At 41.8% G+C, this 144,179-nt stretch overlaps 6 protein-coding genes across 9 annotated transcripts; 3 read left to right on the forward strand and 3 right to left on the reverse strand.

Moving 5' to 3' along the window:
- Nucleotides 1-6,562: 6,562 nt before the first annotated feature.
- ndufc1 (NADH:ubiquinone oxidoreductase subunit C1) lies at nt 6,563-9,909 on the reverse strand. Of its 2 annotated transcripts, XM_041990635.1 has the most exons (4): nt 9,779-9,909; nt 9,146-9,249; nt 6,735-6,814; nt 6,563-6,647 (listed from the first exon to the last, which is right to left on the reverse strand). In XM_041990635.1, the coding sequence occupies exons 1-3, from the start codon at nt 9,822-9,824 to the stop codon at nt 6,755-6,757; spliced, it is 210 nt and encodes a 69-aa protein (XP_041846569.1). In that variant the 5' UTR covers nt 9,825-9,909; the 3' UTR covers nt 6,563-6,647; nt 6,735-6,754. The 2 variants fall into 2 exon arrangements, with proteins under 2 accessions (XP_041846569.1, XP_041846568.1); XM_041990634.1 differs by having other exon boundaries at nt 6,563-6,814.
- A 533-nt stretch (nt 9,910-10,442) lies between these two features.
- LOC121643282 (N-alpha-acetyltransferase 15, NatA auxiliary subunit-like) lies at nt 10,443-27,143 on the forward strand. The gene is given in 21 exon segments (XM_041990624.1): nt 10,443-10,637; nt 11,453-11,537; nt 12,783-12,887; nt 13,032-13,189; nt 13,288-13,422; nt 14,635-14,788; nt 15,297-15,373; nt 15,375-15,417; nt 18,528-18,623; nt 19,089-19,195; nt 19,276-19,348; nt 19,431-19,600; nt 20,358-20,510; nt 20,601-20,729; nt 23,112-23,325; nt 24,940-25,133; nt 25,214-25,322; nt 25,559-25,657; nt 25,756-25,899; nt 26,286-26,383; nt 26,468-27,143. Coding segments are annotated over 21 exon segments (2,607 nt in total). The 5' UTR covers nt 10,443-10,583; the 3' UTR covers nt 26,678-27,143.
- A 7,124-nt stretch (nt 27,144-34,267) lies between these two features.
- On the reverse strand, nt 34,268-49,461 carry mlsl (malate synthase-like). Its single transcript, XM_041989868.1, has 15 exons — nt 49,312-49,461; nt 47,606-47,733; nt 47,308-47,526; nt 45,885-45,975; nt 45,696-45,772; nt 45,271-45,381; nt 43,305-43,364; nt 43,050-43,206; nt 42,767-42,965; nt 40,145-40,223; nt 39,974-40,066; nt 39,805-39,877; nt 39,666-39,730; nt 36,572-36,699; nt 34,268-34,761 (listed from the first exon to the last, which is right to left on the reverse strand). The coding sequence occupies exons 2-15, from the start codon at nt 47,720-47,722 to the stop codon at nt 34,590-34,592; spliced, it is 1,641 nt and encodes a 546-aa protein (XP_041845802.1). The 5' UTR covers nt 47,723-47,733; nt 49,312-49,461; the 3' UTR covers nt 34,268-34,589.
- A 5,508-nt stretch (nt 49,462-54,969) lies between these two features.
- On the forward strand, nt 54,970-70,042 carry LOC121642857 (protein-arginine deiminase type-2-like). Its single transcript, XM_041989867.1, has 16 exons — nt 54,970-55,231; nt 57,156-57,327; nt 57,513-57,582; nt 57,818-57,879; nt 59,442-59,559; nt 59,872-60,024; nt 60,188-60,375; nt 62,868-62,971; nt 63,437-63,548; nt 64,015-64,122; nt 65,170-65,321; nt 65,446-65,593; nt 66,025-66,118; nt 66,200-66,279; nt 68,617-68,769; nt 68,870-70,042. The coding sequence occupies exons 1-16, from the start codon at nt 55,071-55,073 to the stop codon at nt 69,101-69,103; spliced, it is 2,109 nt and encodes a 702-aa protein (XP_041845801.1). The 5' UTR covers nt 54,970-55,070; the 3' UTR covers nt 69,104-70,042.
- A 17,271-nt stretch (nt 70,043-87,313) lies between these two features.
- On the forward strand, nt 87,314-95,363 carry hars (histidyl-tRNA synthetase). 2 transcript variants are annotated; one of them, XM_041990366.1, is made up of 14 exons: nt 87,343-87,493; nt 89,505-89,853; nt 89,930-90,019; nt 91,428-91,547; nt 91,627-91,722; nt 91,852-91,977; nt 92,071-92,178; nt 92,250-92,348; nt 92,637-92,730; nt 92,936-93,063; nt 93,150-93,422; nt 93,496-93,612; nt 94,094-94,240; nt 94,936-95,363. In XM_041990366.1, exons 2-14 carry the CDS (start codon nt 89,749-89,751, stop codon nt 94,993-94,995), a joined length of 1,563 nt encoding a protein of 520 aa, XP_041846300.1. In that variant the 5' UTR covers nt 87,343-87,493; nt 89,505-89,748; the 3' UTR covers nt 94,996-95,363. The 2 variants fall into 2 exon arrangements, with proteins under 2 accessions (XP_041846301.1, XP_041846300.1); XM_041990367.1 differs by lacking the exon at nt 89,505-89,853 and having other exon boundaries at nt 87,314-87,493.
- Nucleotides 89,504-121,409, reverse strand: dnd1 (DND microRNA-mediated repression inhibitor 1). Of its 2 annotated transcripts, XM_041990370.1 has the most exons (6): nt 121,284-121,409; nt 105,280-105,385; nt 101,499-101,824; nt 100,288-100,420; nt 97,682-98,187; nt 89,504-89,597 (listed from the first exon to the last, which is right to left on the reverse strand). In XM_041990370.1, exons 1-6 carry the CDS (start codon nt 121,302-121,304, stop codon nt 89,583-89,585), a joined length of 1,107 nt encoding a protein of 368 aa, XP_041846304.1. In that variant the 5' UTR covers nt 121,305-121,409; the 3' UTR covers nt 89,504-89,582. The 2 variants fall into 2 exon arrangements, with proteins under 2 accessions (XP_041846304.1, XP_041846303.1); XM_041990369.1 differs by lacking the exon at nt 89,504-89,597 and having other exon boundaries at nt 97,442-98,187.
- Nucleotides 121,410-144,179: the final 22,770 nt, after the last annotated feature.

Here is a 144,179-nt window from a genome sequence, read left to right on the forward strand (position 1 = left end):
TTTAAAAATGTCAAAGAAGTTTGATTTTTTTCAGAACAGGTTTCCCAGGCCAGGTGCATAGAGTAGAACAGCAAAGACTGGTACCTGAACAGAGGTTTTAATATTTATTGCACCTCAAAAGACCACAACTGGTACAACTGTACTTCAAGAATTTTCTTCATCATTTCCACCTCGAAAACGCCGTCTTTCCCTGAGACTCCGGACTCGCCATCTCTGATTTTTTGTGTGTGTGCTTCTATGTGCTGGGTTTGTGTGTAAACATCCGCCCACCTGGTGTCTCTGATTGGCTTATAAAATTTTCCTCCAATCATCATTACTTAATCGCTTACCCCTGTTTTCACTACAGGGGAAAACACACACACATTTGGAGCTCCTGTGTCTGTGAGCCAAGCTAGCGTTAAACCAAGTGGGACGACCACTTCGTAGCTTCACTCAGTAACTTGTAGTAACGGCATTTTGGTAATGGTAACGGCGTTGTAACGATAGAAAAAGTAATTAATTAGATTACTCGTTACTAAAAAAGGCAACGGCGTTAGTAACGGCGTTTATTTTAACTCCGTTATTCCCATCACTGCTTATAATAATAATAATTATAATAATTATTATTATTAGTGAGTATTAGTATTAGTAATAGTGGAAGTAGTATTAGTATTATTAATAACAACAATAATAATGATAATTTAATTAATGTTTAGTGGCATAGTCAATGCAAACTTGTCTTTTTTAATTAAAATTTTACTTTTGCATCTTACATTTCTACTGTGTGATTTTTGTGATCTGTGATTGGAATTCTACTTTAAGAACCATTTCAACCTTGTGCATCATTATGGACATTGTTGTCTATTTGGGGAAATTCTTCCTCTCAATCTGGTCATCAACTTTTATGTGTTGTGGCATATGGCACATTTTTGTAAGAAAGTCTCCATAAGCTTTGAAGTTCAACTTTTAAATGTTCCTAATAGAATTTCATGCATAGGCCTATAATAGGGCCAATTTTTAGCATTGAACAGTAAAACCTTAATTTTATTATTTATCTTAAATATTAAATCCTAACATCACAAAATGTATGATTATATTTAATAATAGTTATTAGAAATGTGGGTTTAATGTGACTTAATAGGACATTTTTGTCCTAATTTAAAAAAAGGATAACAACAACAGTAACGTCAAATAATCAAACTAGCATTAAAAAAGGTTAAAACCCCTTTAAAAACTAAACGTGAGGTATGCTGCAACTGAAAAAAACGCACTTCACAACTTTTTCTTCCGGGATGCTGCGTGACGTTGCAGCTTTATGCAACGTGTCACATGCTAGCAAACAAAATATAAACACACCTGCCGCTTTGAATGCACACCGTTTCTGATTCAACAAAGAAACTCAACCAGACATTGTTGGAAGAAGAAAAGAAAAGAAAGCGAGCAAGGGACAGAACATGAGATGAGACAAGAGTCAAGATAAGACTTACTGGCTGGTGAGATCTCACAGTACAGGGAAGATGAATGCTGGATTAGCCACCGATAGATAATCCGCTAAAGTACTGTAGTGTGTATGATTTTCACATTGGAGCTAAAAATAAACTAGAATGAATCCTCAAAGAGTACCTTAGTATAGATATTGTATATTCATGTATAGCTCATGTGTAGGTCTATACATGATGTTGCTTGTTTGCTATTTAGAAGGTCTAGTTCAGGAATGGCCAACGTCGGTCCTCGAGAGCCACAATCCTGCAGGTTTTCCATGCATCCCTGCACCGACACACCTGACTTAAACTAATGAGTCATTGTGCAGATCCTTATAGGCTGTTGGATCCATTTAATTTGAGTCAGGTGTGTTGGTGCAGGGATGCATGGAAAACCTGCAGGATTGTGGCTCTTGAGGACCGACATTGGCCACCCCTGGTCTAGTTATATCCACATTACTAAGCTCGATCTAAATGATCCAGTTTAATGTAAATAGGAGGCTAGCAAGGCTGCTAGCTGGTTTTAAAGTAGCTGCAGCATGAAAATGTGGAGAAATAGATCCTGGAACCAGTCTGATTTCATATAGGAAAATATAAGAATGACGACAAAGGGAGACTCACCAGCAAACAGGAGTAGTTGCCTGGTTATCTTACTGTGGGAGCCTTATTTAGCCTGTCAAATCAAATCAGTGTTTATTTTATAGCACGTTCTATAGCACAACCATAGCGGACCAAGGTGCTGCACAAGACAAATGCTTGTTTCTTCCTTCTGAGCTGAATGCTAAAGAAACACAATAAGAGAGAAGAGCCGATCAGCTGATCACCATCAGCCGTCATGATTCACAGGGCAGCAGGAGACGGAGAGGAGGAGCAGACACAGAGAAGACCAGAGAGCCGCTAGACCAGCCATGTTGATAAAACACCATCATCCTCCAGAGGGGCGACGCCCATGTGTTTTTCCAATATCCAATAATGTTCTTTTTATTCTCAAATCCATCCATCGAGTCAGCAGGCTCTTCTTTTCCATCTGGCCTCTAGATGCCTCCACGTCCCACCATCATAAAGGAGAAATGATGGATATGTTGCACTATGCTGTACATGTGTTAAAAATATTAACAGAATTAATTACATAAATTAGTTACCATGATAGTTATGTGTTTTTTTTGACAGGCCTAATTTATATATATATATATATATATATATATATATATATATATATATATAATTACTTTTACTTTTGAAATTACTTTTATTTTTTGGAGAAAACTTCATTCTGGTGTCTCCATGGCTTCCAGAAGATCTGATGTAACTTATTGAATGTGATTAAATTTCAGAGTTCTTCAGATGGGGTAATGTGTTAGGGTAACAGGACTGAATAAAACCAATGACAACTTTTAATTAAAATGTTATTAATTTATTATGAAAAAATAATATATCTAGAGCCCAGGTGGTATATGGTGTCACAATCCAAAAACAATTAAACTATTATATTAATTATATTTAATTGTAAAGTGTAATGTTAGACAGTGGGGATTCATTTTTTTTCTAGATAAAAGGACATATAAGCTACGCTTTAAAGTCAGTGTGGAAATCCCTCTTCCTGATCGTGGCCCTAATCACCCTCCATACATCATGGAGACGCCTCCTCAGTTTTCAGGAAGGTCAAAGACAACATGTGGACAAAATATAATATTTTGATTTGAACTTTAAGAAGAAAAAAAAGGGAAAAGAAACTGTATTCTTGCACCTTTCTCTCTCTCTCTCTTTTTTTTTTTTTTTTTTACTTTCATACTTAAACCCATCTGCAGATGTAACACACTGATGTAAATTCCTCTCTCAGGTCCAGAAACCACACTGACAGAGTTAACCTCTCCTTAGAGGGTTTCATATCTATGTTGCTGCATATCTCCTAAAACTGGTGTTTGGTCCCAGATCAACCAGGTAAACATTAATATTAAAACTACATCAACATAAACTGAAAGAGAGATTAGAGCATCTAACGGGAAGAATGGGGTGGACTGCTTGAATATTTAACATAAAAACTAAATTAATATATTTGTTGAGGTTACAAGGGATGGATGGATGATGGATGGATGGATGGATGATGGATGATGGATGGATGATGGATGGATGATGGATGATGGATGGATGATGGATGGATGGATGGATGGATGGATGGATGGATGATGGATGGATGGATGATGGATGAATGGATGATGGATGGATGGATGATGGATGGATGGATGGATGATGGATGATGGATGGATGGATGGATGGATGATGGATGGATGATGGATGGATGGATGATGGATGGATGGATGATGGATGGATGGATGATGGATGGATGGATGGATGATGGATGATGGATGGATGATGGATGGATGATGGATGATGGATGGATGATGGATGATGGATGGATGGATGGATGGATGGATGGATGGATGATGGATGGATGGATGGATGGATGGATGATGGATGGATGGATGATGGATGGATGATGGATGAATGGATGATGGATGGATGGATGATGGATGGATGGATGGATGATGGATGATGGATGGATGATGGATGGATGGATGAGGGATGGATGATGGATGGATGATGGATGGATGGATGATGGATGGATGGATGGATGGATGGATGATGGATGGATGGATGATGGATGGATGGATAGATGATGGATGGATGATGGATGGATGGATGATGGATGGATGATGGATGGATGGATGATTGATGGATGATGGATGGATGGATGGATGGATGGATGGATGGATGGATGGATGGATGGATGATGGATGGATGGATGATGGATGGATGGATGGATGGATGGATGGATGGATGATGGATGGATGGATGATGGATGGATGGATGATGGATGGATGATGGATGGATGGATGATGGATGGATGGATGGATGGATGGATGATGGTTGGATGGATGGATGGATGGATGGATGATGGATGATGGATGGATGGATGATGGATGGATGATGGATGGATGGATGATGGATGGATGGATGATGGATGGATGATGGATGGATGGATGATGGATGGATGGATAGATGATGGATGGATGATGGATGGATGGATGATGGATGGATGATGGATGGATGGATGATGGATGGATGATGGTTGGATGGATGGATGGATGGATGATGGATGATGGATGGATGGATGATGGATGGATGATGGATGGATGGATGATGGATGGATGGATGATGGATGGATGATGGATGGATGGATGATGGATGGATGGATAGATGATGGATGGATGATGGATGGATGGATGATGGATGGATGATGGATGGATGGATGATGGATGGATGATGGATGGATGGATGGATGATGGATGGATGATGGATGGATGGATGATGGATGGATGATGGATGGATGGATGGATGATGGATGGCCCCACTCACTGCTTAAGTAATTATTTAAAACAAATTATTAAGACATTTAATTTGAAATCACACGTAAGCAGAGGGTCACTTTGTGCCGTGTGTAAAACTCGTCTGAACTCTGGACAATGAAAGCAAAAGCTCGTCAACCTGAGTGGCTCCATAAAAGAACTGTTCTCACGGTTCACAAGGAAATGTACAGAACTAATTTATTACAAGGACTCAGTTGCTGAAATCAAATCAAACTACTATTCTAGTCTGATAATTACAAATGAAGGAAACACAAATAGTGTTTTCACTGCTGAGCTAAATTCTCCCCCCACCCAACTCCCCCCACCCCCCACCGGTCCTCAGCTGATGCTGTTTTTCACAGAGAAAATTCACCATGTTTAAATTCATCCCTCCACTGCCAGCCCTTCTCTAGCTTTCAAATCCCCACTGTTTGAGATGTCTGACCTCATCTGTAAATCCAAGCTCCCCACACCCATGATCAAACCTGGCCTCTTCTCACTGCTCCCCCTCATAACTGCCTTGATAAAACTGCATCTGCCACTACTGAAAAAACCTGCTTCTGATCAATAACCTCCACCCCATCTCTGACTTACCGTTCATCTCCAAAATTCTAGAAAGAGTAGCTGCCACCCACCTCCACTCACACCCGTCTTGCAGTCTGGTTCTCGCCCCCGTCCCAGTACAGAAACTACAAACCTCCTCATCACAGCCAACTCTGGTCTCTTCTCCTTTCACATCTTTTTTGATCTCAGTGTGGTCTTTGATACAATCCCTCACCCCTTTTCCTCCATCGGTACCATGCAGCACTCCCCTTGACTGGTTTCACTCGCATCTCTCTGGCATCACCCCCATCCTGCAGCAACTCCACTGGCTCCCAGTATTTTACCATATCCAGGTCCATCCACAACCCCACCCCTCCACATCTGTCCGATATCCTCCACATCGCCACCCCATCTCGCTCCCTTAGATCCTCCTCCTCCTCCGCACACCTCGCTGCGCCCCCTGCCCGGCTCCGTACCACCGGGGACCCAGTCTTCAGCGGCTCTGCTCCCCAGCTCTGGACCTCTGCCATCTTCAAATCCAGACGTAAAACTCACCTGTTCAATCTGCCTCCTCACTGTAACCATGAAGCTGCAAATTTACTCTGCCATTCATCCATTTCCGTGTTTTCTTATGTTCTCTTCCCGACTGCCTTATTTTATATGTTGTTTTGATGTTGTAAAGTGTCCTTGGGGGTCTTTGAAATGCATTTTGAAATGTTTTATTATTAAACATTAAAAGAAAAAACCTGGAATTATAAAATAAATGGATTTCTAGAGACGCTTAGCAACAGGTTTCTGGCCTGTGGTGCATTGGGGGGGCACCTGATAATAAACGGCTGTAATGATCAGGTGTTTACGTCACATCCCTGACCTCTTCATCCCTACGAGTGCTGGAATTATGACTCGTTTATTCATACGATGTAATAAAGAACCTGGCGTTCATTAAACGTGGTGAAAACGCTGTAAAACATCTTTCAGTGCGAGCTTGTTCCAGACACGAGGACTGGAGGAACGTTAACGCTGAACTGACAACAAACATTCGACTCTTTTTAATGACGGACGTTTTGTGCCGACTGGTGAGGATGTGTTGGAGTTCAGCCTCTGTAGGTCATCAGCTGCTTCCAGCCTCTACAAGAAGACCAGGACCCAGAGTTTCCACATGATAACCATTTATTTCATTTTACAGAGCTGAGGATGAGGGAGCAGAGACGAAGAAACAGAAGCAGGATGTGATGGTCTGAAAGAGGCCAGAAGAGACAGCATCGTGTTGGTATTAATTCATGAACAGAGAAGGCGTCCTCAGACGGCTCGGCGTCACACACACCTGTCCTGCCGCCGCTCAGGTCACTGCAGGCCGTTTCTCACTCTGTACTCGTGCACGTCTGAGCTGTGCTGTTTGAAAAGCTGCAGGATGAAGACGACAAGCCAAACGTCAGAAACATGGATTCCCCTCATCATCACGCCTCATTCAGACCTGCTAACGCTCCTCATCCCAGAACACACAGCTCTCCCCGTCTGGCCGCGGGAAGAAGAAGTTAATATGAAAATAAAAACTGTAGCGTCCTGATAAAAGTCCCTTTCATTTCTAATCTAATGTGAGGTTTCACGTCCTCATACGAGGACGTCACAGCCTTGGTTGTCTGCACAACATTTACAGCCATCTGGTGTCACAAGAGAATTTGTTTTCAAATTTATCTTTTTTTTATCTACATCATATATAATAAAAATCTAAAACAATTAAATATAATAATATATAATAATAAATATGTATAATCCTAAATCATAAAATTCTATGTACTGTTTCCTCTTAACTCCGAACAGCTGGAAGAAACCTCAAACTCCAGCTCCGGTCTCAGCCGGATGAGACGTGACTTCGGTGTGTGTGATAAGGTGAGTCGGTTCAGGTGTCAGGATAGCTGCACACATGTGGAAAAATACTTGTATGTACATTTAAAATAACGTGTAGACCTGGTAAAGTTGCTCCAGATACCTGAGATGAAATGTTTGCTGGTTTATAGATCCATGTGCTCTGGAAACGGTTATTATTAATAAATAATAATCAGATTGATCAATAATCTGTTGCTGAAACTTCATTTATTTTTCTCCAGAAATTTCAGGTTGTTCATGTTTTCTAAAAAGATGGTTCTTTAAACGTAAACACCTGGATTAGGGCGGCGCAATATATGGCACACTGCTCCGACTGCCTTCAGTGAAATTAATGGTGGTTTTATGTTTTAAGTGACGTGAGGTTGTTCCAAACGCTGCTGAGCAGTAAATGAAATGTCCTGAATGCTCCATGTAGACGCTAACGTCTGCAGCGACAGAGCACACGGCGTGAGCGTTGTGACGGTGGAAGGATATGAGAACGAGGCAAACGTACATGCAGAAGAACAAACAGCATTTGGAACTATTTCAGTTACAAGAGAGCTGAGAGACGACAACCAGAAACTCTGCAGGACATGCTGGACACGGTCGGCAACCACCAGGAGAAACGTGAGGAATCTCTGCTGCTACGTGCAGGACGACCACCAGCAGCTGTACACCAAGCGGTGAAAAGTGAAGCCTATGCGGAAGTGCAAAAAGGTGCAGTTCCCCCCTCGTCCACTAGAGGCTCCAAAACAGAGCAAATCCCCACAGACGTTAATGTTAAAAAGACTTCACAGTAGAAATAAACATGTTAAAAGCCTGGTACAAAAACACATTTTAGGATTAATAGGTCAAGTTTACCTTCATGACAGCTGTGAGGGGGTGATTTTTTTCTAACTCATCCTTTTGGATGTTTTTTAATCTAATTTAATCTATTCTAATTTTCTGGGATACTGAATTTGGGGTTTTCATTAGATGTCAGTTATAATCAACAAAATGAAAAGAAATAAACATTTTAAACATGTCAGTCTGTGAGGAACGAATGTCTACATTATACAAGTTTCACTTTTTGAATGGAATTACTGAAATAAATCAACTTTTTCATGACATTCTCATTTTATGACGAGCACCTGTTTGTGTGTTCAGTCTCTCTTAAAAAAGTCAAATCTGGATCAAACTTTAGATCAAACACAAAACTGCCTTTCTAATCTGCTGGAGAGAGACATGACTATCGTGGTCCTAACCTCGCCATCCAGTCTGGTTTAAAGCTCTGCACAGCTCAGAATCTGCACTTTTAAAGCTTTTTAAGCATCTTTCACGACTCGGCTACTTCAGCTCTTTTAGATCTCTGCTGCTTTCGATTCACTCAGGCCAACGAACAAATAATATTAAATAATAATTAATAAAAGTGGTTTATATTTGTTATCTGATTACAGTAAATAAACATTATACTTTGAACACACATTAGTCTTATGTCATAGCTGAAAACACAACTCAGCTTCATTTTTTGATATAAAATCATTTATGGAAGATTCGGTCAACTAATGTGGATTATTCAGACGACTTAAAGGGCTTTAAAATACGGACAAATATTAGTGTTGCTTTCTTTTCCTTCTTTTGTCAAATTAAAACAAAAATGTCATAATAATAATAATAATAATGATGATGATGATAAGAAGAAAAATAACAGTTTAATGTTCCCTCTGTCAAAAATACTCATTTAGTGTGATTGATTTTATATCACCAGTTTAAACTTAAAGATGATTTTTAAAACTGGATTAAAAATAACAACATTTAGTCTCCATTAAAGGCAACAAACTCAGCTGTGTTTGTACTCTGGTTCAGTCTCGTGCTGTGGATTTTATTTACCAGGCCCCAGAGGACAGCAGAGGATCCGAAGGCCAGACCCACCCGAAGCCAGTTGGGTTTGGTAGGGTCGGGTTTGGAGCTTGTAAATGCAGATCTGGATCCACCTGAAAAACACGCCTGATTTTAACGATGAATGAGCAGAACTCGCGTCACATCATGTCTTTTATTTCCTTTATGTCTCATACTTTATTTTACTATCCCGTATAAAGACACCTATACCTGTAATGTAATCAATGCGTTTGGGTTAAACAGGAATATGAAAGCACTAAACTAAAAGATAATTTAAATGAATAATAGCGTTTATAAAGACCTTCCTAATAATTTTATGTGATGTTTACATTTACGTATTTTACGTCAATAGTTTCCTATTAGATTGTTTGGTGCAAATGCAACCACTGCGAACTAACTGGAGAACAGCATAAAAATTAATATTAATATTTAATGGTAAAGAAATAGGCTCAATAGCAATAAATTCAGCTCACACACTTTTAGAGACGAGACTGCGGCTGTGACTGCTAGGGAGATGCTAAGCTAAGGTCAAGCTTCAAAATAAACACATCGATGTAAATACACAAATCAAACATGGGCTCTTAAAAATTGAAGTGTGTTTACGACCTAATTAATACTATTTACCTCTGCTGACGACAACAGCTCGAGATAATAACCGCGCGACCGTCATTTCAGCCGTTAACCGGGTCTCTTCGTGTGAAGTTAAATCCCGAATATCAGCGATCGATTAAACTGCCTGGAAGGTCCAAGTCGACGAGCATCGAGAAATCGATCAGGCTCTCAACCAGCCTGTGGTTGTACCCAGAACAGCTCAGAAATTTATGTAATAAACAAACAAATAAGTAAAATTTAATTGAATTATTTTTCAACAATTATACACCCATAGTTAAATTAAGTACCACTTCCCGCTTAAAAATGGTAGCTGAGATCTGACTCAAATAATAAAAAAAAATCATTATTAACTGATAACTGCGGAAAACATTCACAGGCACTAAAACTGAGATTCTATTTAGCTTATATGAACAAATTGAGTTTGTTTGTAGATTTTTTTTTTTTTTAAGAAATACGGGAGTGTGTTTTGTACTTCAAGTTTATGTCTAGATGTAGAAATTAGAATTAAATTTGGTTGCCACCTTTTTAAAGCGTGAGAGTCTATATTATTTCGTAATCTCGTTCTGTAGAGTTTATGAGGTGCATCAGAGAATGAAATATGTATTTCTCCTATCAGAGCACCGGTGTTTGACACGCAGACTCAGACAGCTGCCTGACCCGGAGGAAAAGCACCGCGGCCATTTTGCTCGGAAGGGGGGCCTCGGCTTCAACACGTGAGAGAGAGAGGAGCCTGAAGAGACTGAAGCAGTCCAGGATCTCTTCCTCCGTGAATATATTATTCATGTGTGAATCCACAGTGGCATAGGAAGCCAGCACAATGCCCACAATCACCCTGCCGCCGAAGGAGAATGCTCTCTTCAAAAGAATTTTGGTAGGCTAAAATCCCTCACTTAACGTTAGCTTGTCAGCTAATGCTACTTTACCAAGTAGCCGTCCGTTGTAGCGATCAGAGCTAGCAGCTGTAAGTTGCTCGTGAATTGAGCAAAGATGCTTTTAAATCTTCACGACTCTGTCATAAACCTATATCTGTAAGGAGGCAGGACAGAAAACAGTCACGCTGGGGCTGTAGTTTGTGCTTTAGCCTCGCAACACATCTGAAGTTGATCAATGACAAAGCTGCTTGACACCTGACAGCCATGTCCAAGTCTAGGTGGAAAGCTGAGTTAGCTTATTTGTTTGTAGTTGGCGGCTGGGAGCTACTTCATAAGGGAAGTTTATATGTGGTTGTAGTAGTAAATAACCATGCTGTAGTCATTTGGAGATGTCGTAGAGTAGTTTATTTACAACACAAACACGAAGGCTGAAGATGTTCACCATCAAACTTCATTTGTTAGCTTAAAAGCATTGTTAGCTGTTTACAACTGACAGTAACTCCACCCTCTCTGGATGAGGACAGTTTATCTGTCATCTCCTGTCAGGCGGGGACAGAAGTGAAGAAGTTAGTGGGTGGGAGTTGGTGGTTGGTGTGGGTAGTATGTTGCTCTGAGCCAGGCATCTCATCATCATCATCATCATCAGACATCTCAACTACAACCTTCCAGTCTCCAGTGACAGCTCCCTGCTTCCTGCAGGACATCATTCTTTGTGTTTACTGGAATCTCAGTGGTTGCATTCACCAGATTTCCTGTAATGTCCCTTTTTTCCTGAACCTGCCTGACCGAACGTCCGCTCTCTCTTTCCTCACAGAGATGTTACGAACACAAGCAGTACAGAAATGGCCTGAAGTTCTGCAAGCAGATCCTGGGAAACCCAAAGTTTGCAGAGCATGGAGGTAAGATGTGACGTCGCTCCTTCACACCAAACCAAAACGTCACCCACAGCCACTTCCTGCTGTTCGCTCTCAGACTGAAAGAAAGTAAATAAATGGTTTAAGTTGGTTTATCAGGACATCATTGGTATGACTGGAGAGATAAACTTTGTACTGATGAACAATTTAATTGATTACCTTAAAAGTCTGTCAGATTGTTGCATTAAAAGTTTACAGGAGTTTAGAAGTATGATGCTGCTTTGAACAGCTGACTTCATAGGTGTGACCTGACCTCTTATACCAGGTACGTTCCCTAGTACGAGACTTCTGGTCTCACACAGGAGTTAACCCGCCAGCAGTGAGGGATAAGGTCATATAACAAGGACAGAAGACACTTGCCTTACACTCATCTGTAAAGTCAAATAAAGCTGTTTAATTCAAACACAGCTCCAGTGAGGGCTACTGTCTCAGCTTTTATTCTATGAGGACTTGCACATCGTGTGTGCGGCAGCAGGCCGTCTATGATTTCTGCAGCATTAAGATGGAATTAGCTGTGAAATGTGAAATATGAGGGTTTGATCTGCTTTCCCTACTAATTTAAGAGTTTTTCACAGTATCTGAGCCAAGAAAACAAGAAAACCAGAACAAGAGTCCAGCGTATTCTGACCGATGCAGCTTCCTGTCTGTGTGATGTCACCTGAAGTGGCAGGAAGCTAGCGACAGCTCCGAGACCAACAGAAACACCAGCGTTGTCCAAGAAATGAAGACAAGCGGCCCTCAGTGACTCGGGAAAACGTGAAGAAGCTGCTTCTGTTTTTGGTGAAGTGTTAAAAACAAGGAGGAGTGTTGTCAGAAAACCAGAGCAGCCTCTGCCGTAGCCGAGTCTTCGAGCTGAAGCTGGAGGCGGTGCTGAAGAAGAGCGGTGGGAAAATATTCGTCCATGTCCACAGAACCACTGGAGGACAGACTGACTTAGAAAAAGGATGTTGATGGCACTAAGCACACCTGGTTGAGCAGGAGGCTCATAGAGAGAGAGAATACTGCTCCTCCATGCAGCTGGTGCAGGTTTGATTCCCAGCCTGAAGCTCCCCCGAAGTCTAGAGCTCCAATAATCATATATTCATAAAAATCATCTTCTCTCATTGAATGTTGAAACTTCCTCCATTCGCTACCTGATAATTATACATCCTAAATGTAGTTTTTCTGAACAGTTATCCTGATGTTTGACATCTCTGAACGTCCGTCTTGTTTCTGTTCTTTGGTCTTTAGAGACGCTGGCTATGAAGGGTTTAACTCTTAACTGTCTGGGTAAGAAGGAGGAGGCGTACGAGCTGGTGAGACGAGGTCTACGTAATGACCTGAAGAGCCATGTCTGTATCCTTGCAGCGCTCCCATCTGGTCCTACGTGTCCTAACAGGACTTTCGACTTCTTTTTTTTTACTTCATTTCTGCTTCATTTCTCTTTGTGAAACACAAACACTGGGATGTTTTCTTCCTGAACCGCCCCCCGCCCTCCAGGCTGGCACGTTTACGGCCTGCTGCAGCGCTCGGATAAAAAGTACGATGAGGCCATCAAGTGTTACCGCAACGCGTTGAAGTGGGACAAGGACAACCTGCAGATCCTCAGAGACCTGTCCTTGCTGCAGATCCAGATGAGAGACCTGGAGGGATACAGGGTGAGAAACCGCCACAGAGACGGTCGGGAACAGGTCATGACGTAGCTGGATGATGTAGAACTGCATAAACCAACGTTTGATTCTGCCTTTGTCTCCAGGAGACTCGATACCAGCTGCTGCAGCTCCGTCCGGCCCAGCGGGCGTCCTGGATCGGATACGCAGTCGCTTATCACCTGTTGGAGGACTTTGAGATGGCTGCTAAGATCGTTGAAGAGTTCCGCAAAACACAACAGGTAAACAAACAGATTTCTGTAAATAACATATTAAATCTCCAAGTAGTTTTTTTATATATATTTGGTACAACTGTTAATTTTAACATATAACAGCCTGTAGCAGCTGGAGCTTTTAATCCCAGTATAAACCAGTCTGTAGCAGCTTTTAATCCCAGTATAAACCAGTGTGTAGCAGCTGTCAGACTGGGAGGTAAAATGATGTAAAATGAATGTATGAATAGATGTAGCAGCATAAATGTCGACCAGAAGAAGAAAGCAGAATTTATTACTAACAGAACTTTGTAGAAATAACACACAGATCAACAGTGACCAAACCTTTTCTCATCTCATCGTTCTCTCAAGTCTTTCAGGAGAAAAAATATTATTGAAACAAACACACAACAGAAACTATTTCCATGTTTCCACTTTTTCCTCATTTCCAGTTATTCCTGCTACTATTTACCTGCTATCCTCACTAAACCAACTCCAGCTCAGCTGCTTTGTGGCGCCACCGTGCATCAGAAACGTCTTCTTGGCTTTATTCCAGCCATAGAGGAGCATTATTTTTCTTCTTTTCACACACACATAGAACTTTCTGCTCACTGGTTGATCTTTGGCTGCTCCTGATTGGACGTTACCATCAATCTAAGCTCTCTGATTGGTGGAAAGTCTGACAGGAAGTGGTTTCATCATCATGTCCAGGTCTAAATAGAGGTCTCTTAGCAACATAGTAGTAATAGTGATGTTTTTATGATGAAATGTGATAAATAATGCTGTTATCATGGATCATTGTGGATTTACCAGATAGAGTCTCTGAATAAAACTACATTTAGTGGCTGGATTGTAAACCTCCTGGACGGGACAGAAATGCCTGGAAAACCTCCATAGATCACCTACTAGTAGTCTTCTGATCCCACATCTCATCCTGATCTGGAATGTCAGGGGCTGTAGTGGCCTGAAAGGACGTGAACGATCTTTGGGAAAATCAGCTGATTGTTGAGTGTAGACTTCGTCCTGACTGGACACACGAGACCTGTCACAGTGAAAATGGCCAGAAAAATTAGGATGGAGGAGAAGAAGTCAGGGATGAGTAGTCTGGAAACAGCATTTAGGTCAGATGCATGAAGAAAAGCGGAACATTTTAAGGGAAATCGCACCATGAAACATCACTGATGGAAACTCATCAGCATCCGTATTTTAGAAAAATCCTCCTTGATTTTGTGTTTGGTTCAGACATCCCCAGACAAGGTGGACTACGAGTACAGTGAGCTGCTGCTGTACCAGAACCAGGTCCTGAGGGAGGCCGGCCTGTACAAGGAGGCCCTCGACCACCTCAACAACTACGAGAAGCAGATCTGTGACAAACTGGCTGTGGAGGAGACCAGAGGTGGGCTCACACTTGTTTTCATACTACAGGCCTGATTTTACATGCATGTGTGTGTGTGAGGATGAAAACATGTCCAACAGACATTTTCCCAGTGAGTGGACGAGGAAAATCTCCTGAATATTGGGTGGAGAGATGATGCATGGACGTACTGGGACTGTGTGGGAAGAGTTTCCTCTTTCTGCTGACCAGACCAAACTGCTTCTAATGTTGCACACAAAGAACTCATTTCTGAAGTTAAACACTAACTTTATTCACCGCCGCCATATTCACAACAACTCTGTTCTCCCACTTCCGTCCACTTCATGATACCAGCAACCATGTAAACAAATGCATTCGAACGTATTTTACTGTGTTTAAAGCTTAAAGAGCTCAGCGTTCGTGGGGGAAACAAATCAGATGTTCACAGTTCACCTCCATGAGCACGACCTGCAGAACAGATTGATCCACGTTGTTGTTTACAGCTGCTAACCTACACAAATGGAGGTAAAATGTGTGTTTATGTTTGCAGGAGAGCTGCTGCTGAAGCTGGAGAGGCCTGAGGAGGCCTCAGAGGTCTACAGAAGACTCCAGGAGAGGAACTCGGAGAAACTGGGCCTACTACCAGGGTCTGGAGAAAGCTTTAAAGCCAGGTGAGCTTTAAAACTTTAAATCAGTTCATTACATGAGTCTACAGAAGGGCTTTCCTCAGTATCTAAACTACTCATCTTCAGCTGTATCCATGCTGATGGCGCCGTCTTCACCTCCGTGTTAACTTCACACAACTCTATCAAATGAACATTAGTACCTGAACTAATGATGGGGAGAAGGTGTAGAATCATCAAGCAAAGGTTTCCTCCTGCAGACACGGAAAAGGAAGGTTATGTGCCTCGTGTTGTTGGAGCCCAACATCTGTGGGACAAAGAGACGAGCTGCAGCATTAGAAAGGCTGGACTAGAGTCCGTCTGCACCATCCAGCCAGCTGTCAGATGTCACCTTTAATCATTCAAAGACCCAGAATGCCTGCAGCTCGCTGGAACCACGGTGCTGAAGTCAGCATGGAATAGAACATTTATTCTTCACTTCTTAATTGATAAATATTTGGGTACCATATTTCTGTTTAATTTTAGTGGACATTAATACTAGAGTATTTATTTATAGCTCTGGGGTAAAAAAAAAAACTAAACAAAAAAAATGTATCTGTTTGAATCGATTCAAATGAAATAAGTCCAGTTTTGATTTAAATAAAAATTGCATATCGGTTTTTTATATGTCCACTTATTTTTACATGACCATACTCTCGCATGACTTACCCAGGCTTGGTGTGATCTTAGCATTTATACACAGCCTGGTTTCCTGAGTCGCCTCTGTCCAAAATCATCTTCTCTTGTCAAGATGATGTCACCTGCAGATGATTTCATTCACCAGTGTGGATAACATTCATCTATTTTGCAGCGTATTACCGCTCACATTAGCAGCTAATGCTAAGACTGCGGGTTCTCACATTAGCAACTAATGCTAAGACCGCGGGTTCTCACATTAGCAACTAATGCTAAGACCGCGGGTTCCCACATTAGCAACTAATGCTAAGACCGCGGATTCCCACATTAGCAGCTAATGCTAAGACCGCGCGTTCCCACATTAGCAACTAATGCTAAGACCGCGGGTTCCCACATTAGCAACTAATGGTAAGACCGCGGGTTGCCACATTAGCAACTTATGCTAAGATCGCGGATTCCCACATTAGCAACTAATGCTAAGACCGCGGGTTCCCACATTAGCAACTAATGCTAAGACCGCAGGTTCCCACATTAGCAACTAATGCTAAGACCGCGGGTTCCCACATTAGCAACTAATGCTAAGACCGCGGGCTCCCACATTAGCAACTAATGCTAAGACCGCGGGTTCCCACATTAGCAACTAATGCTAAGACCACGGGTTCCCACATTAGCAACTAATGCTAAGACCGCAGGTTCCCACATTAGCAACTAATGCTAAGACCGCGGGTTCCCACATTAGCAACTAATGCTAAGACTGCGGGCTCCCACATTAGCAACTAATGCTAAGACCACGGGTTCCCACATTAGCAACTAATGCTAAGACCGCAGGTTCCCACATTAGCAACTAATGCTAAGACCGCGGGTTCCCACATTAGCAACTAATGCTAAGACTGCGGGCTCCCACATTAGCAACTAATGCTAAGACCGCAGGTTCCCACATTAGCAACTAATGCTAAGACTGCGGGTTCCCACATTAGCAACTAATGCTAAGACTGCGGGCTCCCACATTAGCAACTAATGCTAAGACCACGGGTTCCCACATTAGCAACTAATGCTAAGACCACAGGTTCCCACATTAGCAGCTAACGCTAAGACCACCACGTTCCACAACAGGAAGTGATGTCACCACGCTCGTATGTATTTTGAAATGAATCTGACATGGTCATTTAAAGTCACATTTCCTCTAGAACTCTAGGTTTATATTTTGTCCTTTTATCAAACAGGAAACAGTCTGATGCTATTTTATGGTTTCCGTGACGGCATGTCATAGCTGCTCTCTGTGACCACAGCTGAGAGAACACACACACAGACATGCACGCACACACAGGTTTTCGTCAAAGGACAGAGTGCATGTGTCAGAAAACATGTCAACCAGCTGAAAATCAGAGAGAAATAAGAAAGTTTTCTAGATTCTTTCAGGCAGGTTCATATGGATCCATTCATACAGTATAATTTACAGTTGTAACGTCTAAATATAATCATAACTCTGAACGCATGGGGGCTTTTATTTGGCTGTGACGGTGGTCATTTATGTAGCAGAAACTCTGAACACATTCAGCTTCATAACAGCATAAAGAACGTACCTGGGAGGCTGAACAGCTAAGTTAACATAAGCCCCTCCAACAAGCAAGTCACCGGTAAGCAAGTTCAGCGAGCTCCCCATCTCATTCCACATCACGTAATCCATTGAATTCTTCATCCTCGGTGTCGTTTCTGAGCAACTCCGCCACCTGCTGCTCAGTCGCCGTGTTCAGCTGCGTATTTTACTACCTGCAGTTTGGAATCTGGAGAATAGGATTTTCTTCTTGGGGACATTTTGTTCTGCTCACTTGTCTTTAAGTTAATTTTTTCAGTGGTAAAGACGCAGCAAATACGGTGGAAATTGCAAGCCCAGAGCGCCCTCTCGTGGCTGTAGACGGTAATATTTACTGCTTGGTTCATGTCAGTCGGTATGAATTAACATTGAAAAACCTGTTAAATTAAAGCTGCAAGCAGCGATGAAGGCCCTCGCACCTCTGGCGCTTCTCCGGCCTATTGCACCGCCCCATCAGCCGGCAGCCTCCACCGCCCCATCAGCCGGCAGCCTCCACCGCCCCATCAGCCTGTAGCCTCCACCGCCCCATCAGCCTGCAGCCTCCACCGCCCCATCCGCCGGCAGCCTCCCTCCCCCAGCCGGTCGCTCTCGCTCGCAGCCGTATGCTCACTCATCCCCAGGTTTTCTGCCTTGGATGGACATTGTCTACCTTTGAGGATCACCTGTTCAGTTGTATTTTTTATTAGATGTTTTGTATTTTTATTTATTGAACAATTTATTTTATTGAATTTACTTCTGTATTTGTATTATATATTTTACTTTTTTATTTTTATTTAATTTTTTAAAACTTTATTTATTTGAGTTTTTTATATAATAAGTTTATTTTGATTAATTTGTTAATGAATGAATTTTAAATAAATTATGTTTGTGTGTATGTGTGTGTTTCCAGGAAGTATGGAGGAGCATTTCAGGATTTATGAGGAGGCCTGGGTGAAGTTTCCTAAAGGTCTGGTTCCTCGGAGGCTGCCTCTCAATTTCCTCACAGGTAAACACAGCACACTGCTGCACCACCCTGCAGGTGGGCCTACAGCCACCGCTGCACCACCCTGCAGGTGGGCCTACAGCCACCGCTCTGCTGCTTCACAGATGATGGTGGGGAGAACCTGCTGACATCCTTAATGAATCAGAAAACCATGAAAATGCTCCTCGGTGTTGTCTGCTCAGTGGTTCAAACACAGAAATGTGGAACTCACTGGTCTAAAAACCACCCGAGTACGAAGAAAAGCGGCAAAATGACACAGAGTGAAATATTTATGTTTACTTGTCTAACAGCCACTCAGAGGACTTGCTGTTTGGTTTTATTTGTTGTTTACAGTCACTTGTTCTTATTTTGGGTGTTTTTAAGCATGTTTAACTGGGCAGTCTGGTGTCTGCTGGTCATCTCACTCCTGGATCTTCTGCTGTTGAAATCTGACTTTCCTGTTCTTTTACTGTTTGTTGTTCTGGTCAGGGGAGAAGTTTCGTGAATGTCTGGACACCTACTTGAGGATGAACTTCAGTAAAGGCTGCCCGCCCGTCTTCACCACCCTCAAATCCCTCTACTGTGACAGAGAAAAGGTTTGCAGCTTGACTTTGCTTCACAAGGTGAAACTCCCGCCCTCGCTGCTATTAAAGTTGCTGCTTCCTCCGTCCTGCAGGTTATGATCATCGAAGAATTAGTGGTCAGCTATGAAAGCTGTTTAAAAAGCTGTCGAATGTTTAGTGAAAACGGTGAGTTCATGGTCATTGATTCCAATCCGTTGATGAATGAGGGCAGACGTGGAGCTGAGCTCGCTGTGATCTGTGTGTTCAGATGATGGGAAAGAGGAGCCCCCCACCACCTTGTTGTGGGTGCAGTATTTCCTGGCGCAGCACTTTGACTTCATCGGCCAGCCCAACCTGGCTCTGGAGCACATCAACACCGCCATCGACAGCACGCCCACGCTCATCGAGCTTTTCCTCATCAAGGCCAAGATTTACAAGGTGAACTTTGACCTCTAAACTACACCCACAACACGGTGTGTCGCCCACAGACGTCCAGCTCCTTTTAGTTCAGCAGCACAGCACAGTTACACCGTAATAAAGAGCTTTACATTTACTGAAAGAGCTTTACATTTACTGAACTGTTTAAAACCAAAATAAACAGCCTGTTATTACTGGAGGGGAAAATAGTGCAGTTTCCCCAGTTTCACATTTATGTATTTTATTTATTTAATATTAATTTACTTATGAAATTTATATTATATGTAAGTAGATGTAAATATATAGACAACAGTAAATTGAATAGATTTATATATATAATATATATATGTATATACACACACTGAAACGACCACACAAAAAAGAAATTTAGTTATTTATCTACTTACATATTTAATGTTTTTTAAAATATATTTTCATTAGTTTCCGTGTGCTTCCAGCTCAGATCAGCATGGATCTATAAACCAGTAAACATTTAATTCCAACTGTCTGGAAGAGAAAAATCCTGTATGCCACATGCTGATCAGAGGAACTATTCCAGATCTGGTAGTTATTTTAGATGCACATACGTGTAGTAATGAGCTGAACTGACTCACCTCATCATATAAGCTGACGTCACCTCTGTGGAGTCAGAACGATAGAAAAGGTAGAACAAGTTCTCCTCCTGCCTTGGAATTGTTTTCCATTTAAACAGAAACACGAAACCTTTGAACCCCTGCTCCAGCCAGCCTGATGCTCAGCCTGTCGCCTTGCTCTGCAGCACGCCGGCAACATCAAGGAGGCGGCTCGATGGATGGACGAGGCTCAGGCGCTCGACACCGCCGACCGCTTCATCAACTCCAAGTGTGCCAAGTACATGCTGAAGGCCGGACTGGTGAATGAGGCGGAGGAGATGTGCTCCAAGTTTACACGGGTCAGACTGAGGAAACTGGTTTTAACCAGCTTGAATTTGAAGCGTTAGTTTGTTGTGTTGGCTTGTAAACACGTAAACATGATGTTTCAGGAGGGAACATCTGCAGTGGAGAACCTGAATGAGATGCAGTGCATGTGGTTCCAGACGGAGTGTGCCTTGGCCTACAAGGCCATGAACAAGTTTGGTGAAGCCCTGAAGAAGTGCCATGAGATCGAGAGGGTGAGTCACTGCCTTCATTTACATCTGCTTCCCGGAGTCAGCCTTAAAACGTCCGTCAGACAGATCTGCTGATAAATCCCACGTTCCTGAACATTCCTGCTCCTTTGTATCCATATATGGTAACAACACACCTGCTTAGAAATCACCTGTGGCCTCGTGTCCAAACACGGGTACGCATCAAAATGTTCCGTTCGCCATGTTCCACGCACACGTTGGGATGAACAAAAAACAGCTTTGCAATGATGTGAGCAAATTTTTGACCTTTCTGCGAGAATGTGCGTACCCCACGCAGAGTACTGAAACACACCTTTTATACACCGAAACTTTCTGAAGTCAAAAAAGACTTGAAACGAAACCACATTTACCTTCCCTACATAAATCATGCCTTAAAGACTCACTCTGAAAATTTTCTACCTCAAACTCCGCGTCGTGGACAGGTGTGATGGCACGGTGACGTCTTTCTGCAGCGGGACGAGTTTCTCTTTGCACACGCGTCACACGCTAGCATGCAGATGTAAACAAAGCCGTCGTTTTCAGCGCGCACCGTGAAGAACATGAGACTTTCCTTTACTGCCTGGAGAGATCTGCAGCCGTGACCTCATCAACGCTCACACCGTGCTAACGGGAGAATCTCTGGAATGATGTTAGCTTGGGGGCGGGGTAAGTTAATTTTCATTTAAAAGAGACAGTAACACAAACACTGGTGAAATTTCGTCAGAGGTGGAAGCATCGCCACAGATTCCAGCGTTTAAGTCAATGAGAGTTGAATTTTATAGTAAATAAGCACTTTTAAAATCTACTGCAGGAGACACAAACTGCAGCAAAGCATCAATCAACGCATGGACGTCATCTGTGCGGAGATTCATGGAGCTGAAGCGAAACAGAGCTCCAGAACGTTTCAGGGGTTTTAGTACAAGCTCGGTGGTCTTCTCTGAGGTCCTCGTCATCCCATGAGGAATCTGGGACAAACTGTGGAGAGTTTCTGACGGGAAGCCATTTTATCCAGAAGCAGAAAAAAAATGAAGAAAAATCCTTCAAACAGGTGGAAATGTGTACATGGAATTTCTTTAAATTTTTTGCAGACTTTGTTTTCCTGCTCTTTTAATTGTTGGTTGTAGAAATGGTTTTAATGGGATTCTGGACTTGGAGTGGATACCACACGTCTGCATTTAACAGACCTGATGCTTCACCCTGCACCGTCAGCCCTGGTACCGAGAGTGTGGGGGCTTCAGGGGTTAAGCCGCGCTGGTTTCTGTAGAGGTATCCGTAGCAGAAGACCAGGTTTTCAGCTCTGTTGGCTCTTAAATATCACTGATGGTCATGTGGCTTCAGCTGATGAAATCAAACCAAAGTGAGGTTTACTGGTGTCTGATTTAAAATCTCTCTTGATGTGAAACACTTAACTGGCTCCGTTCACACTGCAGCTCAGTTCCGGTTTTTTCCCCATACGTGACTCATATCTTGTTTTTTAATGACAGCAAACAGCCCAAATCAGATTTTTTCAATGGGACCCAGGCCACTTTTATATGTGGTTCTAGATCGGATACATATCCGACCTGTGTGGAAGCGACCTCTGTCTGAACAGTCATGACGCATTTTCATCAAACGTCACGATTCTGCTGTTTCACGATATTTACTGTTGTTGTTGTTTCCTTTGTTATTGTAATGAAACAACGACTAAACACCAGCATCACTTTAAAAACATGAACGAATGAAGCAAAGTAAGGCAGTGAAGGGGGGGACGGGGTGTATTTACGATGCATTAACGTGCAGGTCGGGTCTTATATCCTACATCGTCGGGTCCAGATTTCTCTGGACCATATCCACTGGTCGGTTTAATCATCCTGACAGTCCGGGTTGGTAAAACTGGACCCGTGCAGGACTCTGCACAGACGAACTGGACTGCATGTCTGTACAGAAGAGCCACGGCTCCACAAAGGGCCGTTGTTAACGTTTGGGCTCTCCTTTTTCTCAGTCTGCTGCTGTCATTCATCAGTTGGGCAGAATTTCGTCGGCTCAGAGTGGAGAAGTACGTCCACACTGATGAACAGACGTCCAGCCTCCACTACATTCCTAAATATTACGTGACGTCGTGTCACTTCAGGGCCACATACCGGTCACACTTCAGTGTGATGAAGGTCGCATTGAAATGGTAATGTGAAAGACCACACAAAAATTTCATTAAAAAACTGGATTTGAGCAGAAAGTGTGAACGCGGCCTCTTAATGCGTCCAGAAAAACGTCGTCTGGTTTCTGAATAAAATCCGTATAAAAGTCATGAACCTTCAGATAAAGTCTGAGTCCTGCATCTCCAGCCTGACGTCCAGCACATGAAGACTGGGACAGACTCGGTCCTCACACGCTCTCCATCCTCTCTTTCAGCATTTTGTGGAGATCACAGACGACCAGTTCGACTTCCACACCTACTGCATGAGGAAGATGACGCTGCGCTCCTACGTGGACCTGCTGAAGCTGGAGGACGTCCTGCGGCAGCATCCGTTCTACTACAAAGCTGCTCGGACCGCCATCCAGATCTACCTGGGCCTCCACGACAAGCCTCTGACCGACGACAACAAGGAGAGCCAGTCAGACACCGGTCAGACTCTGTGTGTGGTAGACCGATGAAAGCGTGCAGGGTGATGAAGGTGGGCGACGTAGTGAGGGCATCAGCAGGGCTGCCAGTCAGGAAACAGGAGTGTGGTGATGCCTGCACACCGCCGCATAGCTCATGTTGCTGCATGAATGAACAGATCAGGGAGGTAATCTGCCCACATAGAGCAGGGACGGGACTCAAAGCCATAAAAAGTGTTGGGAATCCCTGCACGTCACCTAAAACCAACCACAAACACGATAGCACAGTAGGAGGAAATAAATCTCCTCGTGTGTGTGATACGTTGTTGTTTCCATAAATTTGATTGACTCTGATGTCTGAAAATATTGTTTTCTATCAAAATAGAATTTAACAATCCAAATCCAGAAATCTCTACTTCATCACCACCGAAACACACCGAACTTCCCAGTCACGCTGCTGTCTGGGATTTTAGATTTTAGACAGAAGTTTAAATATTAGTGCTGCGCAGCGAGTACAATTTTTTATGCGAAAAAAATGGAGATTTTTCTGGTTGTTGACGGCGATAATTTCCTAAATCCAGTCATGACTCCAAATAAATCAACAAAATCCAGAAAGAACTTCTGAGCCTGTTTTAATCCAGTGTTCAGTTTTTTCTAGGAATGTATGCAAATCTGCACATTTTTCTAATAATACCTGCTTTACATGTTCAAACACAGAATTTATAAAAACTTGCAATACAAAAAAATAAAAGTCTTAATGTGAGGAATAAACCAAGAGAGTTTCATGTTGATATGTTGGTTGTAAATGTTGCCCTGTTCACCTTTAGTTTCTGGCATTAAACACCCCTCCTACACTAAACCTGGAGATCGTCATCAGCCTGAGAGCTCAGAGCAAACTTCTGACTGGCAGCGTTATTATTGTGCCTCATTCCTGAGCAGCAGAGGGACTTTCACACATCTGTCACCATTTCAGCAGAAAATATTTTTTGCAGAGAGAAAAACTTAAGCAGATTTATTCTGTGCACATCTGTGTCTGTGTAGATGTATGACGACACAACCTTTTATTCATCTGCTCACACGTTGTTCTATCCTCAAGCTGCCACACGTGTGAAGATGTTTGTTTCAAACCTCAGTGCATTACGTTTCACTTACAGTTATATTTCCATTTATCTAAAGTAACTTAATTCCTGTCCCTTTACCCCGTCTGCAGGTGGACGGAGGACAGATGGGAGCGAACTGGTCCCAGTTGTAGCCTCGGTCTGGTCGGGTTAAAACAGGAGCGTTTTTACCTGCTAGCATCCAGAGCTGTTAGTACTGATGTAAAGACTGACCAAGAGGAAATTAGATTCACATTTCAGATTTCCTCGTATTCTAATAAACCGTGAGAGTCCTGGTTAAATGAACTGTGTAGATGTTGACAGAAAGTGTTTCTAACTTCTGAGGGACTGTGAACGCAGCATCATCCGAGGTTGATGTAGCAGGCGGAAGATGTGAACGCTGACATCTCTAGAGTTGGAGTTAGAGAAAAGGGATCCAACCCCGAACCATCACTGGTCCTCAGATGTTCTTCCTGTCCTCTTCCTGGAGCTGCTTTGTTCAAAGTAGTGAAATAAATCTCTTTTTTTCTTGCTGTGTGCAGAGAATCTGACAGACAAGGAGTTGAAGAAGCTGCGCAACAAACAACGAAGAGCCCAGAAGAAGGCCCAGCTAGAAGAGGAGAAGAAGAACGCAGAGAAAGAGAAGCAGCTGAAGAACCAGAAGAAGAAGAAGGAGGATGATGACGAGGAAATAGGAGGACCGAAAGAGGAGCTAATACCAGACAAACTGGCCAAGGTGGGATCTGGATGAAGGTTTTTAGCTGCTTAGCAGACGTTACAGGTTAGTTTTAGATCATGTTGAACTTTGTTTTCCAGCCAGAGAATCCTTTAGAAGAGGCGGTCAAGTTCCTGATCCCCCTGAAGAACCTGGTACGAAACAAGATCGAGACTCACCTACTGGCCTTCGAGATCTACTTCAGGAAAGGTCAGACCCTTAAAAAGCAGGTTTCGTTCGATCCGGGTTTCCTCTGATGAAGATGAGCTTAATGATTAAAACAGCATGAACATGAATGAGACCTAAACATCATTCCAGTTATTTATGAAATCCTTCATTCTGGAAATTTTATCTTTTCATTATTTTAATCTGGATGTTTACAGTTTTCCCTGCTGATGTGATTAAAAACAAAACAAAACAAACATCTTTCCATCTTCCTCCTCCAGAGAAGTACCTGCTGATGCTGCAGTCAGTAAAGAGAGCCGTGGCCATGGAGCCCTCCAACCCTTGGCTGCATCAATGTTTAGTTCGCTTCTTCAAAGGAGGTGAGGTCTTCCACTGAGAGCTGAGACTGATGCCTGTATGTCGGTGTTTCGTCTGTAGATGAATTTAAAGCTTCATTGTCGTTATTTGTTATGTGCAGTGAGTGAGAGCGCGGACCTGGTGGAGGCGGTGAGGACGGTGCTGAAGCAGGAGATCTCCAGGCTGTTTGGAGAGAGCAACCCTCAGAGCTTCAATAAGAACTACCTGAGCCAACACGCCAGCTCCATCCCACACCGACTGGCTGGTACGCCGCACACGGTCACCTTTACACCGTTTTTCCATGTTAGAAACTATAACAAGTACACGTACAAATCAGGTCTAAAAGTACAGACTAGTTCTACAAGAACAAAACGTCAGATTTCTCTTGTCCCTAACCAGGCACGGAGGAGATTCTGTGTCCACAACCAAACTTTCTGTTACGTGTAAAAGTAACGACTGTCTGGCCAGTGAGACTGTTCTCGCTCCCTAAAGAGGAGTCGATTTATGGATACATAAAGGAAAAAGAGAACCTTTGTCAGGATTAGCTGACAAAAAAACTAGAAAACTTGTCCCTCTCTCAGCTCCATAGTTGCAGGTTTGACCTCGATGTAAATGTGTGTGCAGTAACCGGTGCTTGCTTTGTGCTCCTAGCTGCTAAGATGATGGTTTACTTGGAGCCTCCCTCTGATAAGATGGCCTGTGAGATCGCCACGGCTCTGGATGAGTCCTTGTCTGGAAGAAGCATCCAGGTCTGACGCCTCATCTCAGCCACCAGATGTCACACATCTTCTGTCTGCTCTGTCAAATCTTCTGAATATGTGTGTGTGCTGCAGATCTGCACTGAGGTCCTGGAGGCTTTACGTGACGGCCATCTTGGTGAAGGCCAGCAGAAGGCAGCTGAGGCTTACCGGGCTGCCTGCCATAAGATATACCCCTACTGCCTGGCCTTCATGCCCCCCGGTTACCAGGACAACAGCAGCACCATCAGCGCCAACGGTGACCTGTCGTCAGGGGAACACGATGACCTGGCGAATGAAATGTGAGCTCGACACGAGGAGAGGGAAAGGGGGAGGAGCTGCCAGCACGCTGCCAGACGCCTTAGTCCGCCAACAGAGCCGTTCCCCCGGCAACCGACCACCCCGCTCTGCCCTCTCCATGTAGTGGGCCATGGCTGCTGTGAGTCGCCCCCCCACATTGCACTGATCAGGACAGACTGAGACCCACAGGAGCGACGGGAAAGGGAAGTGGCACGCGGGAGAAGATGATGCCCATTAACTTTTTTAAACCATAGAAACAGGCTGTGTCCACACAAAATAAAGGTCCAGAACGGGGAGGAGGAGCAGACGTCGGCTGGCCAGATGGTTCTGTGAACACAGTCCAGGTTTTCTACAACTCCTGTGTTTTCACGCCGTGTCCTCCTTGTAGGTGCATCCGCTTCTCACGTTTTTAAAAGTAATTTATATATTACAAACTGACAAATGGATTAATAAAACAATGTTTGCAAAACGGTGCCGTTGTCATGGTGATGTTATTCTCCACTGCTAAGACGTGGAGATGGGAAAATGAGAAAGTTTTCAGGAAAGTTGGAGTCCGCTGGCTCACCTGGAGGAGGAAGATGAGGAGGAACTAAGAACTGTCTGCACCGCATCACGTTTGTGAAGAGTCGTTGGTCTTCAGACTTCCCTCCTGTTATGTTGCATGTCATATTGGCCTGTTTTTGTGTGAAACTTCTGCTTGGCTTAATAAGTGTAACCAACATGTAAAATACCAAATCCTGATTGTTTCTTTGCAGCTGTGGGACGTTTTACCTCAATCACATCCTCTCCCTAGTGTCCTGACTTCATCTCTAAAGTGAGAATTCGGGGGGTTTTGTTTGGTTTTTTTGGTGCTTTTTTCCTGTCCAGCATGGTGGTGGCAGAATGATGGTCTGGCTGCTGTGTTTGCTTTGCCAAGGGGAGCTTCATGGTTATAAGGCTCCTCTTGATAATCAGATTTTTTTTATTCTTATCTGAGTGGACAATCACCAGGGGAGGGGCTAAACATGTAAAAACATGTCATGCCGCGTCCCTTGCAGAAAGGAAATGAGGAAAAATTGAGGAAATTCCCGATCAAATATAGGTCAGAAATCCCGGGTGAGGTAGTGGCGAGATGTGCCTCTCCTCTGGCTGGTGATCCAATACAAACTGTGCCTGTTTCTGTTCCTCAGAATATCATTACAGTCATTTAGCTGACACTTTTATCCAAAGCGACGTACAATGGTTATGGAGTGGCATTAAGGGTCTTGCCTAAGAACCCCATTAGAAGGTGTTATATTCGTTCCCTGGGGAATATCGCCAATATGAACTATACAGAAATATTTGTCATACACCATGACTCTCTACAGTCTGTGTAATGTCTTTAATGTGTGTGTGAGAGAATTATTCCTGCTGATCTACAATAAAGTGCAGAGAAAAGTCAGCAGGTGAGGCAGGCAGCACCCTGCCTCACCTCACGGGGGTGTAGTTGCATGCTGTTGGATGAATAGTGAAATAAGAAGCTCTTTTCAGTTTTTACAATGTAAATCTGACTCCAGAGGAGTCGGTGCCTCACCAGCCATGAACCCCACCGCACGTCTAGGATCTCCATCAGCATTCTTTGTTTAGCTGCTGAGAAAATGAAGCTCTCGTCTTGCTCTCTTTTTCTGCAGCTCCTCTTTTCCACCATCCACTCATCAGGGCTTCCTACGTTCCTCAGGACCTCCCACATAGCCGGGCTATGTAAGCCTCGCTTGGATTAGCCTCAGGTAGATGCAGCTGAAAGGTGTAATGTAATACAGAGATGGTGTTAGTTTAAGCGAGCCTTTCCCGATACAGCCTGGCTTTCTTTAGCTACGTTGTTGGAACACCCCCCTGGTTACATCTCCAGCAGCAGCATCTGTATGAACTGTAGATGTTTGAGCACATGAGCAAACTGTGTCATATTTCTCCAAGCAAGACATTTACAACCAAAACAAAGATGAAAAACTTAAAAAAAAAACAAAAACAAAACACAAATAGATATCAGACAAAAACTGCAGAAACCATTATCAAGACAGCGTAAGCACCAAGCAGCACCTGCCGCTGGTAAAATGTAAACGTTAGGGGCTGGCTCCAAAACAGAGTCAGCATCTATAGACTCCCGTGTTAAAAAGACCAACTTAACAGAAGAAATGTTTAAAGCGTGGTACAAAAATCCATTTTAGGATTAGTAGGTCAAATTTATCTTCATGACAAACTGTGAGGGGGTGTGAATTTTTTCTACTCATCCGTTTAGATGTATCTAATCTTGGTATCCAAGGTATCCAATATCCGCAGCAAGAAGGGAGAGTGTAGCACAACCACGGTTTTTAGCCGGCTAACAGCCGACTTAGCTTTAGCTCCACATTTTGTCATTTTTATCATTCATTCTTATGTGTGATTGAGTTTTACCACCATGGCAATCACATTTTCCAAAATAACCCATGCACAGCTATTCATGCACAGGTATATGAAAACCAGTCCCCCCTGCCTCTCACCTCTTTCCTCAGACATGCTAAGACTTATCTGGATGATTAAATTATGCAGAACCACGTGGATGTGGACTCTTGGCTGGTATAAAACTGTGTTTTTGCGCTCCCATGACCACTGCAACACTTTGAAGCAAACAGAAAAATCTGCCATGATGTCCAGGATGACAGCTGCGACTCTCCTGCTCCTCATTCTAGTGATCAGCACAACCAGTGCATCCAGTATGTATCAAAAGGATTTGTTTTTACCTTAACAGCTGCATATGCTGTTTTACTAACAAAAGAACTGCAGTACATAGCTGACTGTTATGACACATGCAGGTTCATGTTACCTCAGATGTTGTTTTACAGAAAGGCTGAATTGGTAATTAATAGTCAGTGTACAACTCTGTTCATGACTGTTTAATTTATTCTGTGATCTTTGTTTTTTTGGGACGGTTTAAAGTTTAACCAGTGAAAATCCTCGTCCTGGTTTACTGGGAATTTGCTTCTGCTGGATTTACTTTGAGGGACTTTCTCACATGCAGATGCAAGTGTAAATCTGGTTCTTTTGCTGCCTGTTTTTTAAGGTCTGGCTGTAAATCTTTTAGAGCTGTTCTTGTCAGTTCCATGTTATTATTAATTATTATTGTAAGGGAAACATACATACAGATGTTGAGATTATGACTTCAGTGCTCACCTTTCTCTTATTGCAGCTACTACCAGTGCCAAATATATGTGTCCCCGCCCGCTCATACCCAGAAATGACAAGGTTGAAGGGAGATCTGAAAAATGCCTCTGCCAGCGAATAACTAAGCACTGTGAGTAAAATGCTGTTGTACATAGGAGCAAATATCCACTTAGAATATTTAATGTTTTAATTTTTGTCTGCTTTTTACTTCATAGGTAATTCAAGGATTGAGAAGTTGTGCAAGTCTAAATGTATTCAGCCATCTTTATAAATGAGTTGAATCTAAAGAGGAGAGAAGATCTTCTTTATGTGCTTTAAAATGCCTACCTGAAATTATGCTTTACATCACAATTTATTCACAATTTTATTATGTACTAAGCTTTAAACACATAATTGTAAGTTTTCAAAAGTTAAACATTACTTTCTTTGTTTAAAGTCACACTATTGACTGATTTTTACACTTTGTTGGCCCCTAAAAATGGCTAATTTAACATCCGTCTTGCATCCTGTCTCTTTTCTGAGTTCTCTCCAGCCCTCAAAAGTGAGTCAGATATTGACTCTTGTCTCGTCTCTTCCCCTGTGACGTTCTTTTCCTTGTGCCTTCGATAATGTCCTCTTTGTTTTTCTTTGCTGTGCAAAATGGCCAACGTGTTGATATAAAGTCTCTGACATGTGACACTGTGCCATAAAGCAAAACACAATTGTAAAGTGATGTCCCGGGCTGAAGGGAAAAAAATGTTTCTCAGCCTAGGGATGCCTCAGGGTGATAACAGCTCCAGAAATGTGCATCATAAATATCAGTATGACATGAAAATAGAGTTTTATGCCTGGAAACTTATGTAGCATTGCTTTAAGAAATTAATAAGATAGCAAGTTAAAACTGCAACCTAATCTAGAAATACTAAAGCTCCCCTTAAACGTGTAAGTATAATTTTTAAAAATGTCACCTGATGGTTCTTTTGTAATTGTATTGCTGTGCAGTGCCAAACATTGTTAATATTGTAAACAAACATATCTTTGATGAGAGTTGTGTGACTGATTTAATGCTAGCTACTATGTGAAGGTGAAAACGATATGAAAAGTTTTATGGCATATTTTAAAATAGATGTATTTTGCATCACATTTGCATTTGCATTGATTTGTATCTTATGAAACAAAGCAAATATGGTCAATGACATCTTCCTTTTGTCCAAAATACATATTGTACCCAGTTTATCCCTTTTACCCACTCTGTTATATCAAGAAACACAGACAAAACTTTGCAGACCAGCCCAGTCTTACCTGAGAACATGGAATTGGCATGTTTGTCCATATTTCCAAAACATAAGTGTCACAATCTATTTTTGTAGATTGTACAAGAAGTCATCCAATAAAAAACATATAGGAAACTTATTTCTCTAAACCCTTAAATACCACCCATAAAGGTATCCTCTTAAGTATCACCCCTACAAACATCAGGAGGGAATTATGATTCATCTGAGTATTTTCAAATTGAAATAAATGTAAAGTCTTTTAAGAAGCCCAAGAAACTTTGACATTATAATGATTAAATAGTTTATTATTGTGATTATTGTATACATAATAATTATTAATTAAATTAACACACCTATTACCTTCATAGATGCCTCCTAAAATTCACAGATCGTTGCAAACTTAATCAGATGCCACTCCTGGTTAATTTATCACGTGAAGTCTCTTCTGTTTTCTTGGGGGGCTTTAAAGGCAGATTACTCCAGTCTCTTTGACTGTGTGGTGACTTTATTATTGCATCTCATTCCAGTGGAACACAAAATATAATGCTTACAAATTTTTATTTCTTTTTTTTAAGAGAAATGGTCTCATACACACTGACAAAGAAATACAACAGGTGAACATCTTTAGTTTCTTACACATTATTTATTGTTTTTGAAACTATTTTGCAGAATAAATCTGAAACACTCTGCTGTTTTCATCGTGTTCCATACAATCCAGATTATCCTTTGAGTATATCATTTTTGATGATAAAAAAAAACTGTATTCATTTGTGCATAATTATTTGGAACACAGTGTAATTCAAATGTAATGTTACATGAAACTTAAATGCTTATAAATGTAAATAAGTTAATATGATATGTAGTTCTGCCTGTGCTCTTTACCTCAGCACATCTCTGATCCCTAAAGTAGACAAACAGATGGTGAACTTAGCAGAAAACATCAGTTAATGAGTATTTGGTGGATTATTTCTTTGTTGTAAATAAGCTTCTTGATAATAAATCTGATACTGTTGGAAACTGTTTATTTCCCTTTTAAATGGAGCCACATCTGGAAGGAAAATGTATTAGTGGGATGTGCTTTTAAGTCAGACTAACAGAAATCTTCTTTATAGATCCAACTTAGCCTTGTCCCGAATAAACAGATCTCATCTCCTTAAGGAATATCTGAACTGAAAATATGTTTGGTGATTTGAAAAGGTCTTATACCTTTTCAAATCACCATACCACTGTGTATATCAGGATAGTTTAAGTACAGTCCCCGAAAGAACCTTGAAACTCAACAAACTCAGCTTCTTTTTCCTATGCTGATAAACCATATTAAATACCACAAGTTCAGCACTGTCTAAGAAACTTTTAACAAGCAATGAGTCTGCTTAAACAAAATCCACATGTGGTTTCTGAACATTTCATTGGGAAGCAAATGGAGAACACATGTAGATCACATGTGATCTGCATGCACACGAGGAAATGTGGTTTTTGTTTGCTTCCTCTGTGGCTCTGGGACTTCCTGCTAGGTGTGGTGGTGCTAATCATGGATTCCACTCACCTGCTGCAGATGTCTACCAGTGCCTACTTCCTCCAGTCAGAACACCACCAGATTGTCCTCTCATCAGAGCCGTACAACGCCAGCCAAAGTTTTTGTGTTGTTCTTGAGAAGTCTTGAGTGTGTTGTTTCATGTGTGAACCTTTTCAGTGAAGACTGGAGCAGTTCATACCAGATCATGCTGAGCCTCTCTTTTACTGAGATGTTCTACATTTTCTGCCATTTCAAACACAGACTGTGCATTCAAAGACACCTACAACCCTGGAGGATTCTTTAAAGCTTTTTATTTCCAGAATAACATCAATAATATGTTTTGTCTCTGTCTCTTTTCATATAAATAGTTAAAACAGGAATATTATCATGTTTCCACCCGTGGAAATTTGCTCCACAGGTGGAAACATGGTTCTAAAACATTTTCATGTGGTGCAAATGTGTTTCATGTGATTTCATATGTGATGCTGCCGTAGGTAGGTCCATGCAGGCTTGATGCGCACCTCTTCCAGACCTGACATGCACTCCTGTGATGCAGCACGGTTAAACAAAGTAGTCCCTTATGATTGGCCTATGTTTAAAGTATTTTGAGTTTTTCATAATTTCATAAAACAGAATACAATGATTTCCAAATTTCATCAACTCATGTTTTATTCCCAGTCGAACATAAAAACCATATCAAATGTTGAAACTGAGACGTTTCACCATTTGATGGAAAATATTTAAACTGTACCAGTTAAGAATAGTATGAAAATCAAAAACTGATTTATTTTATATTTTCCTTCCATCCTTCAGGGATGAAGGAGAACTTTGAAAGGTTTATTTGTTCTGTTGTCTGGTTCTAGCTTGTTCTGACTGGTTATATCTGGTTCCATTTGGTTTTATCTGGTTCCATCTGTTTTATCTGGTTCTGTCTGGTTTTATGTGGTTCTGTTTGGTTTTATCTGGTTCCGTCTGGTTCTATCATGTTCTGTCTGGTTTTGTCTGGTTCTGTATGGTTCTATCTTGTTCCGTCTGGTTCTATCTGGTTCTGTCTGGTCTTATCTGGTTCTGTCTGGTTTTGTCTGTTTCTATGTTGTTCTGTCTGGTTTTATCTGGTTCTGTCTGGTTCTATATGGTTCTATCTGGTTCTGTTTGGTTCTGTCTGGTTCTGTTTGGTTCTGTCTGGTTTTATCTGGTTCTGTCTGGTTTTATGTGGTCCTGTTTGGTTTTATCTGGTTCCGTCTGGTTCTATCATGTTCTGTCTGGTTTTGTCTGGTTCTGTATGGTTCTATCTTGTTCCGTCTGGTCTTATCTGGTTCTGTCTGGTTTTGTCTGGTTCTGTCTGGTTCTATATGGTTCTATCTTGTTCTGTCTGTTTCTATCTGGTTCCATCTGGTTCTATCTTGTTCTGTCTGGTTTTATCTGGCTTTGTCTGGTTCTATCTGGGTTTATCTGGTTCTGTCTGGTTTTTTCTGGTTCTGTCTGGTTCTGTCTGGTTTTATCTGGTTCTGTCTGGTTCTGTTTGGTTCTGTCTGGTTTTATCTGGTTCTGTCTGGTTCTGTTTTGTTCTGTCTTGTTTTATCAGGCTTTGTCTGGTTCTGTCTGGTTCTGTCTGGTTTTATCTGGTTCTGTCTGGTTCTGTTTGGTTCTATCTGGTTTTATCCTGTTCTGTCTGGTTCTGTTTGGTTCTATCTGGTTCTGCGGTGTTTGTAATGAGATGATCATCACCTTCATATTAAGGGCCAGGTCTAGTTCTGGTTGGAGATCACTGCTGGTGTAGCAGCCTGTAAAGTTCTGGTATTTTAGGTTGGGTCGGTTTGATCTTTATACATTTAGTGATTTTCATGAGCAGCTTAATTTTCAGGATTTTTTTTCTTTATTGTAAATTATTTACACTCAAACCAGCTCCATCTCTGTTCTCTGAACTCGGTAAGAACCAGAACTGATCAGGGTGTGTGTGTGTTTTGGATGAATCTGTCCTCCAGCCCGATCCTCACAGTTTGGCCCGCTGCTGGTCTGTTTCCAGAACCTCCTCTTGCAGAAGGTTCTGGAAGCTGAGGAAGGTGTGGTCCTGATTCAGGTAGGAGGTGATGAACTCTGGGAAGTGTTTCTTCAGGACCACCTCCAGAAACATGTCGGCTGCGGTGTGTAACCTGCGTTTGGACCTGAGGAAAACAGAGAAACATCCAAAAGCAGAACCAGGATCAGAGAACTATTAGTGTGGAGATCGGAGAACTGTCTCTGTGGTGACAGATCTGCATGGAGCTACAATACGGATAAAAAATTTATAACCTGTATCTCGACATTTAAAACTGTAACAATTACAGGTATAAATAGATTCATTCTGCATGTATAAAATCAAGTAAATTTGGCAAAATATTTGTCCCACATTTTACACATCTTCTTAATCAGATTTCTCTAATCCCTAACCAATCATAAAGCAAAGAGGGCAGAGATTCTCTGTGTCCACAACCAAACTTTACATTGTGAGGAAAAGTACAGCTGGGACTGTCTAACCAGGGCCAGCAGGCATAGCTTCCTAGAGGTGAGCTGCAGGGGTTAAATTGGACCAGGGTTGTCCCAACCCATCAGCCGATGGTGCATCATGCCATTCATTGATTTTCTATACCGTTTATTTCATTTTAGGGTTGGGGGGAAGCTAACGCCTATCCCAGCAGCTACAGGGCGAGAGACAGGGTGCATCCTGGACGGGTCGCCAATCCATCACAGCATCATGTCATCTTAAACAATAACCTTTTCTCATGATGTTTTATTCTGAACAGTGAAACTTTTTTGTGGTTAGTTTGCTGAGGAATACTGTGTATTATCATTATGTTTTACTATTATATGCGATTCATTATAATTTTTACCAATCAATATGTTTTTCAAGATTTAGAAATATACACTCAAGCTAAATTTTGCATGTGTGTGCTGGTTTATGCCTGGGAACAGAAAGTCAAGGCCATGGACAAGATGAAAGGACATGATTGTATCAGGAGGAGACCGGACACTAACCTACCCATGCCTCTTATTTTTTCATATCTCATCTTGGTGGAAAATGCTGTAACCTGAGACCTGTGTAATTCTGAAGTGTTTTATGTTCGAGGGAAGGACTTTGTGAACCTCCCTTTATAATATCTTGTGATGTGTAAAACAACTCAGTGTGTGTGTTATACTTGTATGGTGTGCATACTCCTTTGCAAAGTAAAATTGAGTACATTAAATAACGCTCTGTGGTTCTTCCTTGTATTGAAGGTTTAGCTTAGCAGTGCTTGGTGTTGGGAAGAATTTCTTAACAAATACCAGATACAGACAGCGTGTCTATCAGAGCAAAGACTGTAACTCTGTAATTAAAGAATCTACAGCCCTGATTTACCGTTTTTTGGCTTGTTTTTTTCCTGAGCGAGTCAGAAAAATCACCACTCATCAGTCAGTCCGCGTCAGTTACCAGGACGAGGGTATGTGAGGTTATTAGAAACAGAAGCTTAAACCAGTAACAGCATCTGATCTGTAGAGGACTTTACATTACCGTCCAACACCAACGTCTTAAGCTGGATTTCTACTCGCACTTCATCTGCATATGGTGGGCGCCAGTTTTTCTGGGTTGTTTTATTTTGACACTTGCCATATTAGCAATGTTACCTTGCTTTCTGATCATATCCTCTGTACTGAGACTGCATTTTAAGAGATGGTTGCCCACCGTGTGCGTGCATAAGTGAAAACCACACACACACATACACACCTTCCACCACCTACATCCACCATAGTGCAATCATCCATCCTGTAAACCAACTTCAAAATTAAAGTATGCTCAGAATTAACTTCTCCCTTTTCTCTGACGGGAACTCTGTTGAAAGAACCTTTCAGACTAGCAACATCCCCCCAGAGTGTTCCACTCTGTCACATAAAGCCACCGATCATGTAGCTGACGCTGGTGAAATGTCCTCTGTGGTACAGACTGGAAAAAAGGCTCACCAATCAGAGCGACAGTGAACACCGAGCTCCATCATGAGCTCCCCTGTGATGTCCGTCACCAGCCGCCTGCTCACCACCCTGCTGTCGTCCTCCAGCCGAGTCTGATGGCGGATCCACTGCCACACCTGACGCACACACACAGACACACACACACACACACATCTGTTAAACTTCCTCCTCAGATTCAGCAAAACCATCGAACTGCAGCTCAGAATTTGAGAATTAAAAATTTATAATTTTATAATATTATATTTTATAATTGCTGCTAGGGGTAGACATCTATAAGCATTCTGCTTCGGTCTACTCCATTTGGGCAAGTTTTGTGTTTATTATTATTTTTTCTTTTTTTTTTTGGATTATAAAGCTGATGTACTTGTCAAAATTTGTTTTGCAAAACTCTGCTCAAATAAAGAAAGATATATATATATAATTTGAGAGGAAATTTGAAGCTGAATAAATTTCTAAATGTCCTTTTATCAGTTTGTTTGATTAGCCTCCTGAGCTGTGCTCCTAAAGTCTGATCTGTCCGTTTCCATCCCATTTTATTCATAAAGCAAACTACAGTAAGAATGTCTGAAGTCCTGCACAACACAACCAAATCACAACTAACACACCGGACGAAGGTAAAGGGTGCAGAAAACACCAAATAATCAAAGAATCAAGAATTGGTAGCTGACTAAATACTTTTTTATGTATGTATGTATGTAATTTATGTATCTATTCTATTCTATTTTACAGTCATTAGCAGACACTTTTATCCAAGCGACTTACATTTGAGAGTAAGAACAACACAAGCAAGAATTTCAAACAAGATGGGACGTCATCATTAAGTGGCAGTCAGACTGCTGGGAGTCCAGTTGGGCCCAGGTGCTGTCATGCAGTGCTAGAGGCAGTGCTTTTTTTTCTTTTTTTTTTTTTTTTTTTTTTTTTGTTCTTTTGTTTTTTGTAAGTCCTATGTTTAACCTTAGTGCACCTCTTTAAAAAAAAAAACCTTTTGCACCCTAACACACATAAATGTGTATGACAAAAATAAGTCACAAAAGTTTTTTCCTATATATTTATTTTTTTTTTTACTTTTTTATTCTTCAAACCAGCATCAGTTCTAATAATCCATATCAATGATTAATGAATGTTTAAACCTTTTTAACCCCTTCATTGCCGAGCTTTGGTTATGGTGCACCTCCATTTTATGATCTAATACCACAAAAAATGAATACAATTTTAAAATATTTTATGCTAACTGGATTATTTATGGTTTGGTTATTGCACCCTGGTATGTGTTAAATATTAGCAAAGAAATTAATTTATATGCATTATTAGTTTTTGCTCAGTGTCAAATACTCCTGTTTTGTACCCTAACACACATAAATGTGTGTCAAAAAAGTCATATAAAAATATTTATTTATTTATTTAACTTTTTTATTCTTCAAACCAGCATCAGTTCTAGTCATCCACATCAATGATAAATGAATTTTTAACCTTTTCAACCTCTACATTGCCGAGCTTTGGTCATGGTGCATCTCCATTTTATGGAAAAATGAATAAGTTTTCAGTATATTTTATGATAACTGGATAATTTATGTTATGATGATTGTGGCTTGGTACAAGTTAAAGATTAGCTTAGAAAGTAATTTATACGCATTATTAGTTTTGCTAAGTGTCAAATACTAAGCTTTGCAACCTTCTGCACAAAATATGCACACAAAATCAAGTTATACTTTACACTAAATAAATTCTAAAATAAATTATTTTATTGTCATTTATTGCTTTTTTAAAACCTTCATCAGTCCTCATCACACATATCAAACAATCTCATTTTATGTGTGTTGTAACAAAGAGCTTCACCTACGGTTCATATAAACAAGACAAGCCATTCATTATAAGACCATGAAGGCTAACAGAAAATAGAATATGAACAATATCTAGAAATTAATTTAACAATAACAACAATGATAACAACATAACAAGAACAGTTCAGGGGAGGCAGGAGCCGCAAACTGTGAAGTAATGTTCCTTGCAATGAGGTTTTCTGCAGTTACATATGTATATATGTATGTAGGTTTGTATGTATGCATGTATGTACGTATATTGTTTCCCTGCCTTCAGGGAAACAATATTGTGCTATTAAATGCACTACATCTCGACATGTTAAAAAAATTTTCCACAAGCTGTCATGACTTTAAATAATCCACTTTGAAATACCTCAGACATGCAACTTACTGTTTTAGCTACCTCTTTTACAGCTATTTATTTATATAGTGTTTTTATTGTTTCTTAGTATTATGCATTTTTAGGACGTGCCCATGTGTTGTATTTTTTAGCTTGTGTTTCGTATGTTTTGTCTATTAAATGTTGACAGTGCACTTTGACCTCTTTGCAACTGTTTTTCAATGTGGTTTCTTATACTGTAAATGGCAAATAAACTGAACTGACTGAACTGATGTTTGTAGGTTTGTACGTAAGTATGTATGTATGTATGAATGTATGTATGTATATATGTATGTAGATTTGTATGTATGTAGGTTTATATGGTGTTTTTGGGACAGAGACCAAAACAAACTAAACACTAAACAAACTGGAAGCTAAAATTCGGGTAATGTGCTCTCATCTTTCACAAGTTACAAATTATTTTGTACCAGGTAAACGTTGGAGCCCTGGATGATTCCCAGAAGAAGAGTTGCAACAGTCAAGACTATAAATAAAAAAAGGCAATAACTAAATAATAATAATAAAATATGTATAAATAATATATTTTAATAATATGTAATTATTATATATTATACAATTCTGTTTCAAGGTTGGATTTGGACAAATCCAGCTTCATTTTAGAAAAAAAAAAAAAAAAACACAAACAGAATTTCAGTACAGGATTACCATGGCTGCCATAGCTACCAAGTTTTAGACTAAGATTTGGGAGTCATGGATTTTTCATAAGGGACCGAGAGGAAAAAGTTTGATGCAGAGGTTCCTGCAAGTGTTGTTGGACCTGAACCAACCTGACTTCAGTCTCTAAAAATAAAAATAAATATAGCGCCATTCACTGAGGCTCAGATTAATACAGAACATGGGGACTGGGCAGTCCTGACCCACCATGTGATCTGGAAATCTCTGCAGTGGCTGAATCTTCCACCTGACCCTTGTAGAAAAAGTGGCCTTTTCCTGGGAAACAGAGCGTGTCTTTAACGGTCCGTCCGTGCACAGAGATGCAACCTTACACAGTTTCTTGCACCTACCTGAGAAGCCAAGCGTTAACAAAGGGACTCCAACCGCAATGTTATACCTCAAACCAAACAAAGTCACTCCTCCCTGAGAGAAAAACACACACCACACCCAACACCCTCAGTCTGATTGCTCTGGTTAATAATGTGGATGGTGCTTAGTGATGAATACACAGCCACTGACTGAAGGCATGGACAGCAGGTCCTCAGGAGTCACCCTCACGTCACCTCGAAGCTGGTGCAGCTGGTTGTCTCCTTCAGTGTGGATCTGGAAGAGCTGCAGCAGGACAAGCATCTGCATTAAGACTGGAAAATTTAAATGAAGTAAAGACAGCTGACATGATCAGGTCCTTACTTCCTGCATCGGCTCGATCAGGTTCAGGTCATACACCATGAAACCATCTACACCTGCATGGATTTCCAGCAGCTTCAGTCTGAAAGAGGGAGCAGATCCAGTTTTCTCTGTGGTTAATCAACATGATGCAGCAAGAAGAAACTTTCTTCTGTTAAGAAATGATTGAATCTGAGGATTTTCCAGGTTGAGCAGATCTCCAGGTTCGAGGCAGGTGTTGAAGCTCTGCCCAGCATAGGAAACAGTATGGGGCCAAATTACAAATGTGTAAAACAGTTTGTGAGTAATTTTATGTTTGAATCCACACATCAAACACTTGTAAATGTAAAATGGCTTTACACATGCACAGATAACACAGTCCCTCCAACTTTTTTTTTTTTTTTTTTTTTTTTTGAGATTTTCAAACATTCCCTGGCCGGTTTTGGTGTAGAAAAATGCTCAACCCTCTAACACTTAATGTATCATAGTTGACAGATACAGTTTCTGAAACCTATTGCAACAGCGCAATTTAGTAAAAGTATTGTTCAAAATCCTGTATAAACAATCTGATGTTTGTCTTCTGTCCCCTGGCGGGATACAATTTGCATTACAGTAATCCTGACTTAACACATTAAAGGGTAGTGCACCCAAAAAAAGTGTTTTTGAGCTGTAAACAAGACAGTTAATTAATTAATTGTGATGAAAAACTAATAATATTAGTAATTTTTTAGTTTACTACTTTAAAATGGGATTTTGTGGGTAAAAAAATGGCTCATAGCGCCCTCTAGAGGGTAAATCCAGGTTAATGTATTTTCGTGACATAGAGAGGTTATCTACATCAGTGATTCCCAGTCTTGGTCCTCAAGGCCCAACCATCCTGCAGGTCTTAGATGTCTCCCTGGTGCAAACACACCTGATTCAAATTCTATGGATCTCTGACAAGCTCTGCACAAGTCTGCTGATGAGCCATTAATTTGAATCAGGTGTGTTGCAGCAGGGAGAGCGTTTAAGACCTGCAAGATGGTGGGCCTTGAGGACCAGGTTTAGGAATCACTGATCTACTTCACAAGAAACTTTAAAAAACACACAGCCCCCTTCCTATCCAGATGCAGGGAGGCGGGTCCTCTCACCTTGCCGGCATAGAAGCCACGCCCACCAACACATATGAAGGGATGTGACTTATCTGGTGTAGACCTGCTAGTTTCAGACTTCTATTCTTTCACTGAGTTTCCAATGAAATCTTTCCTGCAATGGGACAGATTTGTGGCTTCTGAGGGGTGGTAAAAGTAACACCAGACTTTATTATTTACCTGCTGATCCTCATCTGGCGACAGACAGCACGTCAAATCGTAAGCAGCAGCAACTTTCCAGCAGCTGCCAAAACTGCCTCGAGTCTCCACAGTCACTCCGCGAGCTGCTGGAGCTTGCTGACAGGCAGCTAAACAGCGCTAAAACAGCTCACACTGATACGTTCAGCACCACCTGGGTACATGTGTAGCTTAGGAAGATTCAGGCGGGGAGGAAAGGTCTTCCCACGTCAAAGACGCTCTGTAGCTGCCTTTGTGAATCTAGTTTTCCATCTTGTCAGTGAGCTGAGCTGCTGTCTGTAAATCATTTCCTGCCTGTGCATCCCGCCCCCGCCCACTCTCCGCCCACATCTCCGCCCCCTGATCACCCCACATCTCCCACCTCAACCCTTGCAGTTTCAAGCATTTTTTCAAATTCGGCAGAGGGTGGAGTTGTGCAAAAAGTAGAAGGTTGCACTTTAAATAAACGGGGCAGATATGAATTTCTTTAACATTTTCTTTAAAGGGTCCAATAAAGAATTAGAAGAAAAAAAAAAACCCATTTCTGTCTATTATTTTATGGTTCAAGCGTTAAAGGGTTAATGGACGCATTTTGTTGCACACAATGCTGCCGTAAAGCTGATGATGTTGATTGTAAATCAGATAAAACAGAAAAGCGCTGTGAGTGTTGCTTTAAAGTTGCAGGGATTGGAATAAAGCTGCAAAGACAAGCAAACTTCACAAGGATTGACTAAATTAGATTTTATACCTTCAACCTCCCCAGATGTGATGATTTTCAGATTCAAAAGCTTGTTAAATGTGTGTGCATGCATCACCTGATGTGCAGGGGATCAGCATGTGTGAGCAGAGGGAGTCCTTGAGACTCAGTTGCATAAACACATGCTGCATTTACATACTGGTGGAATGCTGGGTCATCTGGATGTTAATCTAATTTAAGGGGTATGTTGGGAAAGATGCTTTCAATGACCAGTTCTTCATCATACTTTAACTTCACCATGCACTCAGTGATGTGTCTGCACAGGAAGCTTTTGAACCAGAAAATCTTCATCTGTGAGGTTGAAGGTAAAAATATGTGTGTAAAATATTCATGTTTGTACCGTTTGTGATGTGCACATGATTAAATTTATTTCACTTGTTCAAATTGCTTGATATTTGTGTGGATTCAAACACATTTACAAGAACCCAAATTGTTATTGAGTCTATTTGCTCTCCATATTTTCTATCTTTACCATCCGTTCTGAGGCCTTTTCTTTGTCCACCTGCTGTCTTCCCACAGACCTCTGGGTTGTAACAGAGTCCCTGTAAATACGAACTTGTGGGCCATTACAGATGTTGGTACCTTTTTACAGAAGCCAGCACTCTGCTGTAGGAGTCGGCGTGGACGTCCTGAGGCAGCAGCAAAGCAGCCATGCCTCCTGTAGCCAGCGCTCCCCGTCGATGGCACGTCTGAACCAGCAGGTCCATGTAGCTGCGTAGGAAACGCTTCCCTATGTTGACGTATTTACTGCGGTCAGGAAGCAGGAAGGCCGGACGGTGACCTGGAGGTGAAGCATGAAATATCTGGCTCAGTTAAAACGTCTGGGGTCATGAGGGTGGTCTCGACTTCCAGCAGTTTGTCTTACCAAACTTATTGACGAAGGAAGCTGAATAATCCCAGATTCCACAGTTGAGTCCAGCTGAATGTTCTCGCAGCTCGTAGAGAATCTCCTCCATCTCAAAGGATGCCAACACATTTTCAATCAGCACCGTAGCCTTGATGCTTCCCAGTGGAAGGCCCAGCTACACACACATTTACCCAGAGACAATTAGTTAAACAGCTAGTCCTGCATTAGTTTGTGACAGAACGTGCAGAAACCGGGTCGGATGTGCAGGCAGACCTTCTGCTGTGTCCACACAAATATCTTGTTCCATAGTCTGGCCTCCATGAAGCTTTCCACCTCCAAACCAGAGGACAACAGTGGAAAAATGCCAAATTAAAGCAGATATAACACTGAAATATAAATGCAAAATCACATGACTGCAACTCAACACATCTACTCATGTAGACGTGATGAAGACGACTTGCTGAGCAAACTTAGCATCAGAATGAGGAAGAAAGAGGATTTAAGTGACTTTGAATGTGGCATGGTTGTTGGTCTGAGTATTTACTGGGATTTTCACACACAACCATCTCTAGGGTTTCCAGAGAATGATCTGAAGAAGAGAAAATACCCAGCGAGGAGCAGTTGTCTGGACCAGAATGTCTGGTTGATGTCAGAGGTCAGAGGAGAATGGGCAGACTGGTTAGAGATGAGGAAGTCCAATAAGCTCTGGTTCCAACCAAAGTCTGCAGAACAGCATCTCTGAACACACAACATGTCCAACTGAATATATATATATATATATATATATATATATGTATATATATTAGGGCTGTCAAAAATAACGTATTAACGGCAGTAACTAATTTATGTAGTCAAGCTCATAAAATTGTTAACACAATTAACGTATGCACAACATGACTAGCCCCAGACATCCGTCATTCCTCTGTAATGACGGCGGGGTGTGGAGAAGCAAGATGGAAAAGATGAGCCGGGTGGCTCTTTGGATGGACTTGAGAATAAACTCGGCGTTAATGGAGCGACCCATGTTTTAACACACACTCTTTTCCTGGTGAGAGGGTTCCACACCCGCACTTTTCCCATATTCTTTTTTAATTTGCGACAGTCCAGCTGTGTTTTCACAAAGTTTGTGCTCTAGAGGATCTCTGGTCAGCTCCCTCGGTGATCAGCTGATCGGCTTTTCTCTTGTTACGTTTGTTTATGGTTCAGCTGAGAAGGAGGAAACTAGCGGTTCCTGGTTCACACCGTCACATATTTACCTCATTACCTTATTGTTGGCAGGACCTTCTCTAACACAGTAGCTGGCTGGTGGTAGACAGGGATTATACTTCAGCTATGTAGGGGCGGGTCTAGAAAAGTTCTGATGGGGGGCCAGGCAGGAGGACTGACCAAAAGAAGAGGGACACAGATGAGACCTTTTCTTTTAGGTCTAGATTTTATGAAATATTGAACCGATTATTACAACTAAAGTTATCATCTAATGTAAAAAAAAAAAAAGAAGAAAAGAAAAACATGTAAAACAAGCAGCCAACGATGTGTTTTATCAGCAGGTGTTTACTTTGGGTGAAGCTGCTGTAGGACTTTATCACTGCTGCACAAACACTCACACTTCAATGATAAAAGGAAAATCCTGTTTTTATCCAGATCATCAGTTTTATCAGAGTTTATTCATCAATGTCGGCTGTTTAACTTCATTCGTCACATCTGCTGCTTTAGGACAGAAATTATCACCATGGAGACGGTTGGTGGGATGATGATTTATGAATTCTGAATTATGATCTAGAGCATGGTAGAGATGATTTGGAACAACATAGAAGTACATTACATGCTGCATTTACTGACCATTGGACATCTGACGTTTACCCAAGGGAAGGTCAGTTAACACTAAATATTTGTTAATAACACTAAATATTTGTAGCACCAGCTCGTTCTGGTGATACAATAAAGTAAAATGGGCAAATTTCAGGCATACAAAAACTTGCAAATGGTGAATAATTGAGATTGATGAATTTAAAAGATGTGATTAATCTGATTAAAAAATTTAAACATTTGACAGCCATTATATATATATATATATATATATATATATATATATATATATATATATATTATATATATATATATATATATATATTATATATATATATATATATATAAAGGGATTTTAGAGTTTAAAGAGTCTGAGACCAAATTAAACCAATAAAACCAATTTTAACTGTGTGTTTGTGTGTGTTTATGTTACTTTGGACAGGTAGAAAAAGGGTCCACACTTGTGTTCAAACAGCATCTTTCCACAGTGAAACATGAGGAGTCCAAAGTCAAACAGAGGACCAGGAGCCTCTTTTCCCTCCACCTGCAGAGGGACAAACCAGGAAAGTCAGCAGGTGTCTGTGGAATATGACTTTTATCATCCGTTTCAGTACTTGATGCCTAACAATAAATTTCTGCTCAACAGAAATTTTATTTGTAGTCATTTCACTGTTTGGCCCAAATACTTTTCTCCGCACACGTATCATGAACTTAGAACACAAATTAATGAGGTTAATCAGATAAAAACATGACATTATTATAAGATGAAAGTATTTTTTATCAGCATTTCCCACAACCTCTGCACTTTGACGCGACACATAATAATTCAAAGAGGCGGAGAGTAAAGTGAGTTTTTACCATCATGTTGTGTTCCACCATGTTCCAGGCACGAGGACGCAGCATCAGCACCGGAGCCTGAGAAATGTGTGGAACATCTGTTTTCACATGGCGCAAAGAAAAACAAAGCGAACATGAAGCAGTCTTTTTCTCTGATCCACAGAAATGCCACTCAGGCAACTTCATGGCTAATTTCAGTAACACTCTCACCAGGAAGCTGCTTGTTGACAGCTTTAATGACGTTGTGAATACCTTTGACCTGATTGAAAAATGTTGGACAGTTTCCATCATCAAAGTCAACCTGAGGAAACAAAGAATCTACAGATTATTTCTGCATTTGCTGGATCCATTTTTTTTATTATGGGTGCCAATGCTGAGGGTAAAAAGGCACACGTGTCACAATTATTCATATTTAATCCACTTATTAATCCGCTTCTTCCATTTCTGTCACAAATGTCTGTAACTGGTCGTGCAGTTTTGAGAAAAGAAACAAAAAATACATGACAATGTGCGGGTTGGTTGGGAGAAGTGTGCTCTGACTTTTGGTAGTGGTACACTCCACAGTGTTTATGAAAACTGTAAAAAACAAAAACAAAAAAAAAATGCAAAATTCTGCTTGTTGAAATTAGTTTTACACAAATGAGCAAAGAACCAAGCCCACTTCGGAGCCCAATAACTCAGGCCTACTTTCATGTAAAAACTTCAAATCAAAGTTTGAACAGGTTGCAAAAGATAAAACTTTAAGTGTCTAAAAGTGCATTTTAATATATTTTGTTGTTTTGATAAAATCACAGTTTAAGTCTCATTAAATTTCAGAAATTGCCACAGAGCCTCCACATTGTATGGTGATGACATCACACCCTTAGTGTTCTTCAAATATTTTCAGAAAATTTCTCAGACTTCTTTCACAGCCATAATTTCTCCTGATCGTACACAAATTATACATCAAGCGCCGGTATATTTCTCTTCTTTCACCCTATGTGACCAATATTGTGATAGGCTCTATGGTTTTCTTTCAAATCACATCAGAGTGCAGAGTTTACCCACCACTGGCTCCACTGACTTCCATTTATTTTCAGCTTAGGTTTTCAACACAGAAGAGTCTTTTTAACCTGCCATAACTACATAGAAGACAGTAATATCCTGAAAATGATGTCTGTGTGTTCAGCAGACCTCTCTTCCACTTCAGTTCAAGAATTTTCCAATTCAAAATTTTCAAACCGTGGCTGTTTGTACGATGGGTAGGCCTGAAATCTGAGCCTCTGTGTTTCTGAGTGTCTCTGTGGAGAATGAAGAGACACTGTCGTCATAGCAATGTTAACAATCAGGCTCAGTTCTGTGTGTCTTATTGGAATCACGCACACGCCAGTTGTTCCTGGCATGTGCGTGTAAATACTTAGAGTTCATCTAAGTATTTTCCATCATGGCTGCCCTTGCAGGTCCTGTATCAATTTATCCCTGTTTGCTTTTCTCTGTCAGTCTTCTTACTGAGAGATCGAGCCCTCTCCCCATCCACTCCTTCCACCGTGGAAGTGAATATCTCACTGGAATTAGCTGCATTAGCATCCATCAGAATGTTTTAATAAATATTCTAGTTTTACTGTGCTGCTATGGAAAGGTGAAGATGAGGTACCTGTATGCCCTGCGCTGGAGACTGGAGAGCTCTGATGAAGCGCTGAGTGTCACAGGGGGCCATATCTCCAATATCCACATGTCTTTTCTGGAGCCTGGGAGGAACAGGTAGCACCCTCCAGGTTGGGTCGTTCCTGATGTGTGCAGTGCTTCCCAGGAAATTTGGTAGGTCACCTGAAAGATCCAGGTGGGCCTTTCTGGACACCCTCTGCTGCAGGATCTGAGGAGGAAAGAATAAGTTACAGCAGTCTGAGTTTAAACATATTGGGCCAGTGAAGAGGAATGATCATCCGTTCTACCTGATCCACCTGTGGATCGAATATGGAGATAAGCTCATGCAGGAAGTGGAGCGATGCAGGGGTGAAAAGTGCTGCATATTCTGCTTCTAGTCCTGATGGAGGTGGTGACAGCTCCATGCTGATGGGACCTGGGGACACATAGTTTGTGGTCATGTGTTCATGGTGTGGGCTGATCAGTACTGACATTCATATTTACAGAAAATGCTAATTCATAAGATCATAAGATCATATATATCACACTGTGATCAACATGGCAAATAGTTTTCTGTTGCATCCATTTGAGCAACATTATCACACAGCTGATGAAAATAAATGAATTATTCTTTCACTCATTTACAACCTCAATTTAAAAAAGTCAGGACGCTGTGTAAATGTACAGCTAAGCTACAAGCCTGCTCCTCTTGCCCCCCTTTTGTTGTCTCCTGCGTCTCCTGGGCCACAGAGAAAGAAAGAATTGCTTAAAAGAAGACCTAAAAATGTTTGGAACAGCAAACAATAATAAAATTAAATAAAATTTAAAAAATATTTGGTCAATATTTTCTTTGTTTTGTAGTTTAATTTTATTTTGTGTAGTTTTTCTTTAATTACGAGCCTGCGACATGTCACAACTATGGGATAAGCTTTGTGCCACTGGGGAGCGAATCTGAATTCTTTATATTTGAATTTGAATCATTCAATTTGAATCTGAATATGCCTGTTTGAATAATTGCTTTAAAAAACTGAATTCAAATGACCATATTTGATATTGAATCTTTGTTTTTTGAATGTGTATATTGGTAAAGTTGAAACTTTTGTATTTGAAAAAATTCATTCCCTAATTCATTTTCATAGTTCAGTTTCAGTTCTCCATTCAAATTCAAATCTGAAATTCAAATTCAAATCTGAAATTTAAATTCAGATCTGAAATTTAAATTCAGATCTGAAATTCAAACTTTTGTGCCACACATCCGGGACCTAACGTGAGGCAAAACAAGTCGATCGCAGATGTAGTAACGTCAGTTTTGTGCAGTTGTTCTCAACAGCTACAAGCAGAGGGAGGGCGAGGGGAGGGTGGCGGCGGCTGGTTGCAGACTTTTCACATTAGTGGTAACTCCTAATACAAGAAAAATATGTGTAAGTTTGCACAGATTAATCTGCACCTCAAGTGACGTACATACACCATGTAAGCTATAACGGACCAGCTTGATCTTTTGCGTTGGTTTGGAAACGTTTTAGTAAGTAACTCGCCGGGCTGCAGACACGCCAGATCACGTCTGTGACGGCGCATCGTTGCAAAAGCAGCTTGCAGGCTTATTGGGCTCCGTCAGTCCAGGAGAAACGAGAATGAAACAACATTCTGTCGTCCCACAACGTCCCAACAAGCAGTGGTCAGGGTCCACAAACGTTAAATCTCCGTCCTTCAAACACCACGGTGGACATGCCAGTATCTTTATGAAATGTTGCATTTAATTTTAAATAGGTCGTCGACTGTCTTTCTGTCTCAGCAAGCAAGTAAGATCACGTATCTGTTGATCGTGACATTTCTGGTTGTGCAAAAACATGTTGAAATCTGTCTAACAGAAGACTGAAACCACTGAATCTGTTCAAAGTCCACTGTGACACACTTTTACAGCCTCCTTACAGCAGGTATCTCACACATAACACAGCCTCATTTACAGCCCAGAATTTGTTTTTACATGCAGAAAAAAGTGCAGAGAAATACTCACAGCAGTGCTGAGGATCGTCTGTTTCTTCTACAGATGTGGACTTTGAATGTGTGCTGACTTTGGCCCCTGTTTGAACAAGTTGATGTTTGTTTCTATGTTCAGTTTAAAGTCCTAAAGTCTCAGCACTGCTCTGAGCCATTACATCAGATTATTTCAAGAATATGAAAAAGGAGGAGATGAAAATGAGCTGCAAACTGGTCTCTGCTTGTCCACTGAATGTTATAAATTGTAATGTTGCTGACTGACTGGTGAGGTTAAACATTCATCAAGCTGTCAGAATGTTTGTTTTTCTTTTGGGTGTTTCTCCACAGCACTAAGATAATTCCCAGCAGCTCTCCTTCATCTCCTTCCGTTTGAGGCCGGTTGTTTCAGAGAGACACAAATTCGGTTGTTTTCTTGTCCACAGCACACCTGTGCAGCCTGCAGCCTCAGTCAGCTGCAGACAGACACATCACAGGTCAGAAAGAGCAACAACAGCATCTAATTTAGCTCAATTTACCTTTAAAGGTCCCATATTATGCAAAATTTACTTTCTATTCATATTTCCTGTGCTAGTCTCTTCACGGCATGGGGAAGAAGCTGTGTTTGAATCTGTTTTTATGACTCTGAGCCTCTCAGAGGGGAGAGTGGTGAACAGAGTGTCCTGAGTGGGTGGGGTTGCTCTGGATCTTTGTGGCCCAAGTGTGGGAGTAGGGCGTCAATTATTTTCTGAGCCGTCTTGATGACCCGATGCAGCTCCTTCATCTGCTGCAGTGCAGCTGGGGTACCACAGCATGCAGCCGTAAGTTAGAGCACTTTCTCCTGCGCAGTGGTAGAAGTTCTCCAGCAGTGGTAAGGGGAGCTTGTTTCTCTTCAGCGTTCTCAAGAAGAAAGAAGCTGCTGGGCTTTTTTGATGATGTTGGTGGTGTTGATGGTCCAGCTCAGGTCCTCTGAGGAACTTGAATCTGTGACACCCTCCACCTCCTCCCTGCTGATGTTCAGGCCTGAGTTCTGTGTGGTCCTCGCCTTCCTGAAATCAATGATGATTTCTTTAGTTTTCCTGGTATTAAGGTTGGGATGAATATCCCGACCTCTTCTCTGTACAGTGCTTCATGATTTTTACTGATCAGTCCTACAACAGTTGTGTCATCAGCAAATTTGATGAGGTTGTTTGTGGCGATGCAGTCATGGGTGTACAGCATGAAGAGGATTGGGCTCAGGACACAGCCTTGAGGAACACCAGCGTTGAGAATAATGGTGGAGGATGTGGACGTGCCCATTCTAACATGCTGGGGTCTGTTTGTTATACAATCTTTGATCCGCAGTCTGAGGTTCCAAATTTCAGTGTTTGCAGTCTGCTAACCAGTCGGCTGGAGCTGATGGAGTTAAATGCCCAGCTGAAGTTAACAAACAGCATCTTGACATACATGTTGGAGCTTTCCAGATGGCTGAGGGCGGTGCGGCAGGCCATGGAGATGGTGTTGTCTGTGGACCTGTTGAACTTCTTGGCGAACTGGTGTTGGTCGAGGCCAGGTGGGATATGGGCCTTGATTTGTTGAAGCATCAGTCTCTCCATGCAGTTCATGGCCACCTGTGTCAGGGCCACAGGCAGGTAATCATTCAACCCTGTTATGGCAGATGTTTTGGGCACGGGGATTAAGTTGGCAGTTTTCAGACAGGTGGCCACCATAATGGTGATGACTGGTCCTTTTCACAACTTCCCGCTTCTGCAAGCCTTTCACTTCATCTGGATACATCTTTCTCTGAAAATAAGAGATAACTGCTGTCTCTGTTGTGTTAAACCTCTTGCAACCTAACCTTTGAAAGTTTTCATCTCTTCTAGCCTCCTTTCCAGCTGCCCTCCATCCAGGTCAGACTGAGTGAGGGTCATCTTGATAGATCCAAGCACCTAAACCTAAGAAGCCATCCAACCATTCTTTTCAGATGAATCCATGAAAGAAGCAGTTGATAAAACTCATAACTGAATCCATCTGCCGCACCTGTTTTGATCTCAGGATGTTGTGAAGAAACCATTGCAGACACATCAGGATTCACTAGTCACCCTTTTTTGGGCAGTTCAAGAAACTAAAGACCTGACAACCAAGTGTCAGCTTTCAAGAGAAGTTCCACTTAAGATCCCCTAGAGGCCATGTCTGCGGGGTTATTTAATGTAGTCACATATCTCCACTGAGCCACATTGGATAGTGTGAGTATCTCTGACACCTGATTGGCTACAAACATTTTGAACCTTGAAGTCTCATTTCTGATGTACTTCAGTACAGATGTACTCCCTTTCCAGAAAACTGATTCCTGCATTTTAATCTGCAGCTCCCTTCTCCACATCTTATCCATTCTGCTTGCAATCACAGCAGCTGTTAACTCTATATGAGGGATGGTAGCAAGTTTCTGTGGAGCTACACACAACTTTTTCATTAAACAGTGCACCTATCCACGGTTGTTCTCTGGTAACAGATAAGACACGGTTCCATATCCAATCTTGTTTGCATCTCCAAAGTAATGCACCTGTGCAGAAACCACTCCAAATTTGAGGGTTTTTAGCAACTGAAAATCTCCTGATGGAGCTCCTCTAACAATACCTTCCACCTTTTTACAGCATCATCTGGTAATGCATCATTCCAACCCAACTGTCTCCTGAAAGGATTCCCTTGGCTGAGACGACAACTGGTAGCAAGAATCCTAAAGGATCATAGATAGAATTTAGAATAGATAATATGCCCCCTCCATGTTACAGGTATGTTTCATGATTAATTTAAACCTGAATAAATGTGACTGGGCACCTTAAAGTTAAGACTTTTAGCTAGTAAACTTTGCAACTGTTGCTAATCTATTTAACAAGCTGAAAGCCTCTTTTAGCACACAGACCACGAAGTTCTCAATAAAGCATTAATACCTCTTCTTCAGGATCTACTGACACAAGACAATCATCAGCATATAAACTGTAAAACAACATCAACTGCTTTTTGACTGAAGTGCTCCTCGTTATCTTCAGCACATTTTCTCAAGGCAAAACATGCACAGCTTGGAGAAGATGTAGCTCCAAACAGATGTAATAGCATTCTATATTCCACCATGTCTCCATCTGGCATCATATAGAAACCTCAAATGGTCACAGTCCAAACTGAGGTCTGCCATGAGAACCCCGGTTCCTTTCGAAAAAAAAGTTATTACTCCAAACAATGTGCTGGTATGCTCTGGGCCCTGTAAAAGTTGGGCATTCAAACATGTACCTTGGAAGTAAAAACCAACCCTGAGATTTTTCTTCTGTGGTGCTTTGCCCCACAATGTGGTAAGTACCTACCCTATCATCACAGCCATACAGATCAACAAAATTGATAAGTTTTTTTCCCCCAAGTTCTGTTTTCACTCTAGGGGCCACCATCTGTTGACCAGAATGACAGCAAAGGCTATACTGTATATACATACAAGTATAGACATATAAAGGAACTAGGCCAAGAACAGTTCTCTCAGAGGACCATTTACAGTCCAGCCTAACATGGTTTTGACTGCATAAGGACCTCCATTCACACTTCTAACAACTTCCCATGGCTGCAAGGCCTTGGAACATCTATTCCTATCAGTATTTTATCGTCTATCTTTGCAGATCTTTCTGCTGCGGAATACTGCCATGATGGATAGGAAATACCTTTCTTGTAAACATATCCGGTAGCTCACATAAACAATCCGCATCCAGCTCAGCTATCTCCAAATCTGAGACAATGTGAATGCAAACTTTCTCTTGTTCCTTTGCCCTTAAGAGAGCGTCAGTTTGAGTTCTTCTCCTTTCTTACAGCTACTGTAGAATCTTGTACATCTCCAAAAAGAGGAGATGAAACTTCTTCTGTAAGTCACAATGTTCCTCAGCCTGTCTGTGTCTGAAGGCCATTTCTTCATGATCACTTGCATGTTAGCTGTAACATCCAAGTCATGCAATGACCCATCCTCACCCAAAACATTACAGCAACTCACTGTAGAAAACTATATGCCTGTAAAATCTTCACATCCTCTGATTTAATCACAGGCCATGACAAAACCTCCTCCATGTAAGTAAAGGCAGCCTTTAATATGGAAGCATAGAGCTGTCACCCAAATAAAAGAAGTTGGGACCTTATCACTTTATAATGAGATCGTTTATTGGAAAATGTGAAACATATCACATTATAGCGTGATAAGTTTTAGCTATTGAAAGAACATGAAACAAAGGAGTGTCTGCTGATGTTGTTCTGAACTAGAATTATTACAACAAAATACATTTAATGGAGATTATTCATGTCAAGCAGAAACATTTCTATGGTGCAAGGCAGCTGTCAATAAGGATTCATGTGCACAAGCACACATCCGTACATATTCATCTAAAGTTGTGCATGAACAAAAATGAGTAAATTCTCATCTGTGTAAAATCACACATAAAATATTTATTGTATAGTTAGTCTGTGAGAATATGATTTTAAACGTTCTACAAACTTTACTTCAGAAATTACAAATACAAAATGTAAATTAAAACTTTGTTTCTTTGTTGTGAATGTACGAACCACAGCTGTGAAGAAACTGCCAACAACAGGTCAGAGGTCACATCGTATTTCACTGACTAAATACACAATAAACATTTTATGTGTGATTTTACAAGAATTTACTCATTTTTATTTATTCACAACTTTAGATGAATATGCACGGGTGTGCACACAAATCCTGACTGTTATCTTACATCATACATTTCAGTTTCTTTTTTAAGGTTTAATTGTTCTGCTCAGATTTTTTGTTGAACACACACGTGGGACATCACGGTAGGTCAGTGAGACGTGTGTGGGTTGCTTTTGGTTAACATGTATCAGTAGTCACGCCTATGGTCTAGTTGTCTTCTGAAAACTAAAATGAAAACTATAAAGGCCATAAGCACCACTGGGACTGGGAGAATTAAGTTGCAGACACAAAGACGTAGCCCTGTCTGGTTTAAGGTGCAGCATGATTCATATCAGTGTCCTCCAAGCTTTGCCTACTATCAGTCTACTATCAAGTACAACCTCATCCCATTTGGTAAATTAGACATTTCTCTGATCTGCTGCATGGACAGTTTAGATTCCATGTTTTCACCAGAAAACCTACCACATTAGAACGTAATAAGTTTCATGTTTTTACAGTAAAATGGTCACAATATAATGTGATAAGATGAGAATTTTTCTTTTTTCAGCCATCATCATGTGGGATGTGATGACAGCTGCTGCCCTCTGGTGTCCTGCTTAAGAAAATACAAGCTGTCCCTAGAACTTGGTGTTTTCTTCAATGGTCAAATGTGCTCATAAAGTTTTGATACTGTATATGACTGGCATCAAAAGTCCACTTTGACAGTTTTTTCTTTTACAGGACTGAAGCCTTGGTTACCTATAGGAATCATTAAGTTATCTGTGTGTGTGTGTGTGTGTGTGTGTGTGTGTGTGTGTGCGTGTGTGTGTGTGTGTGAGAGAGAGAGAGAGAGAGAGACAAAAGGAATACAGTGTTGCTGGGCTTTACACACAATTTTATGACCAACAACTCACAGAAGTCAGATAAGTAGTATCTCGATCCTCCAAAAAGTATCGAATCCAATAGTTTTACTGGCTGATATCAAAGTATCGACTCCAGAGTATCGACACGTCACATCCCTTATTATAGTAGCTCATCAACTCCAGAAACAACTCGGTTGTTCTCAAATTACAGACTTTTAACTTGGGAACAGCTGAAGCTTCCGCCTCTTAACATCAGCTGAAGACAACGAACAACCAAACATGTTTCAAGTTTCCCAAACCGCTTCACCGTCCGCTTTGCCTGCTTTCTTACAAAAAAGACCAGTGATGGCGGGTTATCAGCGAACACTTCGTCTGGACACAAACAGACCGCAAGCCGTTGTCCATGTCCTCGGCACGTCTCTGAAGACCAGCCTGAACAGGTGAGCTGAAATGTGGTGGGGGGTTGCAGGAGCAGTGGCAGTAAACACGTTACCAGTTTCATTTTCTGAGCTTATCATTTAAATTTAGCGACAGGTTTTTTTTTATTTGTTTTTTATTATTTTTTTTGTCGTGTCAGTGTTTTTTTAAAGTCTTTTGTAGCTTTTAGCGCTACTTATTATTATTATTATTATTGCTGTTAGCTTTTTTTTGTACGTAGGACACTTCATTTTAAAGAACTGAAAACACACCTAAACAATCGTACTTTAGCCTGAAGTATTTTCCACCAAAATCCACAACGTTTTAATACTGTCGTGACGTTGATTATACGAACAGTGTAAATAAGAAACGAAGTTTGGTTGCAGTCTGAAAGCTTCTGTGTGTACAGCACGTTTATAGTACCAGGAAGTGATTAACCACACAGTCTGTCAGGCTCTCTTTAAAACAAACAAACAATAATAAGATAATAATAATAAATAAATAAAAAATGGGGTATTTTATTTTGCACAGTCTAAATCATGAAATCTGGACATTAAGGAGAGGATCCAGTGTATTTTAAATTTAGATTCAGCATGTATTTAGGATAATCTTGTGGCCTTCTTTTTATTTTACAAACGTTAAGCTTTAAAGCTACTTGAAACTTAGTAAAACCTTGCTGGCACAATAACCATCAAATAACAATTTAAGCAGCTTGTAGGCTGTTTTCCTGTTTATCTGCTGAAGGCGCGCGCGCTCCCGCGTCAGGGAGTTTCTCTCGGGGATGATGTGCGTCTGGATAACCTGACAACAATCAGTCATAGGGCATGAGGTTGGTGGTTGTGTCCTGCACACTGTGGGAGGACTGCGGTCATGATTCAGCCGCGGACTCGCCGCGTGTTGTGCAGGGTCGGCTCGAGCTCAAGGTGAACCTGAACAGGTACGCTCCTGTGCAGCCCGCTATCATGAATCAGCGTTTTATTCATAATTCTCTTCAGACAACATTGTTGACAACGTAAGGAGCAGATGTCATGTGTTGAGGTAGAGGAATAAAGGTTTTAACCCCCCAAAAGAAAAAGGAACTAACAAACGTGACAGAAACAAGACAGCAACCTGACAAGAAGACATAATGATCTGACAGAGGAAACCTGAAACCAAGGGGTATAAATTCACAGAAGAATACTAACGAGAACAAGCTCATTTAACCAGGTGAGCTGAACCAGGAAGGACAGAGCACAGAACATACAAGGGTGGGGCTCAACAGAATAGGACAAGAAACAAAAAAATGCTTTAAGTCAATAGAAACTAACAGAAAACACTGAAGCAAACACCCATAAACCCTGACAGCAAAAGTATGTCGAAGGTACTGTGTTAGATATTAAGTTTTTTCCCTAAAACACTACACTTTCAGGTACTGCTTACCTGCCTGCTCTCGATATTTTGTTATTTTATTTTATATTTGTTTATTTATTTAAGGCTACCACATGTTATGTTACTTGTCCCGTTCCTCCATTTTTAAAGATGCATCAGTACTGAAATTTGTAAGGTTTTAGCTAAAAGCTCTTTTGGAATCACTTTATTGGTGCCTTTAAACCTCCGTTATCGTGGAAATCATCAAATTAATTAAATAAAACAAATGAATTAGATAAAACAAATAGAAAAAAGGCCAGAAATGGTTTGTCGTAAATTTGTGAAACAGGCGTCAACTATTATATTGGCCAGCGTTGGTTGGCATACACAACCAGGACCTTCCAGAAGTGATCAGGTACAATAGCCAATGTCCAAAGAAAAACTTCAGAAAGCTTTGAAAAATCTTTCTCGGGACCACTTTGAGATGATAAAGTCTGGCTTCTTGGAGGCAAGATATAAAGAAACAAGGGAAGCTGAAGACTTTTAATCTGTACTGCATGTGTCCAGCATTCATTAAAATACTGTGTGTCTGGCTCTTAGGAGTGCCCCTCCCTCCTCCAAGTTCTTCTCAGTGAAATGCACTCCCAGTGTTCAGTACAGCATAACCCCCCCACCTCAAGGGACATCCCATCTCACTCCCATCCCTCTTCAGGGAAACTCGGTCCTGCTCATCAGCATGAGCCAAGCCAGCCAAGAAGAAAATGATAGCAAGGTAAGTCAGACAGAGGTCTGTGGTTGGAGCTGTTACCCTGAGGATGGGAGAAGAAATTAAACACACTCTACCTTTAGTATTTGTAGTTGTAGTATTTGTTTTAATTTTTATTAATAGATTATAAGATAATGAGAGGAAGTGTTAACTCATTTCTGCACGTCAGTGACTTGCTTTTCTGTTACAAGCTGTCTGTCTGCTACTACGGAGAGAACAAGAAGGTGTTGGGGATAGCTGTGCTGCACCTGACTGCTGTTGGTAAGTTCATTTCCAATAAAGAACAACACATAATAATAATAATAATAATAATGTATGAGCTATATAAGTGAAGATTTGTTGAGGTATTACTGTAGTTTCAGTGGGACATTAATGAAATATTTTGGAAAGTTGATTCAGAGTCATTTTAATAGAGAAACGATAAATAATCAAAAAGAACCTGGAATGATAAAATGTCAATGCAAAATGTGATGAGGAAGACATGTCTGTCTCTCAGAGATCTCTCTGGATGTGGACGCTGACAGAGACGGCGTTGTGGAGAAAAACAACCCCAATAAGGTGATTCCGAAAGTTTTATCTCAACTTGCTGCTCTTTATGTAAAACCAGGTGTTCCAGAGGCAGTTTTATCTGTTCTAGGCAAGATGCAAATGTCTTGTTAAATCCATCCATCCATCCATCCATCCATCCATCTATCCATCCATCCATCCGTCCATCCATCCATTCATCCATCCGTCCATCCATCCGTCCATCCATTCATCCATCCGTCCATCCGTCCGTCCATCCATCCATCCGTCCATCCATCCATCCGTCCATCCATCCATCCATCCATCCATCCATTCATCCGTCCGTCCATCCATCCATCCGTCCATCCATCCATTCATCCGTCCGTCCATCCATCCATCCATCCATCTATCCATCCATCCATCCGTCCATCCATCCATTCATCCGTCCATCCATCCATTCATCCGTCCGTCCATCCATCCATCCATCCATCTATCCATCCATCCGTCCGTCCATCCATCCATCCATCCATCCGTCCGTCCATCCATCCGTCCATCCGTCCGTCCATCCATCCGTCCGTCCATCCGTCCATCCATCCGTCCGTCCATCCGTCCGTCCATCCATCCGTCCATCCATCCGTCCATCCATCCATCCGTCCATCCATCCGTCCATCCATCCATCCATCCATCCGTCCATCCATCCGTCCATCCATCCATCCATCCGTCCATCCATCCATCCATCCGTCTATCCATCCATCCATCCATCCATCCATCCGTCCATCCATCCATCCATCGGGTCTGCCCTTAGCCTCCTCCTAGTAGGACATACCCAGAAAACCTCCAAATAAGGTGACGAGGAGGCATAGGTGAGGTTTCATGAGTTCCTCACCCGACCCCCCAGACTGAGTCTGTCCACCTTCTGGAGGAAACTCATTTCAGCTGCTTTTCTCTGTAAACTCATTCTTTTGGTCACTACTGAAATCTCGTGCCCATAGATGGGGGTTGGAATGTAGCAAGACCAGAAAACCTGAAGCTTTGTTGTTGGACTCAGCTTGCTCCAAACCATGACGGACTAGTGCAGTTCCCCTCAATAGTTTTGACAAACTGCCCCAATCCATCTGTCCATCTCTCTCTCCATCCCACCATCACTTCCGGTGCCTCAGAATCTCCTTTTCAACACCCTTGAGTAAGTTTTCCCAGAGAAGCTGAGTTAGATGGTACTCTCTCTGGTCCACCACCCTGATCTGTCACTCCACGGGCGGTTTCCTGAATCTCCGTGCAAAATAAAAAATGGATGGCATCAAAAACAGTCACACGATATCCAGAGCCTTCGGTATCTGAGTGGCAAATCAAGCTAACTTCCTCATGTAAAAATAAATAAATAAAAATGCTGAAGCTAAAGGTGAAGGTTTCACTAAATGGTCCTACGAGGACCTGGTGACCTGTCCAGGGTGTACCCTGCCTCCCACCTAGTAGCCGTAGGGATGGGCTTCAGCCCTCCTGCAACCCTGTGATGGAACAAGTGGATATGGAAAATGGTTGGATGGATATTTTCACTAAACGTTTTCAGGAACTTGAATCATGTAATTCATGCTTTTGTCGTGTTGAAAATCTATTAGGGATCTTGGAAATGGGGTTCCAGTGGACATGGAGCCATCCTTTTGGTTAACTGTGACTCAGAGCCGACCTACCAGAAGAAACCAGACTGTCAGGAAGACTGCACCCCCAAAGTGTCTGGTAAACCAGCATCAGAGCAACTTTTTTCCATTCCCCTGTATCAGGACATTTTTATAACCAAGTCAGTCTGATAAAGAAAAGTCTTCTGACAGTAGGCTCTGAAAGGAGTCTCATATTACTTTGCACAGGACAAACCAGTTGAGCTGGAATTTGAGAGTAAAAGCAAAGTTTAAGGTACTAGAACAGTTACCATACATGGATTAGCCCAGGACTTAACAGCTTAAAAAGTCTCAGACATGTGTACTGTGCATCATGATTTGTATCTCGAGGTAAACTTGACATTTGTGTGTGTGGCTTTCTGTGGATTTGCAGATTTGAAGGACATGTCGCTCATGGTGCTTCGGACCAAAGGCCCTGCACGGCTCCCGAGTGGCTACAAACTCACCATGCACATCTCTCAGGGAGATGCAGAAAGCGTTCGAGTCTTCAGGTCTCGAATCCCCGGAGTGCAGAAAAACACCTTACGTGAGTTAGAATATCTGTTAAAGCCACAGAGCAGATTGTGCATGTAATTCAGCCTGTGTGTTCAGGCTTCAGTGTCATACCTGGTTTAATAAAACCCAACACACTGATGTACTATTTTTTCTAGATTAAGGAGCTAATAGTTGTAAAATTGTTAAATTTGCAGAGCAGCCCTCTAGCACCGTTGTGAAGGACCTTCTACGGGTGCTGAGCATCGACGTTCTGTCTCAGGATGTGCCTTACGTTGGAGGAACAGCAGAGATGAACTTTTATGTGGAGGGCCTCAGATTTCCTGACAAAGACTTTGATGGACTCATCAGCATCAGCCTCAGCCTGCTGGAACCCATCTCTGCTGTAAGACCTGCACATCCACAATTTATCAAATTCTTTTTATTGATTTTAACATATATAGCAAACAGTGACTAACAACAAGCAACAATATCCCGCAGTCCCACCCCCACCCATTCTAACTGCACCAGTTTATCATAACAAGTAATAATAACATGTTGGACATAAGAAACAAACATACAATTCACAGTTGACAGGTTACCATACAGACATGTATACTGAAAAAATACACTATATTATAAAGATGTATAGTAAAAAAAAGAAAAACCAAAATAGGAGGCCAATAGAAAGGTCAGAGTCCGTCCTTTCAACCAGGTTGAATACAGGCTGCCAGGTAGCGTAAAATGTAGAGTTACTACCCTGTACTGAGCAGCCAATTTGTTCCAAAGTCAGACATTGCATCAAATCGTTAATCCAGTGCTTGAATGTAGGTGGACACTTTTCCTTCCATAGGTCCACAATTTAATGCAGATTTAGATTTATTAATATTTTTTTCCGTGTAAATTTAACAATTTTAAACAAAACAACATAGTTTAAGAAAAAATCTGAAATCAGGTTCCATTTGATGGTGGTTTTAGAAAGATTTGAAACACATACCACAGCTTTTCTCTGGTGATTTTGTGAAAAGCTTCCAACAAAGCTAGTAAATTCTAGATACATTGTCCCAAAAAGGGTTTTACTATGAAGCAGAATTCATCCATCCACCCATCATCTGCCTCTTCTCTGAGGCTGAGTTGCAGAGGCAGCATCCTGACAGAGAAGCCAAGTCTTTCCTCTCATCGGCCATTTCTTCCAGCACTTCCAGGGGAATTCTGAGGCATTCCCAAGTCAGCTGAGAGCCTTAGTCCCTCTAGTGTGTCCTGGGTCTTCCCCTGGGGCGTCCTTCTGGTGGGACATGTCCAGAACACCACCAGGGTGTTGTCTACGAGATATCCTAACCAGATGCCGAGCCACCTCATCTGGCTCCTCTTAACCCATAAGAGCCCGACATGACATATTTGTCACATACAGTTTCTGAAACATTTTGCTTCAATTTATGGTATAAACTTTGCTCAAAATCCTGTTGAACACAATTTGATGTTCATCTTCTGTCCCCTAATAGATACCCAGAAGCAGAAAACCATATTATAACATTTTTAATATATCACATGGTAATAAATGGTAGATATCCACCCCCGAAAAATGATTTTTTTTGGTACATTTTGTTAAAGAGCCAAATAAAGACCTCATATTTAAAAAATTGGACTTTTCTTACCATTTTTTCATGGGTCGGGCCTTAACGGGTTAATGCAGAGGAACAGTGACTCTACGCTCAGCCCCTACTGGATGACTGGATGACTCTCTAAGGGAGAGCCCTGTAAGAAAGAAAATCTTCCCACTCATTCATTCAACACTTGTGAAAAAGACAAGATACTCGAACTCCTTGGGCCAAAGTCTCATTTGCATTCTGAAGAGCTTATGCTACCCTTTTCCAGCTTAGGATCCTGGTTTTGGAGGTACTGTTCCTCATCCCAGCCATGCCAAGCCGGCTACAAACCTTTCCAGTGAGAGTTGAAGATCACAGCCCGATTAAGCCTAAGCTGCGTCCCACTTGGCCCATCACCTGCCTCCAGAGTCCCACAAGCCAACAAGGCCTGATAGGATTCCTTCTCCATGTTGATGAAATTCCTTACTGCTGGTGTCCACCAATGGGTTCGGTGGTACCACCATGACCAAACAAGCACAGCTTCGGTCAGCGACCTTGACAATGGAGGCATGGAACATGGCCGATTCCAACTCAGTGTCAAACTTTTGCCTGAAGTGGGAGTCAAAGGTCCTTCTGTCAGGGTCTCTACAAGACCTTTCCAGTAGATTCCAATCAGGCCTGCTAGTCGTGACAGGCATCCTCCCCTGCCATCGCAGCCAACTCAGCACTTGTTGGTGATCAACTGACAGCTCTACCCTCTCTTTACCCTGGAAGAATGGAGCCCAGTGACCAATGTCCAGGTGATGGAGAGTCAAATCAAAGGTTTTATATTCATAGGAGACCTTTCTGAACTCTGTCTGGTCCCTCATCTCACAAAGATTTGCCCGCCTTGAATGACCCTATCAGAGTCATAAAGCCCCTCACATTTAAACTCCTGGATCATTGGGACACACAATCCCTCCATCATGACAAGGTGGCAGCTTGAGGAGGGGGAAGAATCAGACGGTCGGCATATTCTGAGTATAAGAAGGAGTCAACAACCTGAGTTGGAAAGATGTTTACAATAGGAAAAAAAACAACAAAAAACACGCTATGTACCTGTTATCTAGGTTTAGGTTTGGAAATCCTGGCTGTGTTAAACCTGCTTCTCAGTACACCCCTTGTATCAAGACTGAACTTTTTCTTTCAAAAACCAACAATTAAACTTGTTAAAGTGATGATCTGGAATGTATTCGGCCACATTCCATTTCAAAAACATGTCAGTGAAACATGAGAGAAAAAAGGAGTACTCATCATTCTCATAATTTAACAGGGCCTTCCTGAGACGCCCATCTTCACCGACAAAGTTGTCTTCAGAGTGGCTCCATGGATAATGACACCCAACACCCTCCAGCCCATGGAGGTGTTTGTCTGCAGGTTAGACCGGACCCATGAATATTTAAAGATGATTGTCACCATAGATGAGTCAACAAGATGTGACGCTGTTACTTTATAAAAACAGCTGTGCATGAACATGACTGTTGTGTTTGGTTTATCGCTGATTCTTTAGATCAGCAGTGGCCAATGTCGGTCCTCGAGAGCCACAATCCTGCAGGTTTTCCATGCATCCCTGCACCGACACACCTGACTTAAACTAATGATTCATTGTGCAGATCCTTATAGGCTGTTGGATCCATTTAATTTGAGTCAGGTGTGTTGGTGCAGGGATGCATGGAAAACATGCAGGATTGTGGCTCTTGAGGACCGACATTGGCCACCCCTGCTTTAGATGCTTGACTGTTTAATATGAATGTTTGTAAAAATAGAATTAAATTTTGATTCCTACCATAAGGAAAACATATTATTTCTTAATGAAAACCATTCGTCTGCCTGTGGTTTCAGTACATCTGACAACAACCAGTTCCTGAAAGGGATGAACAACCTTGTAGCAAAGGTTGGGTCCAAACTGAAGATATGCAGTGAGGATGTGAACAGAGGAGACCGCTGGATGCAGGTGTGCCGGACTCATTTCAGCTTTACCTCTTACAGTTTATTTGCTTGTTTATATGTATATATATTTAAGCATTTTCACTTGAGCTGCTTTTAAAAACATCATTTTAATACATTTTAATCAGTATAATAGATTATTAAATGTGAACATTGTTTAGAAATTCAGATTGTAGAACAAAGAGTCGTAAGAGGCATAAACTAAACTGCAGCTACAGATACTGTGATGGTTTTTTATTTATCCTGACACAAAGGATTAAATATCTTGAAACCAGAGTGACTTAAAAAAAAAGGAGCTTATAAAAAAGTCAAACCAAATCACTAGATCTTGTTTATCAGGAAAAACGAGTGACTCCTGATGGTTTGATAACAATCACATAGATGAAGAAAAGTTTACACGACAGAGAAAAACAACTTCAATGATAACTGAGACATGAGGACAGCAGTTAAGTCTTGTATCATCTGCTTTTCAGGATGAACTGGAATTCGGATACATTGATTCACCCCATCACTGGTTTCCTGTTGTTCTGGATTCCCCACGAGATGGAGAGCTTCAGGACTTTCCATATGACGAGCTGCTGGTGAGAGGAAAACTTGTGAAAATGCTCAAGCTCTCGTGGTAGCGTATGTTTTTTATTTTAATCTTCAAAACTATGGCTATGTAAAAAAATGGCCCAAACTTGTACCCCAATGTTGTTTAAACATTCAATTAAATTCAATTCAGCTTTATTTGTATAGTGTCAGTTCACAACAATGTCGTCTCAGGGAAGTTTACAGACAAATCAATTCAAGCCAATTCACAATAAATAATCAGTCAAATCAATAATCAGTATCAAATCTGACTTTGAGTTGGGCCTCTGGACTGGCAGACTGCAGTGGTCATCCCCCTCTTTAAGAAGGGGGACCAGCTGGTGTGCTCTACCGGCAGATCACACTTCCTAGCCTCCCTCTTCATGGGTTCAGAAGAGGAGGATCCATCAGATAGCCCAACCTTGGATTGAATGAGAGTGGGAGTTCACCCAACCCATTTACATGGGCTTTGTGGACTTGGAGAATGAGATCCTGCCCCAAGTGGAGGATTCAGGTCTTGTTCTGGACGGAGGGAAGAACAGATAGATCGAAATGGGCTCTGAGGACCTGAGCCAAAGGGCGAAGCTCTCAATTTACTATTTGATCTACTTTCCTATCTTCCCCAATGACTACAAGGTCTGGGTGGTGACTAAAAGAGCTAGATCACATACAAGCGGCTGAAATGAGTTTCCTCTGCAGGGTATCAGGGCTCAGAGTAGAGCCACTGCTCCACATCGAGGGAAACCAGATGAGATAGCGAGGGCATCTAGTTGGGATTCCTCCTGGGCACCTCCCTTGGGGAGGTTTTCTGGGTATATCCCACTGGGAGTGGCCCTGGATAAGCCCTGGGACACTGGAGGGACTGTGTCTCTTGGCTGGCATGGGAACACATTGAGATTTCCCTGGTGGAGTTTGTCTGTGCTCAGTTTCAGATTTCATTTTGTTTGTTTTTAGATGTAAATCAAAAGCTACATCAATGCAATTAAACTGTTGTAGAAAATAAGAGTCAAACAGTTGCTTGTCTTGAAGAGTTCTTGATGCCAAATTTGTCCCCTCAGGGCCCTGACTTTGGCTATGTGACGAGGATTGCAAAGAGGAAGGATGTAAGCAGTCTGGACTCGTTCGGTAATCTGGAGGTTAGCCCTCCTGTCACTGTGAATGGAAAGAATTTCCCTCTGGGCAGAATCCTCATCGGGGTTGCCTTCCCTACGTGAGTAACAGATTAGTTTCTGTCTTATGGAGCGTAGTTTATATGACTAATACATCCAGTTGCATTATGCAGAGCAGTAAGAGGAGCAGGAGTTGTATAAATAAATTATTTTTCTATTTTTAAGGGCAACTAAAGGACGAAACATGACCAAAGTAGTTCAAGACTTTCTGTGGGCTCAGAAGGTTCAGGAGCCCATTGCCTTGTTTTCTGACTGGCTCTTTGTTGGCCACATAGATGAATTCATGACTTTTGTTCCTGCAAAAGACAGAAAGGTAAATATTATATTCCACCCAGAAGATCACACTGCAGAAATACAGGTAAGCGATAAATTAAAGGCAAAACCTACATGCAGTGTCATTTAGGCCTCCATGTACAATCAGAACATGAATTTTTATAAATGTCTGGATCTCTGCCGGAGCAAAACACTTCTAAATGATGCCCCAGTGTAAAATGTATTAATGGAGAGAGATGTTTTATTTAATTTACTTATTTGTCAGGGACAGAGCATATTAATAAATGTAAACTTCTGTAAACATGCCAGATTTAGCTAAAAGGATAGTTTTCATCTGTCGTCCCTGACCAGGTCTTACAAAGGCTCCCTGGATGTGTGACATGTTGCTCCAAAACCTTGAAAAAAAAGTGATGCAAACTTTGTCAGTGAAATGCACCTCCAACATAACACCTCCTGTGTTCCTGCTCACAGGGCTTCCGTCTGCTGCTGGCCAGCCCAGATGCAGGCTACAAACTATTCAGAGGCTTACAGAAGGATGGACATGGACAAGCCAAACTGTTTGAGGGTACAGAAGACATACTGATAAAAATATTCTAAATGATAAAAATCATCTAATTGTGTTCATTCTGTACAATGCTTCCCAAAGGTCTGAAAGGTCAAGAACCAGTGACATTGGACGAGATACTAAATGATAAAAGTCTCCAGGCTGAAAATAACTATGTGCAGGTGAGTCGGACTGCCAACTGCTTACATCAGTTATGGTCTGCACAGTCCACAAGACAAATAACATTGAACTCAACTCTCTAATTCCAACTATGGGGCATGTTTGAACAAGTTCCCATCTATGGGAAGGCGTTCCGAGATATGTTAGAACTTGGCTGCAGAGATTTGCTTCCAGTAGCATTTGTTACAGTGGATCTACTGATCGCTGATAAAACCTGGCATCTGCCAGCTTTTCTCTTTGTCTCAAAAGGGTTGGAGACAAGTTAGAACAGGATGCTGTCTAATTACTTTTTTTAGTCACAACTAAGAATTTAAATGATTGAAGGCTTCACCTTTACAAGCTCTACAGCTGGCACTATGCAGCAGTTCAGTTGTTCATTTTACTATGTGTGTTATTTATTCTGATGGAAATATCTTATTGATGATACTGTGACCATCTGTGAAGACACAGCTAGTCATTAAAGATTGTGATCAGGACTGTTTTTCCTGAACTTTTATCTTTAGAGTCCCCTGGGACTGAATACAGTTGTAAAACACATTAAAGGACTTTATTGCCTTCTTCTGTGGTCGGTCAATGTGGACCTCACTCCAGGGGTCCAGCACCAGAGGCCATTGTTCCCAGGGGGGCGGGGCTATACAAGGATGTGTCCCGAGCTGAGAAATCAGTTCTAACATTGTCGGCTGGCTTGTGTTAACTTGTCTTCTGGTTGTGTTTGAACTCCTCTGATCGCAGTAAACAGCTGTGTCTTCTCATCGATCTGAGTGTCTGTCGTTCATGTGGGGAAATTTTCCTAACATATTCCATATTTACTTTTTATTTCTGCATTTAATCCACATCAATTCAACTTGTTTGCATGTTTTAAAGATTCTGATCAGTAGACATTTGCTGCTCAGCATAGTTCATGACATTTTTTGACATAATGTATTTAATACGGGCTGCCGGTGGTGTGGTGGTTAGCACCTCACAGCTGGGACAGCTGCTAATGGCTGGGAAAGGCTCCAGCTTCCCCGTGACTCTGAATTAGACTAAGAGGTACAGAAATGAATGAATGAATCTATTTTATTACTGAAGTTTGTACTTTATTATAACACTGGAATCTCATAACTGATTCAGCTGGAGTCAGACTCAGGTTTGGTGATCATTTGTGTGTTTAGCTTAATTTTATGTCTATAAACTTGATTTCTGTGGACCAATTTGCAACTGATGTGCCAAAAGCAACTAAAGGTTGCACCTCTGGAGCTGACTAGGTCACGATCACATTTATGAATATAGCATATTTCCCACAACTCATGCTGCCCAAAGTGCCTTACAATCTAGACTAAATAAATGAAGTACATGACAGCCATACAAGAAACAAAACAACACATTAAACCGATTAAAACAATATAATAAGAAATCAATAATAACCGATTTATTGGAAATAATGCCAATCCGCAGGTAATGGTGGATAACATGTTGACGTTAGCAGGAAGCTAACGTTAACTAAGCTAAGTACCTGAGATGGAAAAAGCTTGACTGTTTAAGTTCAATCCAGGAACACACGAGGTTTTTAACATTACCTGACAACGTAAGATTAAGGGGACCAGAGCATTGTCAACATTTGGAATAACAGACTTGCAAAAAAGTTTAAAGAGGTGTAAAGATATCCACTGTTTAGTGTTGTCGAGGATAACAGAATCAATAAATCTGATATTGCTTTGAGAGATTTTAGCTTTAGGGGCCCATGTTCACAGAGAAAGTCCTTTCAGATAAATAATGAAACCACGGAAAAATATATTCTTTAAGGTCCACACATAATTCCAGCCGTGATAGAAGAACATCATGGTCAACCGTGTCGAAGGCTGCAGTCAAGTCCAATAAATGAGGGAAGCCGGGCTGCCAGAATCCAAAGTAAAAATCACTGAAAACCCTTAAAAGTGCTGTTTCAGTGCTACGGTGTGATTTAAAACCAGACTGAAACTAAACATACTACACATCCTCTATAAAAAAAAAAAAAGATAAAACAAAGTGTGTTCAGTCAGAGGCTTCTTCAGCTTCTCTGAAACAAAGAACAATGCAGGAGGTCATTACTGCTACACAGCGATCATCCTTCACTGGCTGTTTTTATCAACTGATAAAGTTCAGCTGTACAAAATTCAGTTCAGTTAACCCTTGCAGCTAGAGAGTAATTTATGTATACATATACATCCTGTTCATTTTACTTTCTGCTGGGTGCTTAACGTAGTTTGGTATCTACGTTTATATTTACAATGTGGCATATCATGTTTTTAGTTAATGAGTTATTAGAGTTGACTAACACGCCATATCAAACATCATGGTGTCTTTTTTGTCTTTCTCAGAGCTGCATTGACTGGAACAGGGATGTACTAAAGAGAGAGCTTGGACTGGATGATGATGACATTGTTGACCTGCCAATCCTCTTCAAATTGGAACTGGAGAAGAAGGAGGAGGAGGAGGAAACATACAGAGCGGTGGCTTATTACCCTGACATGGTGGGTTCAGAGATGTTTCCATTTTCAGCTTATATAAATATAAATATATTTATAAAAAAACTGGACATTATGTCACTTCTGTTGTCAAACCGACTTCCAGGTGAACATGATTGTGTTGGGGAAAAGCCTCGGCATCCCAAAGCCATTTGGCCCCAAGGTGAATGGACGGTGTGCGCTTGAGGCTGAGATGTGTTCCCTGATGGAGGGTCTGGGTCTCTCCTGTACATTCATTGATGACTTTGCCTCCTACCACAAACTGCTGGGAGAGGTGCACTGTGGCTCCAACGTCCGCAGGAAACCATTCGACTTCAAGTGGTGGAATCTGGAGTTTTAAATGAAAACTAAGGAAGGTTAAAATACTAGTCCTTAAGGTTTAGGTGACAGTACTGATGGCACCAGAAAACAACAGCTACACCAAACCCTTCACAAAATGACCCATGTGAAATGTTGCAGCAGCAAAATGGAGATGCGTCTCCTGCACCTGCTTCACAGTTAAAGCAACTCCCCCTTGTACCAGACTTGAACATGTCACATCCAAAGCTGCAGCAGCAGGAAATGATTTCTCTGCATGAGCAACATCTCACCAGAACTCTGACGCCTGCACAGCAGTCAGCAGAGCCAGATTACAGAGGTTCTTTGTCCCTGACATACAAAAAGCTGAAATTAAATACACATTGAGATTGTTATTGCTTAGCAAAGTGGTATAGTTTGCCTCAAAGCTTTACAAATCTTTGTCTTAAAATAGTTTTCTTCTCTTACTTTAACATAAGTACCATGTCATCCCAAAGTTGTTGCAGAGTAGTAATCTACATTTAAATAAGAAATAATTACTCTGGGTTGGACATTGGTGAGCTTCTTCAAGTCTTTTGAGCAGGAATTAAAGCAAAAAGAAATGCAATCATTAGAACTGGGCACATGGAAAATTTGCTCCCAGTGCTGAAGTGAAGCACAATAGATAAATAATACATCATTATGTTCAATAACAATACAGAACCACTAGAGGGCAGACATCATCTACTCCAGCATTTCCATGTCCCAATATAACAGTTTTCCTTCAACTTAAACTTTTTTTTAATAACTGACATGTCTCCAGTCTCCATCTAAATGATTTAATGCAAAAACACGGCTGAATTAATTCAGTTTGAACTGTTTGTTGTTCTACATTTTTCAAGGTCTTCAACTTTTGTACTGTCACACAGTATAAATGCCGTCATTAACTTACTTCTCGTTGTACCATGTATCATTGAATAAAAGTCCAGCGTCTGTCAAATCACAGAAAATGAGTCCATGTTTCAGTTCTTTTCTTCATAATATAACTTACAACGGAATCAAACTATACCTTCTCTGCTTTTTAAAGGTGCACTCTCTGCAGTCAGCCACTCACCAGCAGAAAAGTTCAAATAATTTAATTTCTCTGGTACTATGCCAACATTCAAGCTAAACATGACCTTCTCAAAGCAGTGACACCGTTAGAAAAAGGCATCTTCAAGAAGAAACGCAGTGTAAATCATTCCAGCACGTTCTTCAAAAAAGTCAGCATTTGAGAATAATAAAGAAAATGACCAATTCCTGTTGGTTCCATGCATATATTTACAGTGTGGACAGAAATCTTCACAGCAGCAGCTTAAAGTCTGAGCTCAGGAAGAATGTTGGTTCAGTACAAATTTCTTATCTGATTGACCTTTAACAATTTGTGCACATTTTCTGGAATGTTTTATTCAGGAGAAAAAAATCTCGGCCCTATGTATAAACTATCCTGGTGGGCCCCCATGCTCACTTGATCAGTGTCACTTCACTTATGCATATTTTTCCACATTATAAGGCAAAGATAATCGATATGATCCCTGAGTACGACCATTTCACCACATTAAGCTCTAATGATGGTTGAAGCAGTAACAATATGAACTTAGATTCTGGTCCAAAAGTCAGGCTACAGATATATCTATATGCTATATGTATTATATTTATATATGTATATATATATATTTATAATAAATATAGTAGTGTGTGTGTGTGTGCGTGTGTGTGCGTGTGTGTGTGTGGAACACTTAAACAACACAATGTAACTCCAAGTCAATCACACTTCTGTGAAACTGTCCACTTAGGAAGAAACACTGATTGACAATTAATTTCAGGTGCAAATAGAATAGACAACAGGTGGAAATTATAGGCAATTAGCAAGACACCCCCAATAAAGGAGTGGCTTGGAGGTGGGGCATAGAGACGAGCGATTGGCGGCCGGGCCTTTGCCCATGGGGCTCGGTTGGGCTCAGTCCGAAAGGGTGACTTGGTCCCTTCCTCCATGGGGCTCACCACCTGCAGGAGGTGCCATAGGGGTCGGGTGCAGTGTGAGCTGGGCAGCTGCCAGAGGTGGGACCCTGGCCGTCTGATCCTCTGCTGCAGAAGCTAGCTCTAGGGACGTGGAATGTCACCTTTCTGGCGGGGAAGGAGCCTGAGCTGGTGCGAGAGGTTGAGCGGCTCCAGCTAGATATAGTTGACTCACCTTGACGCATGGCTTGGGCTCTGGAACCACTGTCCTTGAGAAGGGCTGGACCCTCTTCCATTCTGGAGTTGCTCCCAGTGAGAGGCACCGAGCAGGTGGGGGCATGCTCATTGCCCCCCGACTTGGCGCCTGTGCGTTGGGGTTTACCCCTATGGACAAAAAGGTACCCTCCCTCCACCTTGTTTGTTTGGGAGGAATGGCCCCCTTGATGTGAATCCGAGTGGTGTTTTGTTGTTGGACTTCTGTGCTCGTCATGGATTGCCCATAATGAACACCTTGTTCAGGCATAAGAGTGTCAACATGTGCCCTTGGCACCAGGACACTCTAGGCCGCAATTCGGTGATCGATTTTGTAGCCGTATCATTGGACTTGTGGCCGCATTTCTTTGACACTTGGGTGAAGAGAGGGGCGGAGCTGTCAACTAATCACCACGTGGTGGTGAGGTGGCTCAGATGGTGGGGGAGGATCCCGGTCAGGCCTGGCAGACCCAAGCGTGTTGTGAGGGTCTGCTGGTAACATCTGGCAGAGTGCCCTGTCAGAAAGAGTTTCAACTCCCATCTCCAGCAGAGCTTCAACCATGTCCCGGGTGAGGCGGGGGACATTGAGCCCGAGTGGACTGTGTTCCATGTCTCTATTGTTGAGGCAGCCAGCCGCAGCTATGGCTGCAAGGTCGTTGGTGCCTGTCGTGGCGGTAACCCCCCAGCAGTGAGGGATGCCATCAAGCTGAAGAAGGAGTCCTATTGGGTCTTTTTGGGCTGTGGGACAGAGGCGGCTGATGGTTATCAGCAGGCTAAGCAGAATGTGGTCGCTAAGGCAAAAACTCGGGCATGGGAGGAGTTTGGAGAGGCCATGGAGAATGACTTCCAGATGGCTTCGAGGAGATTCTGGTCCACCATCCGGTGGCTCAGGAGGGAAAAGCAGTGCTCCATCAACACTGTGTACAGTGGGGATGGGGGGCTGCTGACCTCGACCCGGGACGTTGTGAGGCAGTGGAGGGAATCCCACCAACATGTCTGCCGATGAGGAAGCAGAGTCTGGGTACCCTGGTGTTGGCTCTCCCATTTCTGGGGCTGAGGTCGCTGAGGTGGTTAAAAAGCTCCTTGGTGGCAGGGCCCCGGGGATGGATGAGGTCTGCCTAGAGTTCCTTAAGGTCTTTGGACGCTGTAGGGCTGTCTTGGCTGACACGCCTCTGCAGCATTGCGTGGACATTGAGGACAGTTCCCCTGGACTGGCAGACTGGGGTGGTGGTCCCCCTCTTCAAAAAGGGGGACTGGAGGGTGTGCTCCAACTACAGAGGAATCACACTCCTCAGCCTTCCTGGTAAGGTCTATTCAGGTGTGCTAGAGAGGACGGTCCGTCGGATAGTCGAACCTCGGATTGAGGAGGAGCAGTGTGGTTTTCGTCCCAGTCGTGCAACAGTGGACCAGCTCTACACTCTTTTCAGAGTCTTTGAGGGGAATGGGAGTTCGCTCAACCAGTCTACATGTGCTTTGTAGACTGTGTCACCCAGGGACTCCTATGGGGCGTATTTTGGGAGTATGGAGTGCTGGACCTCCTTGTACAAGCTGTACGGTCCCTGTACGACCAGTGTCAGAGCTTGGTCTGCATCGCCGGCAGTAAATCAGAGTCTTATCTGTTGAGGGTTGGACTCCACCAAGGCTGCCCTCTGTCACCGATTCTGTTCATAACTTTTATGGACAGAATTTCTAGGCGCAGCCTAGGTGTTGAGGGGATCTGGCTCGGTGGCCACAGGATTGGGTCTCTGCTCTTTGCGGATGATGTGGTTCTGTTGCCTTCATTGGGCTGTAAAGCTGTCACTGGAGCGATTTGCAGCTAAGTGTGAAGCGGCTGGGATGAGAATCAGCAGCTCCAAAGCTGACACCATGGTCCTCAGCCGGGAAAGGGTGGAGTACTTTCTTCGGGTAGGCAATGAGATCCTGCCCCAAGTGGAAGAGTTTACGTATCTCGGGGTCTTGTTCACTAGTAAGGGAAGGATGGAGCGGGAGATCGACAGGCGGATTGGTGCGGCATCTGCAGTGATGCGGACTCTGCATCGGTCTGTCGTGGTGAGAGGGAGCTGAGCCAAAAGGCAAGGCTCTCAATTTACCGGTTGATCTACATTTCTATCCTCACCTATGGTCACGAGCTGTGGGTAGTGACTGAAAGAACAACATCGAGATAGGGTGAGAAGCTCAGTGATCTGGGAGGGGCTCAGAGTAGAGTTGCTGCTCCTCCGCATCGAGAGGAGCCAGATGAGGTGGCCCACCGGAAAGAGGCCCCAGGGAAGACCCAGGACACGTTGGATGGACTGCATCTCATGGCTGGCCTGGGAACGCCTCAGGATACCCCGGATGAGCTGGTGAATGTGGCCTGGGAGAGGGAAGTCTGGGTTTCCCTAATTAGGCAGCTACCCCCGCGGCAGGCCACAAATGTGCATGTGTCTGCTCAAACGGTCAGAAACAGACTCCATGAGGGTGGTATGAGGGCCCGACGTCCACAGCTGGGGGTTGTGCTTACAGCCCAACACCATTCAGGACGTTTGGCATTTGCCAGATAACACCAAGACTGGCAAATTTGCCACTGGTGCCCTGTGCTCTTAACAGATGAAAGCAGGTTCACACTGAGTACATGTGACAGACGTGACAGAGTCTGGAGACGCTGTGAAGAACGTTCTGCTGCCTGCAACATCCTCCAGCATGACCGGTTTGACAGTGGGTCAGTAATAGTGTGGGGTGACATTTCTTTGGGGGGCCGCACAGCCCTCCATGTGCTTGCCCGGGGGTAGCCTGACTGCCATTAGGTACCGAGATGAGATCCTCAGACCCCTTGTGAGACCATATACTGGTGCGTTTGGCCCTGGGTTCCTCCTAATGCAAGACAGTGCTAGACCTCATGTGGCTGGAGTGTGTCAACAGTTCCTGCAAAACGAAGGCATTGATGCTATGGACTGGCCCGCCTGAATCCAATTGACCAGGTCTGGGAGGAGATCCCTCAGGAGACCATCTGCCACCTCATCAGGAGCATGCCCAGGCATTGTAGGGAGGTCATACAGGCATGTGGAGGCCACACACACACTACTGAGCCTCATTTTGACTTTTTTAAGGACATTACATCAAAGCTGTATCAGCCTGTAGTATGTTTTTCCACTTTAATTTTGAGTGTGACTCCAAATCCAGACCTCCATAATAAATTTGATTTTCATTAATACTTTTTGTGTGATTTTGTTGTCAGGCCATTTTAACTTTGTAAAGAACAAAATGTTTAATAAGAATATTTCATTCATTCAGATCTAGGATGTGTTATTTTAGTGTTCCCTTAATTTTTTTGAACAGTATGTGTGTGTGTGTGTGTGTGTGTGTGTGTGTGTGTGTGTGTGTGTGTGTATTGCTCTGTTGGTTTGAATATTCAGGTGATTTATAAACATATAACACTGGTCAAATGTTTTAGAACACCTACATTTTTTTATTGTTTGTTTAATTTAAATTCAAGCAGTTCAAACATGGAAGGTAACAAGGTAACAAGGAAATCATGGCATCTATTTATAAACCATGATGTTTTCTAAACAACTCGTGAAGGTAATCCCCTATGGCAGGAATCAGCTGAACAAACTTCTGGGATTCTTTCTGTAATGGAAACACAAACTAATGATTCTCAGAAACTGGTCTCCTGTTGCTGTGGGTCTGTCCGACCTCTTTCTGTCAAGGCCAGTTTATTACTTATGTGCATTAATTTGATTCATTTTCATGTAGCCTGACAGAGCAAATGGAGAAGTACCACCTGAAACTGTGGGGGCATTGTTGAGCAATATAGCTGATGTGCAGCCTGCGAAAGAAAGAAGTAGAAGCTGCAATGTGTTTAATGGCTGTACAGACCCCAACCATGCCTGCCTCTTTTTATGTCCCTTTTTGAGAATGAACATCACGTCCGCCCCCTTGAGACTAAAATGGACTTAACATCTAAATGGGAGTTATGGAACTGCTGCGCCATCATTCTGACAAAAACCTGGTTAAACTCATCAATCCCGGACAATGCTGTTAGCATTGAGGGGCTAGCTACATTTCGCGTCGATAGGAGTAGCACACTCAGCGACAAATCCAGAGGTGGTGGCTTATTTACATTAACAACAACTAGTGTAAAAATGCTAGATCTGTCTCCAGTCACTGCTCACCGTACATTGAGCTCCTGACTGTGATCTGCAGACCGTTCTACCTGCCCAGGGAATTTACTGCTGTTATCATCACTGCTGTGTGCGTGGCCCCCCAGTGCTAACACCAAGGAGGCTATTAGTGTTCTTTACCGGACTGTTGGTGAGCTGCAAACTGCCCACACAGAGGGCATTTTTGTTGTTGCTGGTGATTTTAACCAAGCAAATATGAAAACTGTCCTCCCTCACTTTCACCAGCATGTGGACTTTGCAACCAGGGGAATGAACACTTTAGACAAAGCTTATACCAATGTTAAGGATGCATTCAAAGAAGCCCCTACAATGGCTCATCTGACCATCTATCTGTTATGCTAATCCCAGCATACAAGCCCCTGCTGATCCGTGAAAAACCCACCGTTAGGCAGGTGAGAAAGTCGTCTAAGGGGGCCATGGAGGCACTGCAGGACTGTTTTGAGTGAACAGACTGGGGCTATGTCCACATGGCACCGAAGCCGACTCAGGTGTGAAAACAGTGTGAAAACAGTGGCAAAAACTAGTAGAAAGGCTTCAACATCCCCACGACACCGCTGTAGTACATTCTACAGGCTGTGGGGGGCGCTAAAGAGTAACACTCCAAAGCTAGAGCAAAACAGCGCATGCGCAAATAAAGGCTCACTGCATGTTGCAGGAAGTTCACATCGGAAGCAGAGAAGAGAATATAGTTGAGAATTCACTGCGAAGCAAAGGAAAAACATTTATTTGGACTAATAAAGAAGCTGAGTATAAAGCATAAAAAACTCCAGGAAGGGTGGATTGGGAATCGGCGCATGTTCATCACATTGACGTCATATCCTCGAGTTGTGCAGCTTCACTGTACGCACAGTACGGCAGATGGTAGAGGACTCAAACCGATCTACTTTGGTACTTGGCTTCAGACATGGTCGGTTTCATGGAGGCTAATCCCTGGATTCGTGGGGATGAAGGGGTGGTTTGCTAAAATACTTTTGCGGTTTTGCTGCAATTCGGCATCGTGGGGACGGCCCCTGGGACATGTTCAAAGAGGCTGCAACATACAACAACCAAACAGATATTGACAAGTATGCCATGTCTGTGTCAGCCTGCATTAACAAATGCATGGAGGACATCAGTGGGATGAAAAACATCACCACCAGGGCCAACCAAAAACCTTGGATGTCTGAGGAAGTACACAGAATGCTGAAGGTCAAGAACTCAGTCTTTAAGTCTAGTGATATGGAGGCTTTGAAGATAGCCGAAACCAACTTAAACCGCAGCATCAGACTTGCTAAATGTACTTAGAGTCAGAAAGTACAAGACTTTTTCAATGACCCTACAAACACCAGGAGAAAGTGGCGTGGCTTATGGACCATCACCAGCTACAAGACAGCCCCTCCTGTGTGTGGAAATGACACTGACCTCCTTGATGATCTGAATAAATTCTTTGGAAGATTTTAGGCACTAAATAGTACTCGAGGTGTCCCTCGGCAGGAAGGAACAGCACTGTGTCTTGCCTCAACTGAGGTGCGGAGAACCCTGAAAAGAGTCAAGACCCACAAGGCCCCGGGCCCGGACAACATTCCTGAACGAGTACTCAGGCAATGTGCTTATCAGCATCCTAACAGACATCTTCAGGACCTCACTGAACCAAGCCAAAGTCCCATCATGCTTCAAGGCTGCAACCATCATTCCAGTGCCCAAAAAATCTCATATCACCTCATTAAATGATTACCAGCCTGTTGCACTGACTCCCATCATGATGAAGTGCTTCGAAAGACTGGTGAAGGACCACATCATCTCCCAACTCCCCCCCACATTCGACTCATTCCAGTTTGCCCACTGGCCAAACCGCTCTACAGAGGATACCATCTGCTCTACTCTTCACCTGAGACTGACACACCTGGAGAAGATCACATATGTGCAGATGTTGTTCCTGGACTTTAGTTCAGCATTTAATAACAATCATCCCACAGCATCTAGTAGGCAAACTGGGACTCCTGGGCTTCAGCACTCCCCTGTGCAACTGGCTGTTAGACTTCCTCACTGAAAGACCACAGTCTGTGTGGGTCGGCAAGAACACCGCCAGCGCCATCACCCTCAGCACGGGCTCTTCCCAGGGCTGTGTCCTGAGCCCTCTGCTGTTCAATCTGATGTCCCAAGGTCTGCCACTAACCATATTGTGAAGTTTGCCAACTACACAACAGTGGTGGGCCTCATCAGAGATGATAACAACCTGGTCTACAGAGAGGAGGTGGAGCAGTTGGTGAAGTGGTGTAAAGGCAATAACCTGATCCTGAATGTTGATAAGACCAAAGAGATCATCGTGGATTTCAGGAGGACCCAACCCAGCCATGCCCCTCTCCTCATTAACAAATCGGCTGTGGAGGTGGTCAACAGCACCAAGTTTTTGGGGGTGCACATCACAGATGACCTTACCTGGTTGGTGAACTCTGTGTCTCTGATTAAGAGGGCACAGCAGCGCCTGCACTTCCTGAGATGGATGAAGAGAGCCCACCTGCCCCCACCCATCCTCACTACGTTCTACAGGAGTACTGTAGAGAGCATCCTCACCAGATGTATCTCTGTGTGGGGCGGGGATGCACTGCTGCTGACTGGAGACAGCTGAGGAAAACGTCAGGAGCTCCCTTCCTTCCGTACAGGACGTTGCCCCTCAGCGCTGTGTGTCCCAGGCCAGAAACATCATCAAGAACGCCTCACACCCACACCATGGTCTTTTTTCATTTTTGCCCTCTGGAAGACGATTCTACAGCATTCGGTGCAGAACCACCAGATTCATGATTAGTTTTATCCCCTTGGTCATCAGACTCTTGAATTCTTAAATCTAGAGTCTGCACTATTTTACTGCACTACTGACACTTTTTAAACCGTTTTGATGACTCAGTCAAGCAGTCAGTAAAGAATTTATATCAATCACCAACAGCAAGAATAAAAATAAATGAGGACTTGACCAATATTTATTCAGAGAGGTTGCAGACACGGTTGTCCACTTGGCCTGGCACTATTTGCCTTATTTATAGAACCGCTTGCACAATCAATTAGGGAAGATAAACACGTCAACGGAATTTGGACTAAAGACATTGAATTTAAAGCTTGTCTCTATGCAGATGATTTTCTAGTAATCTTTGCCTACCCAGAAACAACTTTACCCAAATTGCTGTCACTCTTGACAACATTTAGAGATTATTTAGGATACAAAGTAAATGTGCAAAAAAATCAGGTAATTACAAACAACTATATTCCCACTAACCAGATGATTAACCTCTGTAACTTTAACTGGAATAATGAAACTATTAAATATTTAGGAATCTTAATTCCCAAAAAACTGTCAGATATTTATGATATAAACTATTTACCAATCACTAAACAACTGAAGGATAATATCCAAAGATGGACTTAATTACCCCTTGACCTACATAACAGAACATATATAACCAAAATGAATATCCTTCCTCACCTACTCTTTCTTTTCCAATCAATACCTGTAGAGATACCAACTAAACAATTTACTACACGGAACAGAATGCTATCAGGCTTTATATGGAAGGGAAACAAACCTAGAACAAGATTCACAACGTTACAACTCAGTAAGGAACAAGGTGGATTTTCTCTCTGAGACTTGCAAAACTATTTTTAAGCTGCACAACTGAGATTTTTAATTTACTGGTGTGATCCTTCTTACGACGATAAATGGAAAAAACTAGACATGACTCAGATAGATTTCCCGTTGCAGACAGTAATCAGAGAAAAGAAATTATATTCAGACCAGAAAAATAAACTGCTGGACAAGGACTCCCCTTAATATCTGGTTTGAGGAATGTGATAAATTAAAAGTGGGAATCAGACCCGCCTACCTCATTAGCTGGTTAGCTCACGTTAAATCCGAGTTGGCTCCGTTAGCTCTTAGCTACAGGCAGCTCGGAGTTTGATAGACGTCAATCATCCACCCCCACTCTCACAGCGCCCCTCTCAGCTCCACCACTTTGCCCATTTTTTGTATTTTCCGGGAGCGACGGTAGCCGTGACGCTGCCAAGATGGCGATGGTAGGAACCGCACAACGAGCTTCAGTTTAGTTTTTTTTAACATGTTTTTTAAAGAAGTATATTTATATTACAAAAACAGTAACAAATACAAACAATTAAAGCCGCAAGGGGCATCCATCGGGTCCGAGCGTCCTGGACCCCGCCACCCGTCTCATACGCCTTTTCCTAGCATGGTAGGTAACCTGACAACATGGTAGGTAACATGGTAAAACACCCAGCTGAGAATCTGAAATGTTGATATACCTAGTTAGCATTTTTTGCTTGCATGCTAATATGCAAGCTAACATGCTATGTTGCCATGAAAACAGGTGGTGTAATGTGTTAAGGACCCAACAAGTATGAATCCTGTTAAGTTTGGTGCAGTTCCCATGTATTCCTATGGAGATATGAGCAAACCGTGTTTCATGGCGAGAAGGCTTTTTCCGTCGGTTGCCACGGTAACACGCTTTCTGCTATTAGAAAGATTTGAATAGCGTTTGGTCCCCAACTTGTCAGGAAGCTTCCCACCAAGTTTGGAGTCAGTCGCATGAATCCCCTCAGACTAGTTCGTTCAAACATGATGCGTATAAGGTGGAACAAATGGCAGTGAATTCCAAGATGGCGGGCACCCCGTTGCCATGGCAACAGGTGTTCGATTGACTTCTTTGCTGGACTTGGGGTGTTACACTTGGGGCTTGCTTCCTGCTTTGCTGCCGTGCGGACGCTTCCTGCTCTGCTCTCCTTTCTGCTTGCATTTTTCTTCTTTTTTTCTTCTTTTTTCTTATCCTTACCGGCAAGAAATTTAGGAACAAGGACTCCTGGTCACTTATAAATCACTGGAACGAATATATTTTTGATAAATTTAGTTAAATTGCCATCGGAGAACTAGTGGAATGATGTCTCCTAACCCTGCAGTATCAGTGAGCTGCACTGAGTGTGAGCAACTTTCTTTGAGGATAACACAGCTGGAGAAGAGGATTGAAACACTGCAAGACATTCGTGTGAATGAAGAATTTATTGACTCTGTAGTAGCTTCTGTACAAGCTACTGAGTTGTCAAATGGATTGAGTCACATCTTCATACGCGAAGGCATGTCGAATGTGGAGCCTCCCGCTACAGACCTGGCTGATACACTTCCCTGGATGTGTTCAAATGACATTGGAATAGCTGAGGAAAATCCCAAACTGGACCATCAGACTGATCTCTCCTTCTGGAACACTGTTGGTGCCAGACCAAAGTCCTCAACCCCAGCCAGAACCTGGTCTGATGTTGTTCGTCGCAGAGGTAAATCCAGCAGGAAATTTAAAGCTCCAGCACTCACTCCACCATCTGAAGTCTCACTGCATAATAAATATGATGTGTTGAGTCATATTAAAATGAATGATGATGAATGTAATGCAAGGATTTATCAAAATTCAAGAAATAGCCCTAAAACTCAGCCCAGGGCTAACCAGACCAGGAGGAGAGGCCAAAATCCCACAAACAGGAGGACTAGAGAAGCTATCGGCGCCTCCACACAAAAACAAATAGACACAATTCTGATTGGGGACTCCATAACACAGCATGTGAGGATGGCAAAGACGGAAAATTTAACACTTTTTGATACATCAGTCAGAGAACTGACAGAGATGTTGCCGACCATTCTGTCTTCACATCCAGATGGTATGAAGATTATTGTCCACACAGGGTCTTTTGATATTCTGAGGAGGAAAACTGGCTCTGAGATCCTTAAAAAAGACTTTTCTCTGCTGTTGGAGAGACTGTGTCAGTTGGGAGCACACCATGTTTACATTTCAGGACCCATTCCTACAGCGGGTAAAGGAATTGAACTTTTCAGTAGACTTCTTGGCCTGAACACATGGTTATCAAACGCATGTATCACCCATGGGATAAAGTTCATTGATAACTTCAATATCTTTTGGAACTGTAAGGAGCGATTCAGACCTGATGGTGTGCATCCAAATCTAACTGGATGCAGATTACTTGGTGCACACTTGCGTCATGCTGTTGGGACGGCAAACCCAAACATGAGTGTACAGATAAGAGCGAAGGACACAGCAGAGAAGCGATCAACTGCCAGCTCTCCCCCCTCACCAGACCCTCTTCTCCACATCACCCAAGGTCTTAAAAGGATGTCTCTATCCAGGTCTGAACCCCAGCGACCACCATCTACCAAGAAATACAGGGCTCCCCCCCCTCCCCCTCCTCATCCTCCTATTAGATCATCTGTCCTGACCGAGCAGGGCATGGGTGGAGGTTCCCAGAGCAGCAGAATTCACAACAAAGATAACATGCCATGATGCGTTCAGGGTCCTTGCTGTAGTTTTGCTACTACTGACAGCTGTTCTGAGATCAAGCCTGGACCCAGTAGGATTCCTGTGTTAGTTAGTAAAATAAGGAATCGAACACGGTCAGCTTGTGGGGTGAATCGATCTAATCTGTTAACTGTACCTTGTATAACTCAGAATACAACAGAGACCAGTGTAAACTTCATAAAGCTAGCTGTACTAAATGTTAGATCTCTGTCCAACAAGTCACTGTTAGTTAATGACTTCATCATTTCTCACAGTTTAGATTTTCTTTTTCTGACAGAAACATGGTTAACAGAAGACACAAGTGCTACAGTTCTTAATGAAACAGCACCCCCTCATTTTAGTTTCATGAATAAATGTCGAAACGGGAGGAAAGGGGGAGGAGAAGCTGCCTTATTTAAAGATTCATTCCAGTGTAAAGAAATGTCATTTGGTGATTTTACTTCTTTTGAATATCTTAGTTTTATTTTAAGGGGCACTCCTAAAATCCTATTTTTAATCATCTACAGACGTCCAGGACACTGTGTAAATTTTATTGATGAATTTTCTGAATTATTGTCGGTTATCTCTACTGATTTTAACCATTTCATCTTAACTGGGGATTTTAACATTCACATAGATAACATGACGGATGGTAATGTCAAGGAATTTTGTTCCATATTGGACATGTTTGGTTTGTGGCAACATGTTAAACAACCGACCCACATTCGAGGTCACATTCTGGACCTGGTTATTTCAAAGGGTGTTGATATTTCTTCTGTTGCGGTCACTGACTTGGCCTTGTCTGACCATTTTTGTATTTTGTTTGATTTACTGATCACTCAGAATGTCCAACCAACCTGCTTCTCCGTTAGGAAGAGGTACATTAATGAAAGAACAAGTGCTAAGTTTGTGGAGGCCATAGCGATGTTACCAACAACCAGTGCAGAGTCAGTTGATGGACTCCTGGATAATTTCAATCTGAAAATATTGAATGTAATGGATGCTGTTGCACCGATAAGAATCAAGAGCAACTTGAGCAAACAGAAAACACCATGGAGAAACACCACTGTGGTTACCAGCCTAAAAAGAGAATGCAGAAAAACTGAGCGGAAATGGCGGAAAAATAAACTTCAAATTTACTATGAGCTGTACAAACAAAGCCTACGTAACTATAACAATGAGCTGTGCAAGGCCAGAGAGCTGCATTTATCTGAAATGATTAACAGGAATGTCAACAATTCTCGCACTCTGTTTGCTATGATTGAAAAACTTACAAATCCTCCTAAACAGATAAGCCCTGAGCTCCTTTCCACTGAGAAATGCAACCAATTTGCAAACTTTTTTAGCCAAAAAATTAAAACAATTAGGCAAAATATTAATTCCACACAGTCAAACAAGAAAATTAGTCTGTGTCTAAAACCCGGAAATAATTCTGATGTCATGTCACAATTTAAAATGGTGAATTTAAAAGTCCTACAAGAAACAGTTTGGCATTTGAAATCAACAACATGCACTCTGGACACGATACCATCCGACTTTTTAAAAACAGTTTTTACCTCAGTAGAAAGTGATCTCCTACTGATAGTTAACAGCTCACTGGCATCAGGCATTTTTCCCCAGTCACTAAAGATAGCTGCTATTAAGCCACTCCTAAAGAAAAGGACTCTAGACGCCTCTATAATGAACAACTATAGACCTGTCTCTAACCTCTCTTTTATTTCCAAGATTATTGAAAAAGTTGTATTTCACCAGCTTCATGACTTTTTAAATGAAAGTGGAAACCTTGATAAATTTCAGTCCGGCTTCCGACCTCATCACAGCACTGAAACAGCTCTGGTCAAAGTGTTAAATGACATTAGGTTGAATACCAATTCTGGTCAAGTATCAGTCCTGGTTCTGTTGGATCTCAGTGCTGCGTTTGATACTGTAGATCACAGAATCCTGTTGCACAGGCTGGAAAACTGGGTTGGACTTTCTGGAGCGGTTCTTAACTGGTTCAGGTCCTATTTAGAAGGCCGGAGTTATTTTGTTACGATCGGCAGCTATGAATCCGAGCGAGTGGCCATGACTTGTGGAGTCCCCCAGGGGTCAGTCCTTGGACCTCTTCTGTTCAACTTGTATATGCTCCCTTTGGGTAAAATATTACAAAACTATAGCATTAGTTATCAAAGTTATGCAGATGATACACAACTTTATGTGTCTCTGTCACCAGATGACTGCAGTCCAATAGACTTAATGTGTCAGTGTCTGGAGCAAATAAACACCTGGATGAGGGAGAATTTCCTACAATTAAATGAAGACAAAACTGAGATTATTCTGTTTGGTAGCAAAGAGAAGAGGGTCAGCATTGGCAAACACCTGGAGACTCGGGCTCTTAAAATTACCAACCAAGTTCGTAACCTGGGAGTGTTGATAGACTCAGATCTGACTTTCAGCAGCCATATCAAAGCTGTCACTAAGACAGCTTTTTACCAGCTCAGAAACATCAACAGAATTAAAAGTTTAGTCTCCCAGAAAGACCAGGAGAAACTCATCCATGCATTCATCTCCAGTAGACTGGATTACTGTAATGGTCTTTTAACAGGACTTCCTAAAAAGAGCATTAAACATCTGCAGCTCATCCAGAACGCTGCTGCTAGAGTTTTAACCAGGACTAAGAGATCTGAACACATCACACCAGTTTTGAAATCTTTACACTGGCTTCCAGTCAGTCACAGAATAGATTTTAAAACCCTTCTGATCATTTACAAATCCCAGAATGGTTTAGGCCCAGAATACATCTGTGATATGTTCAGAGAATATAAACCTAGCAGAGCTCTTAGATCCAAAGACTCTGGTCAACTAGTCCAGGCCAGAGTCCAGACTAAACATGGAGAAGCAGCATTTAGCTGTTATGCTGCAAACAAATGGAACAAACTGCCAGTGGAGATTAAACTTTCCCCAAATGTAGACATTTTTAAATCCAGGTTAAAAACTTTTCTTTTCTCATGCGCCTATGCATGAAATCTGCACGGTACCTTTTTTTTAACTTATCTTGCTTTTAATCATTTTAATGTAATTTATTATTTTATTGTGATTATGTGTTGATTATGAGTTGATGCCTTTTACTATTCTAAATATCTGTAATGTCTTTGTTTTATGTAAAGCACTTTGAATTGTCCTGTACATGAAATGTGCTATACAAATAAACTGCCTTGCCTTGCCTTTACACGTATGAATACTCTGAACTTTGGTGCAGATCCCATGTATTTCTATGGAGATATGAGCAAACCGTGTTTCTTGGCGAGGTCATTTTCCGTCGGTTGCCACGGTAACACGCTTTCTGCTATTAGAAAGATTTGAATAGCATTTGGTCCCCAACTTGTCAGGAAGCTTCCCACCAAGTTTGGAATCAGTCGCACGAATCCCCTCAGACTAGTTCGTTCAAATGGCAATGAATTCCAAGATGGCGGGCACCCCGTTGCCATGGCAACAGGTCTTCAATTGACTTCTTTGCTGGACTTGGGGTGTTACACATATGAATACTGTCAACTTTGATGCAGATCCCATGTATTTCTATGGAGATATGAGCAAACCGTGTTTCATGGCGAGAAGGTCATTTTCCGTCGGTTGCCACGGCAACACGCTTTGTGCTATTAGAAAGATTTGAATAGCGTTTGGTCCCCAACTTGTCAGGAAGCTTCCCACCAAGTTTGGAGTCGGTCGCATGAATCCCCTCAGACTAGTTCGCTCAAATACGATGTGTGTAAAGTGAAAAAAATGGGAAAAAAGTGGACGTACACGCCAAGATGGCGGGCACCCCGTTGCCATGGCAACATGTCATCAATTGACTTTTCCGCTCGACTCGGGGTGTTACACGTGTGTGCCGAGTTTCGTCTTCCTACGTCAAAGTAGACGTTCGGGACCCCATTCATTTGGGGATTTCATTTTTTTAGCTGGCGCTGTTGAGCCAATTTTGCATTGAAGTCTATTCGGACTTCAGAATATTGAAATTTTCGCCGAGCTTGATGTGTGTGCCAAATTTCACAACTTTTCATGGGTGTTTAGGGGGTCATATTTGGGCTCAAAGTGCTTAGAAGGAGGAGGAGGAGGAGGAGGAGACTAAACATTTCAGGAACAGGAATAGGGTCCTTCCATACTTCGTATGGCTCGGATCCTAATAATACCAACACAACTAGACAGGGAGAGCCAGCATAAGGTGAAGGTAGAGGTGCAAAGGCCAAACAAAGAGCTTACGATGACTTGTGTGCTAGGTTGGACAGTAAGGAGGGAGAGAATGAGTTTTACAGGTTGGCAAGGCAGTGATAAGGATAGGATTGATGTGCAGCAAGTCAGGGTGATAAAGGACAGAGTTGGAAATGTACTGACAGATATTGGAAGTGTAATAGGAAGTTGGAAAGAGTTTTTTGAAGAGTTGATGAATGAGGAAAATGAGAGAGAACGAAAAGTAGAAGAGGTGACTGTTGTGGACCAGGAAGTAGCAGTGATTATTAAGGATGAAGTTAGGACACTGAAGAGGATGAGGAGTGGAAAGGCAGTTGGTCCTGACGATATACCTGTGGAGGTATGGAGGTTTCTAGGGGAGGTAGCTGTAGAGTTCCTGACTAGGTTGTTCAACAAGATCTTAGAGAGTGAGAAGATGCCCGAGGAATGGAGAAGAAGTGTGATGGTGCCAATTTTCAAGAAGAAGAGAGATGTGCAGAGTTGTGGCAACTACAGAGGAATAAAGTTGATGAGCCATAAAATGAAGTTATGGGAAAGAGTAGTGGAAACTAGACTGAAGACAGAAGTGAGCATTTGTGAGCAGCAGTATGGTTTCATGCCAAGAACGAGTACTACAGATGCAATATTTGCTTTGAGATTGTTGATAGAGAGGTCAGAGGGAGCTGCACTGTGTCTTTGTGGATTTAGAGAAAGCATATGACAGGGTGCCGAGAGAGGAACTGTGGTACTGTAGAAAGTCTGGAGTGGCAGACCTACCAATTGTACACCCTTGCTCCTCGATAGCCAAGTTTAGCACTGTTTGAAGAAAGTTGAAATTAGCGTTTGCTTGTCAGCGGCCATCTTGGTCGCCCAACAAGCTTCACTTTTACTCTTCAGAAACTTACGGGTGACGTCACGGAGGCTCTGTCTATCTTTACAGTCTGTGGTCATCAAGCATCAATACACCCACACTACAATAACATTAATACAGAGTTTGTCATTTTTGTTTTTTAAGATCAAGCCAAATGTTATGCCATCCTTTGAAAAAGAAGATAAGAGAAATGAGAATTTATTTTTCAACCATTCATTTAAATCTGACCAGAACCTTAACTACATCACAGGAGTATGTTATGAAAAATTGTTCATGATTTAATAAATTTCCAACAGTATCCATTAGATCACTTACTGACCATATGTTCCTTTCCAACCAATCCCTGTAAAATAAGGATCTGTTGCGATGCAGTATGTATACGTTGTTCCAGAGAGGGAGAAAGCTGAAAGTCTTTTATTTGGAAAATTCAGAAGAGAAGCCGTACGTACTTCCGTTTCCGCTTGGTGCCATTCACGTTCTTGACAGCAGCCGTGGTTCCGTCCATCCATGCTGTAGGGTCGCAGGCGGTGTGGTCGGCTGCAGATACACCTTAATGTAAAGCCATGGAAGACAAGGCTCGCATACAAGAGGCCATTAAAATTCAAGGTGAAGTCGTCCGGAAGTTAAAATCCGAGAAGGCGAGCAAAGATCAGGTCAGTAAATCTTCTACACATTTAGTCATGTTGGTAACAGTCGGCTAACATGCCCATTTAATTTAACTGAAGCTAGCTGATGCCAAAAAAACACAGTGACGAAAATGAATACTGTGTTCCTAACATGAAAAGCCGAGTCTAAACACGGGTGCTTGGCTTATATTTAGGTTTTTCTGTCCGCTTAGTCATTCACTATTTAACCTGCTAATAAACAAAGTAATTATTAATATTATTAGCAACCTCCAGAGTTTCATGTCCTAAATGGACGAACAAAAGATATTAAATCACAATCCTACATTAGGTTCATGACGGTCATTAAATTCTGGAGTACATATAGAAATATAACACATTTAGGTTATTTTGTGAGCTGACATTCAGTCGGGGCTTCGAAGCCGGTGTTTTCCTCGTAGCTAGCTGCTAGCTTGAAGCGGCTAACCGGCCTCGCTTATTCAGACCAGTGTTAGACAACTTCAGCTAACTTAAGCTAACCTACAGTTGATAATGTTGGGCAGATCACACAGACGGACAATAAACTACATTTTACATGAAAATAGTTGGTTTAGACGGTTGTGAAAAGAGATTTTAAAGTTAATTTCAAGCGGATTTGCATAAGAGCAGCTGATGCAATAACTTGCCTATTAGCAGGCAGATTTAAAGCTACAGATGGAGCGATTTATGATGTCAAACTTAAACCTTTTATCTTAAAAATGCTTTTCTATCACAAAGAATTAAATCAGCTACACAGCTTGAAAATGAATAGGATCAACCATATTTATTTATTTAACAGCAAACTTTATTGAACATATGTACGAGCAAAACAAAGTCACATAGTCTTTGCAGAATTATTAATTGTTATGTGTCGGAGGCAAAAACACAGAAGGAGCACATGAATAAAATTTTACTTTAGATTTTGTAACAAATAATTATTATTAAGTAACTATGATATTATCATTAGCTGTGTGCATGTTAGGTTAACTGATCCCTAGGAGTGAACGTGAGTGGTTGTTGCCATGGTGACCTGTCCAGGTGAATCTGCTAAATACTGGGTTGGGCTCCAGCTGCCTAATGGCTGAATAAAAACTTCATATTAAATTGTAATATATATATTTTTTAAAATGTATTAAAGTTAAAAACATAGATTCATATAAAAATATAATTAATATAAAATAAATTGGATTATTATAATTGTTACATATTAGAAAATAGCTTTTTTACTTGATAAATAATTGTTTTTTTCTACTGGTTTTTAAATACATGTACAGTTTATTACATGAAATAATTATTGATTAATAATTTATTATTCATATTAAGTATTGATAAAACATTTTTATAACATTATGAAAAAAAATTGTTTTATTTATTTTGATTTTTATAATTTTAAATAGATGTTTAATTTAGATTTTGAGATTTATTTCCGAGACATTTTATTCTAATAATTTAAGCGTTTCTTTCAAGTATTTATGTTATATTTACTCATACTTCATATTGGCCTGGCAGTAAAGGAGTTGATGCAAGCTGCAGCATCGCTTGATTTTCCTTCAGGGACGACAAGGTATAGATGAAAAATAACATCAGCTAATGGTGTACGGAAAGGAAAGCTGTTGGTAACTCATCGTGCTATGGAACATTATTTATTACTGACACAAGCAAAGTGAAATTAGCATAAAACGTCTCTACAGCAACGCTGTCGGCTGCAGAGAATCGGGAAGGATTTCTTCCCGCCTGAGACGATTCGACTGATGTGACTTCATTCAGATTATTTAGAACGAGCTGATGCTGAAATGGCTGCATCATGTTTTTCTAACTGATAGCTTTCTGAATCTTCATCAGACATCCGTCATCAGTGTGGGTGTGTGTGGGTGGGAGGGGGGGCGGGCGTGGTCAGATCAGGTCCTGTTTTTGTGTCTGGGGGGGGGGGGCTGCATTGGGCTGACAGTTTTCATTGACTGGATACATTTCATGTTCTATCCTCCCCGCTGTGATGATGATGATGATGCCCCGCCCTCCCTAGTGACAGGGTTGCTTACCACTTTTCTCCTGTTCTTCCTGCCTGGCCCTGGATGACCTCGCTCTGCCTTACTCTTCATCTTCATCGTCTACCTCGCTGCCCCTTCTGGACGTCCCTCCTTCTGTGATTGGCTGCTGTGTCGGACCCTGGACTACACCGTACCTGTGATGAACTCCTGAACGTCTTCTTGTTGGATCTCTGGACTTATTTTTTTTATTATTTATGCTCCCCACGCTGTTGGACAATCATGCTGGCCGTGTGCTGTGTTCGTGTCTGTTCCGGGCTGGCGGCCATGCGGACTGCAACACGGGTCCGATCTCTGCGTGGTGTTCCTGGGATCACCGTGGCTCAGGTAGGCCTGCCTGCAGAGCGAGCCTACGACGGTAATGAAGACGAAATGCTCAGGATTTGCTTTCTGTGTGTTGCAGATTGATGAAGAGGTAGCCAAACTGCTGGAGCTGAAGGCTCAGCTTGGAGGAGACGATGGCAAACACCAGTTTGTCCTTAAAACAGCAAAGGTAAGAACCACAGCTGTGGGGTAGACCATGGCATCACCTGACTTCTAGCTCTGTGTTTAGATAGACGAGGACACTTCCAAAACCTGACTAAAGATGTCAAAACTATTGTTACTTGCCGAGAATTTATAAAGTTGTTTTAAAATGATTTAATATAAAAACTGGAGGTCTGAGGTGGGCCAGTAGTTATTATTGAGGAGGCCAGACTGCTCCTTTCAGCAGTGCTGGCATCGCAGCAGTTTTCTGGGTTTGCGGGAAACAACATGGGGAACGAAGGTGTTGGTCAAAGGCAGCGAGTCAGATAAAACCTCTTCTAACGCCTGCGGGTCGCTTCAGTTTCTTACGCTTTCAGGTCTTTACCGGACAAATTATTCCACACCAAAAAAAAAAAAAAAAAAAAAAAACCTGCTCTAAACACGTTACAGATTCATATTTTTTCAGCAATTTTAAAAATAATTTTATTCAGTAATTATTTTGTCTGATAATAGTAATAAAAAATTGTAATGTTATTAATAATTAATGATTTTATTAATAAATGTATTTACTACACAATAACAAAAATAATAAAATAGAATAAAATATCTTTTTTTAATATATACTAGGGCTGCTCGATTATGGGAAAAATGATAATCATGATTATTTTGATTGAAATTGAGATCTCGATTATTTAACACGATTAGAGAAGGACAGAGAAGGGTTAGGGAAATCTGCGTCAATAAAAGATCCGGCTCTATGGTGCGGCTTGACCACAGGTCCGTAGAGGTGGCGAAACATTGGACTGTAGCCACGTCCTTCAAAGCACCCACACGACACTCATCCTACCGGCCAGGAGAGACACTCGAGATGGTAGTGATGCTGTTTGATGAGGTTCTTAAATCCGGGTTGTTCACTGTGTTATTTGAGAATAAAGTTATGTTGTTTATAACGTTTGTTATCTCTCTGAGTCTCTGGAAGCTGGTGGATTATTTAGTCGTGACTCACAAAAATTGAACATTTTTCTATTTTCTTGTGGTCCGTCGCAAGCCCCCGTGTGCACGTCTGCGTGAGCGAGCACAACATTTCACGTGCACGGATGTCGCCTGTCGCTTGGCTGGAGAAGGGCAGCGATTGTTGCCTCATCGCGCAAGTTCCATAGAAAATGATGGAGAAGGAGCGAAGTCGCCTCTCGTGTGTCAAACCCTGAACTGCTCGCTGAATAAAACTAAAGCAGTCGGGGCTGTGAGAGGAGTCTGCAGCAGTGGGAGGGGTCTGCAGCAGTGGGAGGGGTCTGCAGCAGTAGGAGGAGTCTGCAACAGTGGGAGGAGTCTGCAGCAGAGCAGACTAATATAGTTCCCTAACATATACACATTTTTAATGTGAATAGAAATTATATGACCATCAGATGATGGAGGTGAACATCTGTGTCTGACAGGGAACGAGGGACTACAGCCCCAAGCAGATGGCCATCAGAGAGAAAGTCTTCAACACCATCATCAGCTGCTTCAAACGCCACGGAGCAGAGACCATCGACACACCGGTTTTTGAGCTAAAGGTAGAAGTTCACACAGTTACTGTGTTTCACAGCCAATGCTGATGTCAAACATGGTAGTCAAACGTCTCCGTTTTCTTAGGAAACATTGACAGGAAAGTACGGAGAAGACTCCAAACTCATCTATGACCTGAAAGACCAAGGAGGAGAGCTGCTGTCCCTCAGATATGACCTCACCGTATCCTCAGCCAGCCGCCCTGCAGCGTTCAGCTTCCATCTGAACGTGTTTCTGTTCTGTTTATTACACAAGTTGCCATATATGTCCGTGCTGCCTGCCGTCTGTCGCCCTTGACGTGCACGTTTTCAGGTTCCCTTTGCACGCTACCTGGCCATGAACAAGATAACTAACATCAAGCGTTACCACATCGCGAAGGTCTATCGCCGTGACAACCCAGCCATGACCCGTGGGCGCTACAGAGAGTTTTACCAATGTGTAAGTCCTCAGATACATCTCTGTTCTATTTATGTTCACGGAGAAATCTGCTGAAAAAAACACTTGTTTCATCTGTGAATCTGTGTGTTTCAGGATTTTGACATAGCAGGTCAGTACGATGCCATGATCCCAGACGCAGAGTGTCTGAAGATAGTCCATGAAATCCTCAGTGAGCTGGAGCTGGGAGACTTCCGGATAAAGGTCAGTCGGTCAGTTCGGCTCAGCGGTCGCGCTCTGGAGAGTCTACATCTCACCACATCCTCCGTTTCCAGGTCAACGACAGACGCATCCTGGATGGGATGTTTGCCGTGTGTGGAGTTCCAGACGACAAGTTCCGCACCATCTGTTCAACAGTGGATAAACTGGATAAGGTATCATGATGATGATGATGATGATGATGTGGAGTTTTTCTTTGTTCACTTTATTTTTAACAGAAATCCACCTGTGTCTCCAAAAGTAAGTCCAGTTCCATCCAGTTAAAACAAATCCATCATATGATCCACATCAGTCCAGTTTCTAATAACTGTGTTCATATAAACCAGTTCCTGTCAGTAGTGACCTCGCTGAGGAAACCAGTGGATCAGAGCTTCTCTTTGATTCAGTCCTCCATCCTGAGTCATCGTTAGTTGATTCCTGTCCTCTCTGTGCTGCTTCTCCAGTTGCCCTGGGAGGACGTGAGGAAGGAGATGGTGAGTGAGAAGGGCTTGTCGGAGGAGGCTGCCGACCAGATTGGGGAGTACGTCAGCATGCAGGGTGAGATCCCAACCACCTCATCCTGCCTGCTCCATAGTCTCATCTTTACACCTGTTTCAGAGAATCTTGTTTCCTCTTAACTTTGAATCGTAGCTGAACTTGTTTCTGCTGCTGCTGCTATGAGCTCCCTGCTCAGCAGCAGATACATGAGGAAGCATTTAGCAGTGCTGGACATCTGTCTGATGTCTCTGGGATTCTGGTGCAGGGGGAATGGACCTTGCAGAGCGCCTCCTTCAGGACCCCAGACTGTCTCAGAGCAAACAGGCCTGCGCTGGTCTGTCGGACATCAAACTTCTCTTCAGCTACCTGCAGCTCTTCCAGGTCACAGACAAGGTGAGGGACCTTATCCCCTCCTTCTTATAGCTTTACCTTTTACCTCTCTTCCTGTGTCCCTGGCATGTTTGATGTTCCGTCCTCAGGTGGTGTTTGACCTCAGTCTGGCCCGAGGTCTGGATTACTACACCGGGGTCATCTATGAGGCAGTGCTGACTCAGGCCGGCGTGGCCCCGGTGTCCAACGATGCCCAAAACGGGGCCAACGCAGAGGAGAGCGTCAGCGTGGGCAGCGTGGCCGGAGGGGGTCGATACGACGGTCTGGTGGGCATGTTCGATCCAAAGGGCCGGAAGGTTCCGTGTGTGGGGGTCAGCATCGGCATCGAGAGGATCTTCTCCATCATGGAGCAGAAGGCCGAGGTAACTAGTTGTTTCCTGAAGATGCTGCTCCGATGCTGAGACGGTGCTCAGACTGGATCTGTTTCTTCTTTAGGCTGCAGCTGAGAAGGTCCGGACCACCGAGGTTCAGGTCATGGTGGCGTCGGCTCAGAAGAACCTGCTGGAGGAGAGGCTGAAGCTCATCACGGAGCTATGGAACGCCGACATTAAGGTGAGGGGGGACTTTATGTTCCCTGGCTTCCAGACTTCAGATCTCCTCTTTGCTTTGGGTGTAAAGGAGCATCATTTGTCTCCTTCAGCAGAGAAACTGGAGCATTCGTACTGAAGGAAAAATGACTTCATCCTGGGATTCCTGTCTTTCTCCCAAGTCCTTAATTTCTCTTGAAAATCTTTTCTTAAACTCATGTTTATTTATTTAAACTTCTGCCTCCTTTTCGTTATGTTTCCAGTTACATTTGATTCTGAATAAAATGTAAATTTTAATGTGAGTGGATTTCTGATGCTGCCGTACTGATACATATCAAATGCAGATCACCGTAGAAACAGCTGTAGACCCAGATGCAACCCGACAGCCTCTAGACCAGCAGACTGGATCGTGTATCAGTTTTTAACTGGATGTTTTGGTGCTAGATGAGCTGGGTGAGAGCGTGGACGAATGTGGCCTTGCTGATGTGTCATGTTGGTGTCTCCAGGCTGAGGTGTTGTACAAGAAGAACCCTAAACTGCTGAGTCAGCTGCAGCACTGCGAGGAGTCTGGAATCCCCATGGTGGCCATCCTGGGAGAACAGGAGCTGAAAGATGGAGTGGTAAAACTCCGCATGGTGGCCACCAGAGAGGAGGTACGTCTGACTTCACACACCAAACACACACTGGTTGGTTAGCAGCTGTTGTCTGAACATCAGGAATGAGGTAAGGTGGGATGAAATCGGGACGAGGTTGGATAAAATGGGAAAAAGTGGGATGAAATGGGATGAAAGTATCATTTTGAGATCACCTTCTTGTATGGACCATCTTCATATAAATATCTGTAGTTTTTCATTTTCAGATTATATTGGGAAATAGAAAAATATAGTCTGTTGTTTGCAGGTATCTGAAATGGTCCTGGCTATAGGCCAAATTTCTCTTTGAGTTTCTGGAAGCTCTTAACTGTACCTTGACTTTTGAGTGAATAGTGTTGTAACATCTATGATCGTGTCCATTAGGTATAAATTCTGGGTCGTATGCTAACCATTTCAAGATTTAAAATGTATTTTTTTAAATTGAGTTGAATTTTAAATTAGGTCAACCCGTTTCTGAGCCAATTATCGGGACGAATTTGCTCTTAATACACCTCAGACCAAATGATAATTTTATAGGAAAATCTAATGAGACTCAGGATAATTGGGCGTTTGTCGTGCTTGGTAGGGGAGGTGTAAAATCAGGGCAAAAATAACCCGATAATCTTTGTGTGTACCAGGCCTAAGCTTCATGTCCAGACAGAAGGAAGCTGTGGGTCAAATGAAACCTCACCAGGTTTGTGTTGCTGTCTCCACAGGTGGACATACCCAGAGCTGATCTCATCAGTGAAATAAAGAGGAGGACCTCTGAGGTCTAACCCCCCCATTGCCCAGCTACAGCTCCACATGCATCATCTGATTGGCTGCAGAGGCTTGTACAGAATCCCTCCTCCTGTCATCTGCAGAGCACGAAGGACACAAGCAGCCCTGAAAATACTGCCTGGGGAGCGTAAACCCCTCCAGTCTGCTGCAGCAGGAAGCTACAGAGTGTGTTTCAGATGCAGTTTACATGATCTGCAATGTTCTGTCTGAAGCTGTGTATGCTCTGCTGACAGATCATATCTTCATTAAACCCATCATGTCTACGCTGGTGTAGTTCATGAAGCTGATGTGTGCAGGACCAACCTTCTGGGTTCATCTCCGCCTGTATCAGACACACTGCTCAAATAAACTCATTCAGACCTTCTCCGTCTGTGTTTAGTGATGGTGTGATGAAGCCCTGCGAATGTGTTCAGTCTTTCTGGTCAGTTGCGTCATCACATTAAATCCCATTTTATAGCTCAATTATGAATACTGCTGGTGATATGATATATAGCAATATACTCATTACATATCGTCAAACCTGATTAAATTGATCTGCTGAACATGGTATATCAATGAGTTATATCAGTAGGCTATAGATAGTATATCAATAAAGTTTTATAAATATGCTGCATGTCCAAAAAAAACAAATCCCACCTGGATTTAACTAAATGGTTAAGAGGTACCCATTGAATAATTCCTACATAAATGATGTTTCAGCGTGACAAGTATTTTAACCCCAACATCCCATGGTCGTGGAAAAGATTTTAGTCTGTTTAGGAAGGGTCAGATGACTGGCATCAAGCAGAGAAAACATCTGAGATGCAGAACTGTCCAACACAGTAGAAACTGGAAGGACAGTGGAGAACCATCATCGTCCAGGAAGAAATATGGCTGAGAAATTAAGGGAACTCGAGGGACTGAACAGCTGTGTAGCCATAAGAAAACCACTAATCAGTGAGGCTAACTGGAGAAAAAGGCTTCAGGTTGCTAGGGAGCATAAAGACTGGACTCTGGAGCCATGGAAGAAGGTCATGTGATCTGATGAGTCTAGATTTATCCTGTTCCAGAGTGATGGAGAATCAGGGTAAGAAGAGAGGATGAAGTGATGCAGCCACCATGCCTAGTGCTGCTGTACAAGCCTGTGGGGACAGTCTATGATCTGGAGTTGCTGCAACTGGTCAGGTCTACGTTCAGCAAAGAATGGGGTCAGCTGACTACCTGAATATACTGAATGAGCAGGTTTTTCCATCTTCCCTGTTTGAACGGCCATATTCCAAGATGACAACACCAGGATTCATGGAGCTTACATTGTGAAAGACACACCACGAGAGGTAACATGAGACGATGTCTACAACCCACAGAAGCTGCTCGAGTAGTGCAGCTTATCCAAGAAGGCTTGTTGAGTCTCCCAGCACAGTGTGGAGAGCATGGAGGAGATACCAGGAGACCTGGAGGGGGCTGCAGGAGGACAACAACCCAGCAGAATCTGCTCCTTTGTGCAGGAAGAGCACTGCCAGAGCCCAACAAAATGACCTCCAGCAGCCACTAGTGTGCATGTTTCTGCTCACACGGTCAGAAACAGACTCCATGAGGGCGGTATGAGGGCCCCACATCCACAAGTGGATCCTGTGCTAACAGCCCAACACCGTGCAACCAGATTGGCTTTTACCAGAGAACAGCAGGATTGGTAGATAGGTAGAGCCATTGGCTCCCTGTGCTCTTCACAGATGAGAGTCTGGAGACGCTGTTGAGAACGTTCTGCTGCCTGCAACATCCCCCATCAGGCCCGGTTTGGCAGTGGGTCAGTGATGGTCTGGAGAGGCAGATCCTTGGAGGGTCATGCAGACCTCCATGTGCTAGCCAGAGGTACCCTGACTGCCATTAGGTATCAGGATGAGATCCACAGACCTATTATCAGACTGTGTGCTGCTGCAGTGGGACCTGGTTTCTTCCAATGCAGGAAAACGATCAGCCTCAGTTCCTTTATGAAGAACGCATTGATGCTCTGGACTGGCCTGCCTGTTCACCAGACCTGAATCCAATCCAGCACCTCTCGTTCCATCATGTCTCGTTCCATCCACCGCTGCCACGAGCATGCCAAGACGTTGTAGACAGTGCATACAGTTTGTTTTCTAAAAGGACAGGTCATTAAATGTAAACATCTTCATTATTTACTTGTATGTCTTTGTACTAAAACAAAAAAAATGTGTTTTTCATTATTTTGAGGTTATGTTGTTATTTTACTGGTCCGATCCGCTGGAGACCAGATTGTGCTGAATGTGGAACCTGAACTAAAATGAGTTTGACACCCCTGGTCTGGAGGAAAATGTCATGCAAGAATCTGCACGTTGGGAGCTGCAACCTTCATATGAAGGATCACGACACTGATTTCTGGTGCAGCTCCTGGAAGTCAGCCACAATCTTTTCTGTTTCAGATAAGGAACACAGGTTCAGAGTAAAAACGTTTTCAGATCTTATTTAATTTAAATGAGGACCTCAGAACATTATAATAAAAAACATGCATAAAACAAACTGCAGAAGTCCAAACAAGACAAGTTCACTACAACTCTACTAAAAACATGCAGAAATGAACAAAAACAAGCAGAGTAAACCAGAGTTTTAGATTTAACACAGAACGTGAACAGACGGTCAGAGCTGCAGAACCAGAACTGTTCAGGCAGCCAGCTGGTTGTTGCAGACTCTCTGCAGGACCTGCTGGGCTGCAGCCCTCTCAGCCTCCTTCAGCATGTTGCTGGCACTGGGCCCAGGTAAGATCATAACCAGTCCCTCGAATGTGGTGGGGGCCCCATGGATGTGCAGCTTGTAATTGAAATAGAGGAATCCATCTGATCCAGCGTGGCTGTAGAACATCTCATAGCCTGGTTGGCCGAATCCATTTGCCTCACACATCTTCTGGAGGAGCAGAACCGGACACCCAGCAAGCACCATTTTGCCCTGGGAGGAGGAGGGGGATGAATGCCTGGGGTAAGGCAGCTTGGGGGCCGTGGGTCCTCCCACTGCTCTGCAGAAACCTGGGGGGACGGATGGGGAGGGGGCCAGGTGTGGAGGCAGGGCTGAGGGAGGCTTCAGGGACGATGGCAGCAGGATGCTGGGAGCTTTCTGAGGACACGGTGGGTCCTCCAGGTTCACCTTCTCCACCGAGTGCCACTTGATGGAGACGTTCAGAGAAAACTTCTTCTTAAATTCTAGAAACAGAAAACATTTTAACCTCATTAACTTCAGTAACTGAGTTATTTCATCAGCAGCCCCATGTGTATGCTGTCATAGTGATGGAAGATCGGGCTTTTAACCCTTAAAACTCGCCCCCAGGTGGACCCAAGGAGTATTGCTTATGCTTGTAGCTGCTGAAGCTTTTAATCCCAGTCAGCATGTAGACATTATGTTTTAAAGACAGGCTTAGAGGCTAAAATGATGTAAAATGAAAGTATGAATAGATATAGCAGCATAAAGGCCGACCAGAAGAAGAAAGCAGAATTTATTACTAACAGAACTTTGTAGAAATAACACACAGATCAACAGTGACCAAACCTTTCCTCATCTCATCGTTCCCTCAAGTCTTGGCTTTCAGGAGAAAAAATATTGTTATTGAAACAAACACACAACAGAAACTATTTCCATGTTTCCACTTTTTCCTCATTTCCAGTTATTCCTGCTACTATTTACCTGCTATCCTCACTAAACCAACTCCAGCTCAGCTGCTTTGTGGCGCCACCGTGCATCAGAAACGTCTTCTTGGCTTTATTCCAGCCATAGAGGAGCATTATTTTTCTTCTTTTCACACACACATAGAACTTTCTGCTCACTGGTTGATCTTTGGCTGCTCCTGATTGGACGTTACCGTCAATCTAAGCTCTCTGATTGGTGGAAAGTCTGACAGGAAGTGGCTTCATCATCATGTCCAGGTCTAAATAGAGGTCTCTTAGCAACATAGTAGTGATGGTGATGTTTTTATGATGAAATATGATAAATAATGCTGTTATCATGGATCATTGTGGATTTACCAGATAGAGTCTCTGAATAAAACTATATTTAGTGGCTGGATTGTAAACCTCCTGGATGGGATAGAAATGCTGGAAAACTTCTGTAGATCACCTAAAGGGTAGCTATCCATCACATTTACCCCACAAAGCTACACAGTACCGCTCTTAAGACACTGGTGAGGGTAGAAGAGATGGCGTTTGGGGGGGGGGCTGAAAATCCGGTGGAGCCACATTTGTAAGGAAAACATATTTGTGGGATGAGCTGCAGAGTTTAATATGTGGGTTGCCAAACAGCTGATTCTGCATCTCCCTCACTGGAAAAACAAGACTTGTCATCACTGGAGGAAATCTGCAGATTCGATTCTACAACCATTTCTCCAGTCTGGGACCAACTCTGTCCTCCAAGATGACAATGCTGCTGCTCATAACCCACAAAACATTTTCCTTACAAATGTGTCTCCATTTAGAAGGGATATATATATATATATATATATATATATATATATATATATATATATATATATATATACTGATGTTCCATGTCAGATATCAGGAAGTGTTCCACAGAGAAACAACCCACCAAACACTCATTTACTGACTTTTTTCATTGAAACTTCAATGACTGCAGCCTTGCGTGTTATTTGCTTTTTCACTGCGATTAAATCCACTGAATCGTGTCATTCCACAACACCAATCCTCACGAGTCTTGCCTCCAGTAAAACCAGCTCCATGGTAACACACAACGCTCATATAAAGTTTGAGACGTTATAGTTACACAAATTAACAGAAAATGTAAAAATTTGAAGCTACACACATATGTGTCCTGAATGTAGGATGCTGAAGTGGAATCATGTGATGGTGATTCCTTCATCTCAAACTGTTTATCCAAACCAAACCAAACAGCAGTGTGGGGACGTGCATGTTAGGTGGGGTCTTGGCCTGATGATGTGAAGAGGATGACGAAGATGACTGTTTACATACAAGTTGTCATTGGACCAGAACATTTAGTGCTCCATTCGTGGTTCAGATGCTTCTTGTAGTATTTGTTTTGTGGTTGGTCTTGTTAGAGAACAGCGTGTTGTAGAATAAAAACATCGAACAGTGTGTACCTGTAACGGAGTGGATTTTAGTTTCATTCAGACTTCATGCGAGTCGTGTATTTCTGTGGAGGTTTAGGTGCTTTGTCTCAGATTTAAAAGATCAGATATAATTATTTTAATTAAACTTTTCTCATCAAGGAGACAATCCTTCCAAAGGTCTGAGAGGTTCTTGTAGTTGAAAACGATACCTGTCAGGTTCTCCTACCTTCCAAAAGAACCTTCTTGGCCATAGAAGCAGCATGGTGGGAGCTGAAGGCCACGATGGCGGACACCCCCTCTATACCCACCCCGGCCTTCAGGGACACCCTCTCCACCCCCTCCACCAGCACACGCAGCACCTGGAAGCAACAAGAAGTCCTTCTGAGACATGTGGACATACATCTGTTGGTCTCCTGTCCTGACGCCCTGTTGGACCAGTTTCTGATGGTGGACCACACAGCGGTCCAGACCCCATCCCAAAGCTGCTACAAAACATTACAGATTTTTTCATCTTTTTCCACAACCTCAGTCCTAACATAAACCACCAAATATGTAATTATTCAAATTATTTTAACGCTTTAAATGCCATTTTGATGATGTGACGTCCTTGTTGCTATGGAAAGAAAAACAGAAAAAAATTACTTTCCACATAATATTCCACATAATGGATTTTGGGTGGGTGGAAATTTAATTTAAAGACGGTTTGAAATATACTAAATGTTTTGATGCATAGTTAGTTTTATTGTTTTAAGTGTGACATTTTAAATTTACTACCCTTTCAGATCATTAGAGGACAAAAAGTTCTCTCCCAATAGAAAATAAATGTTCTGCTAGAAAAAAAAAAGCCTGTTTTCCCTTTTTTTCCAATTAACTTCAGTTTTAATAAAGAAATACTAAATATTATCTAAAATATTTTAATCCCTTTAAAAGCCAGTGTGATGACATATCACGGATTTTATGAAAAAATTAAACCACATAAAAATTTGAAAAATATTCATTTGTAATATATATTTATTTTTTTTTTAATAGCAGTTTTTTGGGAGAGGACATTTTTGTCCTTCAATGAGCTCAAAGGGCAATGAATTTATTCTATGGTGTCATGTCGACCTTTAAGAAAAAATAAATTTCAAAAGAAACAATTTCCTATAATAATAATAATAATAATAATTTTAAAAAAATCAAATATGGGGTTACAACAACCAGAATGGAGGGTTGAAACTGAGGGAAAAATGTCCTGTAAAGACTAAAAACGTCTATAATTACGCACCAGGGTTCATATCCAGACAATTCTCCTCAGACCCTGACAGCAGGACCTGACACATTCCAGTGTAAATGCTGCCCCATTTTACCTCAAATCTTTTAAGAGAAGACAAGACATCACCAGCCTGAATGAACATTTCCCTCCACACCAGCTAAATAACCAGTAACCAGCAGTACCTGCAGCAGCTCCTCCTGTTTGGTGACGGCCGGCAGATCTCCGATGAAGAGTTTCTTTTTCTCCGTGCTGCGGCGGACGCTGAGGTGGGACCCGGGCTCCAGCATGTAGCCGTTCAGCAGGCGGATGGCGTCGGACGCCATGGCTGCAGTGCCGTATTTGGCATAGGCAAAGCCGCGGTTCTGACCGCTGAAGTTCATCATAAGCCGGAACTCCCACAGCTCGCCCACAGAGCTGAACAGGGGGATCAGGAGGTCCTCGTAGGTGTCTCGTGGGATCTTACTGATGAAGACCTCACATCGAACTCCTGGGGGGGGGCCGTCCCACACTGAGAATGCACAGGAGAGAAGACCTCCTGATCATTTAAACTGATGAAAAATTGATAACATCATGGGAGGATCACACAGGTACAGTGGATATTTTTCAACATTTCAGTTTCCTGGTTCATGGAGAGCTTCCAAAGCATATTGAAAGGTATCCAGGAACATCTCCTGAGCATAGGATCTACCATGGAGAAAAGTGAAGACAGTCAACGGGAAGTGGAGAAAATATGAGACAACAGGGACGTTACAAAGAACTGGATGTCCCCCAAAAACTGATGAAAAGATGAAAACTGGTCAGGGAGGCTGCAGAAAGACCTACAGCAACAATGAAGGAGCTGCAGGAGGTTCTTGATGTTCTGGGTGCATCCTACATGAGACAACAATCTACTGGATGTTTTTATATGTTTTGTGTTCTTTTATAGTTTTTAGTTATGCGCAGCAGTTTGTTTCAGCTGTGGCTGTTTTAAAGTACTTTACAAATAAAATGTGGTGTGCTGTGCTGTGCTGTGGTGTGGTATGGTGTAGTATGGTATAGTGTAGTATGGTATGGTAAGGTGTGGTGTAGTGTGGCATGGTATGGTATGGTGTAGTGTAGTGTGTTGTGTAGTGTGGTATGGTATGGTAAAGTATGGTATAGTGTGGTATGGTATGGTGTAGTGTGGAATGGTATGGTAAGGTGTGGTGTAGTGTACTATAGTGTGTTGTGGTGTGGTATGGTATAGTATGGTAAGGTTTGTGGTGTAGTATGGTGTGCTGTAGTATGGTATAGTGTGGTATGGTATGGTAAGGTGTGGTGTAGTGTGGCATGGTATGGTATGGTGTAGTGTAGTGTAGTGTGTTGTGTAGTGTGGTATGGTATGGTAAAGTATGGTGTAGTATGGTATGGTATGGTAAGGTGTGGTATAGTATGGTATGGTATGGTAAGATGTGGTGTAGTGTAGTATAGTGTGTTGGGGTGTGGTATGGTAAAGTGTGGTGTAGTGTAGTATAGTGTGTTGGGGTGTGGTATGGTAAGGTGTGGTGTAGTGTGGTATGGCAAGGTATGATGTTGTATGGTGTGGTATGGTAAGGTGTGGTGTAGTGTAGTATAGTGTGTTGGGGTGTGGTATGGTAAGGTGTGGTGTAGTGTGGTATGGTAAGGTATGGTGTTGTATGGTGTGGTATGGTATGGTAAGGTGTGGTGTCGTGTACTATAGTGTGTTGTGGTGTGGTATGGTATATAGTATGGTAAGGTTTTTGGTGTGGTATGGTTAGGTGTGGTGTAGTATGGTGTGCTGTATTGCGGTATGGTAAGGTATGGTGTAGTACGGTGTGATATGGTATGGTAAGGTGTGTTGTAGTGTGGTATGGTATGGTAAGGTGTGGTATTCTAAGGTATGGTATGGTGTGGTGTGGTGTGGTATGGTAAGGTAAGGTGGGTTTTAGTATTGTATGGTGTGGTATGGTATGATATGGAGTGGTATGATATTGCATGGTTTGGTATGGTATGATATGATATAGTGTGTTGGGGTGTGGTATGGTTAAGTGTGGTGTAGTGTAGTATAGTGTGTTGTGGTGTGGTATGGTAAAGTGTGGTGTAGTATGGTATGGTATGGTGTGGTGTGGTATTGTAAGGTATGGTAGTTAGTTAGTTAGTTAGTTATTTATTTATTTATTTCTCACATGGCTATGCACAAGCAACACAGAATTTTACGAAAACAAATCAAAAACACATCTTAAGGCACAACCATGCTTGAAAAGGAGCAGGAAGAAGAAAACTTATAATGCCTGCCCCTTTTTAAAACACAATACACCAATAAATAATTTATCAGTTACCTATCAGTCCTCAATGGAATTACTCATATATGTTACATAATAGCCGTCATTCAGCAGATTCATACTCTCCAATTATGTTTATAATATACACATATATATATTCACACACATATACACATATACTTATATGTACATACTCATATACACATGTATATACACATACATGTATATATTTATAAATATACACAGATACATACATGCATAGGCATGCACGTACATATACATACACATACTAGCACTCAGGCATACATACATCAAAATGCTTCTGTCCTATATTTATGTAGTATATGATTTTTCAAAGTACTTTTAAGTTTATTAAGAGTTTGACATGATTTCATTTCATCACTTAAAGTGTTCCATAGCTTAACTCCTTTAGTTGTAATACAATGATATTTTGTTTTCGTTCGTACCATAAATGTTTTTAGCATACTTGTACCTCGTAGAGCATATGTACTTTCCCTTATCTGAAACAACCCCTGGATACTTTGTGGAACTTTTTGATGAATTACTAAATACATAAATTGTATTATTTTAAAGTCAACTAGATCTCTGAATTTGAGCGCTTTCAGATTGACAAAAGTAAGGTATGGTATGGTATGGTATGGTGTGGTGTGGTGTGGTATGGTAAGGTAAGGTGGGTTTTAGTATTGCATGGTGTGGTATGGTATGATATGGAGTGGTATGGTATTGCATGGTATGGTATGGTATGATATGGTATGGTGTGGTATGGTATGATATGGAGTGGTATGGTATGGTATGGTATGGTATGGTATGATATGGTATGGTGTGGTATGGTATAGTATGGTAAGGTGTGGTTTAGTGTGGTATGGTGTGGTATGTTTTTTTTAAGGTGTGGTATGATATGGTGTGGTATGGTATGGTATAGTATGGTAAGGTGTGGTGTGGTGTAGTATGGTAAGGTGTGGTTTAGTGTGGTATGGTGTGGTATGTTTTTTTAAGGTGTGGTATGATATGGTGTGCTGTGGTTTGGTATACTGTGCTGAGGTAGGTTGTGGTAAGGTGTGTGGCATGATATGGTATGGTATGGTATAGTGTAGTATGGTGTGGTAAGGTGTGTAATTTGGTATGGTGTGGTGTGGTATGGTTTCGTTTGGCAAGGTGGTGTGTGGTATGGTATGTTAAGGCGTGGTATGGTATGGTGTGGTGTGCTATGGTTTGGTATGATGTGGTAAGGTGGTGTGGTATGGCATGGTTTGGTGTGTTATTGTAAGGTGTGGTATGGTGTGCTGTGCTGTGGTATGGTTTGGTAAAGTGTGGTGTGGTATGGTAAGGTGAGTGGTATTTTTATTGTGTGGTGTGCTATAGTATGGTGTGCTGTGCTATGGTGTGGTATGGTATGGTATGATATGGTGTGGTGTGGAATATTGTGGTATGGTAAGGTGTGGTGGGGTGTGGTATAGTGTGTTGTGGAACGGTGTGGTAAGGTGTGGTTAACCCTCACTTATCTCTCCCACCATGCCCTGTGGGAGACATCCCTGGTGGATCTGAGGATAGTGAGCCCCAAATCTGGTACAGAGGCTGGGATCCAGACAAAAATGGTTCTTATTATGTGTAGCCAAAAAGAAAAGAAGCAGGAACTGGAGATCGTTTTCTTCCGGTAGAAGTAAATGCATCATGTCCTCACCCTCAGGAGGTCCTCCATACTTCCTCTGGCCATTGACCTGAGTCAGATTTGTGTTGGTGGTTTTCAGCCAAGCTTCCAGAGCCTGGACCCGCTGCATGTTCAGCACCTGAGGAGGAAACCAAGAGTGGAACAAGCTGGTCATATTTAACATTTAACCATCAGTGTCTGCTCCTAATTAGCCTGATGAAAACAACATTCACATTTTCTCTTGTTCCTGCTGTTTGCTATAAGAAGTCTCATGATTAGCCTGTTGACTGGGAAAAAATATTCTGACTGGTTCTGATGTTCAACGTTGAGGTAATTAGAACATGAAGGTTCCACTAACTAGTCAGACAAGTTATACAAAATGAAACTGCTTCAGAATGCAGAGAACACCTTGCCCAGAAGAGGGAAATCAGGGACCTCCCTGGATTCAGACATGGGATCAGGGGAGGACCTGGGTGCCAGGGTTCAGTAACAAACAAAAAACAAAACAAAACAAACAAACAAAAAAAAACCCCACCTAACCAGACAGCACGTCCACATGGGCACACCATCTGACTTTAAGATAGAAATTGATTTAGATATTTTCAGTTTTACATGATTTATATGTGATGTCCAGGTCAAACCTTCATCAATCAGAACATCTGAAACTCAGCTCTTACAACTTTAACACCATTAAGGTCAATTAGATTGCTTTTACTTTTGTCTTTATTACTGAATGTAAGCACTGAGCTAATATCTCTCTCTCTCCCCCCTTTCTACTACCTGGGTCTACCACTGGGCCCTGAATGCAAGCTCATGGCTATGGACAGTTGGTGAATAGGTCATCAACCAATGGCTCTATATAAGGCTGCTCTGCTTGCCAGTAGCCAGAGCTGATCCCAGAGCAACAAGGCAGAGGTAGTGAGACACAGAACTTATGGTATAATCAGATAATGATTGTGCTGTAATTTCTTAGTTGTAAGCCTACGCCAGAGATTTCTTTTGTGTATTTTAAGAGGCTGAAAGTCCGCTCACTCATCCTGGTTGCTCCTGGAGAGGTTTCTAATGCATGCACGCTTTTATTAGTGGTTGTACTTTTTTATAACTTGTTCTTATTGAGAACTGACTAAACTTTTTCTCCTGCTGGACCAGAGTACATTTGTATACCTGGTAATTGTGTAATTGCTATACTGAACTGGCATTTAGTGTTACTGTGTGATTTTACAGCTGTGTTGACTGTAACAGTTCAGTTTATAACCAAGTTTACAATCACTGCAGGTGACAGTCTGTTGCTATTGTGAGCAGGAGACAATAAATGTTGAATTTGGTCATCTTCTTAGATGACATGTCCCGTCTTGCTCTGGCCTACCGAGGTGTTCTGCCGAAAGGTTATATTTTCGGGTGAAAACAAGGGGGCCACAGCCCTGCCTCTCCTTCCCTTGCTCATGTTACACGGAACATCATGTCACATGTCTTCTCTTCAGTGAATTTATTTTTGTCAAACCATCTTCTCAAATCAAGGGTTGATGAAAAATCACACTATTTCTCCACCAGTTACGTTTGTCAAAATACTGATGCAGCTGTACAGTAATTCTTGTTGGTTGGGTGATCACAGGAAAAAAGTCAAACTGTACATGGATTTACAATATTTAAATCTCTACATAAAAACACATTATTGTTCTGTAAAGAAAGAATTCTGTTATTTTATCTACGAAGGTCTGAACACAACTTCCAGGTTAACTGTAAACACTACTAAGTATTATATTTTTACCTTTTCCATACATAATTGTAACAGTGATGATCTATATTATTTACAATAGTTGACAAGCTATGAACAATTTTACATTTCAGTGCAGAACGGTGCCCCTCCACCTCTTTTATCTTGTCTATTTACATAGTATAACTCATAAAGTGGTCTCTGAACTAGGGATTCATCCACACCTTCATCTTTTAACCAAGTTTCCAATATTGCAACTGCACTAAAATTATTTGTAAACTGCAGCAAATAATATTTTATTTTTGTTAAATTGCAATTAAAATGAATCAGTGACATGTTTCCATCCATCACTACCTTTTCTTTAAACTGGGATTTATTACAATACTTGCATGCATCATTGCCAGAGATTATGTTTTTATCTATTTCTGTATCTACACTGTATATTTGATCCTCTCATTCATCATCTGCATTTGTGTAAAAACTCATATTTTTAGTAAGAATCTCTGTTCTGTATCCACTTAGTTCAAAACATTTTCCATTTCCCAGATCTGCTTCCATCATGCATTAAATCACTGGCCCGTTTTTCTTTCTCAACTTCTCTAGATCTCTGAGATCTCTTATAGTCCTGCTTGTGAACCTTCTTGCTCTCTGATCCACACATTTCCAAACTCCTCCAGTATAACATTTTAGAAATAAAAACTGTACAATAAATTAATATTCACCTTTTATTTGTATGAAGCAAGGCTAAATTAGCCTTCAAACAATTAAATTTCAAATCACCATCAAAGGTCAAATAAAACTTTTACCTTTCTCAATATTAATATCTTTAACTTTAAACTACAACACAGGCTTATTATGTTATTCTTAAAGATTTTAACAACGGTGCTTCAACTAGGCTTAAAAATAAAAGTACTCAGAACTGCTATAATAAACAGGAAAAAAGAGTGAGCGACAATTGATGCTTCATCTTCTGACTCAACGTATTCTATGAGTGGAAACATAATAAAATAAAACTAAATTCTTCAGTAAATATTTTCTTTGATTTTTAGTTTAATTTTATTAAGTGTAATTTGTTTTTCTGATTATATTTTAATTTAAAATGATATTGTAATTATAATTTTAATTAGTCTGGAAAATGTCGACATTTTTAACTTTTTAAAGATTCTTGTCCACACTCTTCATTAAGAGACATTAATATCTGACGGTAAGCCAGCGCGGGATCAGCCAGCAGCAGCTTTGTACGTTTCATTTCCAGCCTGGTGATGAAACAGCTGATCTCCTGCTCTGATGCAGCAGCTGCTGCGTGAGGTGAAGGGCGTAACACCAGATCCTCACTGAGAAAAGTAAAACTCTCCAATAATACCAGAAAAAGTCACTAGGTGCTCAAAAAGAAAAGAAAGAAAAAAAAAAGTCGCTGGAGGGGAGTGAAAACGAACAGGACAAAGTCGCTAAGTTGGCGACACTGAGCCAAACCACTTCCGTACCATCGACTTATTCTTTGCGCTCTTATCAACTATTTCGTCTGCGTTCTCTTCGCTTGTAGAAGCTTGTTCAGTCATGTTTGCATTGCGGTCATGAGCACTCGTTTTGTAGCTAAAACTAGCAGCGTTGGAGCTTAGCCTAGCCAAGCCTAGCCTAGCCTAGCCTTCTACCTCGCGCTGAGCACAGCCAACTGCTGCTGGGCTTGGTCGGGCTCTGCGTCATCACTTACGTAGCCGATGTGTTGCGGCTCTTTCTGTTGGCTTGAATCAAACGCTGTCATCACTTACTGTATGTATATCAAAATATGGGAAATGTGTTCGAAACTCATATCACCGTTATTGAATAAAAGTATATTGCGATATATTGAATTATTGCTCAGCCTTAATGTACAGCATTAAATGTGGTCATGAAATAAGAAAATGCTGCAATAAATATCTGTATGAGTTCAGCTTGGAGTGAAATGTGTCCCTCACATCAGTTCAACAGGCTGTAAGGATTCAGCCGGTAAGGACGCTGCAGAGGCTGCTGTCACTAAATATTCAGTAAAACAGCCATTGTAGGGATTTTAAAAATAAAAATACAAACGAAAATATTTAATAAGATAGAAAGACAATAACATAAATCCCTCTCATTTTTTTAGATGGTGAACTAAATATTTTAATATGTAGGTGTTGACACACGTGTAATTATTGTGGCATTTATATATTTATTTATTTTACTGGTAATTTCAGTTTGCGTCATAAAGTATTTTATAAAATGTAACAACCACATAGAGCAGGGAAATTTGGAAAACCTGCAGGACTGTGGCTCTCGAGGACCGATGTTGGCCACCCCTGATCTACAGATCCACACCGTACAGCAGTACAGGTGTCAGTCCAGCTGAACTGCTAATGGGTAGAAAGATCAGGACGACTGTGTCCACTTTGGTCCGAAACCTTGAACCAGAATGGCCAAACCAACAGCACATCAGGGTGAAAGATGCAGTGGAGAAGAATAAGCAGGCTTACTATAACAACAGGCAACATGGAGTGAGACACCTAGCACCACTGCAACCAGGAGACTCCGTTCTCTCTAAACAGGACAATCAAAAGACTTGGTCTACTCCAGCAGCAGTGGTTGGCGAGAGCATGACTGACAGGTCAAATCTTGTTGAAATACAGTAGAGCAGGGAGTCCCATACAGGTGGAACACACCTAGAACACAGGGAAGCCCTGGATGTTTCTCCCCTGGCCCAAATGTAAACTCAAGGGGACTGTTCCAACCAGGTCGGGTAGAGTTGTTAAGCCTATCTGAAGACCTGCCTGTGAAAGGCTTTGTTTTCAGTGAGTTAAGTGGTTTGAAGACATTTGTGAAACACTGTTTGTAGGGTTCGTTTCTTCGGAAAGGGTATACTGTGTTAAGTTGGAAAGACACTTTATTGTACTAATTATTGCAGAAGATGATTCAGATGTTTAACTCCGTTTTCATTTTTGATCTGATCAGGGCAGAACTCAAAAAGGGGGAAATGTCGCGGATGTGTTTTGCGACATGTTTTACGACAGTAGGAGGGAGATATAGAAAAGTAGACTGGTGTAGGGAGAACAGCCAAACTCCCAATAAAAGGCTGTGTTTTAACAGCAGTAATCTCTCCTCATTTTACCACAGAGCGCAGTACATCATGCCACCCTTTGGTAAACTCCAGATGTCATTGACTGTCTTCTCTTTACCAAATATCCCACTGCTTCGGTTTTCTTTTGATAGGCCTTGTGCATTGTGCGTAGAGAGGAGAAGCGGGTCAATCAGCTGTCAGTAGGTGTGCACGTAGCAGTGATGCGTGGGCTGATCCGCACTAAGCAGTTGCGAGTCACCAATAAAGCTAATAAAGACGTTTCTTAGAATATTGAGATTTTACTCTTGAGAGGAGCGGCGGGGAGGAATCCGTGGTGCTGTACCACATATTGGTCTATGTGTGGGAAACCCTGCATCCAAGTGACGATAATAAGACAACCTCCATGTTTGGCACAAAGTAAGCAGAACAGTTCTGCTAGCAGCGGTGAAGCAACATGACCAGAACAACAACAATCATCTCTTACGGCCATTTCACCACATGATAAACATCCTAACAGGAGCAAAGCTTTACAACCAGGGCTAGGGCTGTCCCGATCCGATACCAGTATCGGATATCTGGCCGATGTCAGTTAAAAAATGTGCCGATCCATGTGTGCCAATCCAGGAAATCCATTTCACCTTTCCAGGCCAGGAGATTTAACACGACTATCCTTACTAAGTACTTAAAAACGCATCATGCAGAGCTACACAAGTATTTTCTCCATGCCTCCAAAGCGAAGAAAGAACCAACTGTCAGCTCACTCAAACAACCAACACTGTCGGAGTCATTTGCAATGCATGAAAAACTTCCACAAGATGATAAAAGGGCATTAGGGATAAGGATGTTTTGTGCAAGGTCTACGGCTGGTAGTCCATTAAGGAGTCTTGTCACAGCGAGTTGTAAGTGATGCACTAGCCAACGGAAGAAGAATAGTGGCCCACTTCAAACACTTCAAGGTCTATTCAAACCTTGAAGACTTACAAAAAGAGCTAAACATCACACCGAGACGTTTCCAGCAGGATGTGCAAACACAATGGAGTAGTACCAAGTATATGACTGACAGCCTCATTCATCAGAAACAGGGCCTGCATGCCTACTCAGCTGAAGAAAACATCTTGCCAGTCATTCAGCCAATCAGTGGGGACTGTTGGAGAAGACATCAAAAGTTCTGACCCCTTTTGAGGAGTTGACAACAAACGTCAGAGCTGCATCTGCCACCGTAGCTGATGTTATCCCCTCTGTCCATGTCCTCACACAGTTCCTCAGTAAGGAAAGTGAAGATGATCCTGGGATCCAAACTATGAAGCCACCCTTCTGGACGCAGTCCGCAGACGTTTCAGCCATGTGGAATCTGAGCCCCTATACGCTGTGGCCACACTGCTGGATCCACGGTATAAGGCCAAGCAAGGGAATTTATAATACACTGACATTTATTTAACCTAATATGTGTTAAAAATGTGCTTCCATCTCATGGAACTGCGTCTAAGCCAGCAGAGAAGACTCCACGGATGGAGGGTGCAGGCAGCGGCCATCTTCGATGAGATATTGGAGGAGAGCAGCACAACAGCTTCCTCTGGGCAGATCACCCAGCTGTCATTGAAATGGAAAGCTGTCTCAGCGAGGCACCTCTTGGACGTGAAAGCAGTCCTTTAGATTACTGGAGAGCCAACCAAACTCGACTCCCTACTCTGGCGGCAGCAGCAGTTATGTTCCTCTGCAGGGCCTGACTGATATGGATTTTTGGAAAAAAAAAAGAGAAAAAAAAAATTCCGATAACCGATTAAATCGGCCGATTAACTAAAAAAAATATAATGAATAAATTTACTTCTTCTTTGGTTCCTTAACGCTTACACCAACAAAAATATGAGATACAGGCAGAAGGTTTTACTGATTCACAATATTTTGTCCTTTAGTGTATGTTTAACTTTACAACAGAAGAATTTCCAAAAACATGCAACAAAGCATTAAATAACTGGGAAATTATAAAACCTTAAAAAAAGTCAATCTATAAATGAACGATGAATTAATTCATCTTGTTTTGTACTTCTTGCTGATGCAAATCAGAAGTAGGTTAAAGTACAGGTGGAAAAACTTTTTTTAAAAGTTGTAAACAGGTAAATGTGAGAGGAAATCAACCAAAACACTAAGTGTGGGAGATTTTATTTTAAAATTTGCGTTGTGCAATTTTTCTACTGACAGAGCATACATGAATGTAGCTATCAGTTATACTGATTCATTTTATCTTTAGATTTAGGCCATGTGTATATGCCCTATTTAACCAACATGAGTGAAGTTGGCTAAACATTACTCATGCAGCCTTCTGATGCCCTTTAATGTTAAATTACATTTTCTATACTCCAATATGTTCTTTGCGTTGAAATATATTGTGGCATATATCATATATGAACCAAAATAAAATGTTAAAAATATGTCATCTTTGATAGTGTTGTATTTTATATATAATGGTCACAAATGGTCTGGCCCTAATTGTAACACATAGTGAGTCGCTGTTACAGCCGGTCATGTTAGTATTTTTTAACAAAGTAAAACTAAGGGAGACATGACATCATGACGGTGGCTGCAGACAGACTGTAATATTAATAATAAGTTTTCGGTGGTGCAGTGAATAAACCTCCTCCCCTCTGCATTCACATCTCTCCTAAAATACGCCTCAACCTGCAGCTGATGGAGTGATGAACGGTCGTTCTGTACTCTCAGATATTTTCTACACTTACACTTACTTAACTTGCATTATTTCTGCAGTTACTGGTTACTTAGCTAATGCTATGCCAGGCTGGGATAACCACAGCAATGTTATTGCTAACATAGACGGGGAGCACCTCAAGCTAATTTAGCACAACTTTAGCAATGCAGCGTAAATAAAAAGCTGACCGACACAATGAAGCACGCGTCACTCGTCATTAAACATGGCATATAGAGTTAAACTGAAACTGGAGAAATGCTGAGTCATTAATTTCTCTATGGAATTTCACATGGATTAATTATTATAAACTTACCTGTCGGCAAGCTCCACTCAGCCCACTACTGTAATGTAACCTGGCTGTAGCTACCCCTGCTGAAAAGACAGGGGAATGACTGGAGGATTGAATGGAGTCAGAGCTCCTTCTAGTAGACAAACGCCGCAAGGACATCATTCTGCACGACTCCCACATTTAACAGCATTTACTGTTTCATCAGAAATTAAGAATAAATCGACATAACAATGGCCGATATTGGCCATTTTGAAAAGGGCTATAATCTGCCGATTTAATCGGCCATCCGATCTTAATCTTAAGATCGACCGTTCATCATCTTAAAAAGAAATCTTCCCATCATGGTTGGGCAGCAGAAAGTGACTGTGGAGGATTAGGAAGGGTAGCAGTCAGTTCACTTAAAGGCTGAATATTTGGGATTTTTTCCTTAAAAATAATTTAAAATGTTCCCATTTGCTGCGAGGGATAAAAGGAAGCTTCCCTATAAACAATCGGTCTCCTACATCAACAATGTCTTTGTCAAGTTTTTCTCCTTCAAAATAAGAGTTCTGTGCTGGAATAACTTTGGTTCACTGTGTAGCTCTTTTCAACTTCCTGGTTCCTTAACCAATCATATGCGACTCCCCACGGTTGCCTAACAACAACAAGGCAGCGTTTGGTATTTTATGTCGGTAAAAGAGCAGCAGCGTGCAGGTATGAAAGCTGGTAAAAGAAGCGGACCAGAAATAGTTTCAGAAAAACCTAAAAAACCTCGACATCCTGCTAAAAAAGCAAACGACCAAAAACGGAATAAAACGAGGATCAATATTGAAGAATCTTTTGAAAGGTGGAGAAATCTGACCTGGCAAAGTTTCTCCTTCACAGGTAAACACTGGAATTTTGCTTAAATTTACCGAAAAGTTTATCTTGATTTACAAAGATTTTAGTCTAATTTATTTCTAGGCACTCATTAATTTGTGTGACTTTATGGACGTATTAGTGGAGTTAATTGGTGGCCTGTAAGTTTACAACAACAAATGTAATGATGTTTGGGCTGAGTGAATACTGTGTTTGTCCTTATAAACTTATGAAATTACTATCAAATTCATTTATTAAGTGTGACTAAGGTAAAAGTGCCGCTGCGTGGCATTTGTTGATTTATGTAGCGTTTGTTTACACTCTATTTTATGCTAACATAAATTAGCGCGTGAAATTAGCGCTAGCATTGCAAAGCATAGCAACTTACTGTGTGTGAATCATCTTCGCTCCTCATCATGATGTTTACTGGCGTTATGTTCTCCATCCTTCATAGACTGTATAAAAGAACCGTCCTCTCACAAACCGGCAACCTGCATGAAACTCTCCGAGGTGGAGGGGGGAAGAACGCTCTCCGTGTTTTTCTCTTTCGACTGCAGTTCTGATTTGAAACACTAGGTGTCAGTGCTACTTATTTTGCCTTTAAATGGCCATTTTTTTGTGCTCTTGTTTTGCTAGTGGTACAATTATTTGGTTTACATTCTTGTTTTATTTTTAAAATAAAGAGGGCATTTTTGGGGGAAAAATTAGAAAAATTGGACACTTTGAACAGTTGGACCATAAATAGTGTGATTTGGTTTTGTCCATCAAGACCATAGTTGGTGCGTAACAGAGTATAATGTCTCTTTAAATCTGCTAAATTGCGTTAACTGAAATACCTAGTTTGTTACTGAGCTTACTCAGGTTTTTATTTCCTACTACAGAAATGTTTAAAGTGCCGTGTGTTGTTACACATAAGGTCTTAATTTATTTAAAATTATTTTATTCATTTCACCCATTGGTAAATAATAAATGGGTCAGTTTTTCCTCATACGTACTGTTGTGGCCTTTTTTTTTTAAATTAACCTGTTAAAACGAGGGTTTTAGAGGTGAGGTTCGACAAATTGACTAAATTTATTTATTTATTAGACCTGGAAACAAAAACTCCAACATTTTTGCTGTTACCAGGCGGAACGGATTGAACATTTCAACGACCATGCTTATTGGACAGCGGTGACCTAGTGGTTACAGAGGTGGGCTTGGGTCTGAAGCACTTGAGTTCAACTCCCTGGGCTAACAACTGGCCCTTCACCTCCAACTGCTCCCCGGGTGCCGGAATCTGGTCTGGCAACCCACCCATCCTGGTTCGGATGAAAATACAGAGAAGGAATTTCCCAGCTGGGATGAATTAAGTATATAAAAAATAATATTTGTTTGAGGCATTTTCACGGTAGAAGCATTAATTGTATGTGAAGATGAAGTGGTTGATAACTTTAGTTTGCATTTCTTTCTTTTTCCTGCAACTCCACTGTTAGCTTCACTGTTAGCTACGCTGCTATGTTTTCCAGCAGTGTGAGCTGTGTTGTATTTAAATGTTTGTGTTTTATATAATGCATGTAAAATATGTATTATTTAAATTATTGTGCGCAATGGCTGACTGCGGGTTTGGCATTAAAGACGGTGTTGGATTAGACCTGATGGCCAGAAGACAGAATACACGATTTTAATCAGCCCAGTACCACTAAGCTAGGTGGTTCCTTCTGGAGAGAAAACTGTTGTTTAATAAAATGGTTTGTGAATGTTCACTGACCAGTGTGTGTCCCAGTGTATGTGTATAAATATACAGCTCACAGGTAAAGGAATCAAAGCCTTACTGAGCTGCACACATGCTGTACGTTTGGGACGGTTCCCCACGCTCGTATGGGCTGATTTCGCCTAAGGTCTAGATTTCTTCTAGATAACGTTCCTGTCTGATTGTTAAGTTTCTCTCCATAAAGAAAAGTATTTTACATTTTTCTCCATCCATTTATTTATTTGTTTTCTTCGATGTTGACTTGTTGCTGTTTCACTCTGCGTGAATGGTAATTGCGTCCCACAATGCACTGCGGGATGACGTACTTTCCCAAGCTCTATTCTGTTTACCTTATATTTCAGCATTTTTATTTACATTCATTATTTTAGATTGGCAATGTCCTCAGTGTGTTTGAAAAAAGTAAAGAAATATTCCACATGTGATAATCCCATTGAATGATCACACACTGAAGATGAGGATTTATTTGTGCTTCATACGGGTGGAGCTAAACAGTCAGGACAATTTTCTTCATTTAGAAATTGAACTGGGATGCTCATAAGCAGTGAAAGCTGGTTACACACATACAGATTATCGGACTGTTTTTGTCCCAATTTTGCCCATTCCCGACCGAGCACGGCAAACGTCTGATTATCTTACGTCTTATAAGATGTTCCTGTAAAATGATCCTGTGGTCTGAGGTTTTACACGCAAATTCGTCCTAATAATCAACTCTGAAATGGGTTGTGGCCGACAATCAGAAATGTTGAACATGTTCAATACTTATGACTGTGTGTGGAAAGCCAACGACTCCTGAATTGTGACAGTGTGGATGGTGACGTGGAATGGAATGTAAGCAATCAGAGAGCGAGCTGACTGTGGAACAATGAAAGACATAAAGTCCTTGTTCCCGCTGTCTTCAGTCTGTTGTTTTCAGTTCTGTTTTTTTCTGTTAACAATAGTTGCAAGACCACCATCAATGCTGGGTGTTTTCCTGTTGTTGCCATGGTTCTTCTTTGTTTTTCTAGTTGTTGCCATGGTTCTTCTTCTTCGTTTTTTCCTGTTGTTGCCATGGTTCTTCTTCGTTTTTCTAGTTGTTGCCATGGTTCTTCTTTGTTTTTCTAGTTGTTGCCATGGTTCTTCTTTGTTTTTCCTGTTGTTGCCATGGTTCTTCTTTGTTTTTCTAGTTGTTACCATGGTTCTTCTTTGTTTTTCTAGTTGTTGCCATGGTTCTTCTTTGTTTTTCCTGTTGTTGCCATGGTTCTTCTTTGTTTTTCTAGTTGTTACCAGGGTTCTTCTTTGTTTTTCTAGTTGTTGCCATGGTTCTTCTTTGTTTTTCCTGTTGTTGCCATGGTTCTTCTTTGTTTTTCTAGCTGTTGCCATGGTTCTTTTCAAGGTTATAATAGTTTTAGATTTTTTATTAGTTTTAGTTTTTATTTCTTTTTGACTTTTTATTTTCAAATTCAGTTAGTTTTAATTAGTTTTTAGAGCAAATTTTCTAGTTTTTATTAGTTTTCATTTTTTAAAAATGCTTAGTTTTAGTTTAGTTTTTATTAGTTTTAGTGTTAGTTTTAGTTTTTTTGTTTGTTTTTCTAAATTTGAGTATTTGCCAGGTGCAAAATTCAAAATAATCAGAATAAGCATGTATAATAAAAACTCAACATGATACAATTTTTAAAAACTGTATCAGGAGGAAACATGAACAGCCAATGACAAATCAAAGACAACAGCCCATAAGACAGTAGCCTTAAATAAAAAAAATATGTGCAATGCTGCTTCTGAGATAGTGTGCTAGGTAAAAATCAACATAACAACATACTGATGACACACATCAACATAACATGAATCCATTCAAGAGACAATTCACAGACCTTGGCAGCCAGGAGTCTAAAGGAGATAAATCTGACTCATCATGAACAACCTCAACAACCCAAAATACTGTAGACCAGGGGTTTAATTCATTCATTGAAACAATTTATGATTAACTACATAAAGAATTGAACTAAAGTTGCAGCAGCTTTAGTACAAATCACTGCAGCTGATTAACAGAACAGAACCTCACATGTTATACTGGACATAATAAAGCAGCGAATATTTTAGACACTGAAAGTGAACGTGTCTGGTAGAACACAGAACCAGCAGCTGGTTAAGATACTGATATATCTCAGCTGGATGATGATGTGCTTTTCTTTTCTTTTCAGAATTAAAAGTTTAGTCTCCCAGTAAGACCAAGAGAAACTCATCCATGCATCCATCTCCAGTAGGCTGGATTACTGTAATGGTCTTTAACGGGACTTCCTAAAAAGAGCATTAAACATCTGCAGCTCATCCAAAACGCTGCTGCTAGAGTTTTAACCAGGACTAAGAGATCTGAACACATCACACCAGTTTTGAAATCTTTACACTGGTTTCCAGTTTATACTGGTTTCCTGTCAGTCACAGAATAGATTTTAAAACCATTCTGCTTGTTCACAAATCCCAGAATGGTTTAGGCCCAGAATACATCTGTGATATGTTCAGAAAATATAAACCTAGCAGAGCTCTTAGATCCAAAGGCTCTGGTCAACTAGTCCAGACCAGAGACCAGACCAGAGTCCAGACTAAACATGGAGAAGCAGCATTTAGCTGTTCTGCTACAAACAAGTGGAACAAACTGCCAGTGGAGATTAAACTTTCACCAAATGTAGACATTTTTAAATCCAGGTTAAAAACATTTCTTTTCTCATGCGTCTATACATGAAATCTGCACGGTAACTTTTTAACTCATCTTCCTTTTAATAATTTTAATGTAATTTATGATTTTATTGTGATTCTTGCTATGTGCTGCTGCCTTTTACTATTTCTTAATATCTTGCTTGCTAATATAATGCTTTTGTTTTATGTAAAGCACTTTGAATTGTCCTGTACATGAAATGTGCTGTACATATAAACTGCCTTGCCTTCTATGCTAAACATACATAACCTACTGTCCAACACTGTAAACAAAAACTGATTTAAGCCTCTCAAATTCAGCTTTTCAAGATTTTGTGTGTAACTGTGTGTGTAGGTCTGTTTGCGTATGTGTGTGCGTGTAACTGAGAGTGTGTCTGTGACTCACGTTCCCTCCCCATGCTGCTCGGCCTGGCTGAAGCTTATCAATCCGGGGAGGGGGACAGAAAGGCTACCTGGTCCAGGTGCTCCTGGTTAACCTTCTTGTGCAGCTTTCCAAATGGATTTTCAGATTTGTGGGTTTTCCTTCCACATATTGAACCACCTGTTTCTTCTACAAGACACTTTATCTTTGACATGGTCATAACGAAAGAAATCCCAAATAGGACTCTCCTCACTTTCTCCGTAGCATCACGCTAGCGGCGCGGGTGGACACGCTGTTGACACGTGACGTCACGGCCGTACGACGCAGACACCTGGAAATCTAGCAGAGCGAAGTAAATCAACCCCGTGTCTTATGTATGAAATAAATTTACAAAAAATGAAAACGAACAACATTTTTGCTTTAATTTGAGTTTGTTTTAGTTCGTTTTGTAAACACACAATACAGTTTGTTAGTTTTCGTTTTTTTAAAAACTCTCGTTTTTATTTTTATTTCAGTTAACGAGAATGTTTTTTTAATTCTAGTTTTCGTTTTTTCGTTAGTTTTCGTTAACAATAATAACCTTGGTTCTTTTCGTTTTTCCGGGTTGTTGCCATGGTTCTTCTTCGTTTTTCTAGTTGTTGCCATGTTTCCTTTTCTTCATTTTTCCGGTTGTTACCATGGTTCTTCTTCTTTGTTTTTTCGGTTGTTGCCATGGTTCTTCTTTGGTTTTTTAGTTGTTGCTATGGTATTTCTTTGTTATTACAGTTGTTGCCATGCTTCTTCTTTGTTTTCCCTGTTGTTGCTGTGGTTCTTCTTCGTTTTTCCTGATGTTGTCATGGTTCTTTTTTGTTTCACCAGTTGTTGCCATGGTTCTTCTTTGTTTTTCCTGTTGTTGCCATGGTTCTTGATTTTTTCCGGTTGTTGCCATGGTTCTTCTTCGTTTCTCCATTTGTTGCCATCATTCTTTGTTTTTCTGGTTGTTGCCATGGTTCTTCTTCTTCATTTTTCTGGTTGTTGCCATGTTTCTTTTTCTTCATTTTTCTAGTTGTTGCCATGGTTCCTCTTCTTTGTTTTTCTGGTTGTTAGGTTCTTCTTCTTTGTTTTTTCAGTTGTTGCCTTGGTTCTTCTTTGGTTTTCTGGTTGTTGCCATAGTTCTTCTTCGCTGTTGCTAGATAATGTTTGATCATGCATGATTTCCAGCTTGTTGTGATTGTGAGAAAGAAAAACCATCGACATGTCTGAAAATCTAAACCATAATTGCCAGCATCTTCTGATTTACAGATAAATCTGCTTCACTAGTTTAGTAAGCACAGATTTAACAGTCACACGTTTGCTCCAGTTACCTTCATATATAAGGTAGTATTCACAATTTTAATCACGTAACCTGGAAACACACAATCCAGAAAGGATGTAAGACGAAAGATATGAAAGATTCTGGACTTCTTGTATCAGCCCGTTTCCTTCTTCTGAAGCAGCTTTCGGCTGATTCTCAGGTGGATCTGATCAACTCATCTGAGCTGGTCTGAGCAAGCAGTTCACGTTACTTCAGAATGAACTGCAGCTGTGTCCAGAGAACCATCAGGAAAACTATAGAGGTTTTCCAGGCATTTCTATCCCGTCCAGGAGGTTTACAATCCAGCCAATATAGTTTTATTCAGAGACTCTATCTGATAAATCCACAATGATCCATGATAACAGCATTATTTATCACATTTCACCATAAAAACATCACCATCACTACTATGTTGCTAAGAGACCTCTATTTAGACCTGGACATGATGATGAAGCCACTTCCTGTCAGACTTTCCACCAATCAGAGAGCTTAGATTGACGGTAACGTCCAATCAGTTCTAAATACATTTTTACATAAAAAGCAACTAAAAGATAGCTTGGAGTTTTAATTGTTATTAAAGATAGTTTAAGTTTGCTTTGAATGTAACAAACACAGCAAAATTTGTCCAAGCATTATAATTTGTCCTTTTTAAGATGGGCATGTCCATTAAATATAAATACTACGAGTATCAGCATTTAGAGAAATTAACCAGCTATTATCATAGCTGACATCCAGATACTTGTAGGTCATTTCATTCTGATGTAAACCTTCCACCACCTGACCGAGTCAGCTTTGAACACCCCCACCTCAACACTTAAAACCAAAAACATGAGCTATTAAACTTTTTCCACCTGATCTCATGATCAGTGACGGAATCTAGAGCAACTTCTACAGTCCACCCATCTTTAAATATGTCCTCGTTAATGCAATAAAACCAACTTTTCTCTCTTCTGGGATGAAACATTTAGTTGTGGTTTGGATTTAGTCGAACACTTTAAGTGTAATCACGTTTATTGTGACAGTTTATCCAATAAACGTAACAATACGTCAGTTTGGTCCAATTATTAATCTGAAACGTGTTTCATTACCTGCAGAAAATTTAGTTTCTGGTAAAAACAGCAATTGCTGATGAGGGCCAGCTGGGGCCCCAAGTAACGCAAAAAAAGAAAAAAAAGATTCACCGCGAGCTCCACGGTAACAATACAACGTCTGCGCACGACAACCACCTAATTACCGTGCTCGCGCCACAAGCCGCTTGTTTTTTCTTTTGACAGAAACATGAAGAACTTACCTGACACTGCATGTTCTCCATGTTCTTCACCGCTCCTGTCGTTCTCTCCGCGCGCAGACTCACCTGCAGCTCTGTTTCTGATCACAAACGTCCACGACGCGGTGTGGCCTTCACGGACCGCTCTGACAGCAAAATGAGGCCGTTTGTAAAAATCAAGCCAAAGTCAGTAAATAAGCATGTTGTTTGTTTGGCTGTTTTGTTTGTTTATCTTCGGGAACATTCTGTTTTTTATTAATTCTGTTTTTTTATGCTGAACATCACCCTGGAACCACTTTTTCCAGACGTGTTCCTGCCATCAGAGTCACTATCGGCTCATATTTTCCACCACATGGCAAAAAGTCGCAGTTTCATCATCTGACATGTTGTTTATGTTCTTTTGATAAAATGTGGATTTTTTAAAAAATTCTGCTTTTATTTATATTTAGGGTTTACTTACAGCCAGAGGCGACTGTCTCTGGGGTCCCAAGCAAAGTTTCAAAGGGCCCTGCAACAGGTTCATATTGTATACTTATAACAATGACAAGACCACATTAATGTCATCTTTAATTTTATTTTTACAGACTGGAATTCTTCCACCTTTAAATGTTCTTTGACGGCCTTTCCTTCTATTGACTTCTATTTTATTATTTAATATTTTCATTTAATTAAACAGGGTTAATATGATTTACTGTAGTTCCACTGACCAAGAGGTGGATGGGGCCCATTTAGGGAGTTCTCACATTGTCACTGCTCTGTCTTGATTATTGGTTGGCCCTCGGAGGCCCCCTTCTGGCTCAGGGGCCCCAAGCAAACTTACAGCAGCATCTTGCTTTGAGTGACACATTTTTGTACTTATTTGTTCAGATCATAGAGTTTGTTTATTTCACAGAGAGTTTTAAAGAAACCAAGTCCTGGTCAGGCATCGGAGCTCATTCACCAGCAGGTCTTACAAACAAATTTGTTCTTAGGCACATTTTTACAGCACATTGTCTGTAGAAGACAATTCCAAGTGCTTCACTTAGAATATTAAAAGCATTACAGCAGGGTGCAGAAGAAAATTTAAACTGAAGAGAATAAAGTGAATGAAACAGAAACTAAACAAGCTGAAGTAGAGCAAGTTAGATACAGTATGATACAAGCAGACGTCAACAGGAAATACGTAATCATTCCCACCATCATCATCATCACTGTTAATGTACGTAAATGAGACAATATATATATAAAAAAAATAAATAAAACATAATTTAAAGGAGCAGAAAATGAAAGAGTTTAATGAAATGAAAAATATTTTATTTATTCCAATAACCAAATTTAAGACCATTTAAGACCTTTACCAGAACTAAGGTTTGGATCAGACTTCAGGTTTTCCAGGATTCTCCAGGTTTGGATCAGACTTCAGGTTTTCCAGGACTCTCCAGGTTTGGATCAGACTTCAGGTTTTCCAGGACTCTCCAGGTTTGGACCCAGATAAAGTCTCTGTGGTTCATATGGTGTCAGCAGATCAGATCTATATTCTGGACCAGAACCAGAACCAGGGTAAGGATGTTAGAAGCGGCGTAATATGTTCCTGGTTTCTGGTCTTTGTGAGGACAGGAGCAGCAGCATCTGGACTAGTTGGTTACAAATAAATCTAAAAGCTGCTTCCTCCTCATTCAGCTTGAGTGAAGGTGCCGTCAGGCGGTCTCTATCGTTCAGTGGGTGTTCCAATCCTGACCCTCCTGATGGTGGGTTGGCACCAAGCGGCAATCTCCGGCAGTAAAATGTGAAGCCAACGTGAAGAAAAATTGCAGTTCACCCCTCGTCCACTAGGGACTCCAAAACAGAGTCAATCCCCATAGACTCCCATGTTAAAAAGTCCAACTTCACAGCAGAAATAAACATGTGTAAAGCCTGGTACAAAAATCCATTTTAGGATTAATAAGTCAAGTTTACCTTCATGACAACTGTGAGGGGAGTGATTTTATTTCTAACTCATCCATTTGGATGTTATTTAATCTTGAAATTTGGCATAATTAGGGGCGTGTCCTTTTGATTGACAGGTATCAATACCTGCAGCAAGAAGGGAGAGTGTAGCACAAACGTCGTTTTTAGCCGGCTAACAGCGCGCCTTAGCTTTAGCCCGCCTACCTCCATTAGCCGGTTAGCTCACGTTAGATCCGAGTTGGCTCAGTTAGCTCTTAGCTACAGGCAGCTCGGAGTTTGATAGACGTAAGTCATCCACCCCCACGCTCACAGCCCCCCTCTCAGCTCTGCAACTTTGCCTATTTTTGTATTTTCGGGGAGCGACGGCAGCCATGACGCTGTGAAGATGGCGATGGTCCATAGTGACTGTGCTGGGAGTCCTCTACAGCCGACCTCGACTGGAAGCAGCCCCCTACATTCATGTGGTCCTGGTAATCGGAGCTTTTCCTGTTCACACCCCTCTTCTGTGAAACTGTAAGTTCTATAAGATAGTGATGTGTGATACCACTCATTTTCTTTCCCACCTGATACCATCTGATACTGATCCAATACCGATGTGATCCGATACTTTAAACAGAAACTTAATATGTTTGGAAAATCATTTTCAAAGCAGCTACGCTGAGGGGAAAGGGTGTGGTTGTTACACTTCATAAAATACTTTATGACTCAAAATAAAAAATACACAAATAAATATATTGATGTTATTGTCTTTCTATCCTATAAAATATTTTTATTTTTAAAATCCCTACAATGGTTGTTTTACTGAATATTTAGTGACAGCAGCCTCTGCAGCGTCCTTACCGGCTGAATCCTTACCGGCCTGTTGAACTGATGTGACGGACACATTTCACTCCAAGCTGAACTCATACAGATATTTATTGCAGCATTTTCTTATTTCATAACCACATTTAATGCTGTACATAACAAACAGGATGCAGTAGTGTTTAGAACGAGGGGAACTCCTGCTGTTTGAACATGACACACAAACCTGAACCGAGCAGACAAATGAAAACCACTTTCCCAACATGTAGCATCAACGGTCCACAGCTCCACATTTAACCCTCTGGACAGTGGTTAGTACCTGCCTGCAGCATCAAAGGTCCCTGACCCTCCTCTCCTCCCAGTTTTCAACATTTCTGCCGGGAGTTTTCATTTTCTCCTCGTATCCGTGTGGTTTTTGTCCAGCTGCTCTGGTTTCTAACATGGATTTTAGGTTCCTTCCTGGTTGGATAGCTGGTGCGTTCCTGGCAGCCCCCACGGCTCTGAAATGTAATGTCTGAATACAAACACAAGATGTCAGTGTTGGATGATGTTTAAAGCCACACAAAACAAACTCTTCACAAACTATCACGTTATACATGAAAACTTGGACCTTGCTGCACACAGAACCACAGTTTACACAGAATAAATGTCAAACCATCTACATGTCCTTCTTTCAGCACACACTGAGCCGTGGAGGGAAGGAAAGGAGAACATAAACTCAAATATCTTTCCATTCCTCCACATTGTACTGTGAAATATTATTATTTTTACTTAGCAAAGCTTTTATAAAAATGACACATTCATGCAGATTAAACCAGTGTTTTCATCCCCTGATTATATTAGAAGAGACGGAGTTCAGATATTGAGCTGGAACCCTCCAACAGTCTGAACGGCTCGTGTTTTCGTTTCAATAAACATTCACATGATCCAAAATCTCCCCAAAAATGAAAGATTAGAGGAGTCAAAAATGAAAAAAAAAAGAAGAGATATTAATAACCTCAGGACCCCTACCTGCTGATGCTGGATCTAAAGGTGGAGCAGCTCCAGCAGCGACAGGCTGTTAAACTCAGAGTTAACCATCTAATGACATCATTCATGTTGTATAATCACTTCAAGTCACTTTTATGTCCACTGATCAGGTCATTTTGAACAAGTGTTTTGTCTGTAAGAGATGATGCCAGCCTACAGAACCTGCTGCTAACATGCTGGTACCGGGTCCGCCACAACATCCTCACATGTTAAATCCTTTACTTTTAGTTTCACTTAAACTGCAGGTCAGGTCAAGCATGATCATTAGGAAATGTGATACACTGATGATTAACAGACAAATTCTCTGATTTCTTTAGTTAAAATTCAGCCAACAGAAGCTGCTTTACGTATCTGACTAAGGATCTGAAATAAACCTAATACCTTCAAACGAGGATGAGCTATAAAAAGATATCAAAGAGCTTTCAGGTTGCTGTTTCCACTGCCTGAAATTTAATTAAGAAGTACACATCTGCTGAGGGAACAGAAGCTGAATATCACGGCAGGAGGATCAGGGTTTTAACGCGAGTCATCACAGCATCGATGGACAAACATTAGACATGAAAACAGAACAACAGAGTTTAGATGAAGAGTCAAAATAAGGAAAAATCACCTGCAACCCAATGACAAAAACCAGATCCGACATCTGGGAACGATGCCTGGAAGAAGGTGGTGTACAGATGTTTGAAGACAAAATGAGCAACATTTGATGAGAAGAACAAAATAGTCTTTTTGGAGAGAAGAGAGATGTTTCCACTAAATATTAGACACACTCTAGATGCATAGGTCATGGAGTCAGTCCAGAAAATAGAAAGAGGTCGTCTCCAACGTGAGCAGTGTTCCGCTCTGTGGCTGGAAATCTGTGGGAGATCTTAAACTGGTGAGTGGTTGTTCTTCATGGTTGTGAATTGGGATGTGCATGAATGAAATCATTTACGCAACCAGGAGTTTAGCTTTAGACAACCTACTCCGAGTTTCTGTTCTGACCTTTCAGGTGCGGAACAGAAACAGCAAATGTGATAATGAAACAGCAGAAGATCCATCTGAGGAGCTTTATGGATAACAGTGGAGGGGAAATCTTTGGACAGATCTTTTTGTTATTTTTATTTGATTTCTCTCTATTATTCTCTTATTCTTAATGTTTCTTTTGCATCTTGCCGTAATGCTTTTAATGTTTTATGTAAAGAACCTTGAATAGTCTTGTACATAAAATGTGATAAACCTGCCTCACTAAACATGCAACAAACCCTAAAGAGATCCTGTTAGAAATAGGAAATTAAATGAAGAAGAATAGGAAATGTTGACTCTTCACCCAGAAACGGTTCAGTAACGGTGGGAAGACCGCATCACTGATGTTTGCTCACAGAGACCACAGAGAGGAAGCAGACCGCCGTCCCAGTCCACGTTTTCAGTGATGCATCATGCAGACACACACAGCCCTGTCTGCTGCTGACTCAGAGCACAACTGATGTGGCTCTTCATGCTTCACTAACAGAAGTGCTTGGTGCAGCAATGTTGACCCGTCCGATCATGAACCGGCTGTGTGAAAGCCTCACCACTGACTGAGGACAAAGCCGTTTGCTCAGACTGGTAACCATGCAGACCAGTGGTCCTTATGAAAGACTTCCAGAGTTATGAAACAAGAGATCCATCAGCGCAGCACTAACGCTCGTACACCTGCACCAGAGCCGTAAAACCTGTGTGGAAGAGGGGAGCATGTATACTTGTGTTGGTGTGATCCACTCAGATCTCTGAGTGATCGAGGCAATCAAACATCCGGAGCATTTACTGCTAACACGAGTACTGGTAATGTTTTCTGTTTCAGACATTTCTGCTGACCTGCATCTTTTTTCCCCATGTCAACACAAAACAACCATCAAGGAGTCTCCTCAGCCATTCTCAATATTCCTGAAACATAATGACTTCCATGTGCGCCTTTTACTGTGAGCCTCCTGTGTGTTTTATCCAGTTAGCCTTCCCTCACACACCTCCAGCATGAACATCCTCTGTGGAGAAACACTAGAACAAACATTCAGCACAATTTTCAGAAAAGGCACGTCTCAGCCTGCTGGGCAAAACCTTCATTATTCCTAAATGATGACGAGATAAATGAGCTGAGCTGATTTATTTCGTTTGCATTCTCTGAACCATAGATGGTGGCAACCAGGAACTGAGCATTAACTTGCTGTAGAGCTCTGGACGTCACGTGACTGTCTGTTTACGCTGTCACGTTGGCAGGAAAATCCACTTCAATATGAGCCGGCAGGGAATTCACGGTCAAAGTTTACATCTCATTTTAAATCAGAAGACGGTGTTCAGTATACAAAGAAACTAGACAGATTAAATATCTCCGACCCTTATCATGTCCCCGGTATACTTTTTAAAACTTTTGAAGCAGTTGGAGCGGACTTTTTACCAGACCTGTGGTATCTCAACATACTATGAACTACTTCATACATTTTCCTTTGTCCTACTTCGGAGAACCTCTAAAGCTTCCAAAAGCCTGGAGGTGATATTATTGGACACAAAATGGGATTGAGATCTGGAGTTTCCTGTTTCCTTTTGTCACTGGAAGGATAAGTGTAACTTTGTCTTAATCGGGCTCAGGTGTCCTAATGAGTCCTAGTTTGTATGTTGAATAATTGCGGAATGATTTGTAAATAATTAAACAAGTTTCTAATTCATTTCTAAAGGCACCACATCATGTCAACAATTATGTATCACCTAATGATAAAAAATGAGATATCAGGCAAGTTCTATCAAATCTGTATTACAGGTGAATTAGTCCTAAAGACTGAATGACCTTCAGTTGAAGCCAGATATTTCAAAATCTGACTATTAATATGAATAATATTGCTAGAAATGACACGATGCTTTGTTTCTTGCTGTAATCAAAGGGACAGACATGTAAACAGCCCGCTTGCAGACAACGTGCATTGATTTTTTTTCCAAAGGAAGATTGTCACGACTCTGCCGACATTTTTACGTCACGTTTGCTTGTTGCAGTGTGACAGAAGCCCTGCAAAATCCACACCATACACCAGCTGTTTAACATGCGTTTAATGAAAGTAGGTCGTTTAGAATCGTAATGAAAGCATGTAAAATAAATACAATATAACGTTTAGGAAATGTTGTATTCTGTACCTGATATGGAGTGATTGCTACATAAGTGGAATCCATTGCCATCCATTGGTCCCACCACTCTGTTTCCTCCTAATCGCCTGTGCATGTAATAGCAGTTACCCTTCACTCTCTACGTTCAGTAATAAGTGAAGTCTTTCCCAAAGTGGACCTTGAGTTCATATAGTTTTTTTTCTCAAAATATCAGCTATATATAATAATAATATAACAGCTTGGACCAGGGAAATAGGATATCAAGGCCTTCATTTCTGAATAAAGGCTAACAGGTTAAATTTGTTGGTTCCATCAGACCAAAGCGTTAAAAGTGAGACATTTACTATTCCATGAAAATATTAGGTCATCATGAATTTAATGGCAGCAACACATGTTAAAAATGTTGGTGTTTACTATTGTTTAGCACCAAGCCATGTTGCTAGAATAGATGCAGTTTGTGCTTTAACATTATCTTCCTGACATAAGAAAAATCTTCCCCGTTAGCTGAATATAGCTCTCGGCAATGATGGAGCCTTTGCTGATGTAAGTTGTGATTTCAACAAGCTCTCATCCACATTCAGCAGATTGCTGAACCTCTGACAAGCTTTACTTCTGAGAGGCTCGGCCTCTCTAAGGTGCTCCTTTTACCATGTTACTGACCTGTTGCATATAAACCTGTTTCTCTATCTGCCTCTAAAACATGTAATTTACAAAATGTGAATAAAAAGAAACTTAAAAGTAAAAATAATTCAAATAAAAAAAAAAATAGGTTACAAAATTTAAATTTTAATAAGAAACTAAAATATTTATTCAATTTTTAAATTTCAATTAAAATTAAATAAATAAAATTAATTTAAAATCAAAAGTTTGGTGGATTTTGCTTACTTGTCTTAAATTATTATTTGCCAATCAGAAGGTTGCTGCACCAAAAATTACACCACAGTTTATAACCAGTTTTACTCCAACCGATAAAATTATACAAATTCAGTGTATCAAGGTATCATTGATAAATGTCTCAGGTAAACAGCAACCCGTCCAGCAGCTGGGATACTGCTTTAATGCTCCTAAATTGCATGACTGATATGGAATAAATGCACTAGTAAAAAAAAAAAAAACAACAACTTGATATGCACAACTATATAATAAATTCTTGTCTTCTTAATAATTTAATAACCGATAAATACAGAATCCAGCACAAAGATAAAAGCAGACCAGTTGAAAAGTCTGTCCTGGTCATGTAGAAACCAGCCTTCAGATCAACCAGAGCCAGCTTCAACACGCTGCTCTGAAAGCTCCCCGTTAGGGCCACACAGAGGCAGCCATGAAATTGAGCCGTTTGTCACAATTTACTGGTCTGTCTGTGCCACCCTCAGGTTAACTACAGACTGCCATGCCACTTGACACTGTTTGCAGGGTTATCCACAGCACAGAATAAGTGATGACCATCTTCAACAGAGTCATTTATTTCTCCAAAGCAGAAAGGCTGGAGGAGGTAAGGGCAGGCTTCATATGACCTCCTGGCCATGAGGCAGTCAGCAGCGTTGCCACTGCCATTGATGGATAACATATTTGGACTTTTTCCCCAGACAAGAAATAATACAAAAACGAAAGAACAATAAAACAATACTGCAGGCTGTGATGCCATAATGTCCTTATCAATCATGCAGGGACTACGAATTCATTTATCAAGTTTATTATTTATCACCATTTAAATTAGTAAGTTTAGTTGTTTTTTATTTGTCTTTTGCTTTTAAAATGTTTTCTTTTAAAGCAGTATCATGTGAGTAACAGATTAAACAGTAGCAGGGTTTCTATTGAGGGTTTTTATTTGTATCTAGACAAACAAAACAAACAAATAAACTAATAAAAAACATTCCACCCATGTCCACAACTCGCTTTAGATGGTTTTCGCCTCTCTCATAGAAGACATTATATCATTTATATAAATGGAAAAAAAAAAAAAAAAAAAAAACTCCTTGAATTTTCTAGATTGGCCAAAAATATGATTTTACTGAGATGTTTTGTTCCATTCATTTATTTATTTAAGAGTGATAGACAAATATTTAATCTAATCCCCGGCTTAGCTAACAGCTAACAGAGCCATGTCATCCACATAGAGCATGACTCAATCCCACAATGACTGAAGCAGAAACCTTTTGGCCTTGGCTGCACCCAGACATCCTTTCCACGAAAGTTACAAACCAAACTGTTGACAAAGACCAGCCTTGGTTTAATCCAAGACAGATGGAAATTAGTCTCATTTGCTGATGGCAGTGAAAACTAAGCTCTCACAGAGACACAGGGACTGGATGGTTGGTAACTCTGTCTGATAGCTTCAAAGCCCACAAGACACCTCAAGGGACAAAGTCACAAGCCCTCTCATGACACTACACATAAAAAGACTGGTTGCACAGACTTCTACGCACCTTTCAGGATCTGTGAGCTGGCCCAGTGTTTGATGACCTGGACAAAAACTGCATTTTTTTTCCTGAATCTGAGGTTCAACGCTTGTCAAGTCAAGTCAAATTTATTTATAAGCACGTTTAAAAACAACATATGTTGACCAAAGTGCTGCACAACTTAGTGATACAATAGAAATAAAAATTAGGGGACTTAAACAATAAAACCAATATAAATGAAATAACATACTATTTAAACACAAGCATGAAACAAATAATTAGCAAAAAAAAAAAAAAAAAAAAAAAAAAAAAAAAAAAAAGCCAAAGCTCAGTCTGGTTTAAAAGCAAGAGAGAAATAATAAGTCTTTAAACCAGATTTAAAAATATCCACAGTTGGTGAGATCTTTAAATGAATGGGGAGGCTGTTCCACAATTTGGGGGTGACAACACAGGTGTGATGTCTTTCCCCAAAATTAGAACATTCCCTCTGGTCCCCCTTTTTAAATGGGGACCAGCACCCTGGTCTGCCAGTTCAGAGACATTGTCCCCATCCTTCAGACAATGTTGTCCAGGCAAGTCAATCAAGAAAATTGAACAACATCCAGAGCCTTCAGGGTGAATGTCATCCAACACCAGGAACTACCTGAATAACTTCAGCCTCTGCGATAAGTGAGTAACCTTTCCAAGCATCCCAGCTTCTGCTTCCAGTATGGATGGCATTTCAGCTTGGAGGAATTCCTTCTAGTACCAGACTCCATCCCAACCTGGGTGAGCAGCTCTCCATCTACACTGTAAATAGTGTTGATGAAGCACTGCTTCCCCAATGTGGGGGACCCACAGGAATGTTGGACATGTTGAGATAAGTGGACTATGAACATTTAACACACACTTGAGATGGACAGCATCCATGTGGAGCATGCAGTGTTGCGGACTCTGCAGCAGTCTGTTGTGGTGAAGAAGGGCCAAAAGGCAAAGGTCTCGATTTACCAGTCGATCTATGCTCCTACCATCATCTATGGTCACGAGCTGTAGGTAGTGACCGAAAGAATGAGATCACGAATAAAGCGGTCAAAATGAGTTTTCTCCACAGGGTGGCTGGGCTCTTCCTTAGAGACAGGGTGAGGAGCTCGGTGATCTGGGAGGGCTCAGAGTACAGTCGCTGCTCCTCCACATCGAGAGGAGCCAGATGAGGTGGCTCGGGCATCTGGTCAGGATGCCTCCTGGCCTCCTTCCTAAGGTATTCCAGGCACATTGCACCGGGAAGAAGCCCTGAAGAAGACCCAGGGCATGGCTGGCCTAGGAATGCTTTGGGATCCACAGTCTCACACCCTCAAGTTGTGTGTATGTTTGCTTTTAATTTATTAAGTGTCATATTTCATAATAGTCCTGATCATAGTTAAACCTCACTTGTTTGCTGCCGTTCATATTAGACACAGTAGAGCAATAGACTCCTTGTTGAATAAGCAGTCCTGACACACACTCAGTGATGCAGTGACTTTGACAAGTGATGTAGGTGAGACACAAGTGATGTCCAAATAATTTGTTTGAAACGATATTTATCCCTCTTTCTGCCAGGATCACAGCTAAGCAATGCCTGCTTCTCTGACTTCTCTGATGACCAGAATCCAAAAATCTTTGGAAAAAGTGGAAAGCATAGACTGTGTATAAAAGATGGACGGAACCTCCATTACGTCACCCACAGGTTTCTGAAGAGCTGAATTAAAGCTCTTTGGGCATCTCCCACCATTGCCATCTTGGCAGTGTCACAGCTTCTGTCGCTCCCAGAAAATCCAAAAAGTGGGCAAAGAGGTGGAGCTGAGAGGGAGACTGTGAAGGTGGGGGTGGATGATTGACACCCATCAAATTCTGAGCTGCCTGTAACTAAGAGCTAATCGAGCTAATTTGGAGCTATTGGTAGCAAACCAGCTAATGGAGGTAGGCTGGCTAAAGCTAAGGCGCGCTGTTAGCCGGCTAAAAACGACGTTTGTGCTGCACTCTCCCTTCTTTCTGCAGATATTGGATACCTGTCAATCAAATGGACACGCCCCTAATTATGCCGAATTTCAAGATTAATTAACATCCAAACAGATGAGTTAGAAAAAAATTCACCCCCCCTCACAGTTGTCATGAAGGTAAACTTGACCTATTAATCCTAAAATGGATTTTTGTACCAGGTTTTAAACATGTCTATTTCTGCTGTGAAGTTGGTCTTTTTAACATAGGAGTCTATGGGGATTGACTCTGTTTTGGAGCCAGCCCCTAGTGGATGAGGGATGAACTGCAACTTTTTGCACTTCCACATAGGTTTCACATTTTACTGGCGGAGGTTGCGGATTGGTGGAAAGTCTGGAGTGAGAATGAAATAATGCCAAGGCAAGGGAAAAGAGGGTAAAGACTTCAATCAAGTGTCTTCTGGAGGATCTCATGGAGAAGAACCTAAAGAACTTAAAGGAGTTATCACCCAAAAATTGCACTTTTTCAAGTTAAAACGTGTATTGGTGTTGGACAGAAGTGTTACCTTCCCTAAAAGCCTTTCTTTTGAAGACAATCGAGTTTTTCTGTCTGGACCCTTGTTCACAGCAGAACCGCCAACAAGGGTAAACTCTGCAAACGTGTGATTTTAGTTTGCTCCTGGAATTTCGTCATCACAGGAGGCTATTTGAATAAGCCAGCCCCTCTTCCACACCTAAAATCACCTGCTCCGCCTGCTGCAGCAACAAGTTGTGTGAAGATGTTGAAACAATGCGCTGATGTCAACCGCTCAGTTGCCAAAGCCAACATCAAAATGTTTTTAGTCTCCCTGTAGCAGCGGACAAAATTACCAGGGACAAATAAATTAAATTAATTTTTAGAATAATGTACCTGTATCCCTGCCTGCCGTGCTCTATTTGTGCCTGAATGTTTCAGTGATTTGGGACAGTTTCAGGTGAAGATGACATCAACCCTGCCGTTGGAAAGAGGGGCAATTCCAGCTTTGAGCGGTTCACCATCAATGCAATTGGGAAGTGCTTTACTGTGTCTGTGACATGAGTTATGCTGACGCAGCTGAAGCTGCTGTTGAAGTGCTCTGCCTTGTAAATTTTTGTAAATGACTTATCTATGTCTTATTTTTCATCCCTGCTACCCCACAGCACTACATGGATGTGTGGTCACAGTTGTAGATGTAGCTTTGCTAGTTTCCCTACCACAACACAGCAGTTGTGATCATGTGATCATTTAATCTAACAGGGTGACCATCATGTAGTTGGATTTTATCAACGAACCAGAATGCAAACTTTTTATTTCTCTGACATTTTCACGTCATGTATGTAAAACGGGAATTGTTAGGGATGCAATCTCTACGGCTAGATTTTACTTGTAACTGGACAGAAATGAGCCTCCTGGAAGAGGCTAAAACTGGTGAACTGTCAGTATTACAGAGGCTGTAGTGGAGTGTAGTGTAGAGGCGGTATCTCCACTCTCAGGCTCAGAGTCTGGTTGATGTTTTGGAGTCTGAAGAATTGTGCATGCACTGGGCCAGCCCCACTTCAGACTCCGGCCTCCCTGTGGCCAGTCAGTTACAATTACTGAGCACACCTCTTTAACATTTTTTAAATTAGTCAAAAGCTTGCATGAACTCTCACAAAACAACGTTGTGGTATGAGCAAAGGGTCAGAACAAGCTCTATGTTTGTTTTTTGTGTAATAAGTTTAAAAAAAAAAACATTTAAAGTATACACTAGTAGACACTTAGGCTAGGTTCACACTGCAGGGCATAATGCTCAATTAATTTCTTTTGTGAAATCCGATTTTTTGGACACACTTTTTGGTCACATTTCCAATCAAATACAAGTTGTATCTGATCTCCTGTATGAACCTTATGCGCACCAAAAGTGTCCCGCATGCATAGAAGACACGACTACGTGACAGCGAGCGTGTGTGGCAGTATGAGGTAAGTGTTTGCGGTACCAGCCAATCAGCTGAGGGGGGCGACATATTTAAGCAGGCGTAAAGCCAGCGTCTGTCATCAAGCGCTCGTCTGGTTGACTGGTTACCTGTCATGAGGCTAATGTTGTTACCGCGTTGAATTAGCTCTCACACCTGAACTGCTGTGGTACTTATACTTTTTTCCCCTGCACCGCGTATCTGGCTGGATAGGTTTAAACTTCTATAGGGAAACTTGTGCGTCGTGCTACTTCCTGTGTCCGAAGACTCCTTGCTGTGGCTAACCTTGTCGGCCTTTTAGGTCAATCCATGGCTTGTGGACACGTATCTTGTTTGTATGGGACGTTTATGCTGTTTATTATTTCTTTAGGGGGATAAATCGGACAGCTTTTAATCACATAACCGTCCTGTCGGCAGCTGATATTGGCTGCGGCGGCGTGTGTTGCTGGATGAGCTACAGCTGACCGTCTTCTGGAGTGCGGCTGCTTTGCTTTTTTTTTGTGTTTTATGGTGATTGTTTTATTTCTGAGCATCCTTGCTGTCACTCCCAATGGAGGCCTGGACCATTCCGCTTTATAAGCTGGTTTGACACGGAGTCTCCAGCTAAAGGCCTACCGCTGCGGCGGGTTACGGGCCACCATGATCCGCGGTGGGAAAGGGTTTCACTGCCTGCTGCCATCCTTCTGGAGGAAGGATTGAGAGTTGGTACAGTTTGGTAGTGACCTACAGTGAGGGCCTGGGTTTTATAGATAGTTTTATTTTCTCTCTTTTTGTTACTTTTAATGAAGGCAGTCTGATTTCGTTGGTGTGCTGCCATTTTATTGCATTTGCCTTTTTTATTGTTTTAATTGTTTTTTTTTCTTTCTTTTAGCGGCCTGAGAGCTGGGGCGATGGTGCCTCCTTGGTGTCGGTCTCCTCTCTTGGTGTGACTCCCCCCCCTTCGTCTGACTGCTGCTCACGTGTGCCTTTGTGGGGTGATTTAGAGTGTTGTGGAGTAGTGTGCATGCTTGGCACGAGTGCTTGGGGTGGCTTTCCTCGGATTCCTGCACCTCGTTTCAGCCCACCTGTCCCCTGGTAAGCCTCAGTCCCATTTTATTTATTTTTAACAGTTTGTTTTGTTTAAATAAAGATTGTTAATTTTACTGGATGCTTGTCTCACGCCTCATCAGTATAATGAACCTAATTGCCTTGGTGGAGTAAATATTAATAATCTCTGGGTGAAAGTCCCAGAGTGGTGTTGCCAGACCTTTTTTTTGTGTGTGTAACGAAGTTCACTACTCCCCCGGTCTTGCCTCACGTGCAACGTCTGTACAGAGAAACGTGGGTACGGTGTTGCAGTCAGGAGCGGTGAGAGAGTGATGTGATCCTTAACAGATAAGACTTTATAAACAATGTCGTGTATGACATATAGGTCGGATTAATGCCACCTGGCCGTTCAGACTTAAGTCGCATGGCAAAAGATCAGATACGTATCGGATTTAGGACCACATATCCAAATGGCCTGGGTAACATTTGAAAAAAATCGGATCTGTGTTGTTCAGACCGTCATGAAAAGATCAGATACAGGTCGCATAGGGGCAAAAAAAAAAAAAAAAAAAAAAATCAGATTTGGGTCACTTCAGCCTGCAGTGTGAACCTAGTCTTAGAGGACATTGGATCCATAAACAGACCAGGTGATGGCACCTTTAAAGAGAGGCTGGATTTCTACTCAGGGAAAATATAATTAGAACTTTGAAATGAATGTGTATCTTATTCCTAATTTTTTTGTTAAACCCCCAAGTTATGATCTGAAAGGGAATAGTTAGTTGTGAACATCAAATTTCAGATGATTTTGATGATCCCTGAACTGCTTCAAGGTCACTGGTTTGTCCTGACACACAGGTTCAGCCAGGATCATTTGAAGCTTCTGTTTAGTTCTATCAGAGCCTTAGGCAGGGCTCATGTTTTACTAAATGTTTTCCATCATTCCAACTTACTGTGACTGGTTGTGTCAGCTCTACAAAACTGTCCTCTTCCAGAGGTTTTAGCTCACAACCTTTTCACGAAAGGAATGTAAGATAGTTTAGATGGATTAGATAAGATGAAATAAAAGTTGTGAATAAAATATATGTATAAATTCTATTACAATGTTAAAATGTACACATTTACTATATATGTTGTTATATTTTACTGATATTTTACTGGTCATGCTGTTTAAATCCAGTGGCTCCAGCTGTACCCCTTCTGTTGACTTTTCCTCTCCGGCACCACATGAAAAATCCAGCATCACAAATTTAGGTGTAAAAATTGACCCTCGTCTAAAACTCAACTCACAAGTCAATGCTGTGGTAAAGTCCTGCTTCTTTCATTTAAGGCAGCTTTAAAAAAATCAAGCCCCTCCTGTCAAGACGTCAGCTAGAGAGGGTTATCCATGCTTTTATCACCTCATGCCCAGATTATTGTAACTCTGTTTTTATTGCAATTAGCTGGTACAAAATGCTGCTGCACGGTTTTTAACTGGTACAAGCAAATGAGAGCTCATAACTTTTAGCATCCCTTCACTGGCTTCCTGTTCATTTACAAATCCATTTTAAGATTCTTTTTAGCTGTTTTTAAGTCTCTTACTCTCTGTATGTACTTGTGTTCATTTAAATTTCTTATAGCTCCTTTGTTTACTGTTAAGCTACTATCTGCCCGCAAACTATGAAAGTAGGCGTTTTCACTGTAACTAAGCATCCTGTATCAGAGCAACATGTCTGACTTTTGCAAGAATGAAAAACCGCTGGAAAATCGATAAAGAACCCGACTGTTCTGGCCATTTCTATTCCTTTTAAACAGGTGAGTGAACGGAGCTGATGACCAGTCCAAGATGGCGGCCATGCGGCTTGTCAGCTCCTACAGGCGGCCGCAGTCAATGCAGCATCTACTCTTTATTATGTCTGTAGTTGCAATAAACTACACTTAGTACTCGTACTACAGTAGTACTTTAGTATTACACTTCACAGTACTGAATGACATCCATTACAGAGCACACATTTTGTCACTGATGGAAGAGGAGGTGAGTTGGGGGGATTGTATGCACAGCACTTCACAGACCAGTTGACAGAGTAACACTTCTGTATAAGAGGGTACCTCATTTCATCACCATTCACTCCTAGAATGAAAAGTGAAAAGAAACTAATAAACATAAAACCCAAATGAGTGCATGCATGGGGGCCAGCTCAGAGCCATTTCCTTTGCAGTCTTATATCTTCTTTTGCTTCCCAGAGCTCTGATAGACACACGTTCTTGGTATCTGGTATTCCACAATAGAAAAAGAACAACAAAGGAGCTTCATTGTCTTAATTATTAACTCTGCCAAGGCCCAGGTTATGTTTTTGATGGTGTTGGTTTGTCTGGCTGTTTGTTAGCAATATAACTCATAAAGTAACAGGTTTATGGTGAAATTTTGAGGAAATCTCCAAAATGAAATAGGGGACAAGTAATTAGAATTTGGGGTACCTGGATCCAGGAATTTTTAAAAGGATTCTTTAGGAGCACAAACATCTGGGAACATCGGTGAAGTTTGTCACATCCAGGTCTTTTGCTGGTAAAAGCAAAACGCTGCTAAAGCGTAGCATCATTGGTATTTCAGCATCGATCCTCAAAGATTTTTCTTTGATTTTTGTAGAGTTTCCTTTAATTATGCTGAAAGTGTTGTGGTTGGCTGCCATAACATACAGGAGTTGTTCAGACAGCAAGAGATTGTTATTCGAAGCCCAGAAAGATGTAATAGCTAGCTAGTGGCTATCAAGAATGTTAATGCTGACAACTTTGGAGTCCTTTAAAATTTTCAGCAATGTGTTCAGATCATTTTGTGACTGGTGAGTAAAATATTATGATATTACTGTTTAAAAGTTATGGCTGTTTTTGTATAAATACCAAAAATACAATGAAATGTCTGGTTGGAGCCACAATAACAAAAATCTGATGGTGGTTTTTGTAAAGATCTCCATGTTTCTTGTTCGCAGCTCCTTCACAATGTGACGGTGGACAGACATAAGGACATTCGTTCAGTCCTGCAGCCGCTAGCTTCGCCTCATATCTGTTGACTTGGCAGAGGTCTGTGTTTTCTGAGTGCTTCTACTTTCGAAAGATATTGTTTTAATTTTTCAGAACAAAAAATCATGAAGCTTTGTTGCTGAAGCTTCCTGCTACAAGTGTGTTTAAAAATGTGGAGATAGGGAAAGAAAAAAATCAGACCACTAATGCAGGAAACTCCCCAGGTTCAGTTCCTGTCACAGAAGCAGTTGGAATGGACATTATATATCAGCAAACAAAGGCCAACACAACATTTCCACTTCAGTCTGGTCTGTCTACAGGTCTTATGGCTTGTTCAGTGCAGCTTTGGCAACCTATGTCATGCTGCCACATTCTTCTTTTTCTTCTGCAACAAGCCATACTGGTTCAGTCTTTTTCTGACTCAGTGGTTCCCAAACTTTTTCTGCAGGGCCCCCTTTTCCTCGACAAAAATGATGTCAAGCCCCTCCCGATCCCACTATCATATGCACTCAAATGCTTACAAAGAAACATTCGAAGAAATGTGCCACGAAATAGTCTTTAGTTAATTGGCTGTTACTTCACAAATTATAGTTAAACCATGTCAGTGGCAGAGGGAATGATAAATTCCCCTGCTATTTTGTGAGGCATTTTAAACTACGTGAGTTAAGCTTTCAATGAGGCAGGTGATGTTTTAGTAAAACACCTCTGCTATTTATGACAGTTGCGTAACTTATTTCCAAAGAAATCAACAGGCTTTTCTTTGTGTTCAGGATCAGAAGTCCCCAAGCGCCCCAACTTCTTTGGCTTCATACTGTCAGATGCTGATATCTTCAGACATACAACATACTGTGGTCTCTCTTCATGACCAACTGTTGACCATTGCCTGGTCAAGCCTAGGGCAAGATATGCAACGGCATAACTCTCGGACCCCACTGTTCTCACTGGACTGTCATGAACTTTAACATGTAACATGCTAACTGAGGCCTGGAGAGTCTGAGATGTAGATCTTTGGTGTTTTGCAGTGTCTCTGAGCATTGCACAGTCTGACCTGTTGGACGTCCACTCCTGGGAAGCTGTAGTGGACGGCAGCTGTAGTGAATGTTTTCCATCTGTGATGCAGCATTCACAACCCTTTCAGGTTGATGCTCATTAAAGGAAACTATGCATGGGAGCGAGCTCAGGGCCATTTCCTTTAAATAGATGAGATTCGAAAACAAAGTAACATCTCTGCACATTTTAACAAACAACTGTCACTAAAAGTAACTGAATCAAATTCAGAGTGAATTTAAAAAAAGAAGTTAGAAGGAGTAGGTTTTTCTGCATATATTTAGTCTAACTAGCGAGTTCTGTCTTGTCTGAGACCTGTCTAACAGTTGACCATCACTCTGGCTGCCTGTCTGTCTTGCAGTGTCCATGTTTGGTGGGACAGGCGGCGTTATCTAAGTGTCTGCACTGAGAGAAGGGTCTCCAGTTGTTCATTCAACTCCCCGTCACATCTGCACATCAAGGCTCACAGCAATCCCGCACCACGCTTCAGCTGGTAAGAAAAGTCACTTTATTCATGTCTCAAATATTTTATTCAGAAACAGCCCCCTGTGCTAGACAGTTTGTGAATGTGTGTGTATTCCTGTTTTATACCCTTGTGAGAACCAGTTGCAAAATATTTTGGATGCTCTTCATTTTCCTAAGAGTTTTCTTTATTACAATTATTTTAGCTTTGAGTTTCATGATATGTGAAGTGGGTGAAAAGTATTATGTAAGTTAAACAGTCAAAATTGTGGCCATAAAACAGAAAACAAAAGAAAGTCCTTTCACCACTTCATCTGCAAGGTGCAAACAATCCACTTAGCAGAGTCTTTCTTCTCCAAGATGATGCCACTTCAACTGTTTGTGGAGCTAAAGACATCATGGCAAAACGTCCACAATGAGACAGATTTTGGCATGTGTTGCCTGGGTGTAATGATTAACGTAGGAGGACCTGTAATTCAGCCACACACACACACACACACACACACACACACACACACACACACACACACACACACACACACACACACACACACACGTTGAAGTTTTAACAGGTTTTATTGGGCACAGGGAAGGCGAGGAAGCCACTCTGTAGTGGAGGATGAAGGCAGGGTCCTGAAAGCGCTGTGGAGCACAGAGTCCAGAAAGGCCAGGTTATAAGCAGAGTGGTTATCCAAATCAACACTTAAGGAATACTCACCAGGGCCAGGCAGAGATCGGTGGTCAGTCTAAACAGAGGTTGTTATCCAGGTAGGCAGAGAGCAGGAAAATCCGATAGGGAATCAGGCAGCAGGGAGTCCAGGAAACGTAGCAGAGTCAAACACAGAAATCTGAAGACAAGAATGCTGGATAGCAACCCATGATTATTGCTGACCATCTGGCAGGGAAGCAGAGACTGAGGGGAGGTTAAATAGGGTGAGGAGTGTGAGCACTCATGAGGCCCAGGTGGATCAGATGAGCCGGATTACATTAGCTGCAGGCAAGGCAGATCGGCCCTTATGACACTGGGTCCAGTCTTCAGATTTGCACACTCAATCAAGTTGACTGATTTGCTTGACATGTTGTCGTGAAGCTGCTGTGTCTCAGCTGAAAAAGCAGTGGATGCATGAGAGCCATGTGGCCGACGGTTCTGCCTGATACCAGGCGGGTATATATATATATATATATATATATATATTGTAAATATACACTGTTTGAAAAAATTAAAGGGGACATGTAAACAACACAATGTAACTCCAAGTCAATCACACTTCTGTGAAATCAAACTGTCCACTTAGGAAGCAACACTGATTGACAATCAGTTCCACATGCTGTTTTGTAAATGGAACAGACAACAGGTGGAAATTATAGGCAATTAGCAAGACACCTCCAATAAAGGAGAGGTTCTGCAGGTGGTGACCACAGACCACTTCTCAGTTCCTGCTTTCTGGCTGATGTTTTGGTCACTTTTGAATGCTGGCGGTGCCTTCACTCTAGTGGTAGCATGAGACGGAGTCTACAACCCACACAAGTGGTTCTGGTAGTGCAGCTCATCCTGGATGGCACATCAATGCAAGCTGTGGCAAGAAGGTTTGCTGTGTCTGTCAGCGTAGTGTCCAGAGCATGGAGGCGCTACCAAGGAGGAACAGGAGGAGCACTGTCAGAGCCCTGCATGTGTCTGCTCAAATGGTCAGAAACAGACTCCATGAGGGTGGTATGAGGGTCCGACATCCACATGCCCGACATGTTTGGCATTTGCCAGAGAACACCAAGATTGTTAACTTGGCCACTGGTGCCCTGTGCTCTTCACAGCAGGTTCACACTGAGTACATGTAACAGACGTGACAGAGTCTGGAGACGCCGTGGAGAACGTTCTGCTTCCTGCAACATCCTCCAGCATGACCGGTTTGACAGTGGGTCAGTAATAGTGTGGGGTGACATTTCTTTGGGGGGCCACACAGCCCTCCATGTGCTCACCAAAGGTAGCCTGACTGCCATCAGGTACCGAGATGAGATCCTCAGACCACTTGTGAGACCATATGCTGGTGCGGTTGGCCCTGGGTTCCTCCTAATGGAAGACAATGCTAGACCTCATGTGGCTGGAGTGTGTCAGCAGTTCCTGCAAAACGAAGGCATTGATGCTATGGATTGGCCCGCCTGTTCCCCAGACCTGGATCCAATTGACCACATCTGGGACATCATGTCTCGCTCCATCCATCAACCCCACGTTGCACCACAGACTGTCCAGGAATTGGCAGATGCTTTAGTCCAGGTCTGGGGGGAAATCCCTCAGGAGACCATCTGCCACCTCATCAGGAGCATGCCCAGGCGTTGTAGGGAGGTCATACAGGCATGTGAAGGCCACACACACTACTGAGCCTCTTTTAGACTTGTTTTAAGGACATTACATCAAAGTTTGATTGGCCTGCAGTGTCTTTTTTTTCACTTTAATTTTGAGTGTGACTCCAAATCCAGTGTTTAATAAGAACATTTCATTCATTCAGATCTAGGATGTGTTGTTTTAGTATTCTCTTTATTTTTTGAGCAGTGTATATCTATATCTATATATACATATACATATAAAAATACTAAGCAGTGTTTTCTCTCTCTCTTTCTTTTTTTTTGTTTTAATGAAAACAATTATAATTAATTTGATGATATTGCCTTGTTCCAGAGGGCGATGGCTGCTAGTTCTGGATGGCAAGCTGGTTGCGATTTCTGAGCTTGTACGTAAGGTGGACACCAACTTGGAGAAGTTGTCGGCTCGGCTGGATGGAAACTGACCCACAATTCGGGTGATTGGAGAGTCGCCAGTGGGACCACTGATAGATAGCCATGGCTGGTTAAAAAGCTCCCTGGAATGTTATGTTGACGGATGCTCAGTCCCCCCACACTCCCCCCACCCTCCTCGTGGGCGGTGGACTTTTACCTGGATCAGCTCCCAAGGACGCCACTATCATCAGGTGGCAGAGACTGAAGATAAAGAACTGGGATAAAGTTTACATGCTCACTTACTGCGCACACACATGCACCACACTCACATACACCACTACAGATGCACCTCCCCCGATGATTCACTGCCTTGGTTGTCCCTTCCCCCCCTCCCTCCACTCCCAGGCGGCGGGTTGACTGGACGCGCTCAGCTGCGTCCGCACTTTGCTGCTATGGGAGACCCCTCTCCCCCACGCCACGTGTTTCTGATGTTGTGAATGTCTGAGTTATGTGCTTCATGTACCGAGGAGTGCTTTTTTGTATCTCAATAATGGGCCCTTAGGCCCAGTGTGGAGATGCCTTTTTTTTCTCTCCAGCCACATCTTATTCCCCTAATGTTATCTTTCTCCTATATCTAATGCAAAGGAGCGCTGTAGAAATGGCTGCTGTCTCAGTATGCCTGATCCTGTTTGTGTTATATGTTGTTGCTGTCTAGTCTTGGACGGGTTGTACTGGAAACACAAATTTCCCTGACGACTTTCCAAAGGGATTAATAAAGTATTTCTTCTTCTTCTTCTTTCTGTCTTGCATTGGACTTAGCGAAGCCTCACACTGAACACACTCTGTTCTTTCTTCACTGTGTTGTGTAGAGGTTGCAAAAAAATGTCCACTATTTTCAGCAGCTTGTGTAGCATCTTTCCCTAGACAACCAACTTTCCCTAGAACAGAACCAGAGTTATCCCCAACACAGAAACAGTTGTCCCTAGCACAGAACCAGAGTATTCACCAGCACAGAACTGGAGTTATTACCAGCACAGAACCAGTTATCATCAGCACAGAACCAGAGTTATTAAAGGAAAGATCTCATTTGTGCCACTTTTTTTCTGGCTAGTGCTCCTGCGTGGCGCCCCATCAGAACTTTTCTATCCGCCCCTGCATATCTGAAGTATAAATCCTTTCTGCTACCTGTTGGCTATTGTGTTAGAGAAGAGTCTGGTCAAAAACAACACTATGGGGTAAATATGTGTGAACCAGGAACTTTTTTTCTCCTTCTTAACTGAATGATAAACAAATGATGGTACTAGCGATAGAAGAGCTGATCAGCTGGCCACCATCAGTCGTCGTGATTCTCGGAACAACAGAAGCCTGAGAGGAGAAGCCACGCTGTGCTGCACAGACACAGAAACAATCAGAGAGCCACTAGACCAGCCACGTACAAAACGCAGAAAAAGTTCTTAAAACAATATACAGGAAAAGTATGGGTGCAGGAGGTT

This window comes from Melanotaenia boesemani, chromosome 7 (assembly GCF_017639745.1).
Source record: "Melanotaenia boesemani isolate fMelBoe1 chromosome 7, fMelBoe1.pri, whole genome shotgun sequence".
NCBI classification, from domain to species: domain Eukaryota; kingdom Metazoa; phylum Chordata; class Actinopteri; order Atheriniformes; family Melanotaeniidae; genus Melanotaenia; species Melanotaenia boesemani.

Excerpts from the sequence above, each read along its gene's own strand:
- mlsl (XM_041989868.1), bottom strand. The coding sequence starts at position 47,722 with ATGGAGCTGTCACCACCTCCATCAGGACTAGAAGCAGAATATGCAGCA. Across the intron at positions 45,382-45,695 it reads TGGTGGAACACAACATGATG|GTGGAGGGAAAAGAGGCTCC; the intron begins GTAAAAACTCAC and ends GTCCCTCTGCAG. Across the intron at positions 42,966-43,049 it reads TTCCTTCGTCAATAAGTTTG|GTCACCGTCCGGCCTTCCTG; the intron begins GTAAGACAAACT and ends CTTCACCTCCAG.
- dnd1 (XM_041990369.1), bottom strand. The coding sequence starts at position 121,304 with ATGGAGAACATGCAGTGTCAG. Across the intron at positions 100,421-101,498 it reads AACAGGAGGAGCTGCTGCAG|GTGCTGCGTGTGCTGGTGGA; the intron begins GTACTGCTGGTT and ends TGTTGCTTCCAG. Across the intron at positions 98,188-100,287 it reads CAAGAAGGTTCTTTTGGAAG|AATTTAAGAAGAAGTTTTCT; the intron begins GTAGGAGAACCT and ends TTCTGTTTCTAG.
- hars (XM_041990366.1), top strand. The coding sequence starts at position 89,749 with ATGCTGGCCGTGTGCTGTGTTCGTGTCTGTTCCGGGCTGGCGGCCATG. Across the intron at positions 91,978-92,070 it reads ACAGAGAGTTTTACCAATGT|GATTTTGACATAGCAGGTCA; the intron begins GTAAGTCCTCAG and ends TGTGTGTTTCAG. Across the intron at positions 92,349-92,636 it reads CAGTGGATAAACTGGATAAG|TTGCCCTGGGAGGACGTGAG; the intron begins GTATCATGATGA and ends CTGCTTCTCCAG.
- ndufc1 (XM_041990635.1), bottom strand. The coding sequence starts at position 9,824 with ATGACGGTCGCGCGGTTATTATCTCGAGCTGTTGTCGTCAGCAGAG. Across the intron at positions 9,250-9,778 it reads AGCTGTTGTCGTCAGCAGAG|GTGGATCCAGATCTGCATTT; the intron begins GTAAATAGTATT and ends CGTGTTTTTCAG. Across the intron at positions 6,815-9,145 it reads CTGCTGTCCTCTGGGGCCTG|CTTTTCAAACAGCACAGCTC; the intron begins GTAAATAAAATC and ends TTCATCCTGCAG.
- LOC121642857 (XM_041989867.1), top strand. The coding sequence starts at position 55,071 with ATGTTTCAAGTTTCCCAAACCGCTTCACCGTCCGCTTTGCCTGCTTTC. Across the intron at positions 62,972-63,436 it reads ATGGAGGTGTTTGTCTGCAG|TACATCTGACAACAACCAGT; the intron begins GTTAGACCGGAC and ends CTGTGGTTTCAG. Across the intron at positions 65,594-66,024 it reads TTCCTGCAAAAGACAGAAAG|GGCTTCCGTCTGCTGCTGGC; the intron begins GTAAATATTATA and ends TCCTGCTCACAG.